The following is a 144179-nucleotide window of genomic DNA, read 5'->3' as shown; positions in this document are numbered from 1 at the left end:
AAAACTCACAGGGTCCACACACAGGGCAGCTAAGGAAGCACAAGAAATGTGAACATATCTAACACTGAGATTTTTGACTGCTTACTTTGTAAAGAAAAATGAAACATTTAGCAGATGTGCTAGCTCGTCTGTTGTTAATGAACACATTTTAAAGTCAATCAAATTTGGCCCACATTACAAATATTGGCTTTGGTAACTTTGTGCTTGTGTGTGATTTCTGTACCATTTCTTTGCTATGGAATAGCTACAACCATACTGTTCAAACATCCAAAAGCTATATGTATATGTTTGCTGATATAGCTTGGCATAGCACTGGCCAAAAACATTTTAAGCTGTGTCACACTTCTCTTCCAGCAGCATAACTGTATCTAGGTTAAGTGCAAATATAGCAAGGCCTATATACACCGATTGATTTTTGTGCGAACAGGAGGTCAGTGAAGTCAGGACGCCAGCCCGTCTTAGATGGGAAGCTGCTGGTATTTAAATGAACATTACAATTCACTGTGGTAACCCTTAGAGAAAAACAGCCACAGCCAGCTAACAGATTTCTTAAACATTCTTCATCTTCCTGGTCTAAGGGGAACTATGAAAGTGCATTAGTATAAATATTTGCATTTAATATATTACATCCTCCTGGAAAAATTGTCACGCATAAATACAAATCCAAGCACAAACTCTATTCTTCTAACTTATAGTGAGAAAAACACACAATCCTGTATTCTCTTTTTCAAACACCCTCACCCTGCAGAAGCACAGGCAGCCAGCTTGCAAAGCCACGGTAAATCGCTGTTAAAAACATGAGGGAGGGAGGCAGCTCACTACCAGCGCCGGGTGCCCGTGGCCGGAGCTCAGGCGGGGCAGCTCTGCCCCGGCCCCCACCTTCTGTTTGACCTTGGGCCTTTCTATGGCCCCTGTTTTCTCTCCTGTCTTCTGTTTCTCTTCATATGTAAGGCATACGATCAAAGGTGCAGAAAGCACAAAGATTCCACTGAAAGTCCATTTGGGTATTTAATTCCATGTCACTGAAAAGTGAATTTTGGGTCAAGGATTCGCAGCCAGGCACTGCCCAGGGTAAACCCAGTCTTAAAATGACTTGTCAAAGTCCTAGAAAACAGTTTGCGTAGCAGTGTAGCATTGCTTAAGACAGATAAGTGATTTAATTCTCAATTTGCAGTTAATTCTTAATTTAATAAGACTTTGCAAATTAGAACTTTAAGAAAGGGCATCTGTGTAATCTGGCAGTTCAGCATATGGATGCCGGGGGAAGGAAAGTTATTTTATATGTCTATAAAAGCTGATACCAGAAGTTGGCCGTTATGAAATATGTGTCTGAATTGTTGGTCTAAACAGAGCAGAAGCTGTTGGTCTGATGGTGGGTTGCGTGGGGGCCGTATCCAGAAGCGAGTGGCACGATTTAGTGCCCAACTTCAGCACTGAGATGTCACAACTGCTGTGAAGCAGGAGGGATTGGAGTGATCAAAGGACAACACCAGACAACAGCTGGAAAGAAAGTGTTGCCCACGGATATAGAAAACATTACTTCTTCCCTCCCAACATCTTAAGGGACATAGAATAATCATTTTTCTGGCCTATGGAAGCCTGGAGGAAAAGAATGATCCTCTGTGTGTTTTTTAATAGCTGTGGTGGTGTAGCTGTGATGGCCAGAGAAAGTGAGGCTTGGAGCAGAGCTAACATCATTCACCAGAGCAGATATAAAAACATTTTCAAGCATAGAGTGACCTGCAGGGTCTCAGATATATTTTTCCAAATATATCAGCAAGGCTAGTAAAAGATGTTGCCTCTACCTACTGATCTTGCTTTCCTGGAAATACTGTTCTGTAGTTATCTGCCATACGGAGTTACAACACAATTAAATTGTGAGGCCTGGGGAAGTTCCTGTACCACGTGTGAATAGCACAAGAGAAAGATATTAACTGCTGATGGACACACTAACTTCTCCCTTCTTAGCAGTGTTTAAGGCACACATCTTTTATAGTTTCACTCCCTCATTTACCACTGGATTCAGTGGATGTGAACCAAGTTTCACAGAAAGCATAATTTTACTTAGTAAAAAGCAGACGTGAATGTCAGAAGGAAGAGACATGTATTCTCAAATGAAATAAGAGACCCCAGTCAGTGCTAAGCTAAGCAGCCACTCTCTTTGGATGTCGCTAGAGTTACGGCAGTTTGTCACGTGAATATGATTCTTCTCCTTTCTCCAGACAATGCTTTACAAAACTAATTCAAGAATACAGTGACTAATACTAACAGCAGTCATTATAATTCTTCTGTGAAAGCAGCCACACAACATTTACCACATTGGCTGAATGAAGTGACTTCCCACTGGGGCAGGGAGACTAATGACTGAGATCAGACGGTAAACCCAGGACACTAGCAAGCCAACAAGGGGAACAAAAAATTAGAAGGAAAAAAAAGTTAAAAAGCAAATAATTAGTATAAGCACAATCAAAGACAATTTGCCTGTTTTATTGCCTGCTGATCCTATTTCTTTCCAGCCAATGCAAGAGGCCACATGCTACGCCAGTGCAGATGTATCATACTCAGGAGTGTGTTTATTCCCTTGATCACAGCCCTTTCTCGTTGTTGAAATGCATCCTATGAAGTTGGCTCTGACAAACCTCTGAAAAAGCCCTCCCTAAACAAGCACAATGTGATAAGAAACCAAATTCAGTTCTCTTTTATGACTGATTTTCCTTCAACCTCTATCATCTTTGAAGGAGATATCGGAGTAGCTAAATTTACTTGCTAATCTCAAGCACCTTCTGAAAGTAGACTCTAAAACTCGTCTTTCCAAAACAGTCCTAATCTCTGAAAATTGCTATCAAAAACTGTCGTAAAACAGCCATCCATCCATTCTCAGCTCTTGTCACAGTAACTCAGAAAGATATATAGCCATGTTGATATGTGTTGAAAGAAAGCCAGATTTCAAAAGCAGCCATCTGCATGCAAAACTTGCTCTGTTTTCATTGTCTGAAATAATGCCTATTTCTATTTTCTTAGTTGTTTCGTGTGTGTGCCTATGTCTGGCTTGTAATAGCACTTGCTTGGACTGGGCGTAGAAGAAAAGATATCTCAAGCATAAGGCTGGAATACTGCCACTGAGCATATCCACCCCTTTTGCCCCAAAAGGCAAACTTAACAGTGTGGTCATTGCCAGGAAAGTGTCGTATTTTAGGACTTGGTATTTTTTGCACATTAAAATAAAGAGATTTATAAGCTTTTATATCCTGATTTAATCCAGTTTCTGTTCCCTCTCTCCTGCTTCTCTCTTGTCTGCTGTTCTTATGCCTCCACTTCCTCCTCCTTTTTGCTCCATACAAGACTAGTTTTTCCTGACTATTTTCTCTGGATGTCTTGAGCTGAATCTGCTTCTAAAATATTTTGAAAATAATTTATTCTGAAAATAATTTATCTAAAATTTTGAATTCTACCCTTGAATCTAGTTCTTGATGCTGGCACAGAAGATCTCCAAATCCCTGTTTTAAAGAAATAGGGATAGGTGGAAAAGTTATCAAAAACGATGGCAAAACAATGCCACTGTTCTCTGTCAGGAGGGGGGCTGCTGCAGAGAAGCAGGAATTGCCATTTTAAGGGACAACTTGCATTGTATTTTTGGTAAGAAAAGGAACCACAACTGCCATAGCATGACTACACTAACTTCAATGCAAGCCAAAAGCTGAATTATTATAATTTAGTTCCACAAAAAATGCATTTGAGAATCACCCTCAGTGTGCACAACCCAGATGTCCTATGTCCCTTCTCTGAAAAGATACAAGCGCTCTATTATTAGCAAAGGGCAGCATCAGCAGCCTCTAACAGAGCTGGGAGAGGAGCCGCTGGCAGGGCTAGAAAGGTAGTGTCTGTGGCTGAACACATTTGCTAGCTCATCAGCCAGCCTGGCCAGGACTTGCACAGCTTTTGGGACTAGCAGCCTGAAGGGACAAGCTCCATAAAGTTGCAACAACAAAGCTGTTCTGTGCTTATTTAAGCAAAACTCTTCCTCTGAGGCAGAGTCTGAGAGCTCCCCATGGAAAACTTATTTACATATTTGAGTGATACATCATTCAGTTATGTGAACATTTCTCAGGACTGTAAATCTGGTAGCTAGTCTAAATCTGTGATCCCACTGTGGTTTTTTAGCTTCTTCCCTGTTACAGGCAGAGAAAAAATTAAATAGATAAACCCTATTAAAAGTGACTATTTTTCTTACTGCTGAAGAAGAAACAGTAGCAAGATGAGCTGTAATTTTTCAGCCAGATGGCGGAGAAGTTTGTGACTGTTTTTAGCTCTTAGACCACAGACCATAGGCTTTGAAGACTTGCAGTCCCACGCACCTCTCTCTCTGAAAAATGAAGAAAAAAAATTTGTTGCTCTGTCTTCTAGTCAACAAGGCTGGTTTTGGTCATTGAAGCAGCGCAAGTCTATGAGATAGCTCAAGTCCAGTTAATTAGAGATTTGGGGAATCAATGGTAAGACTTTTAATATCAAGTGGTATGGAATGGAAAGCTAATGTATCTAGTAAAGCATAGGACTCAGATCTTACAGGAAAGGTCTCTGGACACCTGTGCTATACATACCTTATGCTCCATTGGAGTGGGGGACTCTGACACATCTGTATAGGATTTATGGGTGAGGAACTGCATGGGGTAAGAGCACAGTCGTGGCAGTTTATCAGCAGCAGCATTCTGCAGAAATGCACTTCTAGCAAAAGGGTAGGAGCAGGCTTTCCCCCCCATACCCTTTGCAGGAACAAAGTTTTAAAAAAATTCTCTTTTTCTTGTGTGACTAAAATGGAAACCTGGACACCTGTGATTCAAATGCAGGCTCAGAGATGTGGTTCACAAACATGAGTGCTGTAGTCCTCAGTGCTGCAAAAAGTGTCTGGCCACGGCAAGAGCAAGAACTATGCACTGCTGCACAGCACAACAAGGCTGTCCCAGCTGCCTTCTGGTGCACGGAGATGTTTTTAGGCTGGAGTCCTTTTGGTGGAAACCCTCAGTAGCTCCAAAATGCTGAAGGAGTACATAGACCCTTTGTGGGGCTGTACAAACACCTCTATGGACATTGCTGAAAATGCTTCCCTGTGGAAGCAGATTTCTTCTTGTACTTCAGAACAAACAGAGAGGAAACGAGCCCTACACGAAGCCATTAGCATTCAGCGCCGGGCCCCACTGCTGCTCCGGAGTTCAGAGGGGAAGATCACGCACCTGGCTTATTGCTGATGACGTGTTTCCAGCAGCGATACTGCTGTTGATAAATTACTCAATACCATTGTCCAACCCCCCAGGCTGCATCTTTCTACTCAGGGCTCCTTCTCTCCCCGTAAACATGCAGCCTCTGGGACACGGGGCAGGAGAGCTGACGAAATTATCAGATTACCGTAAGACGGGGGAGAGCAGCTGGAATTGTAAACAGCAGCAGAGACAGAGAGGAGACATAAAGATGTGAACAAGCAGCTTTTGTTTCCAGCCACTAGCAGTGTCAAGTTATTCTGGCAAGACCAAAATTACAGCTAAGGCAGACTATATCACAGGGAATCCATTATCACTGGAGAAAAGAGAAATTGGCACCAGCGGCCTGCAAGCACTTCTGTGAGGTGACCGAGGGTCGGCTGGTGACAGATTTCACCTGGTGACTTGACTGGAGAGAGAGACAGAGAATGCCAAATGCAGTGTGAAAGCAGCAGAGCAAAGCCAGGAGGCGGTGAGGCGTGCACCCGCCAGAGCCCTCCTCGGGCGCTCGGCCGTAGCCCTCTGGCTTCCCTCCCTTTCTGCCTTGCTGCATTTCTGTCCTCCACTTACACACAAAAAAGCAGCAGGCGTTTAGTGAGGAAGAAGCCGTTATCCCTGGAGAACACGATCAAATACAGAGATATGAAGAGCAGGCCTGAAAAAAATAAAGAGAAAGAAAGAATGAAGGAGGTAAAGAGACTGAAAGGGAGGGGTGCGGGGAGGAGTAAAAATACTTCAAAATCCAAAGTATCTGTTCATCCAAAGAGAGCGTACATCGTCTTCTGTCTGTACATACCCAGCTCTCCCGTGAGAGGTACAACAGTATAACTCCCAGCTCTGTCCTTGGCAAATCCCTTTATTTTGCTGTGTCTCTGTCCGCTATCTGGAGATATCCACTGGCATACTTCTTTCATCATGTCATTTGATTTGCCTGGTCAGGCTGTAAACTTTAAGGCGTAGGGACACCCAAGCTCTCATTCTGCTCATGAACCATGTCTAGCAACAGTCGGGGGCCCTCTGCCTCTGCCAAAGCCCCCAGGAGCTACTCTAACCAAGTCAGCGCGTATGTTGGTTTGAATGTTCTGGTTCCCTTTAGCAGCAGCAGCAGCGAGTCCAGCAGCTGTGGCAGTGGGATGTTGCTGTGGCTGAGAATCATAGAATCATAGAATAGTTTGGGTTGGAAGGGACCTTTAAAGGTCATCTAGTCCAACTCCCTGCCATGGGCAGGGACATCTTCCACTAGATCAGGTTGCTCAGAGCCCCATCCAACCTGACCTTGAATGTTTCCAGGGATGGGGCATCTACCACCTCTCTGGGCAACCTGTGCCAGTGTTTCACCACCCTCATTGTAAAAAATTTCTTCATTATATCTAGACTAAATCTACCCTCTTGTAGTTTAAAACCATTCCCCCTTGTCCTGTCGCAACAGGCACTGCTAAAAAGTTTGCTGCCATCTTTCTTATAAGCCCCCTTTAAGTACTGAAAGGCGGCAATAAGGTCTCCCCGAAGCCTTCTCTTCTCCAGGCTGAATAGCCCCAACTCTCTCAGCCTTTCCTCATAGGAGAGGTGTTCCACCCCTCTGATTGTTTTCGTGGCCTTCCTCTGGACCCGCTCCAACAGGGTTTCCGGGTCCATGTCTTTATTGTGCTGAGGACTCCAGAGCTGGACGCAGTACTCCAGGTGGGGTCTCACCAGAGCAGAGTAGAGGGGCAGAATCACCTCCCTCGACCTGCTGGCCACGCTTCTTTTGATGCAGCCCACGATACGGTTGGCCTTCTGGGCTGCGAGCGCACATTGTTGGGTCATGTCCAGCTTTTCATCCACCAGTACCCCCAAGTCCTTCTCAGCAGGGCTGCTCTCAATCCCTTCCTCCCCCAGCTTGTATTGATACCGGGAGTTGCCCTGACCCAGGTGCAGGACCCTGCACTTGGCCTTATTGAACCTCATCAGGTTCACAAGGGCCCACTTCTCAAACTTGTCCAGGTCCCTCTGGATGGCATCCCGTCCCTCAGGCGTGTCAACCGCACCACTCAGTTTGGTGTCGTCTGCAAACTTGCTGAGGGTGCACTTGATCCCACTGTCTATGTCACTGATAAAGATATTAAACAGTACTGGTCCAAATATGGACCCCTGCAGGACACCACTCTTCACCAATCTCCATCTGGACATTGAGCTGTTGACCACTACCCTCTGGATGCAACCATCCAACCAATTCCTCACCCAATGGAGAGTTCACCCATCAAATCCATAACTCTCCAGTTTAGAGAGAAGGATGTTGTGGGGGACTGTGTCAAAGGTCTTACAGATGTCCAGATAGATGACAGCTGTAGCCCTTCCCATGTCCACTGATGTAGTCAGTCCATCACAGAAGGCTACTACGTTAGTCAGGCAGGACTTGCCCTTGGTGAAGCCATGCTGGCTGTCTCGAATTACCTCCCTGTCCTCCATGTGCCTTAGTTTAGCTTCCAGGAGGATCTGCTCCATGATCTTCCCAGGCACAGAGGTGAGACTGACTGGCTTGTAGTTCCCCAGGTCTTCCTTTTTTCCCTTTTTAAAAATGGGGGGATCCTCTGAAGCTGTTAATACCAAAACAGAGAAAACATGCTTAGGGATAAATGAACTTTCATCTTCACAAGTTTTTAGCAGAGAAGGAAGGAAGAAGAATGAACAAGCAGATCAACAGCAACTGAAGTGGATGAGGTACTAAGATCTTCTGAGGACATGCAGACCTAGGCCCAGAAAAATGTTTGAGGTACCAAAAAGAAACTTTGTGATGCTCCCAAAGCAGACCTCTGAACTAGGTGCCCAGAATCCTTGTACAGGCCCTGGTGAGCTCGGTAGCTCTCTATAATTCTTTTCTTTAAGGCACTGTGAAGAGGAGTTTAGTATCATTACTCACAGTTTACAGATGAGGAAACTGAGGCACAAGGAGGAGAGATGACTGGGCCAAATAAGCAGCCTGATCCAGCTACAAGCTCGCTCAAGCTGCTTCAAGCTGTGCAAACAAAGGAGAGAACCATGCTGTTCAGGGTTAGGCGCGCACAACTCAAACTCCCTTTAGTTGGTTCATCAGCAACAAAACTGCAATGCCATCAGTACTGCTAATATTTTCTGAAAGGTACGGTTTGAAGGGATGGGTAAAATGTTTTCTAAAATCAACTGAGTGCATTAAGAAAGGAAAAAAAAAAAAGATCTGAGACATACAAATTTCCAACCAGGACAGAATCAGAGCTAGTGCTTCTACATCAGCTGAGAAGGGGAGGAGCACAACCCTGCTAAGAGATAGTCTTGTTATTGTATTTAATTTAACAATTTCAAAGAGAAATGGAAGGTAAGGTGTTTTCATTTAGTCCGTGGTTTTATTCTGCAGTAATACTATGAACGTAGGAATTCCCAATCTTGTCCTGATCTCCCTGCAGAGTTGTGGCTTAGAGGTTAGAGATGGAGAGCTCAGAGGTGGAGAGCTTAGAGACAGAGCGCTGCTTGGTGCGAACTGTTCTTTCACCAGATTCTGGGTGTTGCTGGTCTCTATTGTACTGGTTGTTTGGTTTCACCTACCTCTTATCAGAAGAGTGTTATCTACTCTGGCAGCATGTGTAGACGTATAAACAGGATCAGAGCTTTCAAAAATAGTGTTCTTAATTTTTTTTTTTCTGGTATCCAAGCTGAAAAATACAGACATGTTTCTGACTTCTAGTGCAAGTCAGCTAATTCAGAACTGGAGACAGGCTTTAATTAGAACATTTAACCTTCAAAAACACCATTATATCAATGTCATATCATTGCCCTAGGATATTTCCCAGAATGACATGTGTTTTTGTAGTTACATATATACACACACACACATTTTTTTCCTTAGAAGGGGTTCACTATCTACACGCTGTATATATGCCAGTAAAAGCATTCATTAGTGAAGATGTAAATACTGAAAAATGAGTGGAAAATGAGGATGTCATTGCTAGGGCCCCACTGCTTAAAGTCAAGCTGGAAAAGGAATATCCGTTTCCAGGTAATGCTAATGGTGCAGAAGAGGGTGTCTTACGTGAAAGGACTCTGGGGAGGAGCAGCAGTGGGTAGGGTATTGGAGAGGCAATAAGGTTGCCTTTTCTAAAACCTCTCAACCTAAATCACAATTGTTTTAATGCCTGTAACATATTCTGCAGTCGGGACAGGAATGAACAACCTGCTCGCTGTTTACATCCCCTAAAGGTAATAGTGCAAACAACTCGTTTTAATGTGGTTTCGCCTATAAACTATAACCTTGGACCAGGATGTTACATGCACAACGTTATTCCCACAGAGAGATGTTGTGATATTGACATGCTAATTCTGGTGTCCTGCCAGGGAGGTGCTGAATCCGCTTTTTAGGAAAACAAAACGAGAGGTAACTGCACAATATGCAAAGGCTTTTGTAATTTTTTTTAAAGGCTGAAGAATCCCCAGGGTTTTATTTAAGCAGGGAGACAATGGGCAAAGCCATTTGAAATGCACAGAGGTATCAGTGCAGAATGGGAAATGAGCTAGCAGTAGCTATAGGTCAGTGAAGGTTGCAACAGAAAAAAAAAGAAAAATAACAGATAATTACCATTTCTTTCCTAATTAACCCTTGCTTTCAGTTTCTGCCCAGCTTTCCAGTCCTGAGGGAGAATGTGTTTGTAAGAGAGATGCCAGGTGATCCAGTTCAAGGTGTCCCATCACTTCTGAAGCACAAGCAAATTGTCTGAACTTGAGAATAAGTTGGCAACTACAACAAAATCTGCTGTCATTTGTTATTTTTAGATCAACGGAACGAGATATGTGACCACAAAGGAAACCCCACCTGCACGCTTCACTTCTAAGGCTGAGGACACCTTTTTCCTCTTAAAAGGCGCCACTCCCCTATGTAAAATAATTTTGACCGGCTTTCAGACAGTCAAGCTGCCCTCTGCAAGCCTGTGCAAACTCTCTACTGAGTAATACTGAAACTTAAGTTTAGAAGCTAGCTCTCGCTGGTCTTCATAAAAGACAGTCTGTAGAACTGTGCTTTTCTTTGCTTTTTAACTAACGTCTATTTTTCTCTTTCCTTTAAATGGTCCTATCTAGCCGAATCACTGAGTTTTTCATGGAAGAGAAATTCTTGTCTGGCATTCTCTAAAAAATAGAAGGAGTAACAGGCAAATGTGACTCCTAATTTACCAAATCCATGTTAGGGAGGAACCAGCTATCCTGTAGGAAAAGAGGCAATCATAAATTGATCTAATCCCCACTAATACCAGTCAGTGCATAAAATCTTCCAGCACCACCAGCGGTAGCTTCTGAATCAGGAGAAAAAGGGGTTTTCATGTGGCACCCAGCCCCTGACTTCATAACATCGAAATAATTCTTACATGTCACAGAACATCAAAAAGAATAGCTTGACAGGACATGAAGCAATTAATGCTACGAGCTCTTCACAGCTGTCCACTTCTCAATCATTCCTCCCAGCCAAAGCCTCCTGGAAAAATTTAAATTTCTTTGCCATAGCTCAGACACGTATTCTACAGAGTAGAAAGAATGATGGGAAAATTAAATCCACACATTAGACTAAAGTGTTTCCCTGCTCGAGGAAGATGTGTTACATCCGCAGCAGAAGAAGAACAAGCAATTGATCACTGTGTGTCACAGGACAGGATGGGGCTGCTGAATTAGTATTGAGCTGGAGTGTTCCTTCTCCTGCTAGGAAGCAAAGCTGCATTTCACAGATGTCGTTTATAACAAGAGACAAGATTTGTATTCATCTGCAGGTCAGGTCTTTAATGAGATTCACTTTCCTGGTCTATAACTCATAATGAAATGACTAGAGCTTTCCAGCAGCCAGTACATTAGCTCCCCAGCCACGGACCTTCCAAACGTCAAATGCAAAGTGCGCAGTGAAGCACCCTCTTGCTTTCCTTTATCATCACTGATTCACTTGGGATATGGCACATACTGTCACCCACAGAGCCATGAAAAGTGTGCAACCTGTGACTGGAAAGAGCTGCTTGCAGAGCTGGGATGCTGCCAGAGGGTCTGTGTCTTTGAAAGTGCTCCACTTGCCTGAAATCTTCACTAGAGAAATAAATGGTGTCATTCAAAATGCTGTTCAAGGGAAGGCCTTTCCTAAGTCTAAAGCCCTCTTTGCAACTAAGATTTTGTTACAAAATAAAATGAGATAAAAAACATAAAAAGCAAAAAAAACCCAACCCTGAACTAGATCATGCAGCTGTGGTTGTCTGACTTTGTGTTAGAAAGCTGTTAGTTCTCCAAGTGCTCTAAACTGGTTATTTTAGGCAAAACTACAAAATAATGCAATAGGAAGCTGAACTCAAGTTGCACCTTAATCCTTATCTTTCCTAATTTTTGGGTGCTTTAACAATGTTCTTTAATGCTATGTTCAAGGGCTCTGATTGAATATCTAAATGTCATGCCTGTTTGCTGAATCCAAGTATTGTCTCTAATCCATACTTAGCCTGCAACCACTTTGATAATAGCACTTAAATAATTCACCTCACACCTGCATGGAGACTTCACACGATCCATTTTGGAGCTGTGACCCAGAGTCCAACCCACTCCTTTGCAACAGCCCTGGTGTCTCGGCCATCAGGAGCCAACAGTGTTGCCTGGTATCCTCCCCAAAAAGTCAAGAGTTTTCACGGGCTCAGATGCTCAGCAGCATTACAGTCTTCTCCTCAAGCTGTCAGACAAGCACCAATGTCTGACCAGAGAAGGGAGCAGGACTGGACAACTTGGGGCAGGGAAAGGAGCAGAATTATTGGAGTCCTAAACAAGACTATTTTAAGGTTTTACCTCAGAAAGTTCTGCCTCCTTCCATTTCAGTCTTCTGTGATGTATCCTGAAGGTCCTAGGCATGACTGACTCACGGAAAGGGACAGCTAGGTTACCTAAAATGTTTTGAAACTGGCTTTTAAGTCTTCACAGACATTTACTATTGTAACTGATGACAATGGCTGCACTCAAAAGGACCTTTATCCACTATTCCAAAAAGCAAAGCAAGGAGGCAGCAAAATGAAGCTCGTTAATTTTTAAATAATATTTTTTGTCATAGCTACTTGCTCCTGCACTGCTTATTTCTAGCGTTGGCTGAAATAAGAAGTGCTGAAATACATACAAAGTAAGCTACGCTATTTCTAGCCAAGCCAAAAATACCTGGAAATCAAAGCTTACAAAGCAACACTGTTCTTGGTAAGTTCAGATGAAGATTAAAATCAGATTCAGCTTTTGGAAACCTTACTCAAATGAAATCTCCAAACCTAACGAAGTTTACTCATTGTCAGGTATTCTACTCCAAACTATGGCAGTGGTGAAACTTCATGAAAAGACAACCCAAGATCCACCTTGCATAGAAAAATACCTGGCACTGCAAATATAGAGATTCCTCTCCAGATCAAAACATGAGTTGCTTTAAATGTAAGTTATTAATAGAGCCCACATAGTTTTTCACACAGCTAATAGAGTTGTAGAAATAAAGTAAAATCTTAAGGTCGGTTTTTGTTTTCCTTATTTTGGTAACCATGGGTATGAGACCTCTCAGACACTTTGGGAAGTAATCCAGACTTCTTTCACCTACAGGAATAAAAATAATTAACGGAACACCTGGGGAAACAATACTAATAACAACAAAAACAACAATAATAATAATGGTTTTTTCAATATTGTGTCTTTTTAAAAGCAAGAAATCCTAAAGCTTTGAGGTATTCTAAAGTTTCCTCTTGCCTCCCCTCCCCGCCCCATTTGTTTCTCTTAATCTTAGTTATATCACAAATGTCCATTCCAGGAGGTAGGACACTTTATCTTCCCCTATAGCCTGTTAACCAAGTGAGTTTTTTGCCCTTGAGGTATGGGAGGTCCCTTCTTCAGTTTCAGTCTTATGTGACACCTTTTAGTGCCCCCACAGAGGCCTTCTGCAAAAGCAAACTAAATGTGTCCAAGCTAAGAGGAAGCAAAAAACCTAGCTCAGGATAAACGAAGTACCTATGGAACCTGTGAGATTTTCTGTGTGTGTTTTTAAGAGGGTTCTCTAAAAATGAAAAGCGCATATCTCATAATAACTAAAACAGAGAACTTTCACTTCAGAGCCATCAGACATTTGATATCACAGCATTAACTCTTCATTATGAGGATATATGGAACAGTTCATAAATGACAAAATAACTTCTCAAGATACCAAACCAAGAATACTGGAAAAAAGGTTCTCTTACACAGATCAACCAGTGACTCAAAAGTCTGCTGTCTAAGGCCAAAATGCTCTCAGCTCACTGAAGACTGTATGTGTATATCTAGGGTCTCATAACCATTTTTCCCAGGTTATGGGAAATGGGTTTCCCATTTTTCTCTTTTCCTCTCCTTTTTTCCCCTGTCTCTCCATTGATCCTCATCTCCTTTGTCAGCCTCAGGACGAAGAAATCTGTAATAAAAATGACACTGAGAGCTAGATGATTCAGATCATTTGCTGTGTATCATGTGTGGCATGGAACATGTACACTAAAAAGCTGTGTTTTATCACATCAAAAGATTACATTTGTCACAGGCAAGTACAGCACAGAAGATCATTATTCTAGGAAGGAATATGTTATAGCAATGATGCTGTTAGGTGTTGAAACAAGTGTTTTCTGTGTTATTGTTTGACAAGCAAGGTAAGAAGATGCTTAAAATTAAGTACAGTTAAAAGTCTTGCAGGGTCAAAGCTTTATTGCATTTCCAGGCATTCCTAGAGCTGTAATTATTTGTATTTCTCTTTTGTAACTTAATAAAAACCTAGTAAGTACAGAAGAAAAGGTGTGGATTTGCTTGCAACACAATAAAGTTAAGTATTAAGTGATATTTTGTGGCAAGTACAGGAGAAATGACCTTTCTGATTGTTCACAGCTCATCTTTTTCTCCTTAATAATGTAGGAATAGCTCAAGGAAGCCACTTTTATGGTTGATTTGCTTATTCATGTTGGAGGCCCTTGGGGATATGATATTTATTTGTAACCAGGGTTGCTTTTCAGGTTTTTATATTGTCTTATTTTTTTAGAAATAAAATATCCAGAAAACTCCTGGATTGCTTGTACCCCATTGTCTTGTCCCTCCAGCAGACATTGGGGTGGTTGAAGTCTCCCATGAGGACCAGGGTCTCGATCATGAAGTTTCTTCCAATTGCCTGAAGAAAGCCTCACCTACTTCTTCCTGATCACATGGGCTGCAGCAGACACCCACCAAGTGAGTTTTTTGCCCTTTTTGCCCTTCTTCAGTTTCAGTCTTGATAATTAGGAAGAATCTTACAAATTATTTCTTTTCTGTGTGTATGAATTCAAACTATAAATGGATTAAATGTTAGCACTCCCTCAAAATGTAACATATAATCTGAATTATCCTATGGGTCCAAGGGACCTCAGGAGAGCTAGTCCAGTCTCCATGAGAAACTTCAAACTTCAAGCTGATGCAAATGCAGCTTTGCAACCAGGAGGGATGTGATCTCTAATGGACATATTTCGCCATTGAAGCTGATGAAGTAAATCTTGCCATACCAGACTTTTTGCTGGTTTTGTGGTTGTTTTTTTTTTTAGGCGGAGGGTGATGGCTGGAGTAATATAAAGGATAGCTTTCCTATTGTAGCTGTATTCACTCTTGCAGCATTTTTCTAGTATAGCACACTAGTAGTCCTGGTAATGTAGACATGTCCTGCAGCTAAAATTATCATCTGGTTTCGCATTTGAAAAATGTAAAGTTTACATGCAGACCATGATGTTTTTCTTTTATTTGCTCATCATCTGTTACAAATAAAAAGACAATAATATTATTGGATTTGTACCATAAGCACAAATGAATAATAGAAGATAAATATCCTGAAATGATATTTTTTGGAAGCCAGGGAACAATAGCCTCATAGCAGAGAGGAAAAAGTCTATTACAACTCAAATGTGTTTATCAAGGGATACTACAATACCCCAGGCCATGTTATTTCAAATTAATGGGGCCTGTAAACACACTTTTCTTGATATATCTTATTTGTATCTGCTGAAGTCGTATACAGCTGTGAAGCATCGCCAGAAGTAGTATTCTGAAGAGAAATCTCTGATTAAGAAGCTGCAGAATTTTCATAATTTCAATTAACTAAAATGAATGGGGGAAATCTCTAAAGCCAGTTGGCAAGCGGTTTGTTTTGTATAAATCCCATTTTCCTGGGAGTAAAGATCCATTCATCAGCAATGCTACATCATGAAGGAAACTAAAATCTATTAAAAAAAAAAAAAAAGAGTAGCCTTGTCTAGACCTGTATAATTACAGAAGCACAACCTTAGTACTGTGGATGCAGTTAAATATGAAACCAGTGAAAAGGGGCTAGTGATGGCAGACATAATTTCTAAGTGGGAATAGAAATAAACTGTACTGCTATACGCTATTTTCACACTAGAGTATTAATACAGTTAGTGTGAACGCAAGTAAAAAGAAAAAAAAGTGTTACACTTTTAGCTGAATTAATTACACCAGCATGTAGCCTGTGCCTACGTAAGGCATCAGAACTGGACTCCGATTGATTGAACAGTTTTGTGATTTTGACACTGTTCAACATCCAACATGGCTCTCAGAGCCATTTTTTTATATTTTTCAGGCTGTTTGCAATCTCTTTTTCATAGACTGAGCTGTCACAGTGACTCAGTAGGATTCTGCAGAGTAGTCAGTGTTAGGATCAATACAAAGAGTTGCAGGTGATGTGTCCTTGGAAAAAAGAAAAAAAAACCCAAGGGTTTTTTTATAATTTTTGTTTTAGAATTTCAAGCCTTTGTTTTTTTTTTTTACCAAAGTCCATTATTTTCCAATAAGCTGTATAGAGGTTGCCTTCAATGAGCACAATATCTGATGAAAACACCTGTGAAGTATGCTGAATGACTCAGTTTCAGAGGACACCAAATCCAAATTCATCCTTTAAATAACCCAGAAAGACAACCTAACTAATCATTCTCATATGACTAAAAATGTTTAAATTCATATAAATTGCATAAATATATATTCCTTGTATGCATTTTTTTAGACATGTATTTCAATGCTTTTTTTTAGATATACTTCTCTGTATTAAATATATATACACACCTCAAGTAGATGAAACTTCACAAAATTGCAGGCCAAGGAGGAGTTTGGAAAAAGTGATCTAGACCTCACCTGTCCGAGGTTTATGTGAGTAATTTCTGAACAAAAATGTTCCCTCATATCTGTTTTTAAAAGTATTTAGTGATGGAGACTCAATAGACTTTATCAGAAATCAGTTTCAGAACTTTACTATTTCTTGATGACAGACTCCTCACTATAGTTTATACCCATTTTATCTTGTCCACCATAGTCACGGCGAAAGATGGCTTCTCTTCCTCTTTGCAAGAGTGTTTTACATACTGGAAGGTCTGTTATCGTGTCTGTTTTCTGGACCTTTGATCATTCTTGCTGCTCTCCTCTGTTTGTGTGAAGAATGTTCAGAGTTTATCTTACTGAAAGTCAGGACTTTTGATCTCTCAGAGCTATTTGAAGCAGCAGTCGATGTAAAACATTAGCTTACTATAGCCTTTTCATCTGTTTGCATTGTATCACAGAAGAAAAGAGATGCCAGTCTTTGGCCGGGGCTTCTGGACTCCCACCATAACGCATTAAATAAATTTGGTAATAGCAAGCTCCAGTGGAGCTTCAGACTGAGAATTTGGGGATGAAAATTTTTCTTCTATTTCTGTCCTTGACCGTGACGCTTTTATCTCAGAGCATCTGCTTCCTCTGTAAAACCTCCCACGTGCAAAATGGTGTGTAAGGACCAGGCGTTACTAATTATATTTTTCAGCTGTTTGCCCATGCTGTCATTGTAGTGGTGAACTCTAGCAAAGATTACACATCATTCAAAGTGTTTGTTCAAATTCTAAAGGACTGTCTAGTATATTCACAGAATGATGATAAATAATTGAAATACAAGACAGTCTGATGGCTTGTCACAGGCTGTTTGAACTGTCAGGCTGCTGGCAAACCTTGGATTTTCAATTGCAGTGGACTTCTGCAAAATATTGCAGAGATGCAAGTTCACTCCATTCCTGGGCCTGCATTATTAACGATCTGTCCAAACTTAGTTTAGATGAAGATGAAGTTGTGTATTGACATTGCCTTAACAGTAGCTGGTAATTTGTTGTTTGTTACAAGAGGCAGGGGATCGATTAATTCATTCAGAAAAGGAATCGATTACTCCCCTAAGCATATGTTTACCGTTGTAAAGAGCAGTTTATAGACTAGGATGCTTCACAAAGACTTTGGGGAAAAATAGAACTTCTGGCTGGATTTTAATTGCCTGGCTATTTACGTGTTTGGGATGCTTGCATCCTCTGTTTCCTTTGAAGTTAGAGTCCAGAGCCCTAAAGGACTGTAAAGTTACAAGATAATACTGATTGTTAAGGGACTATGCTTTTTTAAAAAATCACCTATATTGTTTCTTCTCTGTTGGCCCCCCCAATATCCAATTGATTTTAAATAGAGAAACTTCTAGGTAGAAAATCTTTAAACTTTCCAAAGACTTTTTACAACCTCCTTCACAAGAAGCTATTGAAGAAACCTGGCAACCAGCACAGGGCAAAGTCATGGCACAGTTTAAAACCTGAGCAAGAGAGAATTAGACACAAGTAGCTATTTCTCACTGTTGACAGAGGTTAATACTAGAGTGACCTAGGGACCAGCTTCAGGACTGGACTGAAGACATTCAACCCACGTATTAATGAACTGAAAGGGAAGGTGAACAGCAAGGTGACTATATCCCCTTGATTATTCTAGATTCGTGTGGCCAGTGAGGATTACAAGAAACTTTCAGAAAGACCTAGCAAGCCTGGGGAATGTGCCAGATGCAATGAATTCACAGATAGTATGTACAATTTTTGTCACTGGTGTAAATTAAGAAAGAAAAATTTGCTTCTTCTCCCTAAGAACGGCTAAAATATTGCCTTAGGCTTATCATATTTTTGTTATTACTGTTAGGCTACGTTTTCTGCTGTTTCAGCTCTCTTCAGGACCAGGTGAGCATTAGTGCTAACACAGAAAAAGAGGCTGGGGCTCAGCCCAAGACAGGGGCAGAAGATCTGCCTTTTCAGCAGCATTTGCTACTTTAACTGTTCTATCAAACCGCAGCATAAATGATTTGTACAAAGATCAAACAAAATCTGTCACATAATGAAATCAGCTCTCCTGAATCTGGAGACAGCCACTTAATCATTTGGAACATCCTTCTTCTCAGCAGGGGAAAGCAATGAACAGCAATAATCTACTGGCTGTCCACTGTGCCTTTCCGTACCGTGGGTATCTGTAATTCTCCCACTACTGCTACGATGACAGCAACACACTTGTACAAACCACGACAGCTTACACCACTGTATCTCATACCAGTTGCACAAGGAGCCTTTACACCAGACCCCAATACATTGCCCTTTGAATAGAGATTTTCTTCGTCCTCCACTGTAGTTCACAGAAGCTCATCAACCAAGGCCTGCGAGATTATATCTAAAAAGGTGTTTAACAGTACTTAAAGCAAACCTAGAGGTGACAGCTGTGAAAAATGAAGTCATCTGCAGCCAATCTACACAGGCACTCCTGCACCTGTTAGCTGGAAGACAGGGAGCTGCCTCAAGGACAGGACCCTTAGCAGGAGAACCCAAAGCTTTGTTCTACCAGATTAGCTAACCTTCAGCCAAATAGATTCGTACTTCCCAATCGCTATTGGGATTGCTTATTACAAAATGGAAAGAGTTTAGTGCTTGCTTATTTTATTGAAATATACATTTATCTTTGTTATTTCTGTATTAAGGATTGGGTGAGTGGTTCTCAAACTTTTCTGTATAAGAAACAGTTTCACAACTTCCAATCGGCTATAAATAAATAAATGGAACTTGGTCATTTCCAACGAGAAGAGAGAGAGAGCCTGAAAGTGTAGAAAGCCTGTGCAAAGTAGTGCTTGGTAACTATTCTTCACTTATATACTGTCAATTTTAAACACACTTTTGCATTTTAGAAGGGCTGCTGTGTTTGTCTATTTCAGGAATAAACATTACAACTGCTTTCCTGTGCTTTTTGCAACACTGTATTTCACAATGCTATTTCAACCCTGCAGAATATGGTGGCTTTACAGTTCAAGATTAAATAATAGCGCCATTTAGAAAGCAAATATTGAGCCAAAGAACTTCAAAGCTGCAATATTCACTTATTCAGCTTTTGTTTATTTAATATCACAACTAAAATAAAACAAAGAAAACCAAATGAAAAAGCGTAATTCATTCATTTGAAAATAGGTTCCAATTAATATCCTCAAGTTTAGACTTATATCTTTTGCTCTTTCCCAAATTACAGTATTAAAAAAACCCAAACCTTTTTCAACTCTCGTCTTACTATACTGAGCTAATGCCCTCTGGAACAGAAACTATTGGACTGTGTAAACTTGAAGTTTATTAGCAAATGCATTGCAACGGACACTCATTGCTTTCCTTTCCTAGAGAGTAAAAACTTTTTCTGCTGCTCTGGCCATAAAGATAGCTTTGCTGTAAGAATCATAAATGCTGGCTATATTTTGCCATTCTGTATTTTTTTTTCCAAGTATTGTTGCAATACATAGTTTGCGTTATTTTTGCTCTTTATGTTGCCTGATAATTTTCCGTGTTCCCTAATAACACCAAAAATTTCCTGCTTTGCCCCTCTTATGTATTACCTTTAGAGAACTTCTCTGCAGCTGTCACTTTCCAATGTCATTTCCTCCAAAATTCATCAATTCATAATCAAAGAGAAAGAAAGGGTTTGGACCCTTTCCCCAAGCCAGGAGGACCATGTTTATTTCTGTGTTCCCAGTTCTCACTGGTCCGAGTGAGACTCAGTTTCATTCAATCCTACATTTTTCTTCCTTGATTAACAGGTACAATGAATACAGCTGAATGACTGTATTCAGTCCCAGTACAATCCTTAGTTCTGAAAGGACATTTACTCTCAGTGACAGGAGTCACAAGTAATGAAAAAGTGATACTCAGTCCAACCACCACCTACAAAGTGCAGCTCCTTTGACAGTATAGCCACAGGCATTGCGTGTGATCCTGCATGCTTCTTCAGCTCCTTGTCTGGTGTTTGTTGAAAATTCCTCCCTGCCACTGACTCCACTGTTTAAGCACGTTCTATTTTCCAGTCAAATACCATTCCTTGTCATGCAAGCAGGACAAATTCAGAATTCTTCAACTTCATAGCAATATCCTGGGAAGCTGTACACCACAGGTTAACAGCGCTTAAACTCATGAGTATTTCCTACTTTCGATCATCTCTTTCCAGAGGCAAATTGTAACTGGCAAGGTCAAACCCAATGTTTTCAAGGAGTGACATGCTAAATAACTGTGAAACTGAAGGACGCACAGATTTTCTGGGGACTTAGCTTATTTATATGTTGGAGAACCAAAAAAAAAAAAAAAAAACATCAACAAAATTCCTTTTCTCTTTTTCCCCCTATATACTTCTTAGCTATGTTATATCAGTCTGAGTTTCTTTACTGCAAAAATAATTTGTTGCAGGAACAACACTCAAAGCTCAACTGTAGCTTTACGAAAGCTAAACACCGCAGATGAAAACAATGAAACTATTTAACACTTTCCCTAATATTTTCTCCTAATATTTCTGAAGAAAGGGAAGCACTACATCTCACAGAAATAGAATAGAAAAGATCAAAGATTTCCTGGCCTCCTGTAGAGACTTGGCCTGGCTATCCATTAAAACAATGCCACGTAGAAACATTTGCCTGAAGCCACTGTGAAAAACAGAGAGCAGATTGCTAATACACAAACCTTTGAGGCCCAATACCTCATGTTTCTCTGGTGCAGTCATGTAACTTTGGGGAAACTGGTTTTAAGATGCTACAAGTACTGGCACAGGTACGGAGACAATGAGATCTTCTATATGCTATTGTATCAAAGCACAGATAAGAAGTTGAGCAACTTGCAATTCTCAGCTTGGTGGACAAGACGTAAATCTCCCAACTATCTCAGGCAGGAACACAGAACTCATTTTTGCTGTTGGTTTTTGTTTTGTTTGCTTTTTTTTTTGTTTGTAGGTTTTTTTGTTTGTGGGGTTTTTTTGTCTTTTGTTTGGGTTTTTTTGGGGGTGGGTTTTTTTTTGTTTGTTTGGGTTTTTTTGTTTGGGGGTTTAATTTTTCCAGGAATATTTATAGTCAGGTCATTGCAAAGGAAATGGAAGATTCCCACGGCTATTTCCACACTTGCTTATCAGCTGCCACTCAAAGCCAAGTAAATTCATTTAAATCCTCATGACAGAGAAAGCGTTTGGAACAAATTGCCCTGAATTCTTCAATTCTCAGGAAGAAATTATTATACATTAGGTATCAGTTGTAGAATTCAGCTGGCAGAAAAATTTCATCAGTTCTTGTTGTTATACTAACCCTGCCAAAGATATAATGATGAAAGTATCAATTTTTAATCACAAAATTGTATCGAACTCCAGGGATCAGGGAAATTCCTACCTCTTATTACCTGGTGATCAATGGTCCATGAGTAAGATAAATTACCCTCTCTTTTCTGAAAAGAAAGCAAAAGTAACTAAAAAAAAAAAACAAACCACTTCTATGCTAGATGTTACTCTGCCTATTTACATAGTCTCCCCCAGGCTACAAGGGATTATTCTATTTTAATCAAACAGCATACAAAGCATACATCCCAGCTTTAAAACAGAGAACTGAGAGACAGAATAATCAACTCATCTACCATTATAGGTAGATGAATTTGTGAACACAAGGAAAAAAATTAATTTCTCATTTGACAAAAGAAAGCCTGAAAAAACCCTAACTGCTGATAACACATTAAACAGTGACAATGTTTCTATTAACCTGTCAAAAAATAAATTTAGCGTAATGTCAAAACCTCTGCAAAACAAGCTTTATATTTTTATTTAGTCAAATACCTTAATAGGTTGACTCCCTTACTAGCTATTAGCTTTTATCACTGCTGCTCTTACACTAAATAAAACTTAAAAAGAAATTGCTACCCTCTCAATCATGCATCCACAGCAAGTATCATTGCTTTTCTTAATACAACTGCTCTCAAGAATGACAAAGGCAGCTTTAGGCTGCTGGTTTCAGCCATCAACTGTTTAACAGCAGAACATTTGAACAAATACTCTAAATCCTCAGTAAGTGGATGAGACAACATGACCAATCGGTAGGTGCATATAGCTACTACCTGGCAATGGTTTGAACATTTCCTTGGGAGAGGATCCAGTAGAATACACTTTTTTCTGTAGAAGGTTTACCCTAGACAGGTCAAGCTCATGTTACCTCTTTCAAATCATCGTTTCCTCACCCTGGTAAGTTGTCACTACACGGAAAGAAGAACAATCTGGTTTAAACCTTTTTTAAAAGATGACAGTTTTCTGCCTGGATGGCCATGAAATTATTGATGGGTTTTCACAGCCACCAGTGGGAAAAATGCATTTGGAAGTCCACAATGTGTCGCAGCTGCTCTCTGCCGTGAAAATGCTTGTGCGTGCAGCAGGCAGCTCTGCATTGACTTGGGCCTCTGCTTCATAGCAAAACTCGAGTTCAATAGAGCAGCATTTCTCAGTCCAAACGGCTGAGGAGCAACAGACACCCAAGCTTTTCTGAAAAAAAAAGAATTAAAATAATAAAAGAAAATTCATAGAGCATGTTGCATCTATCATTTTGGAGCAGGAAGGCAATAAACAATATCTTCAGCATGAACACACAAAAGTGTTATAGAACATTGTAAATCAAAAGTCTTGTAAGACAAGAAAAGCCAACAAGTTTCAGTCATTGGGATTATGGATTATATCTCATAAATGCACACACAAATCTTATACATTAAAACACCAAATGCTTGGGAAAACAGGTTGGTTTGTTTAACACAAAAACTGAACGTAACACCTTTCTTTGCCTTACCACCTCAACAACTATTGCCCCCTGCCCCCCCAGTCTGAAGCTCAGATGTTTATGAACTCGGCTTATAATTGTTATTGAAAAGCGTTTTGTCTCCAACGGTAATTGTGAAGAAACGAGCTCAAAATAGGAAATAGTCTATGAAAAACTACTCAGTCACTATGGGATCTTATTTTTATAGCCTTCAGTTGCCTGGCTTGTTTGCTGTTGCAAAATTCTAAAATACTGCAGAGCCTACTCTAGTCCTCTCTGGCTTCTGGGTCTGTCTTTTTTATCCTTCTGTATTACAGCTGGTCTTCTAAATCCTGATCTTTACTATACCATTTTGGCTAGTTAATTAAAAATAAGATGTCTGTTGCTGAGTCATCCTGCTATTAAAATGTCTAATCTTGTAGGGGTGCATTTGCCCAGGTGTATTTTGAATTATGCTGTATCACAACTAAAAAGAAAAATGGAGTCACAAGGCCAACTACACTGTAAAAAGCAATAGGACCACAACACACATGATGTCTTCTATTTCTGCCAGCAGTATGATGTATTAACCATCAACAGTTCAGTACGTAAATTAAGTACCTTGCAGGTTTAAGAAAATTATCTTGCTCCAAAGATTGAAACAAAATAGAATCATTTACATTCTTCCTACCAGCCTGTAGCATTATCAGAGAAGCAGTCAAAAGGGCGTCAAGAACTCAAACATGCAGGTTAAAAAACTTGTGTTACAGCCATGTTATTTCAGGGTAGCACCGAGGATCTCTGTGGCACCACTGATATTACTGTATTTTGCAACCACTTTGTCTTCCAGTAGCTTTCAGAAAAAAACAAGGAGAAAGTAAGTCATATTATTCCAATCCTACAACTACTCAGTGTACACCTGATGCAAAGAAAAGCAGTGAGGAGATAAAGCATCTGATAAAAAAAAGAAATAGGACATATTGCCATAATATTTAAAGTGGAGAACAAGCCTGTAATAGCAAGGAGCTAGGATGGAAAAAGTCTTTAATTTACTTAATTTCTCCTCAGTCTTTCCTCCTGTGATTTTAATTCCTCCTTTCCTGTTATAAATGACAGACTGTCTTAGATGGAGTATTTTCTAGTAACATCTACAAACAAGTTCTCTGCCTACTTTCTAGGCACCTATTAAAAAGGGAAAGCTGCGATGGGGGTAAAGTACAGCTTTTGAAAGCTGTACATTCAGGAAGGGCAGATAAAGACGAGAGAGTGGGAGCACGTATCACAGGTCAGCTCTGGCATGTGGAGAACAAATGCAGTTGACAGAACATGATCTTTAGAAACCACTCAGGGAAATTTTGACATTAATTTATAGTACATTTCACTCTCTGCACATCTCTGTAAATCTTACCTCTGACAGTAAAAAACCCTTCAAACCCAACCTCTGAGTTTTGCAAATTGGGAACAAGGGAATCCTCCTTTCCCCAAAGCAACCATCTGCTAAGTAAGTGCCAATGTAATTTCTTTCTTTTTTTTTTTTTTTAAGCAGACAAGAGAGAATGGCCAATATATATCCAGCTGTTTACAGTGAGAACACAGCCTTAAAAGCACCTCCTTATTAAGTATACAGGTTATGCAGCTTTATTGCTGTAGGCTGCGTCTTTTTTCTTTCACGTTATTGTTTAATATGGCTTTGTAAATATTTAATTTATAGCTACCTTCAGAAATTTCATTAATTTATAAGCTTGGGTTTTGTTCTTACATTTTAAACCTCTGACACTAGAAATTGGTGTGCTTCCCATCTGTTTCATCTCTCTTTAAATAAGCTCTTCTGTGCTTTTGAGAAGGTTATTGACACTGACTGCAAAACACACAAAAAAACCCTTTATGGTGTGTCAGGTCCTGAGAGATAATCCTTCAATCAGCTTACAGGCTAAGTGCACAAAAAAGAAGGAAAGAAATTAAGTTTTCCTATTGAGAAGTGAAATACAGAGAGGTTTGTGCATGGTCACAAAACAAATCTGTTGCTGTTGTATTGATCCCACTTCTAATGATATCTCACCCAATGCCTCAAACAAAAACTCAAATATTTCCTCCCATATTCTATTTATGTCTTCTGTTCAGGATTTACCTACATGTAGATATTGGTATCAGGTGTAGGACTAAGTTTTCATAGCAATTTGTCCAAGTGTAGTTCGGAAGTATCCTTCAGCACAACTGTTCTTATAGAATAAATTAGAACACACAAACATTGGCTACATTTTTCATTTAAAAATGATGTAAAAGATTTATGCAAATGGGCAATGAAAGAAAACTAAGAAGCATTCTTGTTTTAGGAAGCTTCCTAAAGCACATGCAAGACAAAAAAAAACCAAAATAAAATATATACAAGTAACAAGAATAAACTTTGGGAAAGACTTTTGGAACCTAACATTAGAACTTATTTGCTCTTTCTAGAAGGCTACCATGTTATGATGGCCATAGCTCATCCAGTATAATGACAAATTACTGTTTAACAGTCTTTAATAATGGCAACTATCCTCACTCTCTGCATGACAAGAGATAGATATGGGAAGTCTTCTGCACTGCAGAAACTGACTTAGGTAATAACAAGCCCATTCAGATATCTGTCTTTATCTTCTACATCTTCCCCGGCGCTATAGTTGATTAGGAGACACTACAAAAGTCTAGGGCATCATGCAGCTACCCCAGGGCCATCACCACTCTGAACAGAAACCAAGTTGAATCTTTACATAGGGACATGTAAATAGTGATCTGGTTTGGTGACTGCACTGATAAGTTGGAAGTGGTGGGGGAAGATGTTTTGTGTCAATCTGGAACCTATCTGTTGGTTTTCCACTCAAAATAAATAAAGAAATGGGTGGTTGGATTTTTTTCACAATATGCTGCCACACTTTAAATAAAAGGCTATACTTCTTACTTAAAAGTGTATTCTTAATTAAAAGTGTATTCCAAAAAGAAAGAGCAAGTATAATGTCATTTCCATGAAAAGCTACATACTTTTCAAGACTTCCCACCTCCAAACACTTTTGAGGCAAAATAGTTAAGCATTGATCCAAACTAGAAAATGGTTTCTTTTACTTTGAAAAAAAAGCTTTGGTGAACAAACTGGAGTTTCTTCTGCAGGTACTGAGGAATTATTTTCAGCTAGAGGAAAATGATAAGAAACACATACGAAGGAATGTTTCAAAGGTAAATAATTTTATATATCCACCAAACTTGAGTTTATTGTAGGTCAAGAAATTATTTTTGAGACTGAGTTTTGGATCCTTCAAATTTATGCTTAGCTTGAGACAACTGAAAGAAATTTTCCTTTAATGAATTGTAAGTTTGATAGACGAATTGAGACACGCAGTCTATTGTGGGTTTGGCGCACTGTCCTGCCTCTCTACTTTAGTGGCCATGAGATGAACCTCAGTGCATGAGAAGGAAGGCCTCTATTCATAATTTTGGAGTGTTGCAAAATGAAGGTATATTTGTGGAAAACAGGAACTCACTGAAAAGTACAAAAGAATCCTGTATTCTGTAGCAGCCTGCAGTACTCCTGAAAACAGACACACTTAGGACACAGGAGAATGTAGATGTGCACACAGGTGCTTTCCAAATGCAATCTGAAGAGTGAAGAATCAAGAGATTCCCGGACTTCTCCTATTTGAAGGAAGGCTCTCCAAATTAACATTAGATCACAGTAGCAAGGAATGATATCTAAATGCAACTTTTCTTAGTTTAAAATTATTAGAAACATTGTTTTGACCGCTAAGGCAGGGAGAGAGGAGCACTGCTCCTAGGAAAAATGCTCATTCACTTCCCGAGCAGGCAAACACTATATGCTTTTGAAGCCTTTCAAGGCACTACATGAAACAAAGTGCTTTCCAGACAACTCATCTAGCTAAGTTTATGGCATAACTTAGTTGAAAGCTGTTCCAAGATGTCAGATTATAAGTAGAACAAAAATATTTTGAGGAGAGCTTTGAGAATATACTTTTTTCAAAGCAGAGAAACAATCAAGTGATCCAATTGAAAAAATTGCTTTCTTGGGCCAACTTCCTTTTGGAAGGGAGCCGAGAAATCCATTTGTCCCAAAAGGTCAGCCATAAACAAATATTAGGAAAAGTGTTTACATGTGTAGATGAATTTGGTTAGCCAGGCACTGAGGAATGTGAATGAAAAAAATCTGCGTTCTGAACCTTAGCTAGTATTTGCTCCCACAGAAAAGCTGTCCATTAAAAAACAAACAAAAACCCAGTAAGACGAACACAGGAACTGAAGCACACACATCAATTGCCACTAGCTATCACCCTGTTTGAACTGCTTTGGTATTAATGATGAACATGTCCCTCTTTTTTCCAATATTTGACTGAAAGTTGCGCATACAGCATTAGAAGTCCCTGTTTTCAAAGTTTAGCACAGAAAAAGACAAATTAAGTTTCTTTTGAAATATTTTTTCCATATTTATAATTTTCCCACTTTGACACACCACCTTCCTGTACTTTTTTTTTTAAAGTGTGTATTTTAAAATAAATCATATCAAACAATTCAAGCAATTGGATCTAAATCTCTCCTGACAAGCCAAGTTATAATAGGAAGTCCTGACAAAGTCACCATAAGTATGCAACAAAAATAATGAATACACATTTTATTTATACTTCAGCTGTGCTTTCTGTAAGTAACTGTTTCAGTTTCTTTCATGAATTGAAGGAGAGAATAAGTTGCTTTAGTCTTCACAGGTAATGGGAGGAACATCCCTCTATCTACAAACTGTCTCTTAGAATTTAAAATGAGTAAGAGATCTTCAATATTATGCATTACCATTTAAGCAGGAAATGCAGACTACAAGACCAGAGAATTAATCAAAACCTTTTTTAAATGGATGTAATAAAAAAAAAAAACAAAACAAAAACAACTTTATATATTTAGTTCTCAAAGCAGCTTCCATTCCACATTTAAGTCTTATAAGTATCTGAAGATTTTAATCACTGTTCATGTGAGCTGGAGCTTAGACACCTTCCAGGCAAATAAAAAACTGTAGCCAGAGATTAATAAAATACAGGAGCAGAAAGGGAAGAAAAACTCCACAATCTCGTATCGCACAATTCAAGTTTATTCCATTCATTCTTGCAACACAAACTTAAAAATACAGTATCATTTAGCATTCTGATGTCTATGAACCATGATAATGATGAACCCAACTGTGTCAAAACAGTTAACAATGGTGAAAAGAGGAAGTCAAATATCAAAATGCACAGAGCACTAATTTTCTTCTGTCACTGCGTAGAAAGATGATTGTTTATCCATTTACAAAATATAATTAAGACAAGTTCATTTTGAAATTTTGCATGCAACACTGCAATTGCTTGACCTAGGACACTCCATTCTTACCAGCCTGTTCTATAAATAATTCAATGTTATGTTCAGGGACAAAGTTCCATTTAACTATCGTACTCCTTTTCCCACGTGCTCCCCCTTAAGAAAAAGGAGCAGAGGGTACAAAATCCAAACTATACTTGAGGTTATAACTTATTCAGCACAAATTTCAAAGGAAAAGGTTTAAGAACAGAGTGGATTTCCAAGTATATGCGATTCCAGTCTGACAAAGTATTTAAATTCTGTTTACAGAATGTAAAATAATTTACAGTTTGGTATTTTCATCTAGTTAGGACCTACTCAAAGATACAGGCAGTCACCCATTATTTTTTCCACAGTATAGCTAACAAGAAGGGAACAAATGAACAAGCCCAGTTTCTAGACAATTACAAAAGCATAAGCTTTTATTATTACTTTTTTTTTTTAAATCCTGGGCAAAATGATCAATCACCTCATATGTAGTGCAAAAAGCAAAAAAGTATTTCCTCTTTATGAGCCAAACATTAAATGCCATCTTTTAACTATCTCGAAAGGCAGCTTGGGTATATATTACAGCCAAATTAACACTTGTCTCACTGAAGTTTGTTTGCATTTTTTTTTCCTTAAGTGAAGTAAGAAAAAATAAGGTGTCCACATAATTGTAGAAAAAGGGAGGCAAAATTGCCTCAGTGAATCAGCAGAAGAGTTAGTACAAAGATGATGTTTCTTTACTATGATAATGCTCACTTAAATGAGAGTTGAAGGGAAGGGCAGGAGAGAATACAGAGAAAAAACAAACCAAAAACACTATGGCCAGACAACTTGACACTAATCAACAAAAAACTTGAATAATCAAGTTTTCCACATAAAAACAGATTGCAGTTTTCTAGACTAGTATTTTAATAGCTAAGTATTTAATAGCATAATATGGAGGCAAATTTATGCCAAAGATGGTTACTTTCATAGCTGAACAAAGAGTTAAAATTATAGTCTGTGTTCACACTATTACAATGACGTGACAATCCAGCACTGATCAGAGATAAGATTAAAGAGTTCTCTTTAAATAGTCATTAAAAGCACTGTTCACCAAACATGCTTGTTCTTTTATCAGCAGCTCACCAATTGATTTATCACTGATTGCCAACCCTTCTGCTCTTCCTTGCCAACCTTCTCCAAGAAGCAAAGAGTAATTGCACCGTACAGTTTATGGACAGAGTTGATTGTTTTCTCCATTGCTTTTCTTACGGGACGTGTACATGTAAATCAGTTTCTGCTCTCCTTTTACAGTCTAAATGCAAGGCTTTTTATAGCTGAGACATTCAATCATAATATGCAACATGATTCAAGTATAACTAAGTCTCCATTAAATATGAGTGGTAGTCACCAGCCTACTTCTACATATCCTCTCAATTTCAACAGTGATATCAAAATAATACCCACTACTTTTGTTTAAGAATTCAGCATGAGACATTATATACATTTGTTTTCTGTATTGTGTATGTTATCAGAAAGTTTGACATCTATATTCCAAAAAAGAGGAAGATGTATAGTTTGTGGTACACACTTTTCTGTTATAAAACCTGTTACTCAGTTTTGGGTGAATGAGCAGTCTAATGAAAATTTTCAAGATGAAAGCCAGAAGCTCAGACATTCCTGAGGACCATAAGATGTGATGGGAATCCTACAACATCATGAAATACCTTCCCATGAATTATCAAGGCTGTCACAGTACTGTCATACTTACTGGTATAGTAAATCTTATCTAGTAGTCGATGGTTAATGTGGTATGGTTGCATTGGGAACTTTCAGAACAAGTCCCATGCCTTAATGACATTTAAGAGGTTCATTCAGCCAACAACAAAACACCAATTCAAAGATATGCACAATTAAAAGTGTGGGTTTTTTTCCTCCAGTTAGAGCAAGTTAAGACTTCTACTTGTACATCTTCCTGTTCCTAACACCTGAACTTAGAAAGCTTACATCTATTTTAAAAGTTTACCAGAAAAGTTTAGCAACAATATTCACCTGATAGGAATGTCTAAATAATTACTGTTCATTTTTTGACTTGATTATCCTTGCATACCAAGCAGCCTGTAGCTTTTGCACATGTCTATAAATTTTATGCTGACATGGTGAGTAAAGAAATTTCATCTTACAATCCTTTTGGAAGTAACTACAGTGACATTCTGAACTCTCTCAAAAACAGTTGCTTAAAACATCTGTCCTGTCCTGGACAAACATGAGAAAGAAAAACCTCAAATTTCAAGCATCCAAAAGTACCTTGGCAGATATTCTGGAGTGTAACACCACCATGCCTCAACTGATCTTTCCTGGTTTACTTGAGAGTCAGAAAAACGTTAGTGTGACATCCAATTAGTCAATATAAAGAACAGCTCCAATAACTAGTATCAAAAGTCCTCAAAACTGCAACGTAAGCTTTAGGCAGAAGAAGAATAAAGCTACCCACTGAGAGAGAAGAGAGAAAAGCAACCCAGCCACCTACATTACTACACTTCAGATTACGGCAGACACTAATAGCATGGGACTATTGTCTCCTTCACAATTAGTTTCAGGTACATAGCATAGTACTTCCATCTAAAGGAATCTTTCAACAAAAATCTTAGTACTAACCTAGGAAGTTTACAAGCCAAAAATTCAAGATCACGGTCTGTCTTCCTTCTTCCATTTTCACTAGAAATGGGAAGAGATTGTGCACTGAAAAGAAGTCCTAGAGGGATACTGTTCATAATAGTTTTCAACCCGCTCCAAATAGATTATCTTCGATACACGCCCCTAACTAGTCTGATTCATAAAGAATTTCCCTCCCCCCAAAGTATTTAGCTGAAGAAGCTGGAAGATGCAAAGAGTGACAGACAGGCAGCAGTGTGAGGCCACAGGAGAGACATTTAAGATATCAGTCCATCCGTCACTGAAGAAGAGTTTTGATTGCCTGGTTGTCAGTGGCTTCAAAGGCAGTTAGTCCATCTGGGCCTTTCACAGTCTTATCAGCACCCTGTAAAAACATTGAGAAGGACTGTCAATTCATAAAGCCAGGCTGTATTAATATTAAGTGTGTAACAAAGTTACTTACCTCGGATAATTATATTGATTACATACAGCTTTTCAGTGCAGTGCATTGTTTTCATTTAGAAACCAAATAGGCAAGATTTATGTACAAAACTATTTGGCACACAGCTAATCTAAATTTCAAAATTTACTTTAGAACTAGAAAAAAAAAGTCACATAATCTTTTTCACACAGCAAGTTGCAAGATCAACAAATTATCAATTAATCTTGGATAGAAACAGAAGGATTTTTTGTTTATTTCCAGCAATTACTCATATGAATGTAAGAATTCAGTATTACACACTTCTATGAAATCTATGGTGCAGCAAGCTTTTTCACATGCTAAATTAAACAGGTAACCTCTGAAAGAGCTTGCTTACTAACAAATCATACTGATTTTTTCTTTCTATATCCTAAGAGACTACATCCATCTAGGACTGTGCTTCTCTCTCCCATTTTAAAAAAAAAATTCTTATTGCTACATAGAAAAAAAGCCCAAATCATTCCAAGTCCAAAACTGATTTGTTTGTTTTGTTTTGAATAAGCTATGCCTACACCTAAAAGGCAATGACACAGAATAGGGAGGCAACAGGAGGATAGATAACAGAAATGCACCAACTAGACAAACTGCAGAATAGTAAGCACAAACACAGCCTCAGTGCCAGAATCATGGAAGGAGAGCAAAAGAGAAGCAGAGAGTGATTCACTAGTAATGTTTGTTTTGAGTACTGTGTAGTTATATACATAAAAGTGAAAAAGCTGACTAAATTGTAAATAGAGTAGTTAAATAAAGGGATAAAAGTTATTAGAGAACACAGGACAGACTACAGACATTCCTGAAAATAAGTTAGATTCCAGAACACCTCCTCTTGAGAAGATATGCAAGTTTCACTTTAAAATATATGTATCTGCTCAATCAAGTGACAGGAAAAACACTGTGGGTGGCAAGAGCACGTACTGCAGAGGTTTGTCTTTAGTTTTACATATAAACTCTCTATTGAATAAGTACAAATATCTTCTCAATTACATTACAACGAAGGAAGTGCACAGATTGATAGTAAAGGATACCCAATAGTTTTCTAAGATCATAATGGACCTAGAATTTCAAGACCTTCGTTACTGAGAAAAGATTATGCACATAAAAGACCACTAAACTTCCATACATAATACTATGTCTGTTCCCAAGACAACTCTCAGCCCACTGAACTTCCCATTGTAACTGTTTCTAAAAATCTAATAAACTGGATCTGACATTACTATGATTTGCTGCCAATACTACTCTTCATAACATAGAATATTTCCATCTTTGGAACCTCTACTCTCTTTACTTGTAAATATTCAGTCTGCCATTCTAAAAAGCTGGTTTTACAGTGGTTTCTAAGGCAGCAGTGCTTAACCTGTGGTCCACTGGCCAAACTGATCCTGTTGCAGCCGTTCATCATTCTTGCAGCCCCCTAGAGACCGTCAGTGCAAGACACGAGCTGAACAGACTGTTTTGTTTGGTGGCAGTCAGCTGTGGGGCAGGGAGACAGGCTTCTGCTATCAGGGAAAGAGCCTGGGACAATGAAATTGTCTTGAAAACTCCAGTAAAGAATTCAGAGAGGGATACTTATAATTGCAGTAATTCCTTCCAGGCAGCTCACACTCTCTAGTACCTTTCAGGTAGCAGAATACAGTCATACATTTTGTGCATATGCAATAAACTCACTCCAATGACAGGAACAATCACAACATTTACCTCTCTCCTGTCACTATGTAACATCCTTGGCCCGAACAGTATGCTGCAGCATCACTGTTCTGTTGGGCATGAAGGTGAGTTGAATTGGTCTGTTCACAAGAAATAAATTGGTCACTGCAAACACACACTTAGGCTGAAACCACTGAAACCCACTGCTTGTGAAACATTTATTATTTATTTTTCCCCTAAAAAAAAAAAAAAGACAGATTTAACAGTTAGTATCTTAGTTGTCCTGGAGAAGAAAGGCTGCTTTTGCAGGTGTTGATAATTTCTACTGCTTAGATAGCCCTCTCAGATTAGAGTCCATGAGGAAATCAAAAGGGCTTCAAAGCTGTTCTTTCATGTTAAGCTCAGAAAACCTGAAGGAACTTAGGCTTGATGTAACTGTTAACTGAGGTAACTTTAAAGGATAAAGAAAACTTTTACTTTATATACAGGACTGCTTTCCACCCTCCTGCGCATTTGTACGTCAGAAAATTTAGACTCACAAGACCCGAGTTTCTAAACCAGCTTCACTGAATGTAGGATAAGAGGGTCATGACTACCTAAGGAGGACACCGTTTAATAAACCCAGTGTTAATAAATTAGGAAAATGGCCCCTTAGCTAGGCCTGTATTCAATAGAATAAGAAGGAATAATAAAGTTCAGTTGAAAAGGACTTTAATTTTCAGAAGTACAACACTCCCTGGAAGCAAGTTTAATGAAAAGTATGTAAAAGTAGAATGTATTCTCTACTTCCCCAAAGTAAAAGCTATTAACATTTTATGTTTGTGTTATGTTCTTTTCTTAAAATACACACACAAAAATATATATAAACTCTCTTTCTTTGACAGGGTAATAACAAACACGAACATTTGCCCTCTTAAACCACTGGGCAAAGCACAAATGTTAAACATGCTCTGAAGGAAGCACAAGAGCTAGTAGGGATACAGTTGCAGTTCAGGAAAAGAAAAAACAACAAAACCCATGAAGGCAGCAGATAAAGGCAATGCAGAGCTGTCACCAAACCTGTGAAACTGGAAGTGGGGGCACTTAATGAAGCTGGTAGAAGACTGGTTTACACAGCAAGCAGCAAACTTCCAGAACGAGTTGCCAGATGAAGTTACGGACACTGATGTCAGCTTGTTCAAAAAGGATATGGATGAATTAATAGACACTAAATCTATAAACACTTTTTAAAGGGGATAGATGTGTGTACCTCCAAAATCCCCAATACAACAACTATGAATGAGGGGAATAAGTGAGCAGAAGTGGTCAAACTCACAACTTTTCCCAAATGGCATCAGAGGAGAAAAAAGGTGCTAAATTGCCTAACCCAACAGGGTATTTCGTATAACACGTTCTTAGTAGAAAGCAGAGATCAAATTGCATTAGATATTTCACAAAAAGCAGAACTATTCTGAAAGATGAACAAATGGATGAGATTTGTCACATCTTTTGCGACAAACCTCATCCTCCATTAGAAGCATTCAAAACAGTTTAATTGTCTATTTTAACATGATACTGGTTTCTCCTACACTACACTAAAAAAAAAATCTTTTTACATTACAAAATCAGAGATAAGGTTCTTAAAGAAAAACATGGAACAATTTGAATTTTATATTTATTTACCTACATATCTTTCTGCTTTCCAAATAGGTATCCCTTAAATTCGCTATCCTCGAAAAAACTAAAAGCAAACTGAAATACAGCGACTGATGTTGCTTCAGTCTAGTTCTCAGTACTCATTGCTTTATCTGTTATTTTGTTTTGTAGAAGGCTAGTACATAACATGAGGAAAATAAAAACCTGGTATTTTGGAAGACAATTCTGTTCTAACTTTGTCAAAAGCTACTGAAAATTCATTTCCTCCCTTATAGTAGAATATCTTCCAATATTATTATGTCATTTAATATTTTTAATAATACTAAAAAGGCAGAAGTGAAAAAATGAACACAAGATATGACATTTCCGCTTCACTTACCTCCTTAACATCTCATCCCACCTAAAATTATAGCTGAATGTTACTTTCCATACAAAGGTCAAAAACATTGTTATTAAACCAAACTGGTATTCGGATTGACAATATCCCAGGTACCTCTGTCAAATTACAATAGCTGGTGTTTCTTTAGCTTATCAAAACTAGTAACAGTGAACCAGGCTTTCAAAATGATGATGACAAATGGGCTTGCAAAAATATTTTCCGCATAGTTCTTCAAGAATAAACATGAAGTATGGTAATGATGAGAAAGAGACCACTTGTACCTTTGCAACTAATAGTATAAGGCAAGTGTGGGTATAAGGAACACTACAGGGCTAGCTAAAGGGACTTCAGCTTCATCGTTCCCATCTGTTCCATGTCTCTTATTCTCAAATTTCATCTGAAATTCATCCATCCCCTACAAAAACAGTGCCACAGAGACAGCTCAGTGAGCATTTAGTACGTGGCAACAAGCAAACACCATCTGCCATTTACAAAGGAGCAACACAGAGACTAGGTGAGCAGTAAAACAGAGAAAATGGGTTCTACTGTACATCTACAAAAACTGTAATCAAACCCAGGAGACCACCCTCTGGAACAGGTAGGTCACACTAAAAACACTGAAAAAATTCCCAAGGCAGCTGCTGAAGTGAAAATGAAGATATTTCAGTTCTGTCTCTTGATTTGGCACCAGGAGGCCTCAATTGGCAGGAAACTAACTACAGAAAATTAACTTGCAATAGGGACAAATGAACAGCGTAAACACCAGGCCTATTGCAAGGAAGCAGTAGGAATATGTAGGTAAGAGTATTAAAGACTGAACAGCATCACTTGTTCTGCAGGCAACTAATCTTTGCATTGGCTTAGCTGTAACATGGGACTGCAGCCTAATGTTGGTAGTGTGCTCATCCCACTCACTGATGGGACAGTAAGGCAAGAAAAACTGCGTACAAGCACTCCTTCACTCTTATGTGATTAAAACTGCTGCAGAACACCACAAATTAAACTTCTGAAGACAACCCAAGTATTTGGCTGGGCAGATTTAAACATAACTGCACATTGGCTGTATGTTACAAAGCATCCAGTGGCAATGCCTGCTTAATTAGGTCCCCCCCCATCTCCACAGACCCATATCAATCCTGACAAGGCCACTGATGAGGTGGTTTTTTGTAAGGTCTTGCTAGATTGCTCACCCATTTCCAAATGCTGCCATACAAAATCCATTTTAGGGGACTGGTGATAGCATAGACACTCCTTATACCATTGAATGTTTTGTCTTGTCAAACTACAGCCTCAAAAACTGCTTTAAAACTGGAATATTTCAAATTGCTCAAGGAAAGGGCCATTTATAGATCACATACCACAGTTTTCCCACTTTGTTTCTTCAGAAAGCAGCATGTTAAATTCTATCTCCCTACAGTTACAAATGCCCAAAACAAAGTTACTCAAGTTAAGAGTTAAGGTTGCTAGTAAGATCTTTTGGATTTTCAGAAAGGAGCATATTTATATAATTTTATATGCATTCAAGCCCTTGAGAGCCACAGGATATAGATACAGGATATGCAACGCAACACAACTCTCCCAGCAACAGTAATTTTATTCAGAAGCTGACCAAACCTAGCCACAACTTCCATAATGGTGGTGATACTACAACTTGACAAACAATGTTACAGTTCTATTCCAGTTCAAACTCCAGCATGATGGAAAGTTGAATATATTAAGGAATAGCAGACGAAAGGTCTTCAAGAACAAGTCAGACAGTCATCTACTACAACAGCGGCATTCTTAAAAATGACTTGAAGATAACCTCTTTGGGTCCCTTCGAGGTTTTTTAAAAATTATTTAATCTGCGTGTTAGATACAGTCCAAGCTGATTTATCTATGCTTTTCCTCAACATATTCCTACAAATACTGCACAATAAAGTAAAAAGTTCTGCTTCTGAGACAGAGGGCTTGTCCAAGGTATCACCCTGCTACGATACTGTCAAACCAGATCAGTGCTTCAGGGAGTTCTTGAGAATTTGAAATATCTCTCTCCCTCCACTGCCTTCACATAAAACTGCAAATTGGGTATTAGGAAAAAATTCTTCACAATTGAAAGGGTTGTCAAGCACTGGAACAGGCTGCCCAGGGAAGTGGTTGAGTCACCATCCCTGGAGGTATTTAAAAGGCATGTAGACGTGGCACCTAGGGACATGGTTTAGTGGTGGACTTGATAGCGTTTACGGTTGGACTCGATTATCTTAAGGGCCTTTTCCAACCTAAATGATTCTATGATTCTATCGGTTCAGCTGTATGCGGGCTGACAGTGATCCTCAGATAAACCATTTGTATCTTAGACACAGTGTCATCACAGCATTCAAATTCCATGTGTAATAAGCATTAGCTAAGAACCCCAAAACAGTTGTTTCTGAGGAATAACAAGAGTAACAAACTGTGCTTTATCATAGGAAAGCCTTGTTGAAAGTTACTTGAAATTCCATAAAACAAAATGCTTCTTTTTAAGGGACAACAGTTGGTGTAATGGCTTCAACTGTTAGTATCATCCAGAGAAAATTGTATTAGTCACGTGACGTGTACATTAAAAACTTCTGTAGAGACTGAACTGGTAAGAGCCAGCGTAGGTCCCCCAGTACTTTTAAAGTTAAGCTCTTATGAGTGTAAATTGTTTCTAATATGAGCTTAGAAGCAGCTTGACTGTGTTTCACTGTGCAACTGCATGATCACCAGTATCAACAACAGAAAGCACAGATTTGCAGCAGCCCAGGCTACTTCAGCTTAAGATCAAGGGGCCACTCTAATCATTGTAGTCAGTTTAGCAGCTTAGAATCTTGATTCAGTGTCTCTACTATTTATATGTATATATTATCCTCTGAAAGTGAATTATGCCCAAATACTTTTAATGTTTTTACTGCTTTCAGTGGAAGATTGTTGAAAGAATGCTCTGTGGTCACACTACATGAAAGAGTAACCAGCTTACTTCCATCAGATGAATAAATCTTCTACAGTAACAGCAAGTTTACAGAAATCCTGGAAGTGACCTTGACTAAGTTAACCTTTTTCATATTCAGTACTTTTATTAAGGTATATTTTTTGCATTTTATGTCCGATTAATGTCTGAAACATTTCATGGAACACCCCTCCCCCTCTCAATAGCTCAAAAGTCTCACATGAAAGGTTTACAAACATCCCCATGATTCACCTACTGTAGAAGGCAGTACAGAATGTTAGCTTAAAACAATTCAATTTCCAAATCAACAACTGCATCCAACATAGAATTATTTATATGAAATCTAATCTTAGCAGGTGAAGAGGAACAATCTCTTATTCCTTACATAATTTTAACTTGATCAAACTGCTAACTTTTTTATATTTGTGGTATGCAAACAGACTAAGAAGATATGCATCACTGTACATCGGTTCTCAAAACTTGTGAAAGTACAAAAAAAATTCATTATTTTTGTTTTCCTCTTTAAAAATATGTTAAGGACTTCTAGTCCACTTCTAGTGGACTAGACTTCTAGTCCAACAGCTTAAGGGATATTCTATGACGGGGGCCACATATGCAAGAGATCAACTAACAGGGTAAATAAAGGCAGCTGAAAGTAGGTACATGTAAAATAATGAAGCTTCTTCAGTAAGTAGAAGTGTAGTATTTACAAAAGCAACAAAGAACAGCTTTGAAGAAAAATCTTAAGTATATTAGTCCATCATTTGCATTTGCAGTTCCACTATTTACATACGCTAACATCAGACATTCAATATTTGTCCTGCTTTTGGAGTAACAATAAAATACACTCCACTCCAAAAGTAGCTAGGAAGAACATTAAACAGTCAAAGTTAAACAGTCAGTAATTTTTAGAACTTTCAATAAGTGTTGAACTACCTGATCTCCCAGGTATCTGCTATTAAAGAACATAAGAAATCAGCGTATGTGACAAACAAGGTGTGACAACAGATGTTCAAACAAGGGTCATAAGATAGCTGTATTAAGAGAAAGAACAACCTCTTAATATAAGATCTGCCTCAAACAGAATGAACTGATGAGCAAAGTTCCAGTTCATAAATATTTCATCAGCTAGCCTAAGTGAATGGAAGCAAGCAGATGTGGTGCAACATTTAGCTCTGCATGAAGAAATCTGAAAATAATACAAGCTTTCCCGAACTATCCTGTTGCAGTAGCGTTTCTCTAATCTCATCTCCTAGTCCAAGTTCACTTTCTTATAACATTCTGCACATCTTTGTAAGATTGCCTCATCTTTACGACTGTCGAGCTTAACCAATTCCATTCAGATTATACCAAGTATAGAGATCGATACATTCTCACAAACTGCGTGAAAAATACCTGGTTCAGGAAGGACCTTAATGCCCTCGCTGACAATGACTACAATGAATGCACAACCCTTACTAGTTGCCAGACAATTCATGTGTGAACTCAAGTTTTGAGGCATCTTATTTATTATTTGAGCAACTTATTTAGAATGCAAAACACTTCAAAACAGAAATGGAAAGAAATACAATATGGGATAAAGGATACCTTTTTTTTGTAACATGTATATAATGATCCTAAATGAAGGATCAGTCCTCATAACAAATTTAAGCAAGTAGGATGCACCATTTGAACCCTAAATTAACAGTCACAGCATTTCTTCACAGAAAGGCATAACTAAGATTAGACAGGATCAGGGAAGTGAAAAGTGAAATTCAGGCAGCCTTAAGGCAGTTAAGGAAAACCATTTTACTTTGTAAGTGGCATATGAAAACATTACACAGCATGAAATCCTTTGGTCAAATGATTTAAGTGGGCTCATATACTGAAAATGCACTGTTAACCTCCTCTTTCCAAAGTAAGTGAGGTGTAACAAGAAGGAGCACATATGAATGGAGACAAAACATTGCTTGAATTAACTACTGCTTTGTAAAATGGATTACCTTTGTAATATGAATCAAAGGGAGAACAGAAACAGATGAAGCTTAATTCTCCCCAGGACAAAATTTACAAGCTCTGTAACAGAGAAAGCTTGCCTTCCTACTTTTACTTCCCCTCACTCTGCCAACCCAGATGGGTTTTCAGTCATCTGGCAAAAGCAGAGGGAAACCACACCTCTGAGCAACTTCACAGTGGAGATTCCATCACATGAAACACTTAAGCAGCTGCCAAAGCTAAATCCCACTCCTCCCTGTCTGCTGAAGGAATGCATCTTTTTTCTTGCCTGATTTGCTGTTAATTGCTCTCTAGCTGGAGCTCACAATACTCTTAGTGGTCACTATTACTTTTGCTACACTGCAAAAGTCCTGGAACTCTCCTTCAATTATCTTCTCAATAATCAGAGTACCCTCTCTGGTTTAGCAACATAAACAGCATTTGTTTGATGTTCTGAACTTATCTGAAGCATCATAATCTCATTGAAAAAAAAATCATACTAATACACTTTGCTAATGGATAACTTGTTCTAAACATTTGTATCTCACCTTTGACAGAAGCAATTTCACACAGGAAACATGGCCCTCATAGACTGCTGATAGGAGTGGTGTGATATTATGTTTGTCTGGAGCCTGTAAATTGAGACACAGTTATTTGAAGCACAATATCACACAGCGTTAAAAGGTTTCACTTAACTTTTTAATTTTTTTTGTCAACAGTAGAGTGAAGGTAAGGATTTAAGAATATTATCCAGAAATGCATTCCCTCAGAATTTTTTACTCTTCTTTTTAAAAAGAAAAATCATTGTTTAAAAAACAGACAAGTAACAGCAAGGTATTTCTTCCATAAGACTTCTAGGTATCCCAAAATTTGCCTATTTTTTTAGGCCAAAGATAGAAATTGTGGGGTTTCAGCTGACAAATTTTGCCCAATTTAAAAACAGTACTCCTAATTCTCCCGTTTCTCAGCCAGCCTGACTTCAGACACCAGTTTTGGCTGAAACATTGTTTGGGCTGTCTTCTCCTCTCTGAACTATAGTCCTGGAAAGAATAAGAAATGGAGCAACTGAAATGTTCTTATTTTTTCCTCCATTTTTTCCTCCTCTCCAGTTAGAACTCCTGAGGAAGAGATAACCTTTCCAGACACCAAGGAAAAAATCCAAGCCATTTTGTAAAGGACTAAAGCTAAGATGTGTTGTACATCAACTTTCAGACAAGTATTCTAAAGCACAGTGTTCTAAAGTGGGGTGTATGGTTAGAGTATTTAGAAACTTCACTTTATGCAGAACTAAAGTATTTTGAAGTGCCAATACAGCCCAGCCAAGTCTTTTCACGACAAAAAGCCATGCATTTCAAGCTACAGCAAAATGACTAAGTTTGTGCAAGTAAGAATGTCTCCAAAAAAGAGAGAAGCGCATCAATTTAAACAGAGTTGATCGTGCCCTGGCCAAGGATGCATTGCACTGTCTTCTGAAGCCCCTTCCAACAAACTTTGGGTTATTCCATGCAAACTTTCTTTAGATTTGATTACTGGATTTATTTTTCTAATCATGGTCAAATTAAATTTAACTTTTTATAGCTACAAACAACTTTTCCCAGTGTGTCCAAAAAGAATAAAAACATTTAATAAATGTAGTTTTAAGCTTCTAATCTCTAGGAGACCACCTCTCAAATATTTTTAAATGCATCAAATTTAGTTTCATTTAAGTCTTTCAGTAACCACTTAGGCACTTATACCCATCCCTTATATATGGGGCGGGGGGGGAGGACATCCTAACATACTAACATCTGTTTGCAAATTGATGTACATACATTAATATCAGCTCCTTTCAATAGCAGAAATTCCAGAATCTCAAGCTGTCCACAGTCTGCTGCATAGTGAAGAGGCTTCCTCCCACCTTCAAGTGTCCGGTTGACATCTTCACCCTTCAATGTAAACATAATCTAATAAGCAAAATTTTAGAGCTAACACACCAAGAAGAGCTTGAAGAAAATCCAACACCTTCAAATATGCTGAAGAATGTTCCATCCAAATATTTAAGTAAAAAGGAAAATGAAAATTAAGTTGCTCGATTTCCTTTCCCTCATCTGTGCATTTAAGACTGTAAGACAACCTTGGTCCCTCCTTCCACACTGCATCTCAAGTGTAGTGAGTACCCAAGTGCACTAGGTAACTCATGTGATTGAAAACAAAAAAAAAGAAAAATAATTATTACAGCTTGTAAAAATGCTCACATTGGCTCATTTTGCTTCTCCTTCCCCCCAGGTGGGATCCTAGTTATCTGGCTAAGTTACTTTACCTGCTTCTACACATATTGGAAGTTTTACACACTGAGAAACCAGATGCAGTAAGTCAGGAAGTAAGTCAGCTTCATAACTACCAGCAAGTGAGTACAGACCATCCATAACTTAAAACCCAATTATGAAACCATCCATTGTTTTATAAATAGCACCTGCCAATTCTACATGACACAAAAAAGTCTGAAGACAGTCAACCAAATCAGGACACAGGAAGATGTATTCTAATGCCACTTGTACTAGTGGATTGAGACATCTCTTAAGGCGTAAACAAAATTTAATTTAGTGAGTGCCTAATCAGCTTTGTTTCTTCACCTTGGGTTGTGCAACTAAGGATAAACTGATTTGCTGCACTTCAGTAATGACGAGAAGTTACTGGAAACAAAATACTGACAAGCTATGTGGTAAGTGACTTCTTGTTCGTATGTGCAAGTAATGTTAGTATTTTAGGGAGTGGCTAAATTTAGCATCATACCTCAAGTCCTGCATCTCCACAGAAAAACAATCAAAAGAATTTCAGCTGCAGCATCAATTCATACTTCTCTATTGAGCCCCTGCAGTTCCCTCACTCCTGCTCCAGATCTCTAGAAAGTTCACAGAATAGAGGGCTTGACATATATCTTCCAGACATCCCCTCCCTTCTAAGAACAGAGGAGATTGTCAGAAGGAAATCTTATTCTGCATTTGATGTTCTATATTATCAGAGTTTTATACTACCAGTCAAATAACAAGTCGACTTCAGAATTCTCCTCTCCTATCAATACAGTATTCATTTTTTCTCATAATATACCCTGCTGAAAGTCAAAGCTACACAAGCGTGTTTAACTTCAGGTGTTTAACTAAAACACACTACATTCTGTGGTCTCAGAGATCAGGACCTGGTTCTCACGCTGTTGAAGGTTCTGGCTTCAAAGTAGCATGAAGCAGCAGCAAGTAGCACAATGAAAAAAGCTCTGCAACTGCTGTTACTGACCCTGAAATATGGCTATGGATTCTGAAGCATGTTGGACATCAGGAAAAAGATAGCTTTACTTTTATCTATGATTTTCAGAACAGCAACAAATTGTACTTCTAAACAAAGTCCACCACAGCTTTAGCGATGTGGACTATCAATACTGTACAATAGTTTATAACGTAAAATTCCAATATGACTAAATGAAGGCCTAACTCTTTATTCGCAACAACTTTACTGGTAAACAGTATTGTGATGTAACTTTTGTTGAATTTCAGTACAAAACGTTGGTGGGGATATGGTAACAACTGTGTTCCAATTAAAAAAAAAATCATCCAGATCACAGTACACTAAAAGCATACAAATAGCCACACTGGTCAGAAAAGTGTATAAGGAAGCAGCATATACTTAGCTTACCTAGGTAGTTAAGCCCTACCCATATTCTTATTCATACCTTGCCACTTCCCATCAATTTAAAAACAACTGGCATTTAAATAACACATGATGTTTACAGATACATACGGATTGGGATGCATAAGTTTAGGAAGCCAACCATATAAAAGCCATGCAATCACTACCCAAAACAGGCTCTAAAAACTCCTGCAATGTCTGACGCATGTTAAGACATGGTAAATAAGGGGGTAAGGGAGAAGGACAAGCAAGCTAACTCCCGGGACAGCACACAGTAAAGCTACAAAGTTCACATTCAAAAAGAAATTTAGAATCATCATTAGGACAGTCCAAAAAAGCTCCCTCTCCTTAAACTTATAAATATTATTTGGTTCATTGGCTTACACTATAGGATTATTTCTTTTCTTTCTAAAGAATATACCACAGATCCCTGTCTGGTTGTGGAACGAATAAATTCCTGCTGGACAATGAACTTTTGGAAGGAAAAAAAAAACACACACAACAACAAAACACACAACAGCCAAACACCAAGTATTTTCTAAGTTTCCCTTAAAGACGATGAAAGCTTGTTTATAAGGGAGTACCTAGCAAAAAACCTGCAAACAAAGATGTCCGAAACACAGACTACATGGATTTGAATAGTAGCGCTGAGAAAATACATCAACAGCATGCAAAGTCAAACACCAGGACATGTTAGTCCAAATTAACAAAACAAAGATACCCGATAAATTACAAAAATAAAAAAACCAAGTATTCCTAGGTTCTGCAATAAAGAAAGTCAAATATCCAGTTGTTTCATGAGTGTGAAAAGCCACTGTAAAACAGATCACTGAATGTTATAAAACTTCACTTGGCCTTTCCTACTCCCAGTCCAAGACATATAGAAGTAGGAAGGGAAGACAAGTCAATCAATTTCACATACAGGGATCAAACCCTGGCACCTGCTTTAAATGCAGTCTCTAACACACGTATATCAGAAAACTTGCAGGACTCTTCATAAACAATTTCTCTCTGGCCTTTAGATCTCCTATTTATATTGCCTGGGGCATCTCCCCGTAAGAGCAGAAGTGGTCTCCAAAGTGGATGTGAAAACCTGAAGAGGTGTGCAGGACAATCCATTGAGGTGTGAGAAGAAAATATTTTTTGTATTGTAAAAATAGTGTTTATTTAATCTTTATCTCATCTTTAATTTCCATTTTTGGGTATGTTTTATAATGTACATAATAGATTAGTACAGTAGTACATGTATATAATTTATAAATAAATATACAGATATTGGTGATGCACGCTCAATTTTTTTTTACTGATGGGGTGCACGATCAAAAAGGTTTGGAGACCACTGGTCTAGAGATCTATCTGTATCCATGGAAACAGTAAATTCTTTTTCAGATGGAGTTTCATGCTGGAAGACTAAATAGTTTCACTGAAAACTTTATAGGTCAACTAAACGTTACCCCTACACACAAATTATTCAAATTAAAGACAAGCTGTTATAAAACTCACAAGAATATCCTTATAATTACACTTTTGCAAAGGGAAAGTGCCTTTAGACATTGAAATACCGACTTTTAAGAGAATTTCAATTAAAGATACAAACTTTCAATCTTTATCTACACCAGCTGCCATTTATGTTCTTAATTAAGTCTCCAAGATACAAGTTGCATATAAAATCACCTATAAAATGGGAAAGTCAGAACACTGCTTGAACCCTCATGATCCAAATTGGTAGTACACTGATGCCAAAGACAGTAGTTACCACAGCTGCAACAATAAACCTTTTGCTTGGTTAGTCAGCGATGTGAAACACATCTAACATCCTAGACAAGGTTGTCAAATATTATTTAAACAAGCTGCTGTTCTCCTTTAAGCTTAGGATATACAATCCTGTGGATGTTGATTTTTGTCTTCACTGGATGAGCACTCCAAGTTGGATTCTTTTGCTCTTCCACTTGAAGTATCCTGTTCAGCTAAGCCAGTGGGAGATGTTGACTTACCTGGGCAGTTGGGTTCTCAGTTTTGACAGACTGGCCAGCCATGATAGATCACATTTTGTGTAGGGAATGCATCTTCTCTGTATGATGGCATATAAAAAGTGACTGACTAGAGAATGCACTAGAGAATTCAAGGATTCACATTAGCAAAGAAATTATATATTATGGCTATAGCAACAAGTTCCAAATGCCAATTCACATCTTCATATGACAAAAGAAATCTAAGCATAAGGTCAAGATTTGAGCCCCCTCTCAAATAAGGCAGCTCTGGTGAAGGTGTGGCTAATTATGTCAACAGAATGAGGCAAAGTGGTCTCTCAAGCCCTGTAACAGGCTGAGGCAGGAAACAGCATAGGAAGTAAAGACTCAAAGAAAAGAGTTATCTCCGTATAAAGTTTTCAGAAATTACTGTATTTTTGAACAATATAGGCCAAAGACATCATACTGAATGTTATGAACTTGGGTATCAGCAATCTTATCAGGTGACGATTCTCAATACTGACCTCTGAGACACCAAAGAAACCAATATTTTGGTAGGCTGAAACTAAGACTGTACTAAATAGCTGCTAAAGGTTTTCTTTAAAAAAAGACCATACTCCGCACAGGCATACCACATGAACTGCTAAAAAGCAGTTTTTCCCTTTATGCCCGCAGGAACAAAATCTTATGTATATTAGACAAAAAGTGACAGAACAATTCTCCCAGGAAGTTTTATGGGACTTTTGCCATCTTCTAGAGTCTAATAGAGCAGCAACAAGGTTAATAATTATGAGGGTACTTTGAAGGAGACGTAATTAAGTCAGAATCAAAGAATCATATCAACTTCAAAATAACATATACCTTCAGTCAAAGGCCACACCTCTCCTAAGATTATTTATTTTCACTTTCTAGAGTGGACCTACAAATTCAATAACAATTGGGTAAATGTTTGTGCAAAACCTCAGAAAAGAATTTGCCCTTGCAAAAGGAAAGACATGATTACCTCTTTAATGACCTTCCAGAATACATTGAGTTTACTTAGTCAGATATTTAAGGCTAAGTCTGGCATAAACCACATCACTAATGTTTTTCTTTGCAGATCAAAGACCTAGAGCACCAGCTATGCAACAACATTAAAAACCAGTTCAACACATGAAACATCAGAACCAGCTGTTAGCAGGTATCTGCTTTAATCCCCTCTACTAAAATCTGATTACAGGTAAAGAAAAGCCTCTCTGAATCTCCAATTCCTAAACAAGAGAGCATGAAAGAAGATTTTTATAACACATTGATCTTATTGGTCCTACTTAGAAAACTCACATACATGGATAACAGCAGAATATTGATTTAGAAGGACTTTAAGCATCAGCTTCAGTTAAAGGCTGGCTATCAACTTTTCACTGAAGGACAGGAAAATAAAAACTTGAAGCTCAGTTCTAAATATTTTCAAGAGTTTTCTCTGCTTTTTAAATAACTAATAGTAGGGTTCATTATAGCATCCTCCGAATGCAGCTATCACCCACTTTCTGTAATGGAGCAATTCAATTCATAAAAAGATCCGTTCTAACTAATGTCTTAAGTGAGTACTGTCAAAATTAGTTACTCTTGAACTTAATTCTTCCACTATCCTCTATCACACACATTTTCCTTGCTCCACCTTTTCTTGCCAATATACCTACACAAAAATCCTGGTCGTGTCTCATGTCCTTTTCCAGTTTAACTCCAGTCAAGCTTTGGCTTTTTTAGTTCCACCCCTGCACACCCTGGGAAAGGGCCTACATTCTTCCTGGGTACCCACCCCCAATTCCACTTTTCATGTTCCCCCTGTTTGTATCTGAGCTCAGAGAGGATTCCCTGACAGCCAAGCTGCCCTCCTGTGAAGCCTGCTAGATGTCTCAGAATAATCTGGAAGGACCTGCACCTCACCTTAACAGCTGCCTTGAAAAAGTTCTGCCAAATTTAATTCCTTATTCTTTTGCAGCCCTAGTTAAAAGAATGAATCAGATTTCACTGACTTTGTCCCTAATGCACGTTATGATATCAGCTCATTGAAAATGTTGAATGAATAAGTTTAGTCATAAATTACAAGTTCTAAAGCACATTATTTTCCAGGTAGATTATTTAACCACACCAAATTGACACTGTCCTTGAACACCCCCCACCTTTTCTGTAGGCTCTATTACCTAGACTGTATTTCATGCCTCCCTTGGTTTAGCTTTACCTGCTACCTTCCACCTTTCCCAGTTCTTGCCAGTTTCAAAAGCATCAACACTTAAAGCCAAATGAGCTAAACTAAACTCATCTAGTGCCACTCTAGCATCCCTACAGCATACTCTACATGCTTCAATCACAGGCTTACTTTGCAGTGGCACACCAGCTGAAACCGAATCTGAGCCAGCTATTCACTTGGGCACTGTGGTTTGCCAAAAGTGTTGCTCTAGAACATTACTGCCATGCTATTAATGTCACAGCTCACTCATCAGTTTAGCACCACTTTTCTCCTGCGTAGCAGTTACAGTATCACTACTCTTAGCCACAGTTTGATCCTTCCCACCCCTGCATCAGAATTAGTGGCTGAACACTGAATCCAATGAGGGAACTAATCAGTGTGAGAATTAACCTGATCGTTTTCTTATTTCCAGCTGAATCTGTTCCTTCATCTAATTCACCACTTGGCACACGAACACACCAGAAATAAGTAGCTGGTATTTACACCGCAGTTCTACCACAGGAATAGAAACTGAAAATTGTGACCTCATTAAATTCTATTGCATAGGTTAACTGTATTAGTAGAGCAGTATCTGTAATACTAGTGGCATTAAAATGCTCTTTCAGATTTAGAAACAACTCCATACCCCCATCTGTACTTATCCTGTCAGGCAGAAATAACTTCATCCCCCCATTTTATGCACTTCTTTCATTCCAGTTTTAATGAAGGAAACCAGATTCCACGCAGTCATATGTCCTTAGAGCGCAGGGAAGCATCCTACAGGAGCTACACTACTGAGTAATTCCCGTCTCCATCATTCTGGATAAAGATGAACTCACTGTACAGTGTGTTGCATTACTTCCATCTCTTTGCCATACAGAATGTCCATTCTTAGAGAGTATTAGATAACTCTGACATTTTAAATATAGTGATAACAACAAGAATGTTGTCTGAGTGGGAAAGAGGAAGAGTGAAAAATTCTCTTTCTATAAAGAAAAGTTTAAGTCCTATGAATGAGATATTTGGAATATCTTACTGCATATTTAGAATACTACTTCTGAACACTTCATATTTTATTATCTTCCCTCCAGGCCTTTGTTCACACTGGTTGTATCTGTTTTTAAAAATTCAACGAAGAGATTAAGAGAGAGAGTTCATCCGAATTATTTCCAACCAATCTTGTTGTACAGATCTATAGCAAAAGATGTAAAGAATTCAACTCACGGAAAGCAGGAGCGTCTCAGGTTTTGAGTATTTATATTCCTCAGGTGTAGGAACAATAGGCAAATATGTGCGGATGAAAGAGAAAAGTAAAATTTAGGTATTGTACCTTTTTGTTTCTTTGTCATATCACAGAGCACGGCCTTTATATCAGAAGGATCATATGTGTAATACTCCTTTATGCAACATTAGTAACATTCTTCACTTTAAAGTGCATGGTGTAACAAAAAAAAAAATCTTTCTGGGATTTTATGCCAGAAGAAACATTTGAAAACAAACTGGTGAAATTCAGTGTAGCATCTACTTTCTATGTTCATCTTCATGAGATGTCTTTTTAAAAAAAATAAATTCCTAGTAGATGGCTAGGTAAGCATTGATACACCCAATAGCAATGATGGAGGGGGTAACTGAAATGTAAAATCTTTCTTACATTGTGATATTCTGAATCCAGAGATCCCCCTCTGACTGAAAATACCATGGTCAGGTATCCTGATGTCATTTTAACTTTGTAAAATGAAACTGGCAGAAGTGAACTGTAATTTATGCTGTTGGATGCAATCTGAAGACATATTTTGCAATAATAGAAACTATACTGATATCCACTGAATTAAATCTTTCCTTCCAATCTAACTGATTTTTAGTTTTTACACCTAACTAATTGCCTGAAAGAGTAAGTTTTATGTTAAGTGGAACATAGATAACCTGAGCTTTGAAATCACTTAAGAGCAATGTATTCCTTAGCCTTCTGAAGGGAGAGGAAGCTTGGACAACCCACACCTTGGAAAAAATTATTAGCCATATACTCAAACAGGGTTTAGCAGACAATCTTGCACTTCCACAATGGGGATGTGGGGGGTATGGAGGAACTAACGTGTATTAATCTTCCCCTAATACTCTCCTTCCTTTTCTCAAAGTTTTGAGTCACCCCTTCAATCATTTTCCAGTACAACTTTTTCCAGATTCATCCACCTCTGGAAAGAAAAAAAACCAAACAAACAAACAACCAAAAAACCAAAAACAAACAACATATAAGTACTCTGAAGATAAAAATACATTTAGCTATCTTTGCCATTCTACTTGTATTCTCAGAATGGTTGTATTTTAAGTATTTAAGCCAAAGTTCACTGTTTAACCTATGTTTGTTTCAGTTGTGTGTTCATAGACTTTTCAACTATTTACTGCTGTCACATGTCAGCTCTGGGGGTCATGTCATCCAAAAGTTACCTATCTAGCACTGCAGATCTAAACACCTTGATTGAGAATCCTTAAAAACAATACAGCAGAAACAAGTGGAAAAAAAACTATTTTCTACATATTTTTATTCTTCAAGGTCAATCATTTTACAATTTCTAAAATAACTGTGAGCTTAAGAACATTTTAAGTCAAACAAAAACTTCTGCCCTTATTCTACTTGCTGTAGCAGTAAAAACATAAAATTATGTTTTTACATAACTAATCCACAGGTCATAAACACCGGCGGTAATGAGGGAAAACTCAAATACCATGCTTCCTGAGACCTGACTAATAATCTAAAAATATAAAGACAGTTTAATTCTACAAGCTTGTAAGTCTACCAACTCATGGAATCACAGATTATTTAAGGCTGAAAGGGAATTCTGGAGGTTATCTAGTCCAACATCTGCACGAAGTAGGTCCAATCAGATCAGGCTGCTCAGAACATTGCCCAGCTGAGTTCCATACACCTCCAAGGATGGATTCCACAAGCTCTCTAGGCACAAGCCCTTCCCAGGGCGTGATCATCCTCACGGTGAAATATTTTTCTCTTATACTGAATTGGAATTTCTCACATTCCAACTGGAACTGTTGCCTCTTACACTTTCACTGCGCACCTCTAAGCAAACTTCTCTATATCCTGCCCTTGGTACAGAAAGACAACAACAAAATCTTCTCTTTATCTTCTCTTCTTCAGGCAAAAAAAAAAACCAAACCCAAAAAAACAAACCACCACAATTTTAACAGCATTTCCTTATATGTCCTCAGCAATCCAGATGACCCCCAAACTCTTGACTTTGAACATGGTCCAGTATGTCAATGCCTTTCTTGTACTAGAAAGCCCAGAACTGGACTCACATGCTGCCTCAGAAGTGGTAAGAAGAGAAAAATTTCTTTCAACCTGCTGGCTGTTTTCTTGCTAATACAGCCCACTATGCTGCTGGCCTTCAATAACACAAGGGCACCCCGCAGACTCATCTGCAGCTTGATGTCTACCAGGACCCTGAAGTCCTTTTCTAAAAAGCTTCTACCTAGCCAATTAGTCCCCAGCTTGTACAGGTGCATGGGTTACTTCTTTCTATCCTATTGTCGTGACTGGTAAAGACATCCCATTGCCTAGGTCACCAATAAATATATCAAGCAATACTACCGATACCACCCCCTGAGAGATGCCACTGGTAACCAGGCACCACTTAGAAGCGATGTTGCCGATCACAACCCTTTGAGTCCAACAGCCCAGCCAATTTTCCACCAACCTAATAGTCCACTTACCCAGTCCATATACCACAAAATTTGACTCGGTCTCTCACTGTATCCTTACACAGTCGAATGGGTTCTAGGAGGAGGAAGATTTGCTCCATAGCCTTCCCAGAGACTGAGGCTAAGCTGATCTACCTACAGTTCCCCAGATCTTCCTTCTCACCATTCCTGAATATGAGTGTGATGTTTGCTTTCTCAGCTTCATCAGAAACATTCCCCTTTCTTCCTTTCATTATCAATGCACTAGCCCCTTCTACTGCCCTTGAGACTCCTTGCTAGTTTCAACTTCAAATGAACTTCTGCTGCCATACCTCCACCCCTGCACATTTGTGCAATGTTTCTACATTCCTTCCAGTGGACCATTTGCTTTCACCTTCTGTGTAACTCTGTGTATTGGTTACAGATTCCTCAAAATATGTGACCAGGGACATGAGTTATATGTCCAATTAATAGCCTTGAAAAGCACTCTCTCAACTCAACATTTCTCATGCTGTCATGAGCGAGTGCCAGAACGCAAAGAAAGGCCCCTGAAGCATCTTAATCTTCTTTAGGCAGGCTGCAATATTATCTCATCTATATTCAAATAACACCAAAAAAAGGCTATGATGTTCCATCATAGAAACAGAGTTTTATAGCTTGCCTCCCCTGAATTCTTCTTCCACCAATCAGTTGCTTACGCACAGAACTTGGGCCTCAAATACCCTGGTTTCAATTAACTTTCTTTAAAGACTCGAGAAGAACTAAAATTTAATGCTATGAGTTCAAACACAAAAAACCTCTCATTTTTTACTTTTGCTAGCACAAAAAACTAAGCTGAGGTTTACCACTGAAAAGTCAAGTGCTACTGCCTCTGTTTTCTTAATATTGAAGTTTTCTCATGACTGAAACATTCCTTGGGCTTATGCGCAGAGAGCCCAGATTCCTCTTATGACCTGATGGGGAGTGCTTTCATTCTCCTCAGTCTGCTTCTGGAGTGGTTCCATATGTATTACATTTTGTAACCCTAGTTCTCACTTTATGACTGCCAAAGAGCTGATTCATATACTGCTAACCTCAACTCAAAGTTGGATTTGTAGGTGTCTTTTGTTCCAATATATGTATTTCTGTAAAATATGTTGAAGAAATCTGACAGCATTATAGAACACCAATTCTTAACAACAGAGATCACTATATAAAAGTATTCACCTGGTCTGCACTTTAGACCTTCAGTTCAACAATCCCACAACATTCCATTTTTTTGAAGTGGTGTTGTAGTTCAATGAGTTTTTCCCCCCTATAGAATAGTCTCAGGGTCTAAAAAGCAGCATTGACTTTGAAGAAGTAGTTTTCTTTCCTGCCAAGACAGAAACTGATTTAGCCTACCAAAATCCACACTAGCACTTTCACAGGTCCTTGGAGATTACTGATAGAAACACCTTTAAAATTAATTCAGTAATTTAACGGTTTTTCCTAAAAAACTTCTTTCTAGTTTTCAAGTGTTAAAATTAACACTACTCAAATCACCTCCGAGTAGCAAGGACAATAAATTAATCTCTTCTTCCAAGCTGGTTATACAATTTCCTCCAGAAATTTTGTCATGGTAACTGAAATGCAGCACTAGCCTGAAGCAGTTTCTACTGGTTAGAGCAGGGAGGTTAAATATCTGCATCCATTACTGAAACTGACTCAGTTCTAAATTGCTACAGTAGACATACCCTCACATCAGCTGTCTTAATACAAACCTGAAGATAACTGAACCACTAGTCTAGTACTTTAGACAAGGAAATCATTATTTTAAGCTTCTGGGTATTTCATCATAACCCTAGACTAACACACCATTTTCACATTCCTGTCCATTTTTATTAGAAACAAGAACAATTCAAATGACCAGCTCGTAATGCAAGTCAGTGCAGCATATTATTTAAACTTTTGTACATTTTTTTCCTGTAAGAGGAAAAAAACTCTTGATATATGACGCTTCAGGGACTGCAGAACTAAGAATTGGGTAGAGGAGATGAAAAAGATAAATTTCACATTTCCACTCAACCTAATGAATTGAAAAAACTACTCAAACAATGCAGGAGGCCTAAGGAGAAGCAACAGTTTTCTACATATTCTGCTCAGCAAGATCATTGAGTCTCAAGTTTTCTTGTCTCTATCTTCTGATTCACAAGAAAAATGACCCTGTTGCCCCTGGTCAATATTCAACCTAAGAGCAAGCGTAGAACATGGTGAAGTGACTAATAACTCAAAGGCTGGGTTAAGTCCAAAGAGCAGAAAAGGAAGAAAAAAGATTAAGTGTTGTAACTTGCGAATTGTTTATGATTTTGAAGCAGATTTCTTCAGTTAAAAACCAGCAGTAAGTTCCTGCCAAAGCTGAGAAATCAACTCATTGTAACTGCAAGTAGGCAATTTCCCATGGCAACTGCAAAAATTTTGTGCAGGATCCAAGTTTTCATTTAAATCCTCTATATTTTCAAAAATAAATTACTTTCAGTCCACTAAATAAATTAACGTAACTCTGTCTCGTTCTGCCTGCCACAGAGAGATTACTGCTGCTGTTGTTCAGTGGTTCAGCAAATTCTGACCATTCCAGTAGTTTTCCAACTGCAGCCTGGGTGGACCACAGTTGTCTGTAGACAATTGAACAGAAAGAAATGACCTAGATTTATTGTATGGGATAACTACTTTCCACTTAGAGAATTTCAGAAGATCTAGAAGTTCTTTGGTTTTTGTTTAACGGCTGAGAGCAACTGCATGAGCTAAGCCTTTCTACTGATTATCTCTGTGTTCACGGTAAGAGATATTTAATAACGCGTTTTTGACACTGATGGGTTTTTTATCGCCCGTTCTCTAAATTTCATAACCTGGAGCAACAAGGAATTTTCTCCCATCTGTCTTCTTTCTAGCCTGTATGCTTTGGGGAATATTTGGGACAAGCTGTCTTTGCACCTTCATCTTATCGCATCTTAGTGAAACAAACAGAAATAGCAAAAATGTCCACAAGAAATCCTGTAGATGATGATCAAAAAGCAAAATCAAGTAACAGATGTTGAGAAGGGAACTTCTTGAATAAAGAAAGTTAAATCTCTGTGGAAGAGGCTGCAGACACCAGTAGCAAGTTTTCATTGCTGTTCTGGATCCACATCTAGTCTTTGCTATTAGTTTTGCTTGCCACATCCATCTGAGCTTCAGTATTTAAAAAGCTGAAAAAAGGTTACTCAAAGAATTTCAGCATAACATTCCCACTAAAAGACCCTCACCAGTTTAATCAAAGAGGTATCTGTTCTGATGATACCATGAGTCTCTCTAATAGGCATTTTGCAGCAAGTTCTACACCCAGAGCAGACAGATGTAGATGTCCATGTACGTTTAAAATGGGTATCTACTTTGCAATTCTCTATTTTGACAGAAGCCTCAACTGCTAATGATAACATCAATACTCGGTCTACACAACTTAAGAAAACGAATTATGAATGTGATGCTGGATTTTGCCTGTCTTAGTATGGTATTTAAAAAGTACTCTGAAAAGCTTTTATAAGCTCCTACATTTATTTTGGCTTAAGCCAACAAAAAGGTACTTAATAAGCACATTTTTCAGATTTTATTTGTTAGTGGTAAACAAGTATCTAGCTTATCCACCATAATCAAATACAATCTGAAGTTCTTTGTCTCAGTCAAAAGAAAACGATTCCAGAAACAACTGCTAAATAAACTGAACTGCCGAGCCATCTGTGCTTCAGTTGTTGTATCAGCATTTTTAGAGACAAACAAACCTGATACATGAGTTGTTCTGTAGAACAGTAATGAACCTACTGTTTCCTAACTACAGCTTCTAGAAACTTGTGCTGCAATCCCAGTTTCAGAGATGTGTCAAATATGTGCATTATTGAAAACAATTGTTCCCCCCCAAATCCTTCATCTGTCTAAGACTTGAGTGAGAAATAGTGGAAATGACTCACTATCTGCATTAACAAGTGATGAAACAAGAATGAAGGGACCAGTTTTGCAGCTTTCCTTAGCTCTTATGAATTCCTATTTAAAAATTTTGTCCAAAAGCACCCACCTTTTTGTTAGGCAGCAGCTCAGAGTAATAGCAGCAACTAGTTCTGACAGAATAAGCTGTTGCAGACAAAGGTATTATTACTTCTAACAGACTCTCTGTCCAGAGTACTACTTTAATTGATAAATGTTAGTGTGCTAAATATTTTAGATCATGAACTGAAACAGCCGATGATTAGACACACTTTCTAAGCTAATTCTGCTTAGAAGAATTGTTAGAATTTGGAATTAAAGTTAAAATGCTTTAGTTATAGCACCAGGGCTTGTCTATCAGACACAATACAGGAGGCACAACCAAAAATAAAACCATTTAACCACTGATTCTTAAGGAATCACAGCCAGATCTAATGACTGTATACCTTAACTTGACATAAAACTAACGTTCAATCTAAAGAGATGTGTTAAGTACTGTATCCATTGAACACAGCGCAGTGTCCCTTTTCACAGGCAACACTGAGCTGGCCTAAAAGGGTTTTTCATCCAGAATTGATTGGCCAGATTCCATGTTTTAACACTGCTGCATTTTGATCTGATTTGGATGACCCCCACTCTAAGGGTATACTAAGCAGAAAATATTCCAGCCCACATGGGTGCCAGATGATTGCTAAACAGCAGACATCAACCATACTTAAACCAGAAATCAGATGAGGTCTCAATAATTCAGTACTATACCATCAGCAGACTGACAACAGATGATACTATCAAAACAGAAAAATCCACAAAACACCTGTTCATGTAGTTTCACACAAACTCAAGCTTAACATGTCAGATCATCTCGTCATGGAATTCTGAAAGCAAGTTTGGACAGATAAAAATACACTGTACCATGCTTCACTTCCTTGATGTCAGTAAGTTTGTATTAGAGTAAAATATTAAGTTCAAGGATAAAGCAATCCAAAGGTTTAATAATAGGATTCAGGCTATTTCCATCATTAGATCATTGCTCAAAACAATAGCCAGCTGAGCAAAGAATAAAAGCCATGACCACCCAATCTGCACTTAGTTGCTAGCTCTCAATTAAAGCATTTTTAGTTACTTTAAGAGCCCCAACATCAACATCCGTATTAAAATCCTCAGTACACATTTGTGCTGGTTTTGGCTGGGATAGAGTTAATTTTCTTCATAGTAGCTAGTATGGGGCTGTGTTTTGGATTTATGCTGAAAACAGTGTTGATAACTCAGGGATGTTTTAGTTACTGCTCAGCAGTGCTTACACAGAGGCACTTTTCTGCTTCTCACACCACCCCACCAGCAAGTAGGCTGGGGGTGCACAAGAGGTTGGGAGGGGACACAGCCAGGACAGCTGACCCCAACCGACCAAAGGGATATTCCACACCATATGACGTCATGCTCAGCATATAAAGCTGGGGGAAGAAGGAAGGGGGGGGACGTTTGGAGGTATTTGTCTTCCCAAGTAACCATTATGCATGATGGAGCCCTGCTGTCCTGGGGATGGCTGAACACCTGCCTGCCGATGGGAAGCAGTGAATGAATTCCTTGTTTTGCTTTGCTTGTGCACACGGCTTTTACTTTATCTATTAAAGTGTCTTTATCTCAGCCTACGAGATTTCTCACTTTTACCTTTTCGATTCTCTCCCCCATCCCACTGGGGGGAGTGAGCAAGCGGCTGCGTGGGGCTTAGTTGCCGGCTGGGGTTAAACCACGACGACGTTGTCCAAAGAATGCACAGGAAGTGACTGTTTTCCTTCTAGGAGAGCAGTAGGCTCCAACTATTGGGTTTCAGTTTCAATAGATGCCAGCTTGATATTTTGACTTCTATGCATGATCTAAAAAAAATTTAAAGAACCCCACACAATAATAAATATGAGTTCTCAAAGTTAAGGTTGTACTCCATCATGAAGATACGAGAGGATAAACAGGAAGATGAGTATATCTTCCGAAAGTTACTGCTATAGTTTAAAAAAATACTGAATTTAAATGTTATAATTGGGGCTTCGCATCATAAGCATGACTGACTCCTCTAGAATTTGAACAAAGGATATTTCCAAGACAAGATCAAGTGTTCTGTCAAACCCAAAGCAATGAAGCTTAGCTTCTAAATAAGTTTCCATGTAAGATTAAACCGGCATTATTTTCCTGTGCACATTGAGTTTACATTTTCGTCACACAGCAATGCATAAAAAGATACGAAATATCAAAAGCAGTATTAATGAATTCTAGAAGTTTTGTGCCTTAATGAAGATTTTTGTTGACATGCTGAAGCAGTTGATGATTGGAATCATGCAAAAATGAAACATAGAAGTAAAAAGCTTCATCAGAAAAGCTATTTTTAAATCCATAAAATAAATGTTGCTTTCTAAGCAGTATATATTTAAAAAAACATACACATTAACATCCACCAAATGGCTCTGTAAACCAATTATACACACTTGGAGTATTCAGCTTCACTATAATATTGATATTGCACTTATAATTTCAATAATCTATGTAAAAAAGTTAAGCTATTTTCTCCAGTTGCACCAAGAATTATTGTTGAAAATGCTTTAGTAAATATAGTTTACCAACTTGTCACAAGAACTGAACTAAAGACTGTATTTCATGTTATACTCTAATTAAGGGAACATACTTTGAAATCAAATGTATTTACTGTTGAGTTACTATCTCCAAGATAAATTTAAGTAACAGATAACTAACGATTTATTACAGGCCAAATTCAAGTTTTTTAAACCATGCTAAATATCCATCCCTTTAGCCAAGGAAGAGTTAATACTACTATTGAAGTTACTGCGAAGTCAGCAATCCAAGAAAAAGATTCTCCCAAACACCTCACTTGAATACAAAGAATCCTGCGAAATTTTTTATACAGGGCATACATAGAAATGCAGATCTCGCCTCACAGGAACTCTCCTGACCCATCTTTTATTATATAAGGACTTGAAACCTCCTCCTCTCAATTGCATTACCTGAATCAGGTACTGGAATTGGTTTTGAACAAACATAAAAATCTTTTTTGAACATTTATTGCCTATGGTATTTGCAGTCATAGCATCATTAACAAATCAGTGTAGAAGAGATATGCTGATGGTAACTGTTCTATGGACAGCTCTCTATCTTTTGTCTCAAATGGCTTTCCAGCTCATCTTTCCTCCTTGAAGATAATCACTAATTTATAGGCCATAAGTGTGTTAAAAAGCAAGTTCATAAATTACTGGAGTTTGGGTAAAGAAAGTATCAGTCATTCAACAATAATTATCAAGACTTGATCTTAGCTCATAAGAAACTGTGAGCACACAATTCTGTTTTATAAACTGACTCCATAATTAGATATGCTTTAGAATATTCTTTGAACTTGGCTGGAAGTATGACAGGCAAGTCTCCAGAATACCTTTCTAGTGATGTGTTGGTCTGCTCAGCTTATTAGCCACTGCACGCAATTACTCTATTTGATTTTCAAAGTGTAGCTGAAGGCTAAGTAAAATGATTTCACCATTTCCCTTTTGGCCGGTAACTGATGAGGAAGGCAGCAATGTATATAAGCAAAGACAAAAATCTAGACCATACGCTAACTCTTGTTGCGGCAAAAAAGTTACAAAAATTCTTTCTTTGGAGAAATGCAATATCCCTTGGTGTATAATGTATCTGTACTGAACTACAGAATTACACTGTAATGAATACAAAAGACTAATAAAGACGGTAAAAATGGGCAAAGTGCTTAAAAAGCACCAAAATCCAAGTCCCGTGAGTTACTTCAAAGCCATATTCATGTGCATATGCATTATGAGTTTACAAGACCATATTTCTTTCCCTTCCTACTCTCCCCCATCAGGAGTTCAACTGCTTTCAGGATAACATCAAGTCATTTGCTGTCCTTTTCTTTATTTAAAAAATAAAAAACACCAAAAAAAACAAAACACACACAAGTACATTCCAGTCAAACTGAGAATTAAGACAAGAACTGTAGCTTGTTCAATAGGACTTATTAATACTGATTGCTTTCTAACTCAGAGCTACATCTCTGCACTGCGTGAGAGTGCAACACAGATACTAGTCCCTTAAACATTTAAAAGGAAACTATTGTTGCCCTCCCCATCTCTAGCATGTGATTGCAGAATTTGCCATTGGTAGTCACAATCAACATAGGCTTTAGCATCAATTTGCAGTAAAAAGAGCCAATAGCATATCCAGCACCCAATAAAGATTTCAAACTCTTTTGAATGTGAGCTGTGCTAATTTGTATCTACCCTTCCTCATAATGAGCTAAGGCAGAAAAACATCTAATTGTTCAAAACTGCTGAAACCGCAACTTGTAAGAAAAACAGTTGTTGTATAACCAACTGGTCAGTTATTGGCACTTATTAATTCCAGCTAATGCTTTTGTCCTAGTAATAGGAGATCTGTCCACACAAATGACAACTACCTCTTCCCACAGAATTATATTGGCTGGTAAATACAACATTCAAGGTGGAGCTTTTGCTAGCGGAGGAAGAAAAATTAAGAATAACAATACAAGACTTCAACTTTGGAAGTGTACAAATTAGGTACAAAGTAGTAACTTTGTTCACACTTTTGTCTGGACACATATTCAGAAGTTCAAACAAGCATAAACATAAAGCCATAAAAAACCTGCTAAGAATACTTGGCTGGGGATGCATTTAAAAAAATGAATACGTGACTTAAGCAATACAATTTTATACATCCCCTGGCTTTCTGTACCTTTCCTAAATTTTCTCTTCTGACCTTTCATCTACACCTTTAAAGTGCCTTTCAGTCTCATAAAAATTCTTGGACTTGAGAATCCTGCATTTTCGAGTACACTATCTTCAGTTTAAACTTGGGTAGAGTATTTGACCTTCGAGTCCTGATATCTTAACAGCTAAGCATATGCTCCTTCAGAATAAGCATATATGTTGTTTGGTCTACTGTGAACTGTCCAGGGGATTCCTTATTTATGCATTTTAACACTGCTGCAAGATTCATTCATTCAGTATTTTTACTTATGTGGCCTCCATGACTCACCAATTCCACCGTACCCAAGTCAACATTCAATGCACAACCTTCACAACTAACACAACTTTCCACATATTATTCCAAATGGAGACAGAATACCAACCACTGCAGAACCGTTCTCTTAGACTTTTAGATAGCTTAGCTCATCTTCCGTATGCCCTCCCGATGAAATCAAAATTAACTAACTGAATTGGAAGACAAGAGCTAGGCTTGAAAAACAAGGATTTAGTAAAGATAAACTGATACAAGAGGGAGAACTGAGGTTAGAATAAGGGAGGGTAGGAAGAATAGGAGCATTATTAGAAGTAAATATTTTCCTCACACCACTGAATTTTCTGCTTGTTATTCATAACTATTCCTAATTTTGTACTGTCATACTTAGTAATGCATATGCTAAAGACCACAAACTCAGACAAAACAGGATATATTTACAGCAGAGATAAAATTTGCTTTCAATTTAGGGAATGGAATGCATTAGTAAAACTTTCAGCAACAAAAATTTAAATTCAATGTCTTATTAAAATCTGATTTCGATCACTCTCTCTTTGCTTTTTGCAACAAACACCAATTAGACACAGGACAAGCCAGCATAATAAGGACAGGCCAAACAGAAACAAATAAGGAAGTACTTATTTTTTTATTTAAGCATAAAAAAGTCAAACATGAGTCACATACTTAGGCAATCTCTTAAGGCCACCAAGAGCTTCAGAGCACAAAAGCCAACTGAATGAACAAAACTATCATAGGCCTGACATCAACATCTCAGAAAGATACTACTACATTTAGCAGTTCCAAATTCGTGATCAGTCTTATCATGAACTCCATTTACATTTCTGATGAAAATGGCTTCAGAATCCATTATACCTGTACCTTCACAAAAAGGACAGGTTTGAAAGTTCTGGGATGTTCATTCAGTCAGCAAGTCATACATTCCACCACAATGCCAGGTTTCCAGGTGAGTTTGTTACTCCCTGCTGTTCCTATAAACTACTTAAAGAACTGATGCACAAACTATTAATTATTTGTGAGCAATTCTTTGCCACATGTCATCAGACCCTTTCGGATCAGACTGGGGAAATTAATTAGCGGTCCTGAAAAGGTTTCATCAACGTCATACATCTTATTGTAACCACTACTAAAAAATAGCTGCCATGTCGTGTTCTTCTGAAAGTTTTTCTAGTACATTCATGGCATTTTCATTAAGAGTAACTCTACCATGAATATGGAAGCTGCTAACAGCAGATTACAGTAGCAAGCAACTGTCTTGTTTCATAAAAGAAAGGTTTAGGTCATCATGTTCAAGTTTACAAAATGTAAATTGAACACCAAGTTTAAGTAGAACTAAGCAGTAAAACAAAACTTTATCTTTAGCAATCACACTTCAGCACATTCAACAGTAACCAAGAGGAAAGTAACAGAAGGCCTAGAATACTCCAGATAAAGAAAAACCCACATAGTACAAGTATTGGCACAACACTGAGGAGTTACAATACAGAGACATCCAAGAGGCTTCACAGGGGATAAACTCAGTCCAGCAGCTCCCAGGTGAGTGCTAGCCCTGATATGCTCTTAGACAAACTACTGAGGAATACTTATGCTGCACTGTAATCCAGCAAGGCTTTCAGGCTCCCTGTCACTTAAGAGTAAGAAAACTGTTTCCGAATAGAAGCAATCCAGATATCGATGTAGCCATAATAATGAAGTGCACTTCAGCATTCAACATAGCTAGACAAGGTGAATTTCAATGTATCTATGGTATGGTTAATCTGTAACTCAAGTAATCCACCCATATATAATGACCACTTAAGTGTTTGTTTTCATTTAGTTTGTTCCTGAAAGAGTAGAAGTCATTTCAATGGACACTGAAAAGAATAGAGGTTACCTCTCAAAAGTTAAAAGCTATGTATTTCTCCATTCTAATAATTCTTGCAAATGTATTTAAGTCTCTTCCCTTTTTCACAACACTTAGACCTTAGCTATACCCCTAACTGCTACCTCTTTTTCAAAAATGTATTTCTAAACAATGTTTTTGTTTTAGTCTCTCCAGTTAGTTTTGTGGTAGTCAAGTTTTCCGCATTTCTCAAGACATGTATTCAAACATCATTACATCCCAAAGAACTGCAATACTGTTTGTAGTATCACAATTTTGCGAAGGATGCATAGGTAGTTGCTGTTTTCTAGCTGAGTTATTGAAGGTCCTCTAGGGATTTAGTTTTGTTTGGTTTGGTTGTTTGTTTTGTTATTTAAAAAACAAGACTCCACACCAGAAATGCCTACTAGGCAAGCATAGCATGTACATACTTTCTAAAAACATTAGTTTCACAGCGTACCATCACTTCAACCTCCCAGTCCTCTCAGCAGTAAAAATGTGGTGCTTCCAGTTTGGTTTACTGTCCTATCTTCTTAGAGTATTAGGTATTTACCAAACATAACTGTAAGCAGTGGTATGTTTAGGAAGCCATGATGTAGGGGATTACAGCAGCTCATGAAGTGAGGAATTCTCAGTTAAGCTATGGGAGAGGAAATTACTTTAGAACAAGCATTTATTGTAACCTTTTTCTTACAAATCCAAGTTTATCTTGCCAAAAACTTTGTGCCTAGTGACTGAACAGGAATTATACTTAGCTTGAGAAATCTGCTGCTGATTGGAAACATTACATGTACACTGTGAGAGAGAAGTCTTTTTAAGCAATTATACAGCTTATCTCATTCCACTGGGGAAGGAGGATAAAGAAAAGGAAAAAGAGCAAATATCATTCACATTAAGTAGTTCTGCAGGCTTAATATATCCTGCTCTTCTTCTAACTAGTACTTTTTAACCCCCTGTTACTTCCCTTGAGAGAAGCAAATTTCTCTCGTCTGCGTGGGTCCTCCTCACCCATTTAACTGCACATTTGATTCATCTGTTCCCATGAAAACTTCTGCTTTCTTGAGGAATTTTAAAAATTTGAGTGGATGTATGTGGGAAGAGTGCAGAATTCCTTCAATCCCTTCAATTCCTGCAAAGACACCTCTGAAGCCAACATATGCTGGTTATATTCAAAAGGAAGATATCAGAGAAAGCAAACAGTAAAACCTACTTTTTAATCTAGTCATCACAAAAATAGATGACACCATACTTAACTGCTAGCATAACACACTAACTAGAGTACTTCAGTAGAAATTAACATTTGCCATAAAGAAAAAGTTGACATGATTACAAGTCAAGAAATGTAGAGAGTAATAAGATGTTTCTTACAAAAAAGAAAGAAGTCTTACAGGACTATTCAAACTATACAAATAATCTTTCACATTTTTATCAAGTAGAAGCCAACGATGTCTTCCAAATGCACAGACTGGCAGCACTGAGATCTATTTTGCTAAACAATAAAGCACTATCACTTGGCATTTGTCTGTTTCATTGCCACCCCTCAGAACTATTGCTTCTGTGAAAGATTCTTTCTGAAGAAAGTATCTTTAGGAGAATGCAAGATCTCTTTACACAGAAATACATAAAATGCAAATGGAGACTCTTCCTTCTGCTTCTGTATTCTTTCTTTGCCCAAGAACTGTTGAAGTGGCAGAAACTTTCTCTACTTAAAAGTGGATAAACCATGTCATTGAAAAGAAAGGTTTTCACAATATACTTTAAGTTTCACCTGCTCTTTGAATCAAAGTCTGAGAGCCATTAAGCTACCTTCCTCTTAGTACCTACTAACCAAATCTGAGATGAAAAAAAGATACTAATGACACCAAAGACAGAACCTCCACCACTTATTAGACACAAATGAAGAAAAGCCATGACTGATTATCAGAGTTCAACTCCTATAGTCTCACTGATGACATCCATTTATACTATTATTTTTAAAGTGGCCAGGGTCATCTAGCTAGCATTTCAAGCCCTGCCATTCAGATATGAAACAAAATCAGAGGTCAAACCCTTTATGTTGTAATTAGCAGCAAAACTGCAAGATTATAGTTAAAAGCTGTATTGTTTCCAATCAACTAATGAGGAAACAAGACTAGAACAGGAAACAAAACAAATGAGAAGTTGGAAATCAAAAGTTTCAGGAAGACAAACAAGAAAAAATTTTATGAAGATGCAGACTGTAAGATATATAAGACTGCCTCCCACATTACAGGGAGAGGAAATTTCTACTACTGCAAAGTTTATATAAGTAAAATTCCTGAACATTAAATCATACTTAGAACAGGAAAGCAGCAAGCAGCAGGGAGCAGAAGCCATATAGCTGATAAGGAAGACAGTCAAAAGAGAACATACAGCACGGAAAAGATACTTTTCTGAGAACTGTAACATCAAAGCATGATTTGCCCTCACATATTTCATTAATTTAGGAACCAAGAATGTGGGGCTCCAACTGAGGCTTCTACAGTCAGAGGATTTATAGCGTTCTCTTGCCTCTCCTCAATGCACATTTCCTGTTGTGCACTAGAACAATCTCATTCTTGTACTCTTTTTTCCCCTGAAGGCACCTCCCTCTAAACTTCACTTAGTTTCACAAAACCCACCAGTATCTGCCTGTACCCCTGTAAAACTTACCAAAAATTACCCATAAAATTATCAAACCATTAGGAAGGAAGAGGGTCAGTCAAAACTTGCTCATACAAGCTTTGTTTCCACAGGAAACCAGGCTAAGAGTTTACTAGCCCACAATTTGTCAAGAAAACATAATGGACTGAAAAGAAAACATTAGACTTCTTGTGTTACTGGCAAGTAGGATGCTTAACAGCTGATGATAGAAAGCATATTGCAAGTGGGGGGAAAAGAATGAATAAGATTAGGTCACAAATAAGCAGAAAATTCCCATAGTTTATTCACCTTCTACATTAGAAGCAGTTCTAAAATGTAAGATTGTTCAAGGATTGCAGGCTTCTTTTACTGTAATCATCTAACCACAGACGGTATCTCTCTTTTGAGGATTTCTACCTCATTAGTGCAGTTAGATGATGCCCTTCAGCTTCTTTACTATAGCATCATCCAGGCTGGCTCAAGCCTCTTTCAGTAGCAGATGGAACTAAGTACTTGACTTTGCGCTGAAGCGGATGAAGAGTGATCACATAAATCCATTTGCTACATGACTTGCAGTGCCACTCAGGAAGAGCGGGAATATAAAAAAAAGCTTTGTAATTAGTACTGCAGTGATCTTGTAGATATAAACTGACTCAAGATGGTTACTGCCAAAGTTTTTGCCTCAGCAATAGATACACAAGGATCCATTAATCACTAGTGTGCAGTGAGTTCTCTAGATATGTATGGAATTCCTGTAAAAGCTGTAGCAAGAATCCAAATCTGCTGCTGAAACACGCTGGAGTCCACCAAAGCTAAGAAGAAATAAGACACATCAATGTAGTACCCAGCTTCATTACATAGACATAGGTACACAACCCTTAACAAACAGATGAAGTGGGATAATTATATTAGTCCCAGTTACTACCTCTAGCACTTTACAGACAGAGCAGAGCATGTGAGTGCACAGCCACTTTGATGCAAAGTCCAGTGGCTTAGCTGAAACTGTCAGAGAAGACTACTCAAGCTAAGCTGTTGGACTTTGTACTAAAGCAGCTGGAAGTACTTGCACACATTTCTTTTTGCCAAGAGCGCCACAAGTTTGGGTAACTTTCAACCAAAGTTGACAACTGGAGTAGGAACAACTTAAGTCATCACAGCAAGATATGTCAGCATGTGTCAAACTCCCAAAGACAATCATTAACTTGTTCAGAGATCTAAGTAATTACAGCTAAATTACATGTAAACCTCTGCTGTGATGTAACAGTTTCTAGACAATATTCCTGAACACTAAGGATTCACCAAAGCAGAATCTTGCCCTTATGTACATGCACTTTTCCCACAAACCTCATTGACAACTGAAGGCAAATGAGGACAAAATCCAGCCTCCAAATACTACAAGGTATCTGAAGACTTTTCACCCATTACACAGGTGTCTACTGTTCCCGTAGCACTCGGCCTAACTAGATATCAAAACACATCATAGAAGGTTAATGAATTAAGCCTCAACGCACCCAGTAACTTAGCATCACCCTGTTAAGGATGAGCCCTGAGGCACAGAGAGGAAGGATAACCAAACCGAGGCCACACATATGCATATACACATAAGATCATCAAGGCAGGACTAGGATATTGGCTGTCAATCCAGAAAGTTTCACGTACTGACATATAATAACTTCAGCTGCATGCACGAGGGTCGACTGGGGGCCAGGAGGGGAGCAGGGCGGCGGGCGAGAACAGGAGGACGCACAGGAACGGAGAGAGGCGCCAGGAGGGGGAAGGGAAGCGCGCCCTACCGCCGGGACCCTCACCACCGCGGGAAGTTCCCAGAGTGTCTATCCCCAGGCAGGTCGCGGCTCCTGCCGCCCCCGTAGCCCCACCCGGCCGACCCCCGAACGGAGGACCCTGAATGCTCCGAGCACATCCCTCTCTCCTCAGCCCACAGCGCCGCCTCGCCCACCCCAGGCCCTCGCCGCCGCCGCCTCCTACCTTGGCCACATAATCCTTCACCTCATCCAAGTCTCCATTTTTGAGGGCCCACATGAATTCCTTGTCAGACATCGCGGCCGCCTAGCAGAGACGCGGGCGGGCGGGAGGGTGAGGTGGCGAGGGGCCGGCAGCACCTCCACGGAGCGAGGGCGGCGGCGCGGAGGGCGGGAGCCCCTCCCCCGGCTGGCGGCCCGTCTCTCGCTCGCGGCCTGCCGGCGGGCGGTTGGACGGGGCCGCGGGCCGGCGACAGTTAGGGCGGTTGTGGCTCGGCGCCGCGGAGCGAGGCCGGGCACGCGGGCAGAGGGAAGCACGGGAGAAGCCGCCTGACTGAAGGGAAAAGCGGTTTACTTGCGCGCAGCGCTTCCGCTTCCGGTTTCCATTCAGCTCCCCTCCCCCACCCCCCGCCGTCCACCTACCCACCCCACCGAGACACCCACGCGGGGGGGAGGGGGGGCGCGGGGCGCATGCGCAGCCTGCAGACTGCCGCCGAATCCACTTTGCGCATGCGCCCACCGTAAGCGTCCCTCTGTTCCCGGAGATACCACGGGGGGGTGATGGGTGCGGGTGGGGGAAGCGACGCGGCGCATGCGCTCTAAGTTCCCGCGGCCTCGCCCCGCCGGCGGCCCCGCCCCCGGCTGCCCGGGCGTTGCCATGGTGCCGCGGCCTCCGCCAGGCCCCGCCAGCCGTCTCGCCAGCTCGCCGGCGGGGCCGCTGAGCCTGCCGCGGGCCGGGAGGTGAGCCCGGTGAAAATCAGCCCTGGGCAACCCTGCGCTTACCTCACCCCGTGCCCTGCGGGAGATGTGCGTGGGGCGTTGCGTCTGTGCCCGGGACGCTGCGGCATGCCGGGGGCGCAGCAGGCCGCGCTGGGCTCCAGGGAGCGGCGGGCCGCTGGCTCCTGCCTCCAAACCGGCTGAGGAACTGCGTGTTTAAGTATCTCTTCCCACTGAGGAATTAAATGTCTAAATAGCTGTTCTACAAAACCCGAGGCACTGAACACGCTGTGAATAATTATCATAATGCTTCCAAAACATGAGCGGGGAGACATAAAAGGAAGTATGTGATAATTAATTAGTATGTTGGCACTTGGTGGTTGCATCTGTTTTTTGAAACCACATGTTTTGCCTATGGAACATGCAGCCTGTTTTGTGAATCATGCTTGACTGCTAACAGGCAGCCGCTCTTCCTAACCCCCTCTGGCAAGCATCACCCTTGGAGCTAGAGCTGCTCTGCTGTGACTGTACCCCATCTGGCAACAGTATGAAAATGTACAGATACTGTTTAAGGGCAGCAATACTCTTATTAATGAGAAGGACAGGTCACTCCAGCATACAGCCAAAGCAAATTTGTAAGGGAGGGTGGTGGTGCCATACAGCTCGTGATTTTTCTGTGTTTTCTTTGTATTTCTGAACCACAGAAATGTTAAATATGTAAGGCTTTGCAGATTCTTGTCAGGGATTAAATGGTATTCAATTGAAATAGCTAGAATGTTACTTGCAAGGAAATAAAAATCTATAGCCTTTCAAGTTGGATTAATTACTAATTTAACTTATAAACAGAAGTTATGGAACTTTGTCCTTGTTTCTTTTCGTAATGTCATTAATGAAAAAGAAAAAAAAAAAACTGAAAGAGAGATTGTCGAGTGCCCTTGCATTGTTTTGTAAGTGCTCCCAGTACATGCATAAATACAAATTTTCCAGTGCTTAATTTTACAGTCTGCAGAAATGGTAAGTAAGTTTAGATTTTTTTTTAAGCTAAAGCTAATTTCTTCCTTTTTTAGGAAGACTAAATAATCCTGAGTTAATAAGTCTGGTGAAAACATATTTAAAATTCTGGATACTTACTTAGATACTTGAATATGCATCAAGGAGCCAAGTTGTGACCACATTTTTTAAAACGTTGCTGGACACTTCCATTGCCATATTTGTACTCACTGTGAATCCGATCTTTCAATTTTGCCAACAATTTGCCTATGTTATCCTTACTCCTATTTCATCACTGAATCAGAAAAATTTTCACACTTCCCTCTTTCTCTACAAGTTCTATTACCTAAAGTGCATGGTTTACTCGGACATTTCTCCCCTTCTACCTGATACATGCCTTTTCTAGAGCTACACTCATCGGTTAGCTTCAAGCCCAAGTTCTAAATGGCTTTTGTCTACTTAGTGACCAATACTGTATCTCTCAGGCATGCATTCAGAAATAAAAACCCATGCCTGATAACATTTTCTAACTGTGGGATGCTGTCATTAAAAGCCGCATGCACTGCCTTAGCCCTTTTTCTTTTCCTTTTTTTTTGAATTTAGTTCCAACTCCTAGAAGTCTATGTGCATGTAAGAACTTTGGGTCTTAGACATATTAATCAGGAAAAAAGAAGTGAAAGAAATGCAGTGAATACGCGTTTAGCAAAGGAATTTCTTAAACAGATTTTTTTCTCTTGAAAGCACTATAAAGTTACAGTTATTTGAAAAGAAATGCAGTACTAATCATAGAAAGTCTGTGAGACTGGGATTTGATTATAATCCTTAAACTGGGAACTACTTTTACACATCTCTACTTACCTTGTCTGTCTTGTAAGCAGTAGTAGAATCACTTTCCGTTTGTGGAAAGGATCTCCTCTTTGTACACGTTTGATCTCATATTTACTATATTCCCTTTGTGTAATGCCAAACAATTCATACATGACAGCTGTTAGTTCAGCAACAATAGCCAAGCAGTAATACAAAATATCATCATATAGAAAGCATTCTATTGAGGAGAAAATAATAAAGTTAACAGCAGACTAGATAAAGTTATGGAACTGACACAAGAGACCTAGGAATGACAGGTGAAAATTGGACAATTGATTGGCTTTCTGTTTATTAGTTGGTCATATTTATACTATCTGTTGCAGTTACCAGACAAGAAACGCTAATATCTTCTCCTTACTTTTTGAATCCAGCAAAAGTTTTACTTCATCTTAGCCAAAAAAGTTTTAGGTTTTGGTCCGTGCATCTCAAACCTTATTATACAGAATATGAAAGACAAGCATCTCCTGTGGCCCTGAGTTCTTTCTTTAGCTGTGTGAATCTTTGGTGAAATTATGCAAATATGCATATGCATATGCAAATAAATTTCTTCCTAACCTTTAGAAAAACTGTGTAAATATTTGAAAAGTAAATATATATATAGGGCCAGGTTTTGCTTTGCCCGACTGTGATATGAATTGTCTGAAGGAAGAGAGAGTGGAAAGGAAAAGGAAATAAGAGTTATTTTTTCTCTCCCGTGGTCAAGCAGTATTGCAGCCAGGGAAACCCAAAAACTGTTGACTTGTGTATTTGTTGTGGTATTTGAAATAGCAGGGGAGGCAGACAAAGTCAGGCATATAGCTCCAGTTCTTTGATACTTGTTCTTGAATCCCAATGAGGCTGGACCTTGGAAAGTAATGCAGTAACTCGGGTGCCAGCCTTTGGTAGCGAGGAAGGGCAGCATGCTGGGGAAATGCATCTTCCCATGGAGTGGAACCGCTTTTTCCTTGGGCACTATTTAGTAAACACGATCGAGCAGTCAGTTTAGCAATTGCTAAGCCAAGGGGCTGGCTCTGAAAACTGAAGCAAGGAGTGTTTCAGTGTTGACAAATACTTTCAGTAAGATCAGAAGGTGAATAACGGCTTGGAGGTTTGACCCATAAATAACCAGGCTGGGCTTATTTATTAACACAGAGTACAAATCTCCTTTTGGCTGTAGGCCTTCTTTCTTTCAGTATCCTTTGCAGATGCAAGTAGGTTTTTACAGTTTTCTGTGTTTATTTCACATTTAAGTGCTGTACCTTCTTTTATTTACAAGAGTATGGGTATAAGTCATTATTACTGTCTCCATGACTAAAACAAACTAAAATCTTTGTGCCTTCACCCGAGAGAAGATACCTTTTTTCTATAACCTTATTTCTCTTTTCAGGAGCAGTTCACAGGAAATGGAAGTTCAAGATATTATCTCTTGATAATTTTGATATTTCTCTAAATTAAAAGCATAAAATTATAGAAACACAGAATAATTTAGGTTGGAAGGAACCTCTGGAGGTCATCTGATCCAATCCCTGCTCAAAGCAGGGCTAACTTAGATGAGGTTACTCAGGGCCTTTTCCAGTCAAGTTCTGAATATCTCGAAGTGTGACAAACCCACAACTTTTCCTGGCAACTTTTTCTGATGTTCGACTGCTTTCACAAAACGAACAAACAAAAAATCCTTATATCTAATCAAAATTTCCCTGTTGTAACTTTATATTTGTTACCTCTTATCCTATACCTACCTCTTCAAGAAGAGTTTGGCTCTGTCTTCTCTCTATAGTCTCATGAGGTAGCTGAAGACAACAATAAGATCCCCCTCCTCCCACCTTAACCTTGTCATCTCAAGGCCGAACAAACCAATTTCTTTCAGCTTTTTGTCATATGTCATATGCTTTAGTCAGCTTATCATCTTGGACATCTTCCGATGGACCAGTATGTCAATGTCTTTTTTATTCTGGGGAGCCCAAAACTGGAAGCAGTACTCCATCTGCAGCCTCATAAGTGATGACTAGAAAGGATCAATCACTCATTACTGATTATTCCTTTGAAGGCTGAAATCGCCTTCAAGCGAACTGTTGCAATGAAGGGTTAAACACCGGAGAGCTCGTGCTGGCATGAGTGGCAACACAGTCTCTGTTCCAAAGCAAGGGACTGTTCGGTATAGCTGAGCATCACAGTCAGGCGAACTTAGCCCAAAGCTTTGCTGAGGGTGCAAGAGTCTGAATAGGTTGCAGTTTGCTTTTTCACAACAGTATGGGCTTTGCAGTGCTGACAAAGGTGAAATCTTTTGCTAGCAAGCAAATGAGGGTTGGGAGCATTAGGGACTGACACTAACAAAGAAGAAACATAAGCAACATCATTTTTCTCACAGTACTCGTTAAAACAATAAACAACTGACTACTAAAAGTCACACCAATGTGATTTTCTAGTTAAATGAAAATAAATGATTATTGAACTTGCTCAGCTGCATGGAGATAATTCTAAATTCTAATACTGTAGGTGAAATTCTAGGATTTTAGAAAAAGAGAAGTGAAATTGCTTGGCTCTATAGAGAAGAATTGCAGACAGCAAAATTCTGCCTTTTGTAGAAGGGACAGCCATTGAGAAAAAAAATGACATCTCATGCATTTTTGTCCTAATTCAGAGAAGGAATTATTCAGAAAGTTACAGTTTGGAAAGTGAGTGTAAGTTGGTGTAACTCATGTGTTGGGTGAATGAACAACTGGAGAGGTTGAGTAATACCAGAAGTAGAACAAACGAACAAAACAATCTTTAAAAGTTTCAAGACAAGCCAGAATAAAGCATTTTACACTTAAACCTTTCTTTGCTGCCATTTGCATTTCCATCCAGATCAGTGCCTTGAGATATCAGACAGTTGTGTGCAATCTTCCAGTTTTTTATTTGGCGAATAGTCATAGGTCTGCTTTTAGTAGGGAACAGCTCTGTCTGAAAAACCTACGAAGATGCTGCTGAACCCTTTGAGTTTCTACACAGCAGAGAAAGCTGCCTCTGGAGCTTTTGCTTGTTAGATCTGAAATTTTCCACTCACGGACTGTGTACTTCAGCATGTGTTAGGGTTTTCTTACCCTTATTAAGCTGAAAATTTCCTGGGACACCCTTTTTTCATGGTAGCAAGATTTTGCAACCAGGAGAGACATTGACTGCTGGCTTCCAAATCTTGTTCATTTTGGAATAGTCTCATCATTTTTTTAGTGCTTTAAGCACTGTCTGAAACCCCCTACTTTCAACCCAAATCACAAAATGAACAACCTTAGTTCAGCATCCCAAGTTACAAAATGAAACTTAAACATGAGCATTTGTATCACCTTCATAAAAAAGCAGAAATATGATATATTTCTGCTCTTTGCATGTTTTATGGAACAGTATTTATGGATCTAGCTGTGAGCAGTAGAAGCAAATGCAACTGCCTGGGTACTGTACACAGATTTTACAGTGTATGTAGTCTGTGTGTTTACTGTAAACTATAATTGTTCTAGGAAGTGCATAGCTTGCAATTACAAAGTATGGAATAAATCTTCTTTAATCAAAACCACAGTTTTAAAGTTTAGAATGTCCAGATTAATCATAGAGATTATGTACAGGGAATTTATTGATTGAACATTCGAAAACACTGATAAAACATGTATGTTAATGTTCCATTCAGTACCATAATAAAATCTGGACCTGTGGTTCCACCCTGAGATGTACCGTTTCAGATCAGTATGGTCCTGGTTTTATGCAGATTGTTTGCTGGTACACTGGTTGTCCTGTGAGCATCAGAGGATAAAACCAAAGACCTTTGACATAATATAGTAAATCTCATCCAGTTATGTATGCTTGTGCTGATTTAAACACTAATATTTTGGGGAATATTTTGTATATTGTAATGTGTTTAATAAACTGAGTCTCTGCTTATAAATCAAAGGGCAAGGACAATAACTTCCTTTTTTTGCTTGGGGTTTGAAGTTTTCACTAGTGATGTTTAACAAACAGCAAGCAATAACAATAACAGTCATAGTGCCACAGGGAGACACTGTTGTCCAAACCATCATTTCCTATGTCTTCATTTTCCCATCCATAATCTGATACTTTTCTATAGTTGTGAAGAGCCTTGAGAATCTCAGGTGAAGGATGCTATATCAGTGAAAAAATATTATAAATATATGGTTGATGGGATTGTTCCTGACAACCATATGCCAAGATGCAGTGTAGGTAAGTGTGAGGAATCAATTATGATTGTTGCTACTTGTCTTTGGAGCAGAATTTAAAAAAAGAAGAAAAAGAATTAGGCTAATTTGTTGAAAGGCAGATTTCTTCACAAAAATTGGAACATATGCTGCTTTTGCAGACTGTTTGTGTCAAAAAATAAATGTGTTTGGAAACGGATGTAAGAAAGGCCTTAGCCGCACTGCAGATACTTGTTCCTGGTACAGCACTGAAAAAGTTTGATTTTCTACATTAATAAAAATATTCTTCTTTCACGATAATTATCCATATTTTTACATCATTTATATTGCAATTGTGTCTCCAGTTGTGTCTTTCTTGTAAAAATATGAACAGGATATATCAACTAGAAATGCTGTGCTTGAGATCTCTTTTCAGTGTTTTTCAGAGACCAATGTGACTTGGTGTTCAGTTTTAATCAGCAACCTTTTCCTTAGTTCAAAGCAACAACTTTATTTTTTAGCTTTGTCCTTTTCATTCTTGATTTATTTCTTTCTTTCCATATTTTTCTCTTTCTCTTGTTCATTTGCTATTTAATACATGGGCTATCCCTTCATATTAACAGAGGCGGAACTGGTAATGCTCTTACCATAATCTATTTATGTAACAGTTTGGGCTAGTTTCTCCTTCTTTTGCAAAAGGGAGTAGCTTCCTTGAGTGGGTGTGTATCTCTTCTTGTTACATGCATTGTATGGATTATGAAACATTTTGCTCTCAATTTGGTGAGGATCTCCAGTACAGTACAGTCTGGAGCAGCGTTGTGTTGCAATGCTGCCCCTTCCAAGGTATGTTTCTGCTGTATTCTCCATGGTCTTAGCAGGGGGTGGAGGGAATAAATGACATCCTAAAAACAGCTTAAAATGATATCTTTCACTTTAATAGTGCAGTTACTGAAGGCCCTTGCAAACCTGTAACATGCGTTGTTCCAAGATAGTGTGTGGGAGTACTGCAGGACCCTTACAGTAGTCTCAACAGGACAACTAAGTAATGCTCAGTCTATTCTGTGAGATTGCTTATGTCCTGTATATGTCACACTTCAGAAACATAGCTGCTAATGTTTGTGATGATAGGTACAGTGACATAATACAGCCATCAGTACTGTTAACAGGCTGTAACTCTTCCATTACCCGTATACTCCAGCCTTTCTGCAGCTATAGCTATTTATAAAGCTTTGTGCTCATCCACCATGGGTTTGCACAGCCACTCGTTATCCATGCTTCGCTCCATTCAGTCTATATGTTCAGGAGCTGTGTCGCTATTCTTCTGAAGATGCATACTCTGTTTCTGCCAAAGGGGATGGATTGTAGAAGCAGGGTGTCAATACAGCCTGTCTGGATAAATCGACACATGCTGACCACATACTGTGTGTGCGTCATTCCATATCTGTCCTCTGTTTCTGATATGGTCTTTATTAACTTGCAGAATCACTAATAGCATCCTGTTGCTTTAGTAGTACTGGGAATGTTTTCTCACAATTCCCATTTGAAATGCAGTTGTAGATTACATTGTGTATGTGCTAATAATAAAGCTTGTCCTGTCCTGCACACAGAGCTGTGACATTTATTTCCCTCTCCATCCACCAGGCGTTACTCTCCAATTTCTAACTGCTATGCGATGTGAAATTCAGGGCTTTGCAGTGGAGGTGGAAATAAATACAAGAGAGAAACAGTGAATTTTCCTGTGTCTTTGTATCTCCTTGTTCCTCTCCATGGAAACTGATGAGCACTTGGCCCTCTCTGTTTTTATCTTTTTGGAGGGATGTAAGGAAACTGAAGAATACATGGGTATTTGTCTATGCATATGGTATAGACTTATTAAAACAGCAATGTCACATACATAAAATGTATAGGAACAGACTTTTGTACCACCTTTCAGTTTAATTCTGTAGCCCCTATTCATAGTGATCGGAGGTAGATCACTCCTACTATAAATAAGCAAGTCAGTATGAACCACAGTTGCAGAAACAAGTTTGCACCATTACAGGTAGCAATTAGACATAATTTTTGTTTATCTGTTCAGATACGAATCCAGAACAGAAGGGTTCCCAGTTCCTGGTTTTCCCTACTTTGTGTGAGGCCAATTCTGACATTTAAGCAGCTGCATAGAAGATGCAGAACTTATTTTTTAGTATCTGTTAAAGATGAGATCAGCTGTTGTAGGAGGAAAAAGTTTATCAGAAATCAACAAGTATTAAAAGATTAGCAGATTCTCTTTTAACTAGTAACACATATTACGCATGTCTTCCCTTTTTTATTTCCTTTCATATTGTGGCAAGTAGGTCTAAATTTACTGTATATCTTTTTGCCTAATACCACTAAGGACTTACATATTTAACTATCTCACAATCCAGTAAATGGCAAGTACCTATACAGATTTTGGCTAACCTGAATAAAATTATATTCCTGGTGGATGTGCTGTTTTTGACAGAGCTATCAGAGACAGGTATCTCCAAGTATAGATTTACAGATCTATACCGAATTAGGAATGTAGGAGGTACAGTTAGATGAGAAGCTTAGTAAATGTTACCAAATTTTCGATCATTTCTTCTGTTCACTCTGGGTGTGGTATCTGATAAAACATAGCTATTTGCAAGTAAGCAAGCTAACCAAAGCCAGTGTAGCCTTTTTTTGGATAACAGAGCCTACCTTAATGTCAGTGTTGGTGGAATTATTTTAAATGCTTCCAAGAAAATGAGCTTCCAAGAAATACAGAAGTGCCATCAGAGCTCTCAGCTGCAAATCAGGCAGGATGGTGAGTGTACCAGGTAGCGAAGTGGTATATGGGAAAAAGAAACATGCTTGTTTGAGGAAGCTCTCTAAAACATACTCTGTGAAGTATGAATTGCTACCTAACCGTTGAGCTTATAGCCCTATATAGGCTGCAAGGGAATATGAGCACATATGTTAGAGGGGAGAGGCATTTTGATCAGAGGTAGCACTTTTGTGGACAGGAAAAGCCTGAGAGGCAAAGGAGGCCCTGGCAGCTGTGGATCGGCTCTCCCACTGAGCGGTGCTACTGGTTTTGCGACAAGAAGTGGTCATCTGTGCACCCACTGAGCTTAACTCATGTATTTCCACTGAAAGAATGGATGTCCCTGAGGAAGCTCACCAAAACAGTGACAACTGAGTGGGTGATTCGGGGAAGTAGCTGCTGAACTATTTTAAATATTTCAGTATGATATTCTGCATGTGTTCCAAGGCTGGGACTGCATTTCTCATTCAGCCGAGAAAAATAGAGTATTATAGTGTTTTTCTACTTCATATTCTCCTCCCCACACACAATTTTGTATAATGAAAGCAATGTGGAAACTCTGCTTCAGATGGCAACTGAAGATCCAGTAAACAAGTAAACTTTGGGTAGATTTGAACACTTGCTGAGTGAGATGTTGACTGTGACCAACTTCTATTTATATAGAATGTCCATATTTAATTGCACACCTGTTTTCTATCTAATAAAACTATTTCCTCAGCATTACCTTCATACCAGGGCATGTGACCTGCCTTGAATATATCAGTTTTCAAGAGCACAGTTTTGCTTTCTGACATGAAAGTGGCAAACATTTCAGTCTTCTTAGGTAAGTGTGTCACGCATTTCTCCTGCTAACGGCACTCGGAAAAACCTCCCGTCTCCCTGCGGCCATGAATTGTATCCTGCCTGACCTCTAGTGGTGGTCTTCGCCAATTGAGTCTCCTCCTCCGTACGGAGGGACCAAGTTCATTTCTTACGTTTGGCAGTCAGGAAAGGGGTGAGCACAGATTTCAGACTACCTCAGGTTTAAGAGGGTGTAACACAAAGAGAAACTAAATGGGATTTCAGGACCAGATCTCAGTTAGGGTTGTTGCATGAAGGATGGCATGATTAGTTGCATGTGGTTAAAGACTTTAAGCTCGCTGCATGAGTTTAGGCGTATCTTCTACACATCTGTGAGTGGAAATAATACCTATCCATCTTTATAAAGTGCTTTGAGATCTATGGATAAGTTTTTCATTAATTTAGGTAGACTTGATCTACCAGTGTTAAAAAGGCAGGGCACAAAAGAGATGCTATCCTGTCCTGATGTTATAAAGCAGCAATGACATCTTCTGGGTCTATGTAAGGGTATGTGTACTCTCAGTGCATTGTTCTGTACATATTCATCATATACCAGTGCCTATATACTCAAAAGTTATCCCTATTGCTTGTAAAATCAAATGAAGACATCACTGTAGTTACGTATCTTGCTTCTTTGCAGGTAATTATGAAGCATGCCTATATGCATGCATGTACATGTAGATTATGCAAATACATATGTGTGTACATGTTTCTGTATGCTGATTTCTGTATGCTGTAATCCTGTTTCTGTATGCTGTAATCCTGCAAAATCAGTCTGATGTCCGAAAACCTGTTTTTCCTTTGTGCATTAGTCATGTTCCTATTCTATACATTTAAACATTTCATAACTGTCTGCTTACTTAAGAATTGCTATAATCAATTATGGATGAAGCATAAATAATTCATAATCACCAGAACAGACATGGAAATAACCAACAGGTACCTGATAAATGAATGGGCCTGTATTCATACTGCTGTTCCAGTGACTTGTATCTCAGCAGATCAACCCCACCAAATTCCCAGATGCTGCTGCAGTTTTCCATCCAGAATCTTTTTGGCTATATTTACTATGCTAATAGAAAAACAATGCTGCTCTTAAATGTGCATCTACTTCTAAAAATGATCCACTATATACAGCTTTTCTCCTAGAAGAATTAATGTGGCTTTACAATGTTTAATGTCAGTGCATACGCCAATTTCTCTTGGTAATGATTTTAACATAAGTAGTTCTGCTTCAAAATGTTGACATTACAGATTTTTTTTAGCCCGATATTAATGTTTCCTGTCTGTATTACAGATACTAAAATTGGTAGGAGAAGCTTTCCTGTATTTGAGAAGGGACTTCTCGTTAAAAGACCCACCACACGGGGTCATGATATAAAGTCTCAGCGCACCAATGTCTGAACACCTGAGAGGGAAATAAGGTTTTCTCCGCAAGTGGCAAGAGCAAATAAGAGAAAGCGTGGGAATGTACTCTGAGTAACAGATTTTTTTTTTTTTTTTTGCTTTTCTCTGGAGCCTGTCACTGTTGTACTTAAAACTATCGTGTTAATAGATTAAATTTTAAATTACATTTGCTGTTATTGCACCTTGTGTCATCGATGAACCAGCTATGGTATATGAAGCACTAACTTAGTAAACTGCAGTTTTGGAGCAGAACTGAAAGCCCTGTGTACTATTCCACAATACTATCAGCAAGTAACTCTTCCATTTGGTTATGGTTAGGGGAATTTTACTCTGTGATCATCTGACATAAAAATAAGAGCACTAACTAGTATTTCAAGTCAGTATTATAGAATATCAAGAGAATAGAATCTGAATTAAAACTTTATTTAATAAATAATAAAAAATATTAGTGGATTAATCATGAGATTGGAGGTAAGAAAATTCTGTAATCCATTGGCAGTTTTGATATTATCTACCTTTATAGCTGTAGGCTAATAATTTTAAACATATTCTGTCAAGATTTTCTGAATCAGGAAATTATGTAATTTAGGCATATAGTATCTGTGCAGAGTTTTGGCCATAAGTAGGCTTTGCCTGCTCAAGGTCGTTATTAATGAAAGTAGATTAAGATTGCAAGGTCAAGCACTTCTAAATTAGGATGTACCAAACTGATTATTGTCCACTTTACCATTATTAACCAGTGGCTAAAATTTAGCAAAATTAAGAGGAATTGGGATGATGGGCAGGCAGCTTAATTAAAATCACCATTCACAGCTCCTCTGAGAAAAAGAATTAGATACAGGAAAAGGATAAAGACAGTTTTATCCTTGCTAGCAGAGATGGGTAACCAAATGGTTAGGTTTGATAGTATTGTAGATTGTACTGGGTTTAATCTGCACAGATGTTTTGAAATGATTGCTTATTTTACTAGTGAACTTCAAATAAAACATGTTGTTCCCTGCCCATGTTTCATTACCTATCTAAAAAGATACAGGGCACTTTATTTGGGAGACATTTTTTTTTCACTGTTGTCCTTAATGGACCGATTCCAATTGAAGGAAACAGAAAGAGTTCATTTATAGATGTCCGCACAGTACCTGTAATGGAATGCAGATGGAAGGCTTGTGCTGGTAACCTGCCAGTAAACTGCCTGAACCTTCTTGAAATAGAGAGCGTCAGTATTGCCTTCCTGTCAGAGTGGATGGAGGCAGCGGTTAGCTCATACATCCATCCCTGATGCAATCTTAGAGTTTCAATTTTGGAGGAGCCATTATTGGGTGGAATGCTTGGAGATATTTTGGGGGACTGGTATAGTGATTTTGTACTTTTTTTAATGGGATGATATTAGACTGAGTTCAGCTGGAAGCTGTTCTGCACCGGAGTGGGGTGGGAACGTAAGGGGAGAGAAGGACGGTGCGGGTTCCTGTCTGGACCTCAGTAAGAAAGACCCAACAACAAACGGCTTAATAAGAGAACTGCTTTAATAAGACAGAATAATAATAAGAATATAGATAGCAAGTAAATCTTATGTCCCTTCAGATGCTGGGCACGCTACAGTTGTGCAGCATCGGATGGAGCCTGGATAGATTTTCCCACGGCGTGCTGCACCAAGCAGAGCAGACCCTGTCCGTGGAGAGAAGCTCTCCCTTTTGGTCATTCGAGCTAATCTATCATTTCCTTACAAGAAAACAACTCTGCTCCTGCTGGATGTTCCCATGAGAACTTCTTGCTGCACTTTTAGATAAGGGCAAGGCCGGGCAGGTGGTGCCAGCGCCGGTACCAAGCGGGATCTGCCTGCAGTCTCCTCGGTTGCCATGAGCTGGCCGAGGTTATCCTGCGGCCAAGGACCCTGTGCAGCACAACACAGGCCTGAGGGCCATGCTGGATATGAAGCACAGCACAGCAGAGGCTCGCGCCTGCTCAGGGTAGCTGTCATGTAGATCACTGGCTCCCAAACATGCAGCGGTTTCTTGGTCAGGATCGATAGAGAAGAGGGGAAAAAAGTTGGTTGAATCTCCCGGTGCCGTACTTTCTTTTCTAACTTGCATCCCTCTGCAGGGACCACAGACAAATTAACATGGCTTTATGCAGGGTTTTGCTAGCACAAGGACTGAGTAACTAACCTCAAAGGATTCTCATTTCTTTCCCTGTTTTTCTCCTGGCATTCCAGTAAGCAAATTTTCATTTACTTCACATATAAGTGCACATTTTCTCCTGTTGCCTGGCTTTGCTTTATTAGTATTTTCTGTGTAAACTGTGCCTAAAACATGCTTTCCTGACTGAGCCTTTCAGATGCAGGAGACAGTGCTGGGATCTGTAGAAATTATGCATTTGCATTAAGCCCTTTAGAACTGACAAGCTATAGGGTTTTCATGCAATTTTGTATACAGTTTTAATATTTGTTATTTCCAGATCAGAAGCTAGGATTTCACTCCATGCATTACAAATAAACGCTAAAAAAACTTCAGGCATAAGCTTTTGAATGGATAGAACATGGAAAATTTTCTCTGTAATATACTCATGTCCAAGGAGTTAATGATCCTGAAAAATTAAGTGAAAAAGTGACATCTGACATTTTTAAAAGTCTATTAAAATAATGCTAGGTTATCAAATAAACTGTGTGCAAATTTGACAGTCAAACATCCCCAAGCTGTTAGGGGATGCAACATTCCTCCTTCAGTTTCCACAATTTCAAGGTAACATTTCAGTTCTTACTGTAGGAATGGAAGGAGATCGAATAGCCAGCAGTGACAAGGTACCTTATGAAATCCACAATAATGGGCAATTTTTTGTTAAAAGGCAGACTTTTACTCTTTAGAAAAATACATATTTGCTGTCAGGTTCAAAATGAGCACTGTTGTGCATGAAGGGACCAGATTCGCTAAAACTAGCTGGTGAAGGTGAAAATAACACCTTGTGCTGTCGCTGTGACTGTCACTTCTTGTGGATTGCAAAGGATCGACGTGCAGGGTGGGTATGAAGGGTTATCAACACCACCGCTTATTTTGTCCCAAGAGCCGGGGTGATGAGTTCATCTACACATCTGTCAAGTCCCAGCCACCCAGCATGAACTTCGTCCGTCTGGCTCTTCCTTCACTCCTCCCCACAGCAAGGGCTTATGTCTCCCATATTGACAAGGCTCGTCTTTCACATATCAACCCGATACCCCTATCAAGGACAACGGTGAAGGAGAGGCCTATGAGGTCATGGGCTGGGGTCATAAAATGGAAAAGAAACAGAGACACCGTGTTGCTGCCAAGGAGCTGGTTACCGGTCGGACCTGGCATGTGAGGTTGTCCCACTGAGTGGGACAATCCGCAGCCACAGCCCAGAGCTGTGGCTTTTCCCAGCCGCACGACCTGAAGCACCAGAAGTGCCTCTCGCCTGATGGGAAGAGGCAGCGCTCTCTCTTGTGCCTCAGAAAAAGAAATCTGAGAGGTCTGCGTGTGCTCAGCAGCAGAATGGCTGAAGGCATTTACTGAACCTGGTTTCTAGTGTGAATTTGCTTAACAAAAGCATTTGTCTGTGCTTCCAAACTGGGATCTCATTTTAGATGTCCTCAGAATCTGAAAGGATTCACATCTCGCTTCTGGACTGTGGTTGGAACCATCTCTAGTCTCTAAAGATCTTTAATCTGTGGGGATTTTTTCCCTAAGGATTATAGCTTTGTGACATGATAGCTGTTAAGGTTCAACGTAGAAAACAAAGCTCAGTTTATAAATAAGAAGAGCTGTGGAAGAAGCTGTAAAATATGTAACGATATTTTGTGAAAAAAATTTTCATTTAATACAACGTTTTATATACTGACTAGCTTCCTTTGATCTATATTTATTATCTGCCGCTTGCCTTGAAATGAGAAATGTAACTACTTTGATAAACGGATTTGAAAGGTTATCTAGTTTCATGGTAGCTTCTCTAAGTTACCATTACATGCTTTGCAGAAATGTTATTTGGTAACTTTCTGAAGGAATACTTTGGTGCTCTGGGGTAGTGATAGCTCTCTCTTTTTCACTGTATGGATATATGTGAGAGGACATCTGAGAGGCAAGAACTCTTTCACTTTCCTCTGTGCAGATAATCATTAAAATAGTCCAGTACTCTCTTCACTGGCACATGGACGTCACTCATTTAAACCCCTTCTTCACACCTTTAAAAACCACCTTAATTCATTTTTATCTTAAATTTGAAGTGATCCATGACATTTAGTTTTATCTTGAGCTGAATTTCTCAAACAAAAGATAAACTTAAATGCTTTCAGCTTTGCTTATTACATGATATACTTCAGGGTTTTTTTAAAAGTAGTAATCCTTTTTACTTAGATAAAAAATGTTCCTTTATACTGGATCATTAGCTCAGCAGCAGAATTTGTTGCATCTGATATTACAGAGTGATTCAGTGAAGGTTTTTCAGTCTCCATATTTATATTTGTTAGAGAACCAGCTACCAGAGACGGCTCACACCAGAGGTCTCGCAGGGCCAGCGCTGAGCCGAGGAAGGGCAAGCCAGCTAAAGAACAGTCTCTCCATGGGATTCTTCCTCACTGGACCTAGTGAGGACTTTCCCGTTGACTCCAGCAGCTGCAGACGCACGCTGTATGACCGGAACCGAAGACCCATATATCAATGGTAATCTTTCATGCAACTTGGGATGAAACAGCCTGAGAAGATTCCATATGCAGGATATGACCCTAGTTACATCTTGATGTATCCAGAGACTTTCACCTGTCAGTTTATTTATAAGAGAGCACTCTTGCTCCCTAAGTGCTGCTACTCCTTCAGCCTACTCCCTGTCACGAGATAGAGGGCTGGGAAAAATAAGATACTTATCTGGGGAAACAGTCCAAAAAAGCAGTGCTTTCAGGCTCTTTCTGAACTTTTGTTTCAGCCAAAGACACACTGTGCTCTTGCTACCTGTTAAGAAAGGACTGTCCTGTTTTTCACTGTTGCAAATGGCATTCTGTAACGTTGACCCACCGATTCATGTTATGCAGATAATTAACATTTATATATATATATATGTATTGCAACTTTTGGCAGCACGATTTATTCTTCAGTCTGGTTTCTTGGATCTCTTTTTCTTCCTCCCTTTTCACCAACAACTTTTGTACAATCACTGGCTAAAACACCTATCTTTATTAAAAACAATTAGATGTGCAGGTTTATAGTGCATCAGCTGTACACTATTTTATGGCACCTGCTTTATGTTTGAATCATCCATCTCAAGACAAAGGACTGAAGCAGGACAAAATAAAAATATAAGTACCATTCTAAGCACTCTGCAACTTAAATAATCCCTTTTCAAAAATGCTGAAGGAGATTGGCAAGGATATGGCAGTGAAATAGAAGTGCATTATTCACCATAATAGAGTGAGCTGGAAGGGGGAAAAAACTGCCTTGTGTGGATGTATTCATATATAACAGGCAGGAGAGGAAGCCAGACTTCTTCAACTGAGTACAATAAGCCATTTGTTTCTGGATGGGTCAAGCAGAGAAGAAGGTTCAAATTTTGGACCTAAGTTTATCAAGTGAATGTATTGTAGGCATTTCATATAATTTTTTTACTGCTTCTCTACATTTTCTTTCCAGTAGTAAGGTTATTTTCTCTAGTCTTTGGTTTTGCTTGCCTACAATATTTCTTTGAAGGCTACTTGACCATTTCTAACACAATGCCAAATATTTATATGCGAGGAGAAAGGACTGCGCTCTGGTGGGCTGATAAGTTACTGCAGCTTGAAGGGCGGCAATAACGGGGCCTTTGTCAGACGTTGGCTGTGCTTAGATTAACTGACAAAAATATTTGCCTGTGGAATGTAAAGTTCAGACCGGCTAGAAAACATGTCAAAGTGCCAGTTCAGCAGGGGAAATAAGCGCGTCCTTCACCATACATTCTTTCTTCTGTTATTTTAAGATCTTTCTTCAGCTTTGCTTAACTACGGGCAAGCAATTTGAAATCTTCTGCTGAATCAGGGTCTGTATGTGAAAGGTAAAGTTATAATATGAATATGGAGGAAGGTAATTTAAAAACAGGAGGAAAAGGTAGCAAAATCTTTTTGTTATTGTTACATTGCTAACTGTCATACATAGCCCTTTTTGCTAAGAACAGCGAATGTGATGCAGCTCCCGAAGAACAAATCTGATGACAAGGAGTCATAGGTTTCCATTGTATTTGCCTGAAAGAGTAGCAATTTAGACCCAAGTGAATAATTCACAGCAAACAATTTATCTGATGAGTTTGGCATCTTTCTTAGATCATGAAATATCCATGAGCAAATTGTAGCTTCCTTACATGTACTCATTTTTTCAGTTTGATGAGTGCATTTGTGAATTTTTCAAGCTTGTGATTGACAGAAATGCCTTAAATACAGATTGTGTTGTAATTGGCCATACAAGTCAGACATTTTTGTGTTTTCTGACTCTTCGGGATGCTCTTTTGTCTCCATTGTCTCATTCTAAATGTGATGGGGACTGTCGGCGGGGGCTTAGAGCTTTGGGATTTCTCCCCCACAATTCCTCCTCCATCCCCTATCTTTTTAAACTAAATAGACTAAATGTGAATATTGGTGTATATATATGAAGAAAACATGAAAGAAACATGAAGAGAAATTACATGGGTAGGAAAATTACCGGAGGGATGAGCGAGACAGTTGAGAGAAGGCTGATTTGAGTTTCTGGGTATCCTATCCACATGCCCGGTAGGTTATATTTAATTGTCCTGCTTTGAAGATACCTTTTCTGTCTGTCAGTCTCTCTCTTCCCCCCCCCCCCCATCACTGATGCCAGTAAACTGGCTGACTAAAGGCCTTCTGTAACACAAAAACAAGAAGAGGCACAAACATTACTGAAGCGAATTTCATTAAAACTATGAATGAACATCAGTGGATATTTTTGTTTCACTCATTTGTTCAGTTCTTGTGGTAACATAAAAGGGCTGCATAGATGTGACAGCTGAGGAAGGCATGGAAAGATGCTAGCTTATTAAAAGCTTTTTTTGTAAAAAGATATTCCATCATAGCGCTAGCAAGCTCCTGTTATAGTTTTCTGTGTCAGCTAATCCTTGGAGACAGAATGATGAAGCTTTTCCACAAAAGGAAGAAATCACCAGCTAGGGAAACGAGAAAAGGAGCAGAAGGAAAGGAAAGCAAGAACATTATTATGCCAGATGCTCACTTGCAGCTGATTGATTATATAGAGTCATTCTAACGCAATGTATTAACCTGTCCAGCTGGGTATGTGCCTGCCTAATATGACAGTATTACAGTTAACAGGAAAGAGGTCCTGAGCTTGAGAGTTCAAATAAGGATTCAGAAATCTAGGGCTCAGTCCCTAGTTCTGGCTGAGACACCTGTGCTGTTTTAGACAAGTCTTTCATCATCCCATGTTTGTCTTCTCTGTGTGTAAAATGGGTGTCTATTCCTTTGTCTTACCTGCTGTCCTAGCTATATAGTCTGCTGTCCTCATGAAACTATTTCTATTTCTAGCACAAGGTGGTCCTTTTAAGAGTCAGGGTTGTGGGTAAAGTTAATTGCTTAGTAGCACACATCAGGCCTTATATTCAGAGCGTGGCTGTCAGCAGTGCCAGCTGAAAAGCACCCTTAGCCACCTTCAATTCAGGAAGGGCACAGCCTTCCCCACCCTACTGCCTCTAGCTTCTCAAGTCACCTGGTCCTGCAGGGGATCATGTTTATCTCCTACCCCCAGACCAGACCTAGCCTTCACTCCCCAGTACACGCTGTGAGTTTCTCAGCAAGCAGAGGTCCTGGCACTCATTGTCCATCTGGGGCAATAACAATAACTTGTACAGCGATCAAGCTCTCTCCTAAAAGCCATATAATATTTACTTAGAATAAAATGTTGTCAAGAAAAGTGTGTCACAAAACCAGTAAACCCCAAATGTGTGTATACTTGATAAGTCTTAACATTTCCTGGATCCAAGAAGGCTGAATATCCTTAGGCTCCCTCCACAGACTCTGCCTGTCAGCCTGGCGGCAATTCTGGTACTTGACCTTCCTTCCCTTCTTCAGAAGTGTTTCAAACCACGTTACAGTTCTTTTGATCTGCAGCCTGCTGACTTTGTTAGGAGAGTGATTGCTAGCTGTTGGAGCCAGGATGCTTGAAGCTAACAGCCTGCCTGCCACGTTCTCACTGGAGAGTGTGCTATGTGTCTCCTGTCTCCTCTAGAACGTTGTGTAGCTTTTCTGCCTGCATTCCCAAAACCCGCAATCAGTTTTTAATCAGTAAGTTCCTGTAAGGCACAGTGATACCTCACTATAAGTATAGAGTGACTAACCACCTGGGCAATATTCTTACTGTAACCTGCAATATTTATGCTATGACTCCATATTAGTCCTATATTATTACCCAGAAGTTCCATACATGAGACTATAAGGACATGAGAAATGTCCTACTGAGTCAGACTGATGGTCCATCAAGCCTAGTGTTGTGTCTCAGACAGCGGCACTAGGAGATGTTGTTTGGAAAGTTGTGCCAGTCTTGACTCTTTCTTCAGTACCTCTTACCTTCCATCGTCCTTTTCTTCTCCATATTGAAGACTTCCAGACTTTTTAGTGTCTACTTATAAAGTAGCTGCTCTGTCACCATAATCATCTTTGCTTCCCTCCTCTGTACCTTCTCTAACTTTACTACATCCTTCTTGAGTTGCAGGGACCAGAACCTCGCACAGGACTCAAGATGTGGGCAAACAAAGGTTTTAAGCAGCAATAAAATAATGTCATTTGTCTTGTTCTAAGTGCCTTTCCAAATGATGTCAAACATTCTTTTTTATTTGTTGACAACTGCCACATATTGAATTGATGCTCTCAGAAAGCTGTTTCTGGGATCTTTTCAGTGAACTATGTCTGGCAGTTCTGAGTTTGGTATCCTGTAACCATGGTTCACATTATTCTTTTCCTAGGTTCATTGCCTTACATTTGTTGCAAAACACATATCTACACTCCTGTGAAATATTCTTCTACACCGTCACTCTATTTTGTCAAGTTCTTTTGGAGTTCTGCACTATTGACGTATCATTTAACCTTGTGAATCTCTCAAACTAACATACAGCCCTCCATCAGAAAGAAGTGTGTTCCCAGCGTGCATACAAAACCCGCATTTTCTTACTGGCTGCAGAGATGCAAGAGCAGGGGGGGAAGGCCCATATGCCATGTCTTTTCAAGACCATGCTTTCGTGCAGGGCTTCAAAAACATGGCCTCAGCAGTTTGATTTAACAGCGCAAAAGGAACTACGCTTATCCTCACTTCTTTCCATGGAGCCAAAGAAAATCAAGTCATGTCTATGTAATGTCAGACTAATTCTCCTGACATATAATATCCTGAAAACGAAGCACAACACGTTCGAGTTAAGAGCTGTGTTCCAGATTGTACTCTCAGCTCTGTTATTCTCTGGAGCTTAATTTTTGCCTTCAATAGTACTATGTATAGAACTTCAACTTTTACAGCTGCCTTCCTTTTTAAAATGAGTGAAGTACAGGTTTGTAAGCGTCAAGATGAGCAGGATCCCAATTGCCATTTTAGCTTCATTTGAAGGTTTCCATGAGTACATATATTCCAGTTCTTAGAATAGGTGGGCCTAATTCATCATGCTGTCTTGTAATTCTCCCAGCACGCATCAGATTATGCAGAGAGAACACATTTTGATGTGGTACACTAACCCTCACAGATGGCTTTACAATGGTCAGCATAAGTCACCCCTGCTTTATGGGGATAAAGACGTAAGGTAAGCAAGCCCGTGATCATGGGGAAAATCCTTGCTGTGTCCTAAAATGCAATAGTCTGTTGTAGCAACTCTTTAAAATGCCCAGATGTCTCACACAGCAGCTGTAAATTACACCCCTTTATGCCTTTATGCACGTGCAGTGTCCCGTCTAATATTTTTTCTATGGTTTTAGAGAATGTATTTCTGATTTTTTTTTAAAAACCAGCAGAAACCACAGCTTTTACACCACAATGGAATTAAATGTATGCACTTACTTAATGAATGCATTTCTAATGACATTTTTCTTTGATGAGCCTGCAGCAGATTAGCAGTCCAAGATGTCTTTTGTTCAGAATGACATGCTTTCTAATTTATTACGACATGCTACTATCCTGTGCTTTAAAATTAGCAGGTGGAGCTTTTCAAAGTCTCAGATGTCATTTACATGCCTAATTTCTACAGAAGTAAATGGGAGTGAGACATACAGTTGTCATTCATGCCTTTGAATATCTTTTCTGCTCCTATTGGTCCTCATAAATTGTTTGGCTAAATCTACCCTATTTTTAAAAAGAGGTCCCAGGAACCTCCAGTAGCTTCCCATGTAAATAGTTACCTCATGGGTGGCCTGACCAGGAATGCTTGGCAAGATTTTATGTTTCCACAAGCTGCACTAAACCACAATCATGGCTTTAAATATGGGTCCTGAGTGCTCTGGAAGATGCTTTTCAACTGCAGTAGGGAGTTGGGCTTGCAAGTTTACTGTCAGCAAAGACAATGAAGCAGGTCTTAAGAGTGCCTTTGGGCGTTCTGAGAAGACAACAATAAGCACACCCCTTGGAGCTGTTCCCTGCCCCATTTGTTTTTGCTTTGTCATAAACATTTGTCAATGAAGACTGATTTTCAAAAGGACCACGTCTGGGAGTCTGGAAGTAAAGAGCTATAATATGAAACATCTTTAAAGGTAAATCAGTTTTGTGGCCTCGTCAATTGAACAGCATCCCTTTAGCTTCAGCATCAGAAATGCTGCCATCTATTACTCCGCAGAATTTTTCTTTTCTTTTTCTTCTTTCTCGGGGATGATACATTCTTGAGTACTATTTCTATGGCAGGAAAGAGAGACATGTATACATAACTGTGCACACAGTGGTAATTTCTAATGAAAAGGTAAGGAAAAAGGGCAGCCAGAAACTCATTTTAACTTTTTATCCTAGTAGCTGTAACAAAAAGCTTTAAATGGAAGATGGATGTGTCTGCTTTGTTAAATATAATTTTCCGTTGTATTTAGAAGCAAACAGTAAAAAAATGTAAAAATGAGGTAAAGTAAGGAATGAGTTTAACACTCAGCCTTATCACCTTTGGTTTACCTGCAAGTAATCTGAAAATGCATAACAAATATCCCCAAAATGTTGATTTAGCAATGATTTAAGATATTCAGTTTGGTGAATTTCATTTTGGAGCAGATATTAAGTCAGACTCTAACTGCCTAGACCTATGAAAAGTTATGGGTGCTCAACTCTCTATCCTGTCCTATCCTATCCTATCCTATCCTATCCTATCCTATCCTATCCTATCCTATCTCATCCTATCCTATCCCATCCTATCCTATCCTATCTCTTATTTTGGTGCCTAAACACCTCTCTGGATCTGGTTATCTGGTCTCCAGGGTCTTAACCTAATATCAGTTGAATGAATAAAAGCTCTTCAGTTGTCCTAGGAATTAATAGTCTTTCTTAAACAATACATTTGGACAAAACAAACATATGGTTTACTTCAAATGCAAACCTAAATCCCATTACATGTTTGGTTAAATAGAAAAGATGAGTTTAACTGAAGCCTAAAAATAAATATGTGATTTAGGATAACCAATGTCTATACCAGAGTAAGGCTGTAAGAAATTGAACTGAAGAAGTCTGTCAGCTCTTCTCACTTAGAAGCACAACTGGAAGGAGAGATGGCAGAGACTTTGAAACACCTGCCTATCCTCCCAGTTTGGAGCTGGTCTGGTTTACAGGTTTGTGTTTGTCCCCAGAACCTGCAGTGCAGCCAGAATTACATTGTACTGAAGGAAATGGCTCTTAAAATTTACTAGTTTTGTTATTTCAACTACATAATCTTATTTTAGTATTAGTTTGGATGCATGTCATCAAGAATAGAACGAATCTACCACAGATTAAGAAAAGAAAATTAATACTTTAATACTCATTGATCCACTATAAAATTTTAAATCTTGTCATTTACAATTGTACACTGTTCTGACTTATGTGATATTTTTCCCATGATGTACTAAGATTAAAATAAAACCTAAAATTTTGAATTAATTTTCTTATTGGAAATATTAGAAGTCGTTACAAGTCATCAGGAGAAATTCTGCATTGCATTCAGTAGGTAGCGTGTAGAAATTTGGCCCGTTATTTTTTTAATCTTTCTTCCCTTTCCTACACCTGAACCCCAAAAGGAATACAAACATTTCACAAAGATAGAAGAGGATTGCTGAGTACTTAATGAATAAGTTCACTAATAAATATCACTATTGAGAAAATTTATCTGGAGGTAAAGTTAAGCAAAATGCCTGTGTGTGTTAATTACACGGAAGCCCTCAAAAAAGAACTTGAATGGGACTTCATTGGTGCATAGGATTCTACCTACACTGTTACATAAGTAGCAAAAAGTGTCTAAATTTAGGCATCTACAAGTAAGCTCCCCTGGCAGTTTTGTGATTTTACCCTTCTGTTTCCTTGGCTTTTTTTTCAAACATTTGGAAAGAGTATTTTGTTTGACCATTTTAATGGGGGAAGAAAAAATCACTAGCCAGATAAGCAAGAAAGAAGACAGTCCAGGTTAGTAAGCAGTGAAAAATCCTGCTTTGTCCAGCTCTACTTTTACAATTTTAAATCGCTGCTGCGTATTGTGATACCTGCATGCAACTTCAAGCCCAGTTCTGCCCTTTCCTGCTCCTGCATCCCGGTCCAATATCCATCAGAGCCTTTTCATCAGTTTTGGTTAATACTGATAATTGTATATTCTCTGGGACAAGGACAGTTTTATCTTCATAAATGTCTGGGTGGTGCAGCTTGCACCTAAACCACTTACATAATGAATGTTGATCATTATAGTCACCTACTTGTGTTTTCTTCACAGGCTAAAAAAAATAAGCTTTGTGCAGAAGGGTTTTTAACTGCAATAACACACTAGTTCATATCAGGCAGATATCTTTTTCATATGTAAAGATGAACAATTGTCACTTAAGTTGCTTTTATAAAGAGGACTTACTACTTACTTTCTAAGTGATATGACAATTATTGAAATCTTAATAGTGGAATCCCCACTTTGCAATTAACAGGCCTTTTGTTAGAGCAGGCAACAGTAGTACAGCTTAAGCCTCTTTTTTTTACTGCAGTTTTTCCTGAAGAAATATTATAGATCATAGCTGGCAATTAATAGTTATTGAAAAGCAATTAGTCCAGCTGCATAAATAATAATATAATCAAATATTATAATCCAGTGGTGTATAATTGCATGTCTGTAAATATATAAATGACTGCCTTGCCTTGTGTATATATATAGATGTATATAAGTATATATTCTTAAACAAAATATGATTATATATTTTCTAAATATATTTAGAGAGAAAGAGGGAGAAATACTCAAAATTATGTTAACTAAATATTAAGTTTACAGAGACTTCAAAAACTCAAAAGCCAAAGAAAACCTGATTTAGTTTTTTTCTTTTCTTTGTGTACATGCATTATTACTTCATGCCTTCTTATGCAATCACTCGCTATTTTTATACTAATTTTGATGGAAACAAAGCTTAGGAAATCACTCTACCAGGTGTGATATCACCTCCTAAAAACTTCCATATCCAGTGGAGAATTTCAATCAGTTTCCAAATATAGAGGTTTCAAAAGCAATTCTGTTCTGCTAGATTTGCTGAGGAATGGGAGGTAGAGGATAAGAAACATTTACATATAAACACTTGTAACTTTGTCCTGGATAAGTTTCCATTCCCTTGGCTGTCACTGCTCATATACATGCAGGTAATGGGCGATAATGTAGGGGAAATAGATTACTTTAACTAATACTTGAGGTGCTTGAGTAAACAAAAGAGATGGTTTCTTTTGTTTCTACTTTGCTGGAGCACAGTTGGAGGAGGAAGAGAAGGGAAAACGGTTTAGCTCAGCTTCATAATCCAGTTGTATATGGAGATGAAAGAAAATGTTCGCATAATTCTGTTAAAAAGTCGATCAAACAGGAGACATAAATCCAGAAGAAACAAGGTTTTATCAATTTTGGTACTTGCAGTAAGATGTTTCCATGGGAAATCCTAAAGAAGAAAAAAATTGTTTTTTCAGTGACTGGACCTAATACTAATTCAGTTTTTACTTTTTGTGGTTTGTGGCCTGTTGGGATACTTCAAGCTCTTCCCTCCTTTTCTCCAATGTAAACAGAACTACTCATTTCCTTGGAGCATTTTTATGATGCCCTCCCTCCATTAATTTAGGTCTTTACATTCCTTCATGGATTTAGCTGTGTAACATCTCAGCAAGTTGAGGAGCATTTATTATGCGCATCTTACACATCTGGAACTGTGGTGGAGGGATTAAACACCTCAGTCATTACTTCATTTAAGGCAGGGCTGAAGTGAGCGTCTTTAGCACTTTCAGAGCATGTTTCTCTCCTTGGAGCTTTTCTCCACCTGCTCTTTACAACCTCCCCAGGCTGCCCACAGCCCCCACCTCAGTCCTTTCTGTCACCGGGGAAATATTTGAAGGCTGAGGCAAGGGACAAATTACACAAGGACAAATGTAGGCGGCCATGGGGCACAGTAAGAAGTGTGGAAAGCAGTGTCCACAGGCAACAACATCTTTTAAGCCCCATATGCTCTCCTGTCCCTTCACAGCTTTCTCAGGTCGTGGCTGCTGCTGTAGAGCTGTTCTCAAGCTATTGCCTGTGGAGCAGCAGTGGAGGGCAATGAAGCAAGCAAGGCTCTTCCCAAAAGTGCTAGACCACCATTCATTAGAAGTCTTACTACTGCTTACCTCCTATTTCCATATGCTAATGTCCTGATAGCAGCATGTTTAAAATGTCCCCTAATATTGGGAAGATTTGAAAAAGTAGTAGAATCGTTATATGTGGTTTTGGAGCCTTGTGCTTACTTTCTGCCAATGCTTTTCTCATTCTCTCTTTCTAGATGTTGCCAAAAAAATTTTTGTTGTAACATCAGATTAGGAGAAATGTCTGATTCTCTGAGGAAATGATATATGGTTTAGTAGGTGAAACAGTTTTTACCAGTACTACAGCATTTATCACTTTTTCATTTCCCACAGGAAAAGGAAATGTCACAAGCCGTTTTGTAACGGAATTGATTTCGCCTTTGTTTAATGCTGACTGTCTGCCCCTTACAAAGAAATAGACTACGCCTCTTTCCTGTCCTCCACTCTGACATACTCCCATTTCCTTCCAAACCTGACCCCTATTAGGTACACACAAAGATCAAATTATGCATATATCTGAAAAAATGTTGGAGCAGCTAACCTGGGATCTTTACGTTGCCCTGCAATCTTAGTGCGACAAGGCTTCGGTTGTTTTTGCCTCAGTGCAGCAAATGAGATAAACTCTGCAGCCTGAAATCTGCTGTTTACTTTAATTAGTTACACTTAAATAAAAGAGGATCTTATCTCTATGAAGAGTTTACAGCAAAGCACATATTTAATGCATCCACCACCATGTCTCAGTCCCAAATTCTACGAAAGCCCTTAAACACATGTTCAACTTGAGCTATGCTTTAATTACCATCATGACTCTGGATGCGTCTCATCCTTTTCTAATGCTGGATTTTCTCACAATACCATTCCTTTCCACATACCTGGGCCTTGCTGAGAACAGGGACTGAAATAATTCATGTTTCGCCATAATCAAAGAAGAGCAGAACACAGACTCAGCTGAATTATTTTCTTGGTGGGCTAAGAGAAGCATCATTGCTCTCCCGATTTAACTTGTATATATTTTTCACACTCTGACAGCTCTTCTGATGAGGAGCAGTGAGTGGAGCACTCCTGTGTTAGTCAGTCAGTGGAGATAGTTTCTTGGACATGCGGAAGAAAGGCAAGTATATATCAGAGGGCAGCAATAGAGCAGTTAGCATGTGGTACCTAGGGATGGGGAGAGGAGGCAGAGAAATGGGATGGAAAAAAAGGGAGAAAAGGAGGAGCAGGGGTGTGAGAGTGTAAAGGATCATCCAAAAGGATGTGGATACAGTAGTAATACATAGGAAGTAATACATAGAATATGGCATGTATAGGCCAGCCTATGGAAGGAAACAAAAACCACAGCTTTGCTATTAACCATGGCATCCATCTGGGTTCCTCCTTCTCTTCCGCTGAAGTAAGAGGATAACCAGAACTTTGTGAGCTCTGGGCTGAAATCCAATTCCCCCCAAAGTTTTACTTCAAACCAGTTGGACTTGGGTATTGAAAAAGACCAACAGCACTTGCTCCTTCTCTAACAGCTTTGCACGTGTGTTAACCTACCCATCGTTACATTAAAGACTCACTGCGGGTTTAACCTCCAGTGGTGGCTTGGCAAGTGTGATTAAGCATCCCAGCAAGCGATGAGCGAAGCCGCTGCTCCATCCTCTGCTGCAGCGCTGGCAGCTGGGGCCCTACACTGCTTCCCTTTGCCCCAGGGGCCACACCAAACTCCGTTTCTCTCTAACCTAACTCTCTTTTCATCTGTTATATGAACAACTTCTTTGATGGTGATGTTCACTGCTACCACTGGGCCATGATCTCACTGGGAAATCCTTTGTTTTGAAGGGGTTTTCAGGCATTGTGTTGAGTGCTGGTGGGGAATGAAGGCTGAGAAGCGGGCATTGACAAGGGGAAAGCAGTGCTTTTCCATTTTATCTATTTAATTTTATAATTATAATCCTATTCCAAAACAACATTTCAATTATTCCTATTAAAGTTTTCCCCATTAGTTAGCACTTATGAAGGTCAAGGTTGCTCAGCCACATGAAAGAAGTTCAACCTTCAGGGCTCTTCCTGCTGGCCCCACACTCACACAGCCCTCAGCTGCCTCTGTCTGTGTCCTGGAGAGAAAAACCAAAACCTGCCAGCCTATTTAAAGGATGGGGAGCTTTGCTCTTGTTTTCAGGTGGTAAGCCACACTTCTCCCACTTTCTGTGCAGGCAGGATTTGTGAGAAGGGAAAGCAATACAGTTGGAAATCCAACTCCTTGGATTCTAGTCTACAAATCCTTGGAGAAATCTATGCAGAGACAGGTGTCTTGTTGCTCTGACACGAGAGGCTCCTCCTCCTACCTTTTCTTGATCAATATGAGATGTTTCTAACATATAATAAGTACAAGTTCAATGCTTGCATTTTTAAGGAATGCTATAGGATTATGTTGACATACGTGAGGTTTTTTCGTAGGCAAAACTTGAACATAATCTAGCTGTAATGGAGCACTGGCTTATAACGTAAGCCTGGGCCATGTATGTGTGAAAGGATACAGGATGCATTTCAAAGGCTTTTAGATGCCTCATGCCAATTCCCTGAGTATTAGATGTGGAAATGTCTTCAAAAATCTAGAGCATATTTCCACAAGTCTACAGGTTCTTGTGAACTACGGGTACCAGGAAGGGCGCATAATGGGAGAAGATAACTGAGCATCAAATCATATTACTGCTTCCTGGAGAACACACGTAGCAACAATTTCAGCTCAGTTTTAAGAATTTAAATATAAAACTCAAGAGCACTTTTATATACTCTTTTTTCACCTTGCCAAAAACTAGAAAAGCTTCAGATGTTTCGAGTTTCTTTGCTCTTGTTCTAAACACTTTGATGTTAATAAATATCCTTTACAGATAAAGACTTACAGACTAAACTGTAGATTGGCAGAATTTTTTTGTGTTTACCTTCTATAGCTAGTGGCTATACTGGAACGTCTTTGTTTGTTGTTGAAATGTGTTTAAAAGCTGTCAGTTTTGCTGACATTTCAATTGGAACCTCCTCTTTTCCCAAAATACACACTCTAGTAATGTTGTAAATTTTTGTTTTAATGCTGTTGGAATATTTGGGGCTTTTCAGTTAAAAAAAAAGTTTGGAAACGAAATACATAGATGTTCTACATGAAAGGCTTGACACCAGGCTAAAACAACAAAAGCTTCTCTTTTATTAAAAAAAAATTATTTTGATCCATGTCCATTTTTTTTCCTTCTCTGCTGCTCTCCAGCTTGTGTTTACTTCACGGCACAGCTGCTTCATTTGCAGTATTTCCTGCTGGTTAAAAAATAAAATATAGTGCCACTCAATTATCCCTTTTATCCCTGCTACCTGCCCTTCTATTTACTCTATTCTTAGTCACTTAACCTTTTCAATGTCAGTTCCTAGAGACTACACCCTCAAACACAATGAAGGTCTCTCACAAGTTACGCCCATGCTGACACTGAGGTTATAAGTGTAATGGAATTCATTCACAGTTTTGCTGAGGAATAAATATAGCCCTGGCTTTAACTAAGTATTCATTTGCAGTGTCTCAGACCACGTAAGATACCTGGACAGTAAAAATGTGTATTTTACTGACTCAATAAGCAATAGTAGAGACCATACCACACCTCTAACAGACACCACAATTGCAGTCCACCAGTAAACAAAATTGGTGAGATTCTGATATCAGACACACGGATAACAAAAGCATGGCTCCAGTCCAATTACTTCAAAATTATATTTGATAACTGAGAGTGGAAGTCAATTTACTCTAACTGAAGAACTTCTTTTCCAACTTCCCAGTAGCAAATGTGCCCAGAATGGACAAAGATATTGCAATCCCTTTTTACTTTTTGAACAGGTTTTCATGTTCTCTGTTTCACCAGTTGCAGATGATATTTTGTGATTATTTCACTTCTGGACTGTTCAACAAAATTGTTTATTCCCGGAGCTAAATGAAGCTCAGTGAGAGCATGTTGGTGTTCTGGATCAAGCAATAGGCGACCCAGTGGACCATGACACTGCACATGTGGGCGATGCCAATACCCATTTTAACTGCGGGATCAAATTCTGTGCTTACTGTGATTAATTTTGCCACAAATTTAGCAAACTCTACTGTACATTTTCTTTGCTCTATTTCTAGCTAGCTGCCATCTGTTGTGTAGCACTTCAGCATATATTGATGCTCAAAATAAAACAGAATATCCTTCTTTCAGCACTTCTTACTATTTCTGATTTCTCAACCATGTAGAGACAGAAAAAATATTTATAGCAAACATCTTTTGGTTTTTGTTTAGTTCATGGAATACTTAGAAAATATAATTACATTTTTTTTTCAATGAAATTATAAGCTTTTTGCTATCAGGATGATCATGAGTATGTAAATAAGGATACACACACACAGAGATTTATTAGACTCCATATGCCACTTCAGTTACAGGTTTGTCTCAAAGAAGAGCTGACCAAGAACAAGATTCAAAGTGCCAGCAAAGTGCTTGGAGAGTTTCATAGGCTAACAAAAACCACTGAGGCTAGTAGTTTTCTTTAAGCCTGCTTATGAAACATTTAAGGAGTTTTTCTGGGATTCAGAGGAGTGCCCAAACCCCTCAGAAAATTAAGCACAACCAAAACCAGATTTTTGCCTGGTAGCTCAGCAGACCAGGTGTTAACCTAGCAATAACCTGGAGAAGAGAAGGTTCAGCAGAGGATCTTATCAGTGCATATAGATATCTGATGGGAGGGAATGAAGAAGAGGCAGCCAGACTCTTCTCTGTAGTGTCCGGTGACAGGACAAGAGGCAATGGACACAAATTAGAAATTGGGAAATTCAATCTGAACGCAAGCAAATGTGTTGTTACCATGAGGGTGGTCAAACACTGGAACAGGCTGCCCAGAGAGGACCTGGAATCTTATCTGTGGAGATATTAAAAAACCAACTGGACGTGACCCCAAGTAGCAGCGGGGTTAGATGGAATGATTCCAGTAGACCCCTTCCTACCTCAACCGTTCTGTGCATAGTAGCCATTCTTTGAGTAAATACTCTTATTATCAAATTTATAGCATGTGTTGCAATGCAGAAAAACTTCTGCTTTCCATGGAAGTCCTAAATCTTCTTCAGGGTTTTGGAAAACAAGACAGGACAAGTGTGTGGAAGAGAGTCAAAATGGTCTAGCATTTCTGAAGCATAGGTCTCAGTCCTTGATGTAACAATATTTCATTTAATTAGCTACATACTGGAAAACGGACTGAAACCAAAGCCTCTGAGTTCCTGGCAAATTCCCCAGCCATCCAAGTAGTTTCAGTGACTTTTCTTTTTTAACCCAAATTCAATCCGAGTCAATTCAAATTCATGATGCTTGCCTTTTTGACCGTTAGAACATTAACATGCTACTGAGTAATGCCTCAATGCTTTCACAGGGTCACTTCGCACAGCTCTCTTGTAGCTACACTTGATGATGTCTTAACAGGCTACAGGGTCATTAGCTTGCTTCCAAATGCCAGCAAATTCTCAAATTTTCTTCCATCTGGAACATTTTCAAAAGGGGTAAGGACCAACATCACGTCACCTGATGGTTGATGGCCTGGAACATGTGGACTATTTACAGATCAGATCAGACCCTTCTCCAGGAGCAGCAGAGCAATCCCTCACGTCCCAAGGAAGGTGGAAGGGAGGCTGTTGAGGAGGAAAGCACATCTCCCTGCTGCCACCTGCTGTTTGTGTGAGTTGAGGGCCAATCCAGTACACGGGCTCCAGGCACGGCTATGATTTTGGGCACTTGACCACTTCAAAAGCCAGGGAAAAGCAGTAAGGATGTAGGATATAAAAAGCTGTTCAGATATCTCAGATATTTGCTGGTAAAAAGCATAACAATTTAGATAATTCCTGATTTAGGTGGCAGCCGAAGGGGCTTTTTTAAAAAAATCCTTATGTTGGAAAGGAGTACTAACAGAAGCAGTTATGTCGAATTCAGAAGCTTACATCCTTTTGCATGTAAAACTAAATGGCTTGCTCAGACACCATGGATGTATCAGGGAAAAAATAATACTAGCTCTCCTGAATTCCAGCTGGGTCACCTAATCATTGCACAATGATGGAACAACTGATGTAAAAGGCACCAGAAGGTGAAATCTTGTGTTTACAGACTGAACAATTAAAAACTGTAAAAGATTAAAGTAGCTAAGGTATCCATACTCTTGGAGTTTTTCTAGTAAGTAAATATTTCTTGAGTACATTTGCGGTCCCCTTTTTTGCACCGTTAGGTGCCACACTTTCAGCATTTTCTGAGGCAATGACAAATAGTGGGCTTGTGACTTACTAAAAATGAAGATGGCTTTTGTGATTATATGAAGGTCTTGGCTTTTGTTTTAAAAAGTCTTGGAAAGGAGCATTCCAAAGAAGTGTTACAGTCCCACTTTCCAGGGAGTTTTGAAACGAAGATTTTATTGCAGTTAGAATCCAGTACAAAGTCAGTTTACACAAGCCGCTGTGCTTGGCAGGCTGTCTGGAAAATCCAGAAGACTTCTGGGAACACAGTGTTTGCCATACATTTCATCTTTGCCCTTGGCAGCAAGCTCCAGTAGCTCAAGTGACAGGACAGAGTAAAGCAACATTGAAACACCAGAAACCACACAGAAAATACATGCACATCTCCTAGTTTGTGTTAGAACTTGAGTGCTACAGAAATAGAAAATATTAGGAAAGTCACAATAAAGAAAAGGAGAAAGGGCTACCTTCTTGGCCGATTCTTTAAGCCATGTAGACCTCATTTCAGTCAGCAGGACTTCAGTGGACCATAGGCAGGTAGAAAAGCTTGAATGCTTGTAGTTGAAAAGAGGATATTGCACATAAAAGTGGCCTCAATAAAATCATCCCTTAGTCTCCTAAGAGCAGAGATGAAACTGTTTAAAAAATTGCTCAAAAGTATTGAGTGATTCAGGGTCCAGATGTAAAAAGGAGTTGAGGTGTTGCAAGTTATTTTTCTCCTTTTTCTGTAACTAGTGATGGTTGTTTACCCGGTCTTGCTGACCACTCCAAAGGCTTAGCAAGATGAGTAGTACTCAGCTGAAAAACCTGTAAGCAGTATTAATACAGTATTGCTGATTTTTTTTCCCCCCGCATCTGGAGAATTCATCCTGCTCTCCAGTCTTCCACCCTGAAGACAATACAAAAAGGACTTTCAGAGTTCGAAGTGTGATCTGGTCAGGTTTACTCTTTCTGATTGTCTATGTCTACACAAACATAAGCCACACAGCAGTGTATGTCAACTGTTTCCCATGGAGTTTCTAAGCTAAGAATAAGGTGGTGACCCTTGTTAGTCTCAGAATAATAACACCCCGCCTCCAACAACCCACAACTATTGATAAAGAAAATCTAATAGAATTTACACAATTGAGGGAGAAAAATTGATCTTCACTTTTATACATTTGTATTATTACAGTTTAAACAAAACATGCTGCATTGTAAAATAATTCTTTGCAGTGTGATTAAACTCCTCCTTCCTCCTTTGTTTTTTGCAATTTCATAGTTCCATAGAGCCCCAATTGCTGTTTTCAAAGAAGATTAAAGTGCTGCATTATGAAGACTTTCTAATCATCCAAATCCACTGTACCTGGTGATTTCAATTAAAATCATTACATGTTTCAGATGAAGTTCTAACAAACCTAGCAATTAAATAACGTGGACACATGAAAGAATAAGCCTGACGGTTGTACAGAGAAATAAATCACCGTATGAGAAGTAAAAAACCAAATTCCAGAACACTTCTGAAAAAAGTGCATGCTATATGAAGAAATATTTAAGAAGTAGGAAAATATGAACTGAGATAGGATGGCTGGATGTGCCCCTGACTGTTGTGACATTTATGACATTTAACCCCATCAGTGGGGTTAAAAAAATAAAAGAAAAAATATTCTCTACCACAGACGCAAGAGGTTAAATGTATTAGATAGCTGCCCCAGATGGGCAGAAATAGTGTTAGTGACAGTGAGAGAGAGAGGAAGGATGGTCTGGGCATCCTACAATTAATGTCAATGAGGACCTCCATTGCTGATGAGTCATTCGAGGTGGAGTCCAGGATGGATACATGACATTCTCAAAAGGACTAAGATGAGGCTGCATGTCATATTCATTGCTATGGTCTGGAGTTCCCTGGAACTGTGTTTGAAGTAAAGTTAATGATGTTGGAAAGTTTGTGTTCTTTCTAAACCAACAGCATTTAAACAACATCCACTTAAAACACACAAAAAAAAGAACTAGGGAACTGCACTGAGAAAACCAATGTGGTAAGAGGACTAGCAGAGCCAAACATCAAATTCAAGAGGAGCTCTTTGTAAGCATCTCAGAGTGACTCATTATCTCCCTCAGCCTCCTCACTGAAATGCCCTGGCCTCAGGAATACTAGAGGAATGTTTGGCTGCTGACATGCCTTCCCTTTTGATCATCATGCTGAGTGATATTTCCTCATATGTTGTTATGCATCCATGTCTGTCAGCAGTCATTTCTCCTATCTTGCCTTATATTTGTTTCTCTGGGGGTAGGAGCAAATTCATGTTGTCTGGTTGTCTCAATAATTGACTTTGCACAGTGATCTGCGTCCATCACTGCTGCTCCTTGTTCCTGTACTGTACAAGGGCAGCAGTCCTTCACTGGGCTAGTCTGGGACTAAGCACAGCCAAATGGAAAGGGAAGGAAGCCTTCCTATTCAGAGACACATTTGTATAGCTTCTGACATGCTCAGGTCATGATGCAAAAGCCCTCTGCTTCTTATCAGCTCACTTATGACGGCTGCAGAGAAACGTGTGCTAGAAGACCAATTTTTGTTATTTTCAGTGTGTCCCTTCATTAGGCTTTAAAGATAAAAGAAATAAAATCCACATTAGCTTGGCTTCTTTCCATGCTCTGTAGATCAGCTCAGGCAATCCACTGTATAAAAGGCATTTGATTTCAAGGTTGTTTTAGACAGTAATACAATTGCTAAAACAAGAATTAACAGTGATAAATTTTCAGTCTTGCTGTAGAGTCTTTCCTTGGGATCTCATAACTGTTATACAGCTTTCTGAAATGAAGCTGTATTTAACTCCAGTTTTTATTAAACATTTTGGGGGGATTTTTTTAAAATCTAAAACCCCAAATCTGCGAAGAGTTAAGCACTCACTTGCCTTGTGGGAGTCATTAGATATCATTTGGAATATATACCTTCATTCAATGCAGCAAAGGCACGCCTGGAAGATGCTGTCTTAAGTGTCAGAGGAACCCATCTTATCCAGTTAAGTTGCCTGGCTGGCCTGCCTAAGCTTCCTAAAATTGGTTCCTGCTCTGAAAGAGGCTACCATTCCCAATCAGTTGTAGAGTAGGCCTGTAAAGACTTGCATTTATACTTAGCCAGCCAAATACTGTCTCGACTTGGTCAATACAAACACTTTCTTTAGCTCAGAGGCTGTGTGAAACATAGTCAAGGTGCAATATGGCAAACTGCAATTTTGGGCTTTTCATCTCCAGCAAGAACTCTTGTTGCTTAAGAGTTATTGTACAGGTAAAGATTAGTTTAGATGACAAAAGGAAAAATGACTTAGGCATTATCTGAAATGTATTAACTCCTTTGTGAGTAAGTACATTGGAATTCTCTTACATTGAAATAAGCCTGCTTGGAGAATTACTGCATTACCTGAAAACTCCCTGAAAAAAATAATCCATTAAACTTTATCCTCTTTGGGACTCCCTATTAACTATGTTCACTCTGTGGAAGAAAATGTTAAATCCAAAATATTTTCACTATTGGTATTTTAATCAAGTGAGAGACATCCCTCATGGATGCTTAACTGGGGACTTAAAAATCTGCATTTAAATTGAGATTCAAAAAATATATAACCCAAGATATTATGAGTACCTTTTTCAGACATATTGTACATGAAGAGCATAATGCTTTAACTTATTTTTCATAACTTACTAGTTATCAGAAAGCCAAATAGGAGATTTAGATAAAAGGAGAAATATGAGGTGTGGGGAAAATAACTGAAAAATGATTAGGGATTGATTTCTTGCCAGCTTGAATAAATGAAGAATTCAAAAGTTAACGTTAAAGGCAGTGATTTAGATTTACCGTAACTATGTAACCTGTGTCATATCTTTTCACTGAACAGGAGCAGATATAACCAATTTGGAAAACATTTTGCACTCATCTCTCCTGGCATAAATACGTACGCAGAGGGTAGCAGAACGTGAACTACCAGCTGCGTAGAAATGTAACTGTCTGATATTCACCACAAACTGATGCTGTCCTCCACTGGTATAAGCTGGCATCACTGGGCATTGAACCCAATAACACAAGAAAAGGCTCTGACTCACTGGAAATATTTTCTTTTGCATTTTCCTGAGTTGTCAGCTTGACTTATTTTGCGGCAGTAAATGTTATTCCTTTCAATGAGAAACCAACTATGTACTTGGATCTGCAAAGCAAATCACATTCCCCAAGTGCTTCCTAGCATCACATAGACTTAATAAGAGTAAAAATTTAATTGAGGAGAAAAGCCAGATTCTACTCTTCTGCAAAAGCTTTCACCAGTTAGGTGAAAACAAGTTAAAAAAAAAAAACAACATAGCCTTAATCTGTGAAGGGTCTGATGTTTTCTCCAGCTAGTGGCTTGAGCTCTCTTCCACAAAGCCCTGGAATGAAACCACAGCAACATCAGGGCTTCAGTAGTTTGATTCTTTGCTGTACGTTGGTGTTTCCACTCTACAATACAAAAAGTGTTTGCATACATGAATGGCAAAAGTTACAAAAAAGAGGGAATAGCTGTCATCTCTGCAATACATCTTTTTAGAGAGCTCTACACATTTTCAGAATTGGCAGCAGTAAATTTTGCTCTTTCTTTCCTAAGCTTCTGCAATAACTAGGTCCAGCTGCAGTCAGGTCCTTCCTTGTAAAGTAGGAATAGACATCTTGGTTCCCACAAACATGGGGAGCCCTTCTTGCCCAAACACCTAACTCCTTCCATGAGGCTTCTCCTCACTCTGACTTGCACTGTTCAAATATGCTGTACGTCCTAAAGCAAGAGAGGATTAGGAAAGAAGAGGAAGAGTTGGGAAGGCTTAGGAGACCTTAGAGCATTATGAAGTTATAAGAAATTCCCTGAATGTCAGAGAACATCATCAAACAGAGGTACCTAGGAAAAGGTAGTATGACCCAGAAGAACCAAGTTGTCTTATGTCTTGTTAACTATAGGTATTTATTGGAGCTGTTTGGGTAAACAAGTGAATAATTCACAATCCTTTTAAGGTTATTCACCTGTTTTGCTTCAAAATTTTAGGACGATGAATTTGTAATTGGCTCTAGGATCAACAGAAACTTTTACAATTTTAACTGGGCATTGGCATTAAAAAAAAACAGAAGTAAAAAAGACATTAGCTTCCCTTGTAAAGATTTGGTTGCTTGAGCTACAATGTTTATTTGTCACATCAACTAATGTACCTGTGAGTGGGTGGTCACAAGAAGAACACCAAGCTGGACATCAGGAGAAATTTCTTTGCTGAAAGAGTGGTCAGGCCTTGGATCAGGCTGCCCAGGGAAGTGGTTGAGTCACCATCCCTGGAAGTATTTAAAAGACGTGTAGATGAGGCCCTTAGGGACATGGTGTAGTGGGCATGGTGGTGTTGGGTTGACAGTTGGACTTGATGATCTTAGATGTCTTTTCCAACCTTAATGATTCTATGATTCCTTCTCTGCTGGTGCTGCAACCTCTTCCTCTGTAGCTAACACTGAACTGCGTTTGCATGTCCCAGGAGAGACTGGTGATAGATGTCTTACATTTTTATTCATGACAGGTACAAGTGGCAGGTACACTATAAATCACTATAATCTGTGCTGGTTTTAATTTCAGACCACTTTGGCAATCTGTTATTACTAATCCTCAGCAATTAGAATGTACTTTCAAAGTTGTCTGGGAAGATTTACAAATAAGCCAATGTACAAGGTTTACATTGAAGCATATAAAAGTGATATTGTATGTTTGTATTACACAGATGTCATCATGTACCTGCCAACCATATAAACTATAAAGATAAGAAAAATAGATGTTAGGAAGTTCTAGTGATCACTTACATTAAAACAATTACAGAGATAAACCCCTCCCTGTTCCCTTAAAGTAGTTTAATTATAACTAACTCAATGACATATAAGGTCAGCAATCCATCTGAGGAAATTTCATAGTTATTTTCATGAGTATTGTTATAGTGGACAGCATTCAAAGGACCTCAGTAACACCTATTTGTCTACCTTATCTTATTGCCACTCAAGAATTGCTATCATATGCTACTTTATTCTTCACCAAAATTCCAAAGCTTTATTCCACATACTGCAGGCTAACACTCCTTGAATAATACCCCTTTAACTCAAATATACTTCATTATTTAGCAACGTGTTACAGAAGTCCAACTATGGTTTGACTGCTTCAGTTAGTGCCTTTCAACTCTGCAGGAACGGCACCTGACCACATCTTGCTGGTGTCAGAAAACTGTATCAGGCTTGCACCCGTAGTCCTTTTTCTATAGAGGAAGAAATCACTCTGTTGTAGCCCAGGTTATGAGTTTAACACCCCCCAGCTATGAACTGAAAAACTATCATTTCCACTCTGAGAACCTTACTAAGTGAAAAGATAACACAAGCGTAACAAATAAAATTATTACAATGACCAAGGGGGTAGAAAAAGTATTTGCAACATCCAACTTCAGTTTCCAGACTCTCACTGTAGCTAGGGAGGGGAGCCTCACCTGGCTGTGCTGAATTATCCCCTGGAAGATTCTAGCTCTCTGTATCTATTACAGAAGAAATTGATGGTGCCTAGTGCCCTAATTTAAGGAGGTTAACTTAGGTGCCTAAAGAGAAACAGCTGTGAGCCTCCCTTTAAATATGCTGTGTCTCTCGCACAAGCAGTTTATTTATTAGAAGGTGATGAGTGGAATCATGAAAGGAAAAGTACACTAGAAGTTGAGAAACCAGGAAAGAAAATTGATATAATTGGTGATTTGGAGGAAGAAAGACTGTCCAGAGCCCAAGCAGAGGAAAAACATCTGGGTAAGTCTTTTGTACTTAGGCTTGTTGGAGAATGTTTTATTGCTCTCAGACTATTGTTTCAGGTAAAAGTAAACAGTCCTGTCTGTCTGTTGTTAGTCCTGTCCCTACACTGCAGCTAACCTGGAGTGCAGTACCAACAGCTACAAAGCTCTGCAGCAGTGTGGTGCTCATTGTGGGCTGCGTAATCCACCTTCTCGTTCCAGCAGCTTTTGCAGTCTAGCTTGAGCTCCCTGCTGCTGCAGTTCTGTTCCTCTGGGTATAGGTATTAAACCTGGGTATGTCTGTAAGAATTGTTTTGCCTTTGACTCCAGCATTGACAGAATAATGATGTGCAATTAATGACTGCCCTCACTCCTGCCTGGAAAATCTTGAAAAAGAAAAGACTTCTGAAATGTGTTCTCTTGGATTAAGTTATAAAAATACATCACTTTAGTTAACCTAAATATTTTACTTCTAAGCCTTTTTTTCCCTTCCTATCTGCCTGTTTTTTTTTTTTTTTTCATTTTAAAATAACGAAGGCTTCTTCAAAATAATATTTTTCTTCAGGAAATGAAATATGTTCATAAAAAGTATATTCATTCCCATTTTTAATCAAAACTATTTGCTGAATTCCACCCAGATTGTCATATGATTTTGTTTCCCCTCATTCTTTTTTCTGACCAAATTTTCTGGGTCAAATTATTGTTATTCAACTCTAGTGTATATAATTCTTTCTCGACACCTGTGTTTTATTGCTGGATGAATGAAAGCCACCATAATTTCTGGGCACTTCAAGCAGAACTTAGGTCTTAATGTGTTTTCTTTTGGTAACAGGATCATAAGACAAATCCATATTGCTGACCAGGACGTGTCTGTTTTCAAGAGGTTGGGCTGAGTGACCAAGCTAGATTCGATGTAAGACTGAATCAGTCTCTGTGCAGTGATCTGAAAAAATTGTTAACGTCAGTTTTACTAGCAATATGTGAACTTCAGTGTCCCATAATGATTTAAGAAAAAAAAAAAAATCAGCTTTTCCTGGGATTGCAGAAAGATTATACTAAAATGCAACAGCAGTGACTTCTCTGGGCCATGTTCTGAAAAAAAACCAGAAATTCTTCCCCTGTTCTCCCAAAAGTAAAAGGAAAACAGAAAAAAATTACTTCCCATTTGTTCCCACAGAAAACATAACAAATCTAGAGCATGAATATATTTTTGCTGTATGGCAATTTAATATTGTTTATCTAAATGGAGGTACAAATCCTTTTGATGTTTAGTTTAAATATATGCTACTTGCAGAGGAATAATTTAATACATTTTTCCAGTATTATCATCTCTTTATAGATTGTATTGTAGCAGAAAAGAGAAAAAAGTCAAAGATAGGGAGCACTTAAAATGGGTCATTTAGTACAGGAATCAAATGCACTGGTGGTTAAGATCTGCAGACACCCCTATTTATTAGAAAGGAGATCTAGGCTGTCGTGTGTTCCTTTTACTTTAAAGGCAGTGGGCAAGGGGCAATGGAATTTAGTAATCTCAGAAATATATCCAAAATTAAGCAACCAAGATATGGAAAACTTCAGAAAGAAAAGCCAGTGTAGATCTGAAATAATACTTTGTAAGAAAAATAAATGAAGTGGTTCAACAGATAGAAAGGTTGTAACACTGTTTTTAGTGTAGCAAAACTTATTTTGACCAGATGAAACATCAAATGTAGAATCTTATATTTCATTTATAAATGAGGAAGTTTCAATTAGCTAAAGGGCATCTCATCAGCAAGATTTCCCACAGCATTAGCATTGACCTGACAGTCCCACTGATATCATTGCCCTATGTATACTGATTTCAATATAGAAATTTAAAAGTTACCGGTGAAAGTTTTTGAAAAATATAATCTTTGGTTTGTGTTATATGACACAACCTCTGGGAAAGGGGGTGTTCAAAGGATGGCATATTGATGACTTTGGATTGACTGGGGACTAGAAAAATTTTAAACAATCATCTTCAAGGGTACTTTTGAAATTTCAGTTTAGCTCCTTTGCAGCTCAAAAGAGTTTTCCCAGTACTTCTGGTTTGTTCTCATGCTCTTCCATGATGTAGGTCTGCATGTGTGCATATGTATATGGCAGCCCCATATTTCAGAGGCAGGAGAAAGAAAGGTGATAAAGTGCTGAAGTTTCTTTCCTCTAAAGATTAGATGAGTCAGAGAAAATAGAGTTCAGGCCACCAGGCTACTATTGGCAGGGGATGGAACACCCTTTGCTCCCGAGACCATCTGCAATATAATCAGTGATAAAGTAAAGGGAAGAATTATGCTCATACAGCCCGTAGGCATTAGATGGCAAGCCAGGATTTTGAAACCCTCTGAATCTCTTTTCAGCCCTTTAAAAAAAACAAAACAAACAAAAATTTGAAGATGGATTCCTGTCCTTGTGGCTCACAGCTGTACAGCTGTGGCTCACTCACTCCACTGACCCCTGTGACTGATTCTATCAGTCTTGACTAATGATTTGGAAGCGAAGTTCAGCCATCTCCTCTGATTCATTCCCTGCAGCAGCCACACTCAGTTCAAATTACTGCATACATGAGAAGAAGAAACATGTAACGATTTTATACCAAAAAAACAGAGGCTGGAAAATTGCTTTGGAAGGTTGAGAATGATTTCTTGGAGGCTCTGTTTGCAGTAAACATCATTCACAGTTAGTAACATAGTGACTTTGGGATCGAAAGAGGTTGGGAGTGTAACTCATAAGATGGACCCAAGAAATGTTCTGTGGTTTTGAATGGCTCATTTTTGCCTTAGTCACTGATTAACATTTTAAAAGCCAGAGTGGTGACATCTCCAGGCTCCCTGAACACGTGCAGCTTGGTAAAATTCTTCAGTTTGAACCCAGGACTTCTCAGATAAATTGTATTTTACTCAATTTCAGCAGCTGTGGTGGTGCATTTCGCCCCCTCCCCTGGACCACTCTATGATCTCAGGAATTCCCTTTAGGCCTAGCCTTTTGTAATGAGTTGGGCGGTTAAGCATCCCTTGACCTTGACCTTGAGTGCAAAGGTGGGGAGTGGCACTAACCATACCAGGAACATCTTTGCCTGACCAAGGTAGGGAACAAAAGCAGGAATATTCGTCATCCCTGACAGTCTTGAAACATTCCTACCTGGATCGTAGCTCAAGTGGAACAATACCATTGTTACTGTGGAACGATACCATTGTTACTATCCTGGATCGTTCCAGATTGTGACCAGGATGGAAATTTACGGATGACTAAAGCCAATCATCTTGCGAACCTATAAACAACGATCCTAAGTGAGACCCTTTGAGTTTTCCTGGACCGCAGCGGGCTGCACCCAGTATCTCCCTCTGAGTGGGATGCCTCTCAGAGTTCACGAATTCTTAAGTTTGTGATATTTGGAGGACCATCGCCGACTGAAGTGGGACCTGGGCTGAAACACTCCTTGAGGCTCAACCCTTGCCCATTGAGAAATGCTGAGACATTTGACGTGAATATTTCATGAGACTTGACAGGAATGTTAACAGGTATACCTTTTGTACATTTATATATATTTGTGTCTGTGTGTGTAAATTAATAACGAGTGTAATCTGTAATCAAGCCACTGTGGTGATTGTAGTAAATTCTAACAACTCACTTTGTAAAAGTTAAATTAATCAATGATTAAGTGCTGCTAAAATCTTATGATCCAGCTTAAAACTATGAATGTATTTTAGATTGGTGCTAGACACATCTAATCCCTTAGACACAAACCATTGACCAAGTTTGGGACTAGGAGAGGATCCACCCACACCTAAACTCCTTCAGGAGTTTAGAAAGCAAGGGGGTTTTCTCTGAATCTCGTGACAAAACGGGAGGGTCTCCCTTACCTTTTTTGTCCTCGGTCTCTGTATAAATCATTCCAACTCAATTTTAACATGATTTTCCCTGTGTATGCTTCATTCATGTAGTAAATGATAGAGTGAACCTTGCCATCGAACTCTGTTAAGTCGCGTTTTTATAAATTTCTATTAAAATCACTTTCTGCTAATACCTTTGATGGTGATTCTTTAAGCGGCCTCTAAAACATTCATTCACGACAGCAGCAGAGACTTTTGTAGCAGCACATTTGAAAAAAAAAATACAGAATCACAGAATTTAGTAAGAGGGCTTGCAAGATGTCTCGCCTTATGCTGCAAATCCATCAGGTCTCATAGATTAAGCAGCCATGGGCTGCATCAGTGCCTGGTTAGGAACCTCCAAGAAATGTCTGTTACCAATTCAATACCCTTTCAGGGATCAATGAATCAATAATCCACACTAGTGTGTGTGTGTGACCTGGGAGCGCAGGGAACACTGTTTTTGGCTAGCATATCAATCTGTGGTCCTGTTCCTCTGTGGCCAGAGGATCCATGGTGCTTTCATAAGAGCTACTTAATAAAAATTCTCAAAGACATAAATTCATGAATAAATTTTCTTTCATCCCCAAAGTACACTACTTCTCCTAGCTTTCAAAACCAGGCACTGTTTAATTTCAGCTTTTTTCTTTGAACCTCTCTTCTTTCCCTCACCCTTTATTCCACATCATATAATCTATAATCAAGTAGTCCTTGCAGTCTCTCACATTCTCTCAGATCTGTGCATTTCCTCATATCCTGGGATACTCCCCCCACCCCACGTCCATTTATTTAAATAAAACAAATGAAAACTGGCTTTCTCAAAGGAAAAGGGCAAATTTGGACAAAGAAGATAAAGGCTTGGTGAATGAGTATAGAGAGGCCCTTCAGTGCCATGGAGAAGGACAGGCAGGGGAGAAAGGGGTAAACTATGCACAAGGACTGGCTTCAACAAAATGGATTATCCATTTCCAATTTAGAGTCTTCTGTACAGAAAGTGCTGATGATTGGTGTCGCGAATGAGTGGTTTAGAGGCCGCTTAAAGAATCACTGTTGAAGGTATTAGCAGAAAGTGATTTTAATAGAAATTTATAAAAGTGTGACTTAACAGAGTTCAATGGCAAGGTTCACTCTATCATTTACTACACGGATGAAGCATACAAAGGCAAAGAGCATGGGAAGCTGAAAAGGTCCTTGACTAGCGTAAACACTACTTAACAACAACTAAAACATAGTGTGTTGTCAACATTATTCTCATACTAACTCCAAAACACAGCACTATACCAGCTACTAGGAAGAAAATTAACTTGAGCCTCGAGGAGAGTTTCGATTGAGGACTGTTGCAGCCCAGGTCCCGTGCCAGTCGATGACAGTCCTCCGAATATCGCAAACTCGAGAGTTTGCAAACTCTGAGAAGCGTTCCACTCAGAGGGAGATTCTGGGCGCAGCCCGCTGTGGTTCAGGAGAGCTCAGAGAGTCTCGCTTGAGACCGCTGTTTATAGGTTTGCAAGATGATTGACTTTAGTCATCCATCAAAACCCTCAAAGCTTCAGTAACAATGGTATCGTTCCACTTGAGCTACGACTCAGATAAGGGTATCAGGGCATGACAATTATCCCTGCTTTCGTTCTCCACTTGGGCCAGGCAGCAGAAGTTTCTGGTACGATCAGTACATTCTCCACCCTCAGCTACGCAAGAGTTCCTGATAAGGTAAAGGGACGCTTCACCACCTGACTCATTACACCAAGGCCAAGGTTTAATGGGAGTTTCTGAGGTCGTGGAGCGGCCCAGGAAGGGTGGGGGAGAATGCACCACCACAATTGGTCATGTGGATATTCCCACATCACTGTGGGATTCCCAACATCTGCAACTGGACTGTTTGTAAAAGATATAGTCCCTTATATAAGAAAGGACATCTTAAGAAAGGCTCTGAGACTGTGCATCTATTCAGCTCTGGTGTTAGCTAACCTTGTGATATCTTTGTATTTCACTACATTTTTTAAAAGACTTCTCTGTTCAGTACAGAATTTTAATTTGTGTCTTACTGGCGATTGTGCTGCCTGCAGAATCCCTTTTCTTTCCCTGTCCTAAGACTAGTGATGTTGACGTGCTTTATTGAATTACAGCTTTGTTCCAAAGGTTGCACTTTGGAAGAGTAAGAAATGATCTCTGTTATTCCTTTGTAAAACATTTTGTGATGAGAGTTACTCTACATGTATAGTCTTATTTAAAGTATTTAAATACTCCTCAAAGGAGGTATCCCCTGTATATTTTGTCGATTTCCTAGCCTGTTTGCCCATGTATCTTTCATTCCTCCCAACAGTTTTTGAAGTTATTGGATTCTGGTTATGATTCAGATAGCTGAAAGATATTAAATTCCCAGTAGCTGTGTGAGTATGGATAGCAGGCTGAGGGGAGAGATCCTAGCAGTAATAATGCTATTGGTAGAAAAGCGAGAACTCTGCCCCTTACCCATTCTGAGAGGCAGCAACCATCTGGGCAGCCAGCGTGCACCCTTTGGCTTGCCAAGCCTTAAACACAAAGTTCCCAGACAGGAGTGGATCAGTACAGGCTATAAAGGAAAGCTGGGCTTGGGAACATGGGAGTACTATCAAAGGTGTGGGTTGTGGGAGATAAGATGACATAAATTCACATCTTTATCAGTCCCACTGCTTATGAAATGCTGTCCATCCACATTCAGTATTTGAATGTATTTCAGTTGGTGTTTAGTAAGGCTTATCAGTTTTTATGTGTAGATGTCTAGAAAAGGTGGTATTTTCAGCTCTATTTAAATAAAAGAAAACAGGGATATAGCAAGGTCAAAGCCCGCAGGAATACTGGTTCCTACTGTTGTGATTTATCTGTAGGACCACCCCTGCTGTTGAAACTTTGAGGACCTCTGCTCTCTAAGACACCATTCTGGTAAAAAAAAAAGCAAACAGTGAAAGGTCCAGAGCTGTGAAGCAGTGTGGGGAGAAGTGTCCACACTCTTTAGCTCACCAGCATTACAGAGCAGCATTATAAATCTAACAGAAAAAGGCCCATCTCATTATGTATGGCCATTCTGATATTCATGAGCAATACAGATTTTATCACACAAATGTAGTTCATGTAAAATGTGCCTTAATGTTTATACTTGACAAGCTTTGGCACATTATTTCACTATTTGTTGATCCTTGCTTCTATATTCCTCAGCTCCAGCTTGATGTGCATGCCCCATGTTGGCAGGCAAATGAAATACTTGCTCTAGTCAAGTGTAAACAAATTCTTCCTTCCTGATTGTGAAAGCTGTAAAGAAACATGGAATGTAGTATATTATTAAAAATACGTGTTTTAGATAAACATAGTAAAAACACTGAGCCACTATGTTCATCATCTCAAACTTGCCATCTGTGGATGATGAGTGAGGGAGCTATATATAGAAGTGGGCTCACTGTGTACAGACTTCCTTAATTTTATGGGGCAACAAATGCATTAACATTTCCTGATGGCTTAAAAGAAGCAGCAAATTACAGTCCCACTTTACTGGTATGTGTCCTGTTCACCAATGCTTTAGGAAAAGTGAGCTTTTCCTACCTGTTGCAGGTTAAGGGGAAGAATAAAGGAATAAAATCCCCTGATTTCTCAGAGCCCGTGCCCAAAGTCTGAGCAGGAAATGCAGATTTGTAAAGAGAGGTATAAATCTATTGCTTATAGATTTATCATTCTTTTTTATGTTTGCTTTCCAGAAATATTTTTCTGAAAATATTTCTGGAATGGCTAGCAGATGCATAAAAACTGAATTTTAAGCACACAAGATCTGGGCTGTACAGAATGAGAACTCTGAAGCAGAATTGAACAAACATTATTCCCATGGAACTAAAAATTAGACTTAAGTCTTTGGGACACGGAAAGGAAAGAATGTAGTTCTGATCTTTATATGGGTCAACGCATTTCATACTGTGAATGCTAAGGAGTCACAACAAAGCGCTCATGAGAAAAGTAGGCATAAAGTTTCATCTACAGAAATTCTTCAGTCTGGCATTGAAACATGAAATACATGCAAGCAAGTTAAATGTAGCTTGAGGACTAATCACAAAGGAAAAAAAGGTCTGAATTCAGACTGAAGTGTGGTTTCTTTTCAATAGGGAGTGTTTATTCACTTGACTAAATTGAATGGATAATTCAGTGGGAATATTTGTGATAGGTTGTGAGGGGAGTGTGTGTTAGATGGCCTGAAATTGCTGCCTACCTTTTATGCACATTGAGATGTTGAGCATGTCTTTTTTTTATCATTCAAGATTTTTGTGTAGATGCCTCTATGGCTGTCTGCCTCCTGATCATATATCCTGTGTTGTGGAATCAGCAGCTAAATGGTCAAGAATGAAAAATAATCCCCTCACACACAAGCCAAAGCATGTCACGAGCTAGGTGCTGCTTGGATTTTTTTGTTTGTGAGTTAGTGGGAAGAGGAGGGGAACTGAGCAACTGTGGATGTAACACTCTGGCTTAACAGATCTCTGGGAGTGGTCTTTTGGTGTACTGGCATTGCAAAACACACCAGAGATTGTCATGGAAACTGTTAGAGAAGACCAGGTATAAACCAGCAGGATGACTCAGTGGATTAACGGCGAGGTGCCACGTATATCTGACTTCTGAGGATATTGGCTCAATTCTGAACACTGATGATCAGGAAAACATCTCTATGTTATCAGTGTAAAAAAAAAAGTCACTTGTCTAGGGAGGATAGATAAAATGTTCTTTAAAAATTTCTTTAAGCTGTCTAGTATTTGCTATAGTCTTGGGTCTTAGCAAGTGTGCTTGCTAAGTCCTGTGGCAATGAATTCTTTTCCTTTCTGTTTGTTTCCTAAATTTCTGGTGCAAGCAAAATTCCCATTGGTTTCAGTGAAGAGCAAAGATACCAGTTGGCTGACTGAAAGATCCACAATAAAAAAACTATAGAGACCAATCATGGAAGAAATGGGACCGTTTATCTAAATTCTTCATACCTGTAACCGAGATGTCAGATAACTTCCAAAGTTTGTACCCATCACTGAGAAGTTAATGTTTGACATCAGCCTTGTCTGTGCAGTTGAATATTTTGAATAAGATGATCTGCAAGTTTTATAGGGGTTTTGGATCCAGTTTTCACAATCATGCGTGTCCTTGATAAAAAACATAAAGTCCTGCCTGCTTTTATAACATACCTCCTCCTTCCTGTGGCTATTCTACTGGTTCCTTAGTTCACAGAGATATCCCTTTTGAAGGAGACCTATCAAAAATAAAACGTCCAAAGTTTAGGCCCAGTCTTAGGTTTCATTTTTCATTAATATTAATAAATGTGAATACTGATACTTCTTTTCTCCTGGCTTTTATCTATGTTGTTCTTTTGATTCTGAATTCTTTAAGGCAATGACTTAATACATAACTAGAAACTTCAGGCTATGATCTCAGCTGGTTCTGCCTTAACTCAAATATTGATGCCAATTCTTTATGCTGGTCACAGAAAATAACTGGCCTGTCATTAAAAGGAGCTGGATTTGGGCAGTAGCTATTAAGAACGTGCTGGAGATCTAGTCCTGTGTGCTTAGGTCACAAGCCTGAAATGTGTGACACTGATGGAGACCCACCTGGTTAAGAGGTGTAAAGCCAACTGATCCAAACAGAAGTTTGGTCGGCCCTCCTCAAGGGCCTCACAGGTAAAGTATGGTCACTGCAAAAGGAAGAAGGGAAAGGATACAGTAGGCAGGTGGGACCATATCCAGTTTTATGCCGTGTCTAGGGCCTCAGATTGCCTTAATCTACCTGTAGAGGCAGTTTCAGGATTGGGGCCTTTGCATGGAAATGAAAATAATAAGGCAATAAATAATAATTGGTTTATTAGATTATATTCAGCTATGGCTTTTTGCTGTTAAAAATTTATGCCTCTTGCTCTATTTAAAGCCCTATAATTAATAACTGGTTGTAAAAATTAAAAAAAGGTTGACTAAAAAACTCTGTGAAGATAATATTGACATGCTAAATGAATTACAGTTGTCATTTAAGGGCCAACCTGACTGAATGTAAAATCTTGAATTATAGCCAAGTACTGCTGTATTTGTGAATACATCTGTGCCATGTTTCTGACTTTATTTTTGATCTTCCAATTTCCTCCTGTTTCACGTATTTTTTCTAACACCTCTTAAGCATTGTAGGGTCGGATGTTTTAGGAGCAGGCTGGGTTGGATTTTCAAAGAAACAGAGTTGTAATTCCCTGCACTGAGAATTTAACACTTAGTGCCTGTTTTCAGGTTTCATAATGGAAAAGAGTTAAAACACCTCATTTTGTCTCTCCTCTCCAGAGCTGAAACAGCAGGTCACTGTCTCCATTGGTAAGTTTTCTCTGCCAGGGATGACTGATACCATGAGTTTCCAAAAATATTTTAAAGGACTTTTGTACCCAGTGTTGCTGAGAGTCCTTTCCACAACTCTCATTGTACAGTCTATGTCCCAGGGGTTTAGAAATGCAAACTATACAGATTGACCAGGGATTAAGTTTTCTAGGCTTTAAGGGAGGTCCTTCAGTGGCCACCTGTTCTGAGAAAGTAACTATATTTCTTTTCAGAACTTCTAGGAAATAAATGGTACAAATGCAGCAATTATTTACTTACCTGCTTACCAGCACTATGTAGAAGCTGATCCGTAGAAACAAACCTAGTGTGTGGCCTTTTCTGTTACAGAACATAAAGGATCCATGCGTGCATGGACAAAAGCCATTTCTGGGCAGGCAGTTGCCTGCTGTGCCTCATGTAACAGCTTTCTAGTTGACAGCTTTTATAAGGAGGTGCTTTTTGTGGATAAAATAGCAGAATCAGACTAACATGGGCTCTTGCAGAGATTACCTCCCTTTAACTGTCCCTTGTGCAATATAACTTTGTCCCCTTTTTATGGATGGAGGGGACAGCTGATATTCTAGCTGGGGTAATGTGGGAAATTCCCACAAGCTCACTTTCTCCAATATATTTGTTAAGCATATGATTTTCACAAGAGGAATTAAAAACTTCGGAGTGGTTGTTAGCTAGATTTCACCCTCTCTCTCCAGTAACTTCCAGAATTCAAGGCCCACAGAAGAGCTTCCACCACTACATAGAACTGAAACCTCTAATTAGTTTTTCCTGCTATTCAAAATCTAGGCCAGGAGACAAATTTTGGTGGTTAATTTATTTAAGCAACAACTATGGGAGAGTTTGCTTGTTTTATTTTTTGAGGGAGAGGGAATATTGAAGCCATTTGTCCTCTCCTCTCTCTTGTAACTCTGAAATTTAGTATTATTCATTTGGTTTATGTCCTGGTTTCAGCTGGGATAGGGTTAATTTTCTTCCTAGTAGCTGGTATAGTGCTGTGTTTTGGATTTAGGATAAGAACGATGTTGACAACATGCTGATGTTTTAGTTGTTGCTGAGCAGTGCTTACGCTAAGTCAAGGACTTTTCAGCTTCTCATACTGCCCTGCCAGTGAGGAGGCTGGAGGTGCACAAGAAGCTGGGAGGGGACACAACCATGACAGCTGACCCCAAACTGGCCACAGGGATATTCCATACCATATGACCTCATGCTGAACAAAAAACTGGGAGGAGTTGGCCAAGGGGGCACGGCCGCTGCTCAGGAACTGGCTGGGCATCAGTCAGCGGGTGGTGAGCAATTGCATTATGCATCACTTGTTTTGTATATTTTTTGATCATTATTATTATTTTCCCTTCCTTTCCTGTCCTATTAAATTGTCTTTATGTCAACCCATGAGTTTTACCTTTTTTCCAATTCTCTCCCCCATCCCACTGCAGGGGGGAGAGAGCGAATGTCTGCATGGTGTTTAGCTGCCTGATGGGTTAAACCATGATAGCTTAACATGGATGTTGTTTTAATGTGAAAGTTCCCTGTTTCCATAACTAATGTCAGGGTGTTGTACATGTTTGCCTCTAGCTTGGTTGTTGCATCTTTCCATCTCTATAAGGGGTTTTCTAGGAAAAGGTACAAGGACATCCATTTGGCTGTCACATAGAAATGATTCATGAAATACCTGTAGATTATCAACAAAGCTATGAAAAGTGTGTCAGGAACATGAAACAACCAACCTCTGAGGGTATTCAGAGAAAGATTCCTTGCTTTCCAGGCTATTAGACTAATTGGAAACCTGTTTGCCTTGGTAACAAATCCTTTGCCTGATAAATGTCCATCACTTAATTTATGGTTCCGCCTTGTCCAGAAAACTTTTGCAAGTGCAGTTCATACAGCAGTGACAATGGCAGCTGCTTTGTGTTTCTGTAATGTGAATCAGTGATGCATATACACAAGGGAGCAGCCTTTTGATAATCTGTATTTCAATAACCAGGCTGCAGTGCACTGATTTAAATCCAGGGAAGAATGGGCTGAGATGCTCAGTGATAACATTTCAATTAATTCCTGCTCTCTCATCAGAGACTGTTAATCTTCTGCAAATGACCTCTGTGGCATGCACACCAGCAAGCAAACCTACCTCAGGTGTGAAGGAATAAGAAACTTGGACTGCGTGAAGAGAAGGTAGAAGGGATGTTGGATGGAAATTGCTTGCTGTGTATCTGTAAGGGCAAGCACGCAGCTGTCTTTTTTTATTCCCAGACTCCATCCTGAAGAATTCTTCTGTCAGTCTTGAGCTGGTTTAGAGCCCTTTCTGTCCTGGCTTTCCAGTGATCCTTTATATTGGAGACTGCACCCTTCTTAGCTGGTTAGTTTGAATTCCTACACTGATCAGGTGAGTTTCTGGTAAGTAATGTGAGGAAGTCATGCTGTGGGGTCACCAACTCCCAACCACAGTTTGTTTGGAATTGGGAGATCACAGAGGCAAAAGAAAAACAGACTTTTAAATAATGGTGCAATATATACACCTAGGGTTAAATGCTGCAACGATAAGAGTGAACTACAGACACCTGACTTTCCCTCCTCAGTATGAATGAATTGCTTTGCTGTGCATTTAGAATAGAGGATTTAATTACAAAAAGTGAGCTATAAGCCTGAGTCAGCCCAGGAGCCATGCATCTGAACAATTTATCCAGTCTTTTTAAAATATTGAGTTGTGGCATGTTTAAAGTAAAAGTTTCTTTCTTTTTTTCCTTTTTTTTTTTTTCCCTCTTTTTCCTGAGTCGTCATCCACTGCAGCCAGTGCACAGACAACAGGTATCAATGCATTATGGACCAAGCCCTACTCTAATACTTCTAGAATTAAAAGGTCTGTGTTTCACCCACGGCTATATGGCATGTCTGAGTCATAGGTAGGTAAGTGTTCTCTAATGCACAGGAGTCCCCCAGGACACCCCACAGATGTTCCCCTCAGGTCACCTGTAGCCAGCTCCAGGAGCGTTTCAGCTATATGGAAAGTCAGGGACTTTGGCTTTGAGCCTGTTCTTAAAATACAATGTAGTTCTGCTCACCAAAATTAAAGAGTTATGAGGAGAAGGAAAAACAAAGTGCCAAAACCAATAGTCTAGTTTTTAATTTTAGTAACTGGAATTGACTGTAAAACACAGGGTGGGAAGTTACAAAGTTTCCTTTTTCACTTAATGTTTGCTGTCCTGATTTTATACAGACACCTTTTTCATGATGACTTTTTCATCAACAGCTGAAAAATGTCAAACAAATTCAGTAAAAAGAATTTTCTCTATCTTTCTTCCTAATGTAGAGATAAAATGAAACTCTGAATTGACTTAGTGCTGTGCTGCTAGACATACAAATGCCTAAGGGGGACATTGATACTAGGATCAAAGTTGGAGAGTAAAAATGCTTCTCATATGAAAAGAATTGCTCAGCTCAGCTGGGCAACTCTGCTTAACAATATGGAGGGGAAGGCCTGGCTCATCTCAGCAGCTAAGCACATGAAAAGGTCGATAAATCTGTATTGTAAAGACTATTGACTTCTATTGACCTGGAGTCCAGGAAGGGCTAATATCTCTTGCAGTGTCTCGTTAGTGACTGATTTCGTGCATAGTCATACACACTAAGCTACACAGTCATGCAATCCAGTACAGACACCAGGTCCAGCAGATGTTTGATTTACATCCCTACTTTCATCCCTCTCTCTTTGGGGGCCTTCACAGTATCTCACGTGAATGAGAAGACAGTTAGCCCCTTGCTGCTGCTTTAGCATAATAGAAGAGTGGAGCAGCAGCGTTCTTCGCATAATACCAACCTGATAGAAGCTGTGTCCGCTGATTCTCCCCATGTCCCCTTCGCTGTCCTGTGAGGAGGGCACTACGACCAGGCAGGCTCTTGTCACTCCCTATCCTGGAGGTGACTGAGTCCACCTTCTTAGGCACATGGGGCCAAGACCTCTGCCTTTTCTGCATGCAGCCTGTGATGGACAAGCATGTACTCAGGCAAGTGTACGTGGCTGCTGTTATAAACCACAACTCAATAGCTTACTTTACTGTGCTGTATGTATGTATGTGCTTGTATGCCAATAAAAACTCACTGCCTCAAACAAGAAGGCTGGTTGAGAAACTCTGGGCGCTGCATAGATGCCAGGTACCAGCCCCCTCCTACCTATTATGGCTTAAAGGAGTAAGGGGGATATTTTGCTCACAGTGGGAAGCTGACCAATGATCCTTTTGCTTCCACTGATTCTTGGTTAAACATCCTTTCATTTAAGAGCCCCTTGAGATGAAAAAAATATTTACATACAGGAAAGCTTGCTTTTAATTTTATTCTTCTAGTGAAAAGAGCTAAATATGTATGTTTTTAAATAGAGGAAAGAGGCGTTAACATAGAATGGAGACAGCCACTTTTATGACATGCAAATAACATCTTTCTATTTCATTACTTGTGTTATTTTAATTGGTTGTGAAACCACAACTCTGAGTTTTTGTCAGCTGAAAAATCAAGTAGTTGTTTTACAATTTTAGTGAAGAAGTTCAAGAATTTGCACACATAGTTTTGATCAGGGACACAAATTCAAGTCCAAAACTTTCAGTTCCTTGAGGATGCCCTACCATGAGGTAAAGGGTGAGATCTACCTATTGATCCTGGTTTCAAGGTCCTGGCTCCTATATTTTTTATTACTGAGCAAAACACAGTTGCAATTCACAGACCAAAGACAACAGGACAAAAATATATAAATTATAATGTTTCTCAGCTCAGAAACTTTGGGTCTTTAAGCAAAAGAAAGAAGGCCACTGTGGTACAAAGAAGTTACGTTTTATAGAGGGCTGCCAGGAGATTTCCAGACGTGTTGAAGGGAGGATTGCAGCATGCTTATTTTAAAGCCAACTGCACTGTATCAGAAATCATCTTACTGTATGAATATGGGGAAATGAAAATTGGGTTTAGTCTGCCAGACCAGGATCAGGCAGTGACCTTGTACTTTGTAGACAAAAATATGGCTAGGGAGCCCTTGCTGTAATTAACTTTGCACTCCTGGATTTAGTAGGCTTGGGCTGAAGGAGCTGCATTCTTCAGCCCTCCAGACAAGCAGGTTGATTCCTCCATGCCTGAGATTTTATTTATTTATTTATTTACATTCTTTTTGCTCTCATCACTACTTATTTTTGTACATTTATGTACTTGCATGACTAAATGCTAATAAATTCATTAATGAAGATCCTTGCTGTTTTTAGCACAGGTTCAAGGACAGGTTGCGAAATGTTTACAAGAGTTTAAGAATTACCTACACTTAAAATATTGTACCAGGTGTGTGGCCACACTGGAGATTATACAGAGACAGATGAGACAAAACACACCCATGCTTTCAGAAAGTTTGAGAAACACTATTCTAGCACTTTCCTTCTTTGTTATCTTCTTTCCTTTCATCTCCCAATTTCATTCTGCCTTCTTATCTTCACAGTATTTCTGTTCCCTCCATTAACTCTATTGTTTTCTATCTTCTTTTTATTCCTTTTTTTTTTTCCACTTACGCCTCTCTTTCTTTTATCAGCTCTGGTTTTATAATAGTCACAGTTGATAAATGTCACGTAACCAGTATCTTCACCCTATTCATCTGTGTAACTCTTTTTCAGTAGGAACCATTCTTGGATTACCCAGTTACCATACTTGCTTAGTTATAAAATAATGTACAGGAAAAATTATATGTGATCTTTTCTTTTTTCTCACAGATTTTGGAGTTCAGCTCCAGGTTGTGCAGGGCAGGGTTCACCAGTGGCTGCAAATTCTTCAGTCCCTGTGTCTATAGCCTGCCTCCATCCCACTCTGCTCTCATCTACCTTTGGTGCTACCCTGCCCATCTCTTTCATCTCCTGTTCATGGTTTTCTCCTGCAGTTCATCATCTCCATTACTCATTCTTGCTCTCTTCTCTTCTGCTGCCTTCTACCTCCTGTTTATAATCTCAGTCTCTTCCCAGGTTCTCTGCATCCTTGTCCTGTTCTGCTCTTGCAAGCTTCCTTGCTACTGTCCTGTTTCTCTTGCGCATGACCTGGGCACCACCAAGGGGAGATTTCTGCTCTCCAGTCTGTGTTCATCCCAGCGTAAAGTCACACACAAGACCAGACGGGTACTTCTCCTACACTCAGAAGGGCTGGAGCCTGGTCATAGGGCTCGACTTCTGGTGTCTTTCTGTACTCTTGGCAGAGAAAGAAGGCAAAGTACAGGGAGTGAAGGCAGGACCATAGTTCAAAATTGCCCTGAGTCCTGCAGAGGCTCTGTGAGGCTCTGCCACAGAGTTCCCTTCTCCCTTGTGAAAGAAAAAGAAGATGCTGAAGTCCTGCTCTGTCCCTGCAGACCCAGGTAGGAACATTTCACTGCAGACTCTGAGCTCTTAACAAGTTTTGATTGTATCTGTGCACAGAAAGATTTTTTAAAGCCTCCAACTAAATGTGGGAGAAATTTCCTGGGAGCTGTAAGATGCATATCACTGCCATATGCAGGAGAGAGCAAAGGAAGAAAAAGGGAAGCAGCCCTGCCAAATTTCAAGTTTTCAAAGGACCTCCCTATGAAATGGTTGTTAAGGCATATTTCAAATGGGCAAACCAAGTATATTTTTCCTTCTTGTTCTCTTGAAGTAGCCAGGCTATTTTTTGCACTGTTTTCCAAAAATATTCAAAATATTCACCTTCTCTTCCCGCTTCCCTGGGGTTAGCTGAGACTTAGAAAATGGTCCCCGTGGGGGTGGTGGGATGTCTGGCTACCACTGCACCTCCATAAGCTTTATAGAGTCTGGCTGGTTAACACTGTTCTTCAATGACTGTAGATGAAACCTACATGATTAAAAATACCTTCCTACCTACAATGCCTGAAGGCAATGTAATCAGTTTTGTCCAAAGTGACACCAGGGAATTTCCTAACTGTTCTTCACCCATCAAAAAGACCTCAGGAGTGTCCCATAGTAGGAACACTTAAGATCGCTGTGAAGCAAGATTGTTTGACCCTTAACCAAGAAAGTCTGGAAACTCATCCTACTCTCATCTGAGTGACATTTTTATGTGATTTGATGCATTTCCTCACTGCTGAATGATGAGGTTGTCTTCATGCAACCGTGTTTAGAGTAAAGAGACACTATTCAATTGCACCGAACAGCAAGAATTAAATTTTCACCTCTTTGTACAAAGTACCAGGAAAAGTTTAAATGAACAGCTATCACTCTGGAAGGGGAATAGGGAACAGCTCTCCACTGCTCCCCTTCCCCTGTGCACACACATGATTCCCTCAGAATGATAATTTCTCCACCCACTAGGAGGAGGAGTATTTTCAGTCATGGGGGAATATAGGAAGTTAAATGATCTCAAGGCAGAATACAAGATAAACTGACTTGTAAGTAGCTTCCATCCCAAAACTGACTATGTCCTCACATTTGGAAATGCAGAAGCTTCAGTACTAATCACATTGCTCTGATGCTGCTGGAAGAATATGGAGAAGATTGAGGACAGGAATGATGGTGTCATTTGCACTCACTTTCCTCTCAGGAAAACTGCCTTTGAAAATGGAGATATTAATGCTCATAAAAACATTTGAGAGGCAGCAAACAGGAAAAAAATTGATTTTGGCTCAGTAAGTGTTTGTAGTCCTTGGTTACATCTGTCTGTGTTAGTAAATAAAGTCGTGTAGCTTCATGAGAGCATTTTTGTGATCTGAATTTAACTTTCATCTAAGTGCAGTTATAATCAGTTACGAAAATGTTGGCTACGCAAAAAAAATATCAGCTTTCTACAGAAAATGTGAGGATTGTAGCATCATGGAAAGCCAGTGTTCCAAAGCTATTACAGCAAAATGTTTACAAATGTCTTGGGGGTCATGAGAAATGTGTTAATTAGGTAAATACAAGAGGTTTTGCTTTGATTTTGAAACTTCACTTTTTTATCAAAGTAATTTTTAAAATGCAATTTTGAAATGCTTTCTTCCAGGTATTTAAATATTTCATAAGCATCTATCTGTTTTTTTTAATAGCATTTCTAATTAGCTTTGTCAGAACTGCATTTTGGTAAATATTTAATCAGCTCCTAATAAAATTAATAAGAAATTTTTATTCTCTCCCACTAGGACTACATTAACTTTAAGAAATAATTTAATTATGAGGCATTTTAAGTAAAATGTGAAATAAGTGTAGATTATAGTTATAACTTCATTTGTGCTACAGGCTCAGAGAACATACATCTAGCGTGGAGAACTACGTACAAGCATCTTTGTACTCTCAGCAGAAAGCTAGCTAGGAAAATTGGTTTGGCCTCCGAAATTGTTGTATTTACACTAAAAAGAAAAAAAAAAAAAACACAATCCAAAACTTTTCTGTAAATTTTATGAGCTTTGCCTGATTTCCAGCCATAGGCAATTAAACCTATCCTGATCATTATCAGTATTTCCAGGGCTCAGTTGTATCCCAAAGCTTTTGAAACAAGATACTAGGAGACAGGATCTTGCTCAGAAATGGTTCTCGTCAACTAGACTCCTATCGAGTGATCTATCTCAAGCCCTCAGCTGGTCCCTCCAAAGGTGAGATCCCTCTTGCTCTGTGTCCGTATGGGACAGCAGGTCCCTGAGGCTGGCCCACAGGTACCAGGCACAACTGCATTGCCAGCAGTATGGACAGGGATCAGTGTCACCTCTCATTAGCTTGTTACTCTGCTCATAGGGCTTGTGACTGTACCCTTGAAGCCAGACAACTACACTTTTTGTGTATTTTCCTTCTGCCAAAATGGAAATCAGCACTCTCATTTTGCCCTTTAAAAAAGGGGGGACTATTTACCGAGAAATGAATGAAGACCAGTGCCTGAGTTGGCTACAGAGTTACACTTTAAAAAAGCATAGCTACTTTGCTTAACAGCAGGAGCAACAGGCCTCCATAATCTCTTAGCATTGTCCTCTCTGATCATAGTGGGTTGGTAAACACAGAGAAGGTTTTAAAAAGGGATTACCTTAGGGTGGTGATGGAGACACAAACAAGAGTTTGAAAATTTGCCATTTAGCTGTGGTAGTTACTATAAAGAGACGAAATCTGATCTAGAGAGGGGATGATATTTGCAAAATGTTGGAAAAACAGAAAGTAACATGATCTTGATTTCTTCAATTTTAACAGCATTTTCCTCTTTGTTTGTTTTACACTTCTCATGACTACCAGATCCACTTGGAGCTGAGTCATTTTAATGAGGTTTTGAATGATTGTTTTCTACTGTTCTAGTATCTCCACTCAGGTGACTAAACTAGAGCAGCACATCCTCACAGATGTGAATGGAAGAATTAAAAAAAAAAAGGAGAAGTGGATAAGTAAAGAGAATTGCTGCTATATCACAAACACAAAAAATACGACAGCATTGCTTAATGCCAGGTGTGAAAAAGATCACACACATATTCAAGAGCTAATGAGAAAACTGAATCTTCAGAGGAGCATGGCATAATTCTGCACTGTATTTCTTACCAGGACTGGGTAGGATGAATTGGTTTGTTCAGGGCAAAAACGTGAATGTGGGTGGTAAATGGATGGTTGAGAGCTGTGCTGTTCCCAGCAGTAAGCAGGGAGCGAGGTACGGTGGCTCCTGGCGCGGTTTGTTCAGGCAGCAGCGAGTTACTCCTTTAGCAAAGCAGCTGTGCCTTATTCTACAGCCCATAAGATCTCCTGGCCAGCGGGTTGGTGAAGGCGAAGCTGGCTCTGTGTGTTCCCTGTTCTGTGTTTCTAGGGGAGATATTCTCAGTGGAGCATCTTGTTATATTCTCTAACCAACAGTGTGCATTTGGAGATTATCCACCCTGGAACTGCACAAGGAGAGGACTTGCTAACTCCCTGCACATGCACATCCCCAAGCATATCTACATGAGCCATATAAAACAAGTCACAACGGGGACACAAATGCCTGCTCCTGCTACAGTGGGCAGTATCTCATTCCTCAAAAGAAGGCACCGCCCCTCGCTTTCTATGGTGAGCACCATGCAAAGCCTTTTATGGTAGGGAAAGAAAAATTATCTTCCAACCCATCTTGCAACCAGTTTGTGCCCCATGTCTGAGACTAGACTGACTGTCCTACTCTTAGAAGTAGATACATTTTTATGCATTTTTTAATTATGCAGTCTTCTAAAAAATTTGCCTCCACTCTGATTTTTTGGCCTGTACAGTGAAATGTCTGAAGATCCAGATGTGATATGTTGTGTGGTCATAACAGTATAATAAATAGTTAAATGCCTTTTTAGAAAATGGAAATAATGGTTTGATAGCTCTTTACCATGAAGAGTAATTTTACTTCCAACCAGATGATTCTCTCAATATTATACAAAGCCAGATTTGTCTAATACAAATTAACCATTTAAATGAACTGACCCTTGAGACCTTGTAATTATTTTGAAAACAAAATTTCCATAGAGACTAGGGCTTGTTTTCTAGTTTTGGAGTAAAAATTTTCTGATTCAGTCCCATATAAATAAATCATATATATGTCTGTGTCTGAAAACCAATGCTCAGCGGAAATACCTTTAGAAACGCATGCTGATGACAGTATAAAGAATAGATGAAATGGTTCAGATTCCATTTAAATTGGGGGCTGGAAATATGCTTCTCAATCACAAATACATATGGAGCTGTCTGCCTTGGTGTGCTTTAGATAAATATACTTTGTTTTGATTCAGAACAACAATACCATTTAGTGGGCATTTAGATTTATGATAAAGAAGTATTATAGTGCAGCACATTTATTTTACTCCATGTCTACTTTCTTATTAAGCACTTCTCTACAGCAGTAGAATTAGAATCAAGCCACTGATTTTGTTTTATTTGTTTTGTTTTGTTTGCTGCTTTGTTTGCTCACATGTAGTGTCCAGTAAACAGAGCAAGAGTGAGTAATTGCTGGACTCCCCCATCGAGGGCTGAGACCTACTGCTGTGCACATTTCGCAGTCTGAAACGCTAATCCTCTTGGGCTTTCATGATTCACAGGCAGGAGCTCTGCCACATAAATCCCTCCCCGTGTCCATTCCCCATCAACTGGTAAGAGCTGTGCTCAGCTTTTCATAAAAGGACCTCTATTTTTTGTTAAGTACAGTGCAGAGTAGATTGAAATACAGATGTAAAACACCATCCTTGCAGGCCCTCCGCCTCGGGCGCTTTAGTGGTTAATGCAGAAAGTGCTGTAGTTTGGATTTAACAGCCCTCCAGATAAGTTTACTGACCCCTAAGATAACTGTATTTTCGTCCTTTTGGGAAGAATATTGATTTGGTTGTGTGTAGATTTCTGGTGCCCCTCGTTGGACTTCAGTACAAGATGACTCCCAGGCACTGAGATGCACCTTAGACTCTGACTTTTCCAGGGCAAGGAAGTGAACTTGCCAAGTGTTATCACATTATCTGTGGTACACACTCTGGTGAGAGTCCCACAGGTCCTGCGTTCAACTGCAGAGGGATGTTTTTAAGGAATAAACACTTGCACTCAAAATATAATGTGAAAAATATTGGATGAGGAAATTTGGTAAAATGTAAGTGACAATTATTACATGTGGTCACTACAATCTGCAAAAATATTTGCCTAATACGATACTTCCCTCTATGGAAGACTCTGTTTTAAGTTATCTATAACAAAGTGTTGTTATGCTGCAATAAAGACATCTACAAAGCTTGAAGATGTCCCCTGCTGAGGCTACAAGTTTTCCTTTATTCTTGTTAGAGTATGACAGGTTGGAGCATGGCTGGTCAGCTGCCAGGGGTGGTTTACAGATCAGGTTAAACGTGCCTGTAGTCCCATGGTAGGCTCAGATCCCAGCAGGTTTGCAGAGAAACTCAATCCTTTCTTCTGCTCAGGTAAAAAATATCACTTCTAAGCTGTTTATTTTTCCAGTTTGCAAGCAAACAAAGCTTTCCTAATTTGTATTGCAGCAGGAGGAATCTGCCCTCCGTGTCCTGCTCCAAACTCTTTCTCCCATCACTTTATGGAATGGTTTGCCTTCTTTTCTCACAGATATGTATAACTAAGATGTAAGGCATTGTAAGATTAAATGGCAGTATGTGTATATTTTTATTATTATTTTTATACACACACACATACATAAATAAGTATCAAAACAACAGTAATAATATTACAGTTTTTAGTGCCATAGCAGCCAGATTATAACACTGGCCTCACACCCTTTCTCTCTTTCTAGATATATATATTTCTGTGTATGTATATGTGTACTTACAGTGAGTGATGGTCTGTGCCCTGATGACATAAAGCAGGCAGTGAGGCTGTGGGAGGCATGTGTCAGGAAGAGGATAAACACCCTCATCTCTGCTTTACAGCCTCTGTGACCCCGACTCCAGAAAAGATGCATGTGGGATCTTAAGCCTACCTCAATACATGAAGCCACACAAATATATCCCTAGCTTTTAAGGAACTGTTTAAGCCTCACTGCAAATTTTATTCATGCTTGCTTAGATGATTAAGTGCTTTTGTAAATTGGATCCTAAATCGCTGGCCAAAGCCACCTGTGAATTTGGGTTCAGGCCAGGTACAGGTTAACACCAGGCGTATGCATGTAGCCCTCCAACCACCCTTCCTGTCCATCCTGGTATTTCCCGTGACTTTAAATAGGTGAATGGTCAATAACTGCCCAACGCTTGTTTACTTTGCATGACTGCATCCCTTGATGCGAGTATTGAATTGACATTTTTCACCACAATTGGAGGCTGTCCGCTGAGCCAGTTTATGGATTTTCTTTGATACATTTGTGTTACCGTTTCATTATCAGCTGACAATTAGCACTTTTTTCATGATTAGATAGCAACAATATAGCTAGATGCTATTACCGAATTTCTTCAAGGGTGACAAAAATAATTTGTTAATAGGCTCTTCCTTCATCAGTCGTGTTTCCTCTGGGCTGTTAGGGCCCCGAGGGCACAAGAAGTCTTAATGGCCCTAACGAGCCTCACCTGGGGTCTCTCCCCATACCCTGCTGATGGGCCCAGGGACTCTACGTAAGCTCAGCCCTGGTCCTTCAGCCCCTGCCCAAGCCATGTTGGGGACAGCGCTGGTCTCTAGCTCAGCTATGCTTGTGCCTGGCCATGGACCCTCTCGACCCAAACCCCAACTTGCAAACTGACTTCCTGGCTTGACCTTGGACCTGCCTTATCCCCATGCACTTCCCTGGTGATCTGGGCTCTTGGTTGGATCTGGTGACCACCTGGGTCTGCCCAGAGCACACAGTATTGAAAACTGATGAGCATATGTCACCTGCCACAAGCAAAAATGTGGCTCATTTACCCAGTATGGACAAGATGTGGGGGAAAGAGGGGTCTGGAGGAACAGGACCAGGTGACTAAGCAGAAGAAATCACCAGTGCCAATGCTCCCAGCAGGTCCCCACCTGTTGTGATGCTGGCCGGGAAGATCTGCCTGCTGTCATTCCTGTGGAAATAGGTAATACCAGTTCGTTTCTCACTTTTTATGGCTATTCTGTAGTATCAAGGTGCTAACTTTAGCACAGAAGTGCCTCTACTGGGAACAATTTTTAAGGGTTTTTTTTGACCACTTCAATTTCAAAATTGCCCCTCATCTTCAGATACTCATGAATACAGACACACACTATATTCACTGCAGGGTGGTGCTATACCTTTCATTTTACTCCCCTGTGTTGTTAATAAGGCAAGACATTAATGCTCAGCATTGACTCTTATTAACCTCTAGCTCAGGGCTCACCCTGTGAAGTGCTGAGAGTCCCTGGAGATAGTTGGCATCCCTGGCTGTCAGTGGCTCCAGAGAGAATCAATCACCAGTGATAGCTACTCATACTGCTTGAGGAGTACCAGTCCCTGCTAGGATTAGGCTCCTGGAGAATAACCAGTTCTTCAGCAGATAGAAAGAACAAGGAGGCTATTACAAATGACAGAAAGAACATCTGTAAAATGCATCTGCAAACGTTCTTTGAAAACAAGCTTTTCTAGTTAATGATACATATGCAGTGTTCCAGCTGTATATATCTATTTTTCCCTTGGCTGTTCATGAAGTCTAAAAATAGCAGTTCACTATTCTGCGCTATTTGGGGGAATTAGGCTTATAAATCCTGGACAGATGTACATTATTTTGATAGGTGGAACCTTCAACTGCCAAATAGCTCTATTTTTCCAACTAATTTTATCCTCTATGGATTTTTTTTTAAAAGTTATGAAAGGAAGGTTTCATAGTAGTAACTAAGTCTGAGCTGAGTATAGGCAGACACCAAGCAAGACTACCTATCACCCTACTGTTGTTACAGAGTTTTTTCACTCTCACCTGTGTTATTGCTGCTCTGCCTTCTACAGCTACTCACATAATTAAAGTTCCTCAAGAGATGCATATTAAACCAGGCACATTTAAATTAATAAGCAGATGGAGCTAGTAAGGCTGAATAGTCCCTACATGGATTTAAAAGTTCTTCTTTCTTCAACTTGCGTTGTACAAAGGCTGGAGACAGTGTCTTTTCCCCATTCTGTAGGCAGCACTAGGATCATGCCCTCTGTGGGAGAGTTTAGGCTGGGAAGGTGTTTCACAAAACAAAAGCTCCTAGACTGCTTGTGTACAGAGCTGGGCTCTGCAGACGCCATATAGCTTTCTTAACATTACTTCGTAGCAGCAATGAGTAGAAAGAAGTATCTCCTGCCAGATTTAATATTAGAAATTCTGGAAGTAGTGACTCTGGAAGTAAATTTAGACTAGTTGGTTCAAGCATGACTTTAGTGATTCTCCAAGAGTGCAAAAGAATGAAAAAGATCTTGGTTATTAAAAAAAAAATAAATAATGAAATGCTTCTGCTATCCTAGGAACATACTAAATAGAACTGCAAACAGACATATCCTTTACCTCCGCCAAGTACTTTATGTACTGTATATTCCCCGAGCAATATAATCAGGGTATTAAAATGTTTTGTAAAATAATGTCAACAAGCAATATAGTTTTTAAAGGGTAATACATAGCCCAAGAGGGGGAAGGAAATTGTACTACCTTGTTTTAAAATTAAAGGTGAGCCGATCAACAGATATGAAACCTATCTGTTTGCAGCTTTCATTATATTGTTAGCACTTAACAGAAAGAAACAGGAAGAAAGAGATAAGATAAATGCAGAGTATATTAGCGTTAAGGAAAATGGTGAGTGGCTGGTGGAATGAAATCACCCAGTAGAAAAATATAAAACGTTATTTGATATTCACATGAAAATATGATGCATTTCAAAGCACTGCATAAGATGGACCGTTTGTAAGGAAATCTGAGGTCTCAGGAAATGTTGATTCTTCACTTAAAATCCAATATAGAGAACAAGTGAGTACATGAATTGGAGTACAGTAGAGATGTCAGTCACAGCCCACTGCAGTACGAAATAAAGTTAATGCAAGTTGTTCTGACTTTGGTGGATCCCAGATTTGGTCCTCTGTACTTAATGATGATAAGTCATGTTTTCTTATCACCCATAAAGCAACCTTCTCTGATTTGAGTGATAAAGGAGAGTTTGATTACTTTGTAGAGTCACAGAATCACAGAATGGCTGAGTTTGGAAGGGACCTCCGTAGATCATCTTGTCCAACCTCCCTGCTCAAGCAGGGCCACCTAGAACCAGTTTCCCAGGACCACATCCAGGTGGCTTTTGAATATCTCCAAGGAGATATTTCAAGATATTCCAGTTTGTGCTGTCCTTTTTGGAAACCTTTTGGGGTTTTTCCTTATTGTCCTTGTTTCCTTATATTTATGTAACTTTATACATTTGTGTGTATATAGAAATGTGGCATACACACAAATATATAAGTGTACCTATGTATAAATCAGAGAGCTGCACAGAGGCACCTGGGTGGGTGGAAGGCACTGAGTGGGCTGGGTGCTGCAGGGCTCCCTGAGAGCTAGCTGCTAAGGCTAGCAGATAAGCCACCCCTTTTATATTGGCCCAATATAAAACAAGAAATGAAAAAACCTTACATAACTGCTTTTTTACAGATCATCTCCACATGTCATTTTAAATAAAGTGGTACAATAGGTTTAAGCCAGTTTATAACCCACTGCTGAAGGAGGGTGTTCTCACCTTCTTCCCAGACTGCTCCCACTAATGTGCTGGCCCCTTTCTTGTGTCAGGAGAAACATTCATGCAGCTGCAGTGAGTTTGATCAATAATTAATCCAGCTTAAAAAAACAAACAAACAAACAAACAAAACCCCCAAAAAGCAGTCCCACTCTCTTCATCCCTCCACCCAGGATCAGTTCCCTGAACAATTGCATGAATATTGTACTGGACCAGGTAGCTAGGGAATAAGAAGTATAGCAACAAGAAAGGGTGAGACCACCTTCTTTCTGCGATGGTCTCATTATGATCTGATAATGGAACAAAACATCCATTTCTCAGAAAAATTTATAATTACTAGACCACCTATGTGTATGTAGATGAGCAATTAAAAAACCCACAAAAGATCCTATATCACTATATATAAGTGGTATTTAAGAACTTAACACAGGTAAGTACTAAATTATACATCAAAGCAAATCTTAATGCTTAAGTCTTATTTCCGATATCTGAAAGTTAGAATGTGTAAACACAGTACAGCAATATCCTTTCCTGCCTTCATGATCACAACAAGAAAGACAGCAGTATAGCTTATTCATCAATTCCTATTAACTATATTCTGTCCTATGAACTATATTTTATCTTGTTTGTTATTGCTGATGCTGTGCATAGGTTGAATTCTCAAACTAGAATGGCTGATGTCAGCTTCTGAATTCTTAGTCAAACATGTCTGTGAAGGCTTACATTTAACTACTTAAATATCAGGACAGGAACCTACTATTAAGCACTAACGTTTAGAAATGTTAACCCACCCTAACAAGCTGATGTTTGGACGTGTCTAATAAACAGTGGGCAATATTCACTATTTCCATCAGTTTTGTGGTAGTGTAATTTTCTAGCAATCAAGGCGCTCTTAACAATCCCTCCTTTATTATACTGTGGGTTACAACTGAAGCAGTTAATATGAGTGATACCATAGGATTAATGATAAAAGCAGACTCTAGCAATGTTGTATTTGGCATCATAAGGACAAGCTGTACTCGGACAGAGCTAACCTGTACTGCTGGGAACGCAGTAGCTCCATAGGATGGAGCTGCAACTATTCATAAATCATCTGTCTGGTTTTTTTTTGTCCTTTGGCCTCAGTACCATTGGATGAATACATACCAAATTGGACAAAAGGATAGGATGTGTAGAACAAACAAACAAACCACCTACCCGGAAAAGTTACCACATGCTCAAGCCATCACACTTGGAATTTGGAGGTGAATCAAAACAAATACATAAGAAAAGATTAAACCACAGGACAGACAGAAATAGGGCTTTTTAAAGCCTGTCCAATATTTTAGCATTCAATGAATTGTTTGCTTGAAAACTCTGCCAAAGATATGTGAGCACAGAAGTGACCAGTGTGTTTTTCTTTCAAAAGAAAAAATTTGGTGTCTGATTGTGCAGCTGAAGGGAAGGGAGAAAGAACCCACTTGTGAACTGTTTTACTTGGCATTTTTCAGCTGTTCAGAGATGACAGTATCAAGGAAAACTGAATGCATAAGTACAAAAATGGGGAGGGTGGAGTATAGAAATACCGTAGCCAGTGTTTCACAGAGAGGTAGTGAAAGCATGATACATGGAAAGAGCTATTCCGGCTATGGAGAGAGATGAGCACTCATTAAAGAACTTTGTGTTAACACATGTGAGTACTCCTTGAACACCCCAGTGAAGCTATGGAGTGATTTGCCCACCAGCAAAAGAAGCAGCAGAACTACACTAATATTTAGAAGTTTGGTGGAAGCTGAATGCCTAATTCCCTTTGCCATCAGCGAAGTTTCACCTTTCTTTTGAGGAAAAATGGGAAAGGTGACTCTATGACACAGCTGCTAGCAGAGCTGAGGCAGGTGGCACAGCACTGACAGCGTGGACAGCTTTTAGATGAGCTTTACAGGGTAGATTTCTCAGTCCGGTGAATAAGACATGCAAGCTACGAGCCCAAGAAGTACTACTCTGAAAGAGGCTGTGGACTTTTCTCCAAGTCAGGTAATTGCAGAAGACCTGAAAAAATAAACTATAAATGAGCAGTGCCACGTTCATGAGGTCGTCAGGAACTCCAATAGCTGGAGTGTGGGGAGGGAGAGAGGAAGGGCAGAGAAACTTAAAGACAAGTACAAAGACAAAGCCCCATCCCTGAAAGCAGCTGAGGCAACAAGGAGCGTTTGTAAATAGACACTCCAATAATATAGAAAAGTGGCACAGAGCTGCCAGGGAGCTAGGCATGTGTTCTCCCAGAATGGGGTATAACCTTATCTGAATTACTAAGTTACAGGGGCATAGTCAGAAAAGGGAAAAAAAAAAAAAAAAAAAAAAACCACCACAAAAAAAGAAAAAAAAAGAAAAAAAAGGAAAAAAACAGAAGGAAAAAAAAAAGAAAGAAAAAAAAGACTTTATTAAACTGCCCGCTATGATTTGTAAATGGATAAAGATGACTCTGTCTGCACTGGTAAAAAAGGTACAAGGCCTTGTATGTACTTCCAATAAGAAATGTTATGTGATCCCAGTTGTCCCCCAGGTCAGATCCACCCATCCCTGTCATTTTTGCACCCTGCCTGTTCTTTCAGCATTGCTGGCTTTTTCGTTATGTTGTATTTAGCTCTTTTTCCACCTCCATGTGTTAACTTTTGAACTTATTTTGAATGGCAACTCTTTCTCAGGAGAACAGACTCCTGTTGCCAGTATGTGCTAGATCTGCTCCACACCAGCAGCTTGTTCTTTTTTCCATATAGCCACTCCACATCTTTATTCCTTCAGAGGGCTTGGAGGAAGGTTGTTTGATGGAGCTGGAAAAAGATTGCGTAGTTGCATTTTTCTCTCCGAGCTGTTCCTCCTCTCAAGTTGCTTCTTTTCCACTAGGTGCCACTGAAGGCTAGGGGAGCAAATAAACCTTAAGAAGAGCATCTGCCTTGCTTGAAATCCAGAGCTCCTGGGTTTCCTGGTAACTTGGGAGTGGGGTTTTAAAGTGACCTAAAGCTTGTGGAAGTTGGATCCCTAATTATAGCCTGAACTTGAAGGTTGAAGGTTGTACCTTTCTGTACTAATGCCCGGAAGATGTAGTCTTTGGAAGCACATAATAAATGCATCAAAAGCCCATATGGGAATTTGGCAATGGCATCACTGTGGTCATCCCTTTGTACGATTGTGGGGACTGCTGCTCAGGCCCTGACCAGCTGGGCAAGGCTCACAGTTGCCTGGAGATGACTTACAGTAGCTTAGGGTCAGCTTAGGAGCACTAGAAGGGATAAAGCTGCTTCTGCCTCCTCCTTATCCTGATCCAGCACTGGCTATAAGAGCCGTGCCTGGGACATTTTAAGCTATCTGCAGTTGTCTTGCACTGTCAAATTCCCTCACTCCTTTTAAAGAAAATTCTACTACATTCAGAGTTCTCAAAAGCAAGCTTTATTCCAATCTGAAGTCATGCAGTAGAAGGGATATAGGTATGTAAAACCAGTATATAATCTAAAGTTTGTTGTAATATAATTATTAAGAAATTCCTTCCAAAAAGAAGACCACTTTGCTTGTAAATGTGAGAAGAGTAAAAGAAGTTACCTATATTTTCTCACTTGCCCAGTTTATGCTATGTGTGGTGCTCTGTGGGTCAGTAGATGCACTCACTAGGTAACAGGCAGAATGAGCCAAAGAAATAACAGAGTTTAGCAGCATCATTCCCCACCTTCGCATCATCCACTAGTTATGAAGGGACCAGCCAAGCCCAATCACCTGTTTCAAATCCTCTTTGGAAGTGGAGTCTGGGTACGGAGGTATTCATAACGATTTGTCCGAAGTGGCTCTGTCCACTCTGCTTGAGATCAAACTGCCTTAGGAAAGCCTGGCAATGGAAGTATAATTACTCTTCTGCAAATTTAAGGTCTCTTGTGTGTGTTTGACTTCAGTAGATGTGTTATTGCCCTGTAAGGAGTGATCATGCAACGTTCATGGAGGTGATGCTGCAAATGCAACTCCACTTTCAATTCCAAAATTTTAAGGAAAGGTTAAAAGGGGGAAGAAAGCCACGCAGTCCCAGGATGTTTCAGTGGATATAATGCTGGAGAAGGGATTATGGCACTCGGTTTCCATTCTTGCCCTGTTGAATTACCTTTGACAAATCACTATGCCTTTCTGTTCCTCAGATTCTCTCTGTATGATGTAATGCTGATAATTTTTTTTTCTACCTTTGCTCAGTGTTTTATGATACACAGGTGAAATGTGCTCTCTGACAACTATGACATTCAATGTTGTCACAGTCATGCTAATCTAAGGAGAAAGTCTAAGATTTGCTTAAGAGTTTGTGTATCTAAGAACTTGCTCTTTTTATCCAGCTACTGGCCTGGTTAAAAAAAAAAAAAAGAATCCCACAGCTACCAGAAAATGTTGCCTTTCTCGTGATAATTAAAAAAAAAAAAAAAAAAGTGCAACACTTTCAATGCTAGAATTGTTTGTATATTCACCTTGCAGCACCACAAATTATTTTGCCTTTCCTCTCACCAGATTCCGCAGTAGTCCCCATGCATGGACTGTTCCTTACAGCTGCCTCCATTTCCCCATGTGCCTTAACATATTAACTTTATTCCCAGTGAACTTAATATGTTCACTGAAGAGTGCCAAGTGCTATATCCTACCAGCTTGCTGAATACCATCTCTGTTGACAGGTGGGTTCTCAGTGGTGTAAGAATTACAGTGGGACAAACAGGAACCAAAGTTTCTCAGATATGGTACCTCAGCTCTCTGCATACATGTAGCAGCATTTCCTACACGCTTTTTTAATGTGCTGTTATTTCATATTCAAAGTTGGAAAAATCAGCACAAGACGCAGCGATGGACTGTATCATTTGCAATAGAGCTGTGTTTGGATGAAACAAGGATGTATAGATTTATTTTGTCTGACACCATACCCAACAGCTTGCCCTGACAGTCTCTGTGAGCTGTCAGCTCTTCTCATCCATCAACCTAAACAGCATTCTGCTCCAGCAGTGTTATTATCTGTCTTACCTTCCTTTCTATTGCACCTGGCAGAGAAATGATGCTTTTTGATGGATTTTCACTTAGGTCTATTGTTTTTCTTCTCCTCCCTTTTAAATAAATATCCTGTGGAGTGCAAACTTGAAAGGATTTCAGAGCAAATTTTACTGGCAGGGATAAACAGAATTCTTCAACACTTATTCTCTTCAAACATTACTAGTTTTGTGCTTTGTATCAGTGTCTCTGTGTTGATGCAGTTTATCTGTGAAAAGTATACAGTGTGGAACAAATTCAGAGTTTCTTGGTTGGTCCATATTGAGCTTTATTGCAGACAGTATCCTGCTGGAGTTAAAAGGAGCTGTGCAGAGCTATGTTCAGATACTCCGTAGAGCCATAGAGAGCTCATTTGACTTGCAATAGGGGAGAGGAAAAGTCCTCAACTATGTTGTTAGTACCAAAACGGACTTGCTTTCTACTCTGGTAGCAGTGGGATCCTTTTCCTGTGTCTGTCCTCTAAACAGGACAGTGAGACCAGAGCAGTGGTCCCTGAATGTAGGGTAAGAGACTTTCCATGCATGGGAACTGAAGATAACAAACTTAGGCTCCTTTCAAACACCTCCTTGTAAGCAGGGAAGAGGCAGCGTGCTGAGGCTGGGCTACTGAGAGGCACACGTCAACAGAGCTGGTGTTGTGGAGAATTTACACAGTTCTGGAAGTCTGTGAGCGACTGCCCTGTCACAGACATGATCCACAGAGGGTCTGTGCTGGGCACTGCAGGGAGGACTGTAAGTGCCTGTTGCTCAGCACACTGACATCTTTGTGCTGTGTTTGTTCTAATCCTACCTCAGGACTCACAGCCCTAACAGGCAAATCCATAGACCTTGGGTACTATGGCTCCTTGACAGGGCAGGGAATGGCTACGTGCCCATGCTGCAGCCGAAGACAGTCTCTCATCGTAAGTCCCTCTTACCCATTGTTGGCTGGGTTTGGTATCAGGACCCAAAGCGGCTTTTACTTTCTGTGGGATAGGTTGTAAGAAGTAAGATTCCCCCCAGAATCTCTATTTTTTTAACTTCAGCTTCCCCCTTTGCAAGAAAGCAGTGGGTATCATTTGTTTTCTCTATAAACACAAGCTGGAGCACATCTACTGTAGCTGAGGTTTCTGGGGGTTTCTGGATCAGTTTTTTCCCCTTTCATTGATGTCCAAACAGACTGCAAGGACAGAGCCAGGATGCAGTGATAGCTTCAGTATTTTGTAAGGCCACTTGACACCGCTTGCGCTGTTGCTTCCAGAAGGCTACAAAGGTCTCCCTGCAGCAATCCAGTGACTTCCAAGAAGAAAGTGGAAATAGGCTCTTTTATCTATTCAGGTCACTAGGAGCTACCACACATCCCTTTAATGTTTAATCAATGATCTCTATCGCTTTGTGATATATAAAGCAAAAAGGAAATATTGGAATTGATTGGGTGAAGCATTCAGTTGAAACTGAAAGCTGCTTACTGAGGAGACTTGCCAAGTAATAAAGCTGATTTTCAGAAGACCAAACATACAGTCTTTTTTTGCTGGTAATTTCAAATTAATGTTTTTATCAGTATTTACAATTTCTAATCTTATGGGTGTGTGAGAAGATGGCTAGCATAAATACATGCAGAGATAAGATTAAATATTGATTGCTGACATGACGATGGAAGTTGCCTAAACCAGGTTCTCTGTAGATCGCTGCTGATTACTTACTGGTCCTCCTTAAATTCCCGACAAAACTTGCTATAATAAGAGCACAAGCTACTAGTGGATGAGTTGCATCTTCATACGTACAAGGATCAGAGTCTTGATGTCTGTATAAGGAATCGGGAGAGGAAAAGTCTCTTTTACTCCCTTTATGTGAGCTTCACCCTGATCAGGCAACGCGGCAACTTCATTTTTCTCGCAAAGCATCAGCACTCTTCATCACCACCCCTATGAAAGCTGCATCTTGGAAGCAGCCAAAGCAGCTGACTCAGTACCTGAATGAATGAAAGCAGCACCGGGCTATAGGCATGTGTGCCTCATCATGTTCAGAGCTTGTGGGAAGCCAGAAACTGAATTATGACGTACAGATTTTCTTGGAGTCCTCCATCTGATATCAGGCAGCACAGTCATGTTCTATTTATTACTCAAAGCCTGTGGCAATTTCACATTCAGACCCTAAAGTGATGTGCTGGTTTTGGCTGGGATAGAGTTAATTTTCTTTGTAGTAGCTAGTATGGGGCTATGTTTTGGATTTGTGCTGGAAACAGTGCTGATAACTCAGGGATGTTTTAGTTACTGCTGAGCAGGGCTTACACAGAGCCAAGGCCTTTTCTGCTCCTCACCCCACCCCACCAGTGAGTGGGCTGGGGGTGTACAAGGAGTTGGGAGGGGACCCAGCTGGGACAGCTGACCCCAGCTGACCAAAGGGATATTCCATACCATATGACGTCATGCTCAGCATATAAAGCTAGGGGGAAAAGAAGGAAGGGGGGGATGTTAGGAGTGATGGCATTTATCTTTCCAAGTAACCATTACGCATGATGGAGCCCTGCTTTCCTGGAGATGGCTGAACACCTGCCTGCCGATGGGAAGTAGTGAATGAATTCCTTGTTTTGCTTTGCTTGCGTGCGCGGCTTTTGCTTTACCTATTAAACTGTCTTTATCTCAACCCACAAGTTTTCTCACTTTTACCCTTCCGATTCTCTCCCCCATCCCACCGGGGGGGAGTGAGTGAGCGGCTGTGTGGTGCTTAGTTGCCAGCTGGGGTTAAACCACGACAAGTGGTAGTTTTAGGACCTGCTTTTTTTTTTTATTCCAGGTGGAAAGTTAATAGAATCTGGAGAAATGGATCAACGGGGACATGCAAGCAAAAGAGTTAATAACATTAATCAGAAAGACAACAAACTCAATAATAATTCCTGCAAAAAACTATTCTTAAATCCCAGCAGCTAATTGTATGTTGTTAGCATAAACTGCTTGCCAACTTCTAGTTATGACTAATTCTGAGAGGCTCATCTTTATCGCAACTGTGTTTAAATGAATTTTTTTTTTAATAGTTTAAACGCTGCAGTTAAAGAATCTTAATTTCAACCAAAAGTATTTTAACCTACTGCCTTCCCATCTCTGACTGTCATAATTAAAAGAAGAGCCAGCATATAACAACTATAAGGAAGCCAGTTATATTGAAAATCGCCTGTGGTACAGTAATGACTTGGAAGTGGGTGGCGATAAAAATGCATGACGCATTCAGAAAGGTTTATGGTTACAATTATGCACTTCTTCGAGTATCTAATCCACCACGGATTGCTTTATAGCCAGCATTGCGTATATGTAGTCTAGGAAGGACAGCAAATGAAAACCACTGGCATGCAAGAAGTTGATAATGGAATATATCTGCAAAATTGGAGCTGTTTCAGCCTGCTGGCTGCACATCAAACACTGTCAACAAAATGATATTTGTTAAGTAAAAAAGGAAACAGACAGCCAAGTCAGAGGTGACAGTTAATCTGTGGGACCTTTTAATTATCTAAGGCAAGGGAAAGTAGGTCATCTGCAGACAAGTCAATGGACGATAAAAAAATAAATTTGGTACCGATAGCCCAACATCAAAATGAAGATGGGCAGGTCTTCAGTGGATAAATACCTTCCTTTCTTGGATGGTGTAACACTTAGCCATGCTGACATTTAAATTTTCTTCATTATGCTTCTGAGGACAAAATTCAAAAAACTCACTAGTGATTTGAGGCCCTTATTTTTCTGATTGTTGAACAAAAAGAGGACAGAGTTTTGAAGAACAGAATTAAAATGAGGTGCCTCTAAAGCATTTCCATTTGGGTCGCTCAAAATTCAGTATCCCCACACCACTAGCCAGTTTTGACAAATTGATGTGATCTTAAGTGCCAGCGCTCTCAAAGCCTGTTGTTTCAGGTTGCCTACCGATTCTGGAGGACACTGTCCTGCCAGCTACGTGCAGTACATACTGTGAAGTTTATGTTCTACCCTGTCAATAGCAAAGTTTGGCTATCCTTGTGTTTCATTTTTTTCCAAAGGAATGTGAAGTTCTGGTTCACAATCTGAAATCTGCATCTTAAAACAAACAAACAAACAGACACATAAATAAATAAATAAGAGCTTTTCAGCTTGTTTTGGTGCCAAGAGGCAGTACTTTTCAGTACAGTGGCCATAAATATGTAAATGCTTATTATTAGCTAAATTCATGCTTGTTTGTTTTTCTACAGACTTAAAACAAGCTTTGCAAACCCTGAATCATTTTTATTTTATAAACATTCTCTAACAGAGTGGCTAATCCATGTCATTAATGATTTCTCTGTTTTGGGTTTACATGTATGTTACAAATCAGTTACAGTACGCAGGATGTGAAAATCTCCTTTCTGAGGAAGAGGTGGACACATAGCTGCTGTAGTCTCTCAGTGTGCCTGACAGAGAAAAGAAATGTTATAGCAAATAAATTACCCTTCTTTCAGTGGCATTTCATAGTTAAGATCATTGTTAAGACATGTTGGGATTTGACATTATCCGGATGTGAGGTTTTGTCTTTGCACAGGTTCTTTCTATCAGCATGAAAAGATTGATTCATGGCTTATTATAAGAAATTCTGTCCTGGCGTCACCAAGCGTCATGTCCAATCCAGAGCTCGGAGAATGCCAGACACAAGAAATGTGCACACTTGCACTTGTTAGCATGTACCCGCACCCACGGATGCCTCCATAGATTGCCATGGTGTGAGAACGCTCTGCGAGAACCTGCTTGTCCTTGTTGCTCACATCACTGAAGGGAAGATACAGGTTTAGTGCACCTGCAGGCTTAGAAAACAACACCCTATCTGTAAGTCTTGTGAAGGTCACGAAATCCCCCATAGGGTAATATGTCTAGTGAACCCTCACACGCTACTCACAGTATGACACTGATTTGAAGGTATGGAAGTTTGGGAAAGATAAGACTGCAGGAGTGAAAATAGGCAACATGGCATTTCATCTTGTTACTTTTTCTTTAAATAGCAATTTTATTGATTAACTTTTCTTCACTTTGATTATTTACTGAGCATGAAAAAGCAGTAAAAAGACTCTGTTCAAACTTTGTTTGATACCTCCCCTCTGATAGATGGTGAAGGTGGCACTAATGTGAGGACAACTTTTTGGATAATGGAAGATCGAGGGCAGAAAGGTGTGGAGAAATAGCCTCCCTTTATTTGCTTGTTTTGCTTTATGATTCTTATTTTTAACTCTGAACCTTCTTATTTCAGTGCACATTTTTGTTAAACTTGGTGACATGGATTTACAAGTGAAGATTATTTTTCAGCTTGTATCTAACATCAGAGGATGTTCTGAGAAATCCTATTATGGTTTTCAGCTTAAGATTTGTTTACCACATACATATATATAGATACAGTTCTGGGCCCAAATCAGGGGCAGCATAACATCTATTTGTGATTAATCTTTGCTAATAATCCCTTACTCTCCAATGGAAATTGCTTTTGGATTTATCTTCATGATTTGACTTGTCACTACTGTTGCCATCTCTTCCTTGATCACCAGAATAGAGAATATTGCAACTTCAATTCTAGGAAAAAGTTCTTTCTGCCTCAATTTCTTATCCACCTGACTGTCAGAGGAGCAGCTTCTGGATTCTCCTTAGAGGCACAGGACACGGATGACTGTAGAGAAGAAACGGAAGAGCCTTTTGTGGCTTCCCAGACCAGGAACCTAATTCAGTTTTGTGCTGTGTGCTGTCTGGTTACATTCCTAAATAGCCAATGAAGGTTTCTGGTGTGATGGTGTCCTGGTCTTTCCTCCCAGTGCTGGCTCCAGTATGCTGGAGAGGCAGTGGAAAGCAAGGAAGTTATCACTAAAGCAATCCTTACTTGGCCAGTATCTGGGACAAAGAAATTCTCTGCTATACATATCCATCAACTTCAAGACCTTTTGTTTCCCTGAAGTCCAGGACAAGCTGTGTTAAATGGTGCCCATATTCTTTACAGCGACAAAGGTTTCATAACCTGGATAGGCTCTGCTGAGACCTCTGGCTGGTCAGACTCTTGTGCCACACGGAA

The 144179-nt window shown here is 39.4% G+C and overlaps 1 protein-coding gene across 3 annotated transcripts; it reads right to left on the bottom strand.

The window, feature by feature from the left end:
* Positions 1–28243: 28243 nt before the first annotated feature.
* On the bottom strand, positions 28244–140836 carry MTPN (myotrophin). 3 transcript variants are annotated; one of them, XM_075158258.1, is made up of 5 exons: positions 67253–67339; positions 57370–57575; positions 42006–42119; positions 40743–40826; positions 28244–31519 (listed from the first exon to the last, which is right to left on the bottom strand). In XM_075158258.1, the coding sequence occupies exons 2-5, from the start codon at positions 57388–57390 to the stop codon at positions 31433–31435; spliced, it is 306 nt and encodes a 101-aa protein (XP_075014359.1). In that variant the 5' UTR covers positions 57391–57575; positions 67253–67339; the 3' UTR covers positions 28244–31432. The 3 variants fall into 3 exon arrangements, with proteins under 3 accessions (XP_075014359.1, XP_075014368.1, XP_075014350.1); XM_075158267.1 differs by lacking the exons at positions 57370–57575; positions 67253–67339 and adding an exon at positions 140801–140836; XM_075158249.1 differs by lacking the exon at positions 57370–57575 and having other exon boundaries at positions 67253–67643.
* Between the last annotated feature and the right edge of the window lie 3343 nt (positions 140837–144179).

Source organism: Calonectris borealis, chromosome 1 (assembly GCF_964195595.1).
Source record: "Calonectris borealis chromosome 1, bCalBor7.hap1.2, whole genome shotgun sequence".
In the NCBI taxonomy this organism is placed as follows: Eukaryota; Metazoa; Chordata; class Aves; order Procellariiformes; family Procellariidae; genus Calonectris; species Calonectris borealis.
Note: the sequence above shows the minus strand (reverse complement) of the source record. Positions and strands in the feature narration are given on the sequence as shown.

What these genes read in the sequence shown, in the direction of transcription:
- MTPN (XM_075158249.1), bottom strand. Translation starts at nt 67,324, where the DNA reads ATGTCTGACAAGGAATTCATGTGGGCCCTCAAAAATGGAGACTTGGAT. An exon ending in TGAAGGATTATGTGGCCAAG is followed by an intron (nt 42,120 to 67,252) that starts GTAGGAGGCGGC and finishes TTTACATTGAAG; the next exon opens with GGTGAAGATGTCAACCGGAC. An exon ending in TGAAAGGAGCTGATATTAAT is followed by an intron (nt 40,827 to 42,005) that starts GTATGTACATCA and finishes CTCAATTTACAG; the next exon opens with GCTCCAGACAAACATAATAT.